Here is a 144,179-nt window from a genome sequence, read left to right as displayed (position 1 = left end):
CCAAATATTTTTTCAGAGCTAGATGAATAAAAAAAATCTTTTTAATTTGCAACCTGATGGAGGTCAGTATAGATGGACTAATAGACCAAGTCCCACACACTGCTAGAAGCCCAAATATTTTTTCAGGGCTAGATGCAGAAAAAAATTATATTCAATTTGCAACCTGATGGAGGTCAGTATAGATGGACTAATAGACCAAGTCCCACACACTGCTAGAAGCCCAAATATTTTTTCAGAGCTAGATGCAGAAAAAAATTATATTGAATTTGCAACCTGATGGAGGTCAGTATAGATGGACTAATAGAACAAGTCCCACACACTGCTTGAAGCCCAAATATTTTTTCAGACCTAGATGCAGAAAAAAATTATATTCAATTTGCAACCTTATGGAGGTCAGTATGGATGGACTGATAGAACGAGTCCCACACACTGCTAGAAGCCCAAATATTTTTTCAGAGCTAGATGCAGAAAAAAATTATATTCAATTTGCAACCTGATGGAGGTCAGTATAGATGGATTAATAGACCAAGTCCCACACACTGCTAGAAGCCCAAATATTTTTTCAGAGCTAGATGCAGAAAAAAATTATGTTCAATTTGCAACCTGGTGGAGGTCAGTATAGATGGACTAATAGAACAAGTCACACACACAGCTAGAAGCCAAAATATTATTCAGAACTAGATGCAGAAAAAAATTATATTCAATTTGCAACCTGATGGAGGTCAGAATAGATGGACTAATAGAATAAGTCGCACACACTGCTAGAAGCTCAAATATTTTTTCAGAGCTAGATGCAGAAAAAAATTATTTTTAATTTGCAACCTGATAGAGGTCAGTATAGATGGACTAATAGACCAAGTCCCACACACTGCTAGAAGCCCAAATATTTTTTCAGGGCTAGATGCAGAAAAAAATTATATTCAATTTGCAACCTGATGGAGGTCAGTATAGATGGACTAATAGACCAAGTCCCACACACTGCTAAAAGCCCAAATATTTTTTCAGAGCTAGATGCAGAAAATAATTATTTTTAATTTGCAACCTGATGGAGGTCAGTATAGATGGACTAATAGACCAAGTCCCACACACTGCTAGAAGCCCAAATATTTTTTCAGAGCTAGATGCAGAAAAAAATTATATTCAATTTGCAACCTGATGGAGGTCAGTATAGATGGTCTAATAGAACAAGTCCCACACACTGCTAGATGCCCAAATATTTTTTCAGAGCTAGATATATAAAAAAATTATTTTTAATTTGCAACCTGATGGAGGTCAGTATAGATGGACTAATAGACCAAGTCCCACACACTGCTAGAAGCCCAAATATTTTTTCAGAGCTAGATGCAGAAAAAAATTATATTGAATTTGCAACCTGATGGAGGTCAGTATAGATGGACAAATAGAACAAGTCCCTCACACTGCTTGAAGCCCAAATATTTTTTCAGACCTAGATGCAGAAAAAAATTATATTCAATTTGCAACCTGATGGAGGTCAGTATAGATGGACTAATAGAACAAGTCCCACACACTGCTAGAAGCCCAAATATTTTTTCAGAGCTAGGTGCAGAAAAAAATTATATTCAATTTGCAACCTGATGGAGATCAGTATAGATGGACTAATAGAACAAGTCCCACACACTGCTAGAAGCCCAAATATTTTTTCAGATCTAGATGCAGAAAAAAATTATATTCAATTTGCAACCTGATGGAGGTCAGTATAGATGGACTAATAGACCAAGTCCCACACACTGCTAGAAGCCCAAATATTTTTTCAGAGCTAGATGCAGAAAAAAATTATATTCAATTTGCAACCTGATGGAGGTCAGTATAGTTGGATTAATGGACCAAGTCCCACACACTGCTAGAAGCCCAAATATTTTTTCAGAGCTAGATGCAGAAAAAAAATATTTTTAATTTGCAACCTGATGGAGGTCAGTATAGATGGACTAATAGAACAAGTCCCACACACTGCTAGAAGCCCAAATATTTTTTCAGAGCTAGAAGCAGAAAAAAATTATATTCAATTTGCAACCTGATGGAGGTCAGTATAGATGGACTAATAGACCAAGTCCCACACACTGCTAAAAGCCCAAATATTTTTTCAGAGCTAGATGCAGAAAATAATTATTTTTAATTTGCAACCTGATGGAGGTCAGTATAGATGGACTAATAGACCAAGTCCCACACACTGCTAGAAGCCCAAATATTTTTTCAGAGCTAGATGCAGAAAAAAATTATATTCAATTTGCAACCTGATGGAGGTCAGTATAGATGGTCTAATAGAACAAGTCCCACACACTGCTAGAAGCCCAAATATTTTTTCAGAGCTAGATATATAAAAAAATTATTTTTAATTTGCAACCTGATGGAGGTCAGTATAGATGAACTAATAGACCAAGTCCCACACACTGCTAGAAGCCCAAATATTTTTTCAGAGCTAGATGCAGAAAAAAATTATATTCAATTTGCAACCTGGTGGAGGTCAGTATAGATGGACTAATAGACCAAGTCCCACACACTGCTAGAAGCCCAAATATTTTTTCAGAGCTAGATGAATAAAAAAAATCTTTTTAATTTGCAACCTGATGGAGGTCAGTATAGATGGACTAATAGACCAAGTCCCACACACTGCTAGAAGCCCAAATATTTTTTCAGGGCTAGATGCAGAAAAAAATTATATTCAATTTGCAACCTGATGGAGGTCAGTATAGATGGACTAATAGACCAAGTCCCACACACTGCTAGAAGCCCAAATATTTTTTCAGAGCTAGATGCAGAAAAAAATTATATTGAATTTGCAACCTGATGGAGGTCAGTATAGATGGACTAATAGAACAAGTCCCACACACTGCTTGAAGCCCAAATATTTTTTCAGACCTAGATGCAGAAAAAAATTATATTCAATTTGCAACCTTATGGAGGTCAGTATGGATGGACTGATAGAACGAGTCCCACACACTGCTAGAAGCCCAAATATTTTTTCAGAGCTAGATGCAGAAAAAAATTATATTCAATTTGCAACCTGATGGAGGTCAGTATAGATGGATTAATAGACCAAGTCCCACACACTGCTAGAAGCCCAAATATTTTTTCAGAGCTAGATGCAGAAAAAAATTATGTTCAATTTGCAACCTGGTGGAGGTCAGTATAGATGGACTAATAGAACAAGTCACACACACAGCTAGAAGCCAAAATATTATTCAGAACTAGATGCAGAAAAAAATTATATTCAATTTGCAACCTGATGGAGGTCAGAATAGATGGACTAATAGAATAAGTCGCACACACTGCTAGAAGCTCAAATATTTTTTCAGAGCTAGATGCAGAAAAAAATTATTTTTAATTTGCAACCTGATAGAGGTCAGTATAGATGGACTAATAGACCAAGTCCCACACACTGCTAGAAGCCCAAATATTTTTTCAGGGCTAGATGCAGAAAAAAATTATATTCAATTTGCAACCTGATGGAGGTCAGTATAGATGGACTAATAGACCAAGTCCCACACACTGCTAGAAGCCCAAATATTTTTTCAGAGCTAGATGCAGAAAAAAATTATATTCAATTTGCAACCTGATGGCGGTCAGTATAGATGGACTAATAGAACAAGTCCCACACACTGCTAGAAGCCCAAATATTTTTTCAGAGCTAGATGCAGAAAAAAATTATATTCAATTTGCAACCTGATGGAGGTCAGTATAGATGGACTAATAGACCAAGTCCCACACACTGCTAGAAGCCCAAATATTTTTTCAGAGCTAGATGCAGAAAAAAATTATATTGAATTTGCAACCTGATGGAGGTCAGTATAGATGGACAAATAGAACAAGTCCCTCACACTGCTTGAAGCCCAAATATTTTTTCAGACCTAGATGCAGAAAAAAATTATATTCAATTTGCAACCTGATGGAGGTCAGTATAGATGGACTAATAGAACAAGTCCCACACACTGCTAGAAGCCCAAATATTTTTTCAGAGCTAGGTGCAGAAAAAAATTATATTCAATTTGCAACCTGATGGAGATCAGTATAGATGGACTAATAGAACAAGTCCCACACACTGCTAGAAGCCCAAATATTTTTTCAGAGCTAGATGCAGAAAAAAATTATATTCAATTTGCAACCTGATGGAGGTCAGTATAGATGGACTAATAGACCAAGTCCCACACACTGCTAGAAGCCCAAATATTTTTTCAGAGCTAGATGCAGAAAAAAATTATATTCAATTTGCAACCTGATGGAGGTCAGTATAGTTGGATTAATGGACCAAGTCCCACACACTGCTAGAAGCCCAAATATTTTTTCAGAGCTAGATGCAGAAAAAAAATATTTTTAATTTGCAACCTGATGGAGGTCAGTATAGATGGACTAATAGAACAAGTCCCACACACTGCTAGAAGCCCAAATATTTTTTCAGAGCTAGAAGCAGAAAAAAATTATATTCAATTTGCAACCTGATGGAGGTCAGTATAGATGGACTAATAGACCAAGTCCCACACACTGCTAAAAGCCCAAATATTTTTTCAGAGCTAGATGCAGAAAATAATTATTTTTAATTTGCAACCTGATGGAGGTCAGTATAGATGGACTAATAGACCAAGTCCCACACACTGCTAGAAGCCCAAATATTTTTTCAGAGCTAGATGCAGAAAAAAATTATATTCAATTTGCAACCTGATGGAGGTCAGTATAGATGGTCTAATAGAACAAGTCCCACACACTGCTAGATGCCCAAATATTTTTTCAGAGCTAGATATATAAAAAAATTATTTTTAATTTGCAACCTGATGGAGGTCAGTATAGATGGACTAATAGACCAAGTCCCACACACTGCTAGAAGCCCAAATATTTTTTCAGAGCTAGATGCAGAAAAAAATTATATTGAATTTGCAACCTGATGGAGGTCAGTATAGATGGACAAATAGAACAAGTCCCTCACACTGCTTGAAGCCCAAATATTTTTTCAGACCTAGATGCAGAAAAAAATTATATTCAATTTGCAACCTGATGGAGGTCAGTATAGATGGACTAATAGAACAAGTCCCACACACTGCTAGAAGCCCAAATATTTTTTCAGAGCTAGGTGCAGAAAAAAATTATATTCAATTTGCAACCTGATGGAGATCAGTATAGATGGACTAATAGAACAAGTCCCACACACTGCTAGAAGCCCAAATATTTTTTCAGAGCTAGATGCAGAAAAAAATTATATTCAATTTGCAACCTGATGGAGGTCAGTATAGATGGACTAATAGACCAAGTCCCACACACTGCTAGAAGCCCAAATATTTTTTCAGAGCTAGATGCAGAAAAAAATTATATTCAATTTGCAACCTGATGGAGGTCAGTATAGTTGGATTAATGGACCAAGTCCCACACACTGCTAGAAGCCCAAATATTTTTTCAGAGCTAGATGCAGAAAAAAAATATTTTTAATTTGCAACCTGATGGAGGTCAGTATAGATGGACTAATAGAACAAGTCCCACACACTGCTAGAAGCCCAAATATTTTTTCAGAGCTAGAAGCAGAAAAAAATTATATTCAATTTGCAACCTGATGGAGGTCAGTATAGATGGACTAATAGACCAAGTCCCACACACTGCTAAAAGCCCAAATATTTTTTCAGAGCTAGATGCAGAAAATAATTATTTTTAATTTGCAACCTGATGGAGGTCAGTATAGATGGACTAATAGACCAAGTCCCACACACTGCTAGAAGCCCAAATATTTTTTCAGAGCTAGATGCAGAAAAAAATTATATTCAATTTGCAACCTGATGGAGGTCAGTATAGATGGTCTAATAGAACAAGTCCCACACACTGCTAGAAGCCCAAATATTTTTTCAGAGCTAGATATATAAAAAAATTATTTTTAATTTGCAACCTGATGGAGGTCAGTATAGATGAACTAATAGACCAAGTCCCACACACTGCTAGAAGCCCAAATATTTTTTCAGAGCTAGATGCAGAAAAAAATTATATTCAATTTGCAACCTGATGGAGGTCAGTATAGATGGACTAATAGACCAAGTCCCACACACAGCTAGAAGCCCAAATATTTTTTCTGAGCTAGATGCAGAAAAAAATTATATTCAATTTGTAACCTGATGGAGGTCAGTATAGATGGACTAATAGAACAAGTCGCACACACTGCTAGAAGCTCAAATATTTTTTCAGAGCTAGATGCAGAAAAAAATAATTTTAATTTGCAACCTGGTGGAGGTCAGTATAGATGGACTAATAGAACAAGTCACTCACACAGCTAGAAGCCCAAATATTTTTTCAGAGCTAGATGCAGAAAAAAATTATATTCAATTTGCAACCTGATGGAGGTCAGTATAGATGGACTAATAGACCAAGTCCCACACACTGCTAGAAGCCCAAAAATCTTTTCAGAGCTAGATGCAGAAAAAAATTATATTCAATTTGCAACCTGATGGAGGTCAGTATAGATGGACTAATAGAACAAGTCCCACACACTGCTAGAAGACCAAATATTTTTTCAGAGCTAGATGCAGAAAAAAATTATATTCAATTTGCAACCTGATGGAGGTCAGTATAGATGGACTAATAGACCAAGTCCCACACACTGCCAGAAGCCCAAATATTTTTTCAGGGCTAGATGCAGAAAAAAATTATATTGTATTTGCAACCTGATGGAGGTCAGTATAGATGGACTAATAGAACAAGTCCCACACACTGCTTGAAGCCCAAATATTTTTTCAGGCCTAGATGCAGAAAAAAATTATATTCAATTTGCAACCTGATGGAGGTCAGTATAGATGGACTAATAGAACAAGTCCCACACACTGCTAGAAGCCCAAATACTTTTTCAGAGCTAGATGCAGAAAAAAATTATATTCAATTTGCAACCTTATGGAGGTCAGTATAGATGGATTAATAGACCAAGTCCCACACACTGCTAGAAGCCCAAATATTTTTTCAGAGGTAGATGCAGAAAAAAATTATATTCAATTTGCAACCTGATGGAGGTCAGTATAGATGGACTAATAGACCAAGTCCCACACACTGCTAGAAGCCCAAAAATCTTTTCAGAGCTAGATGCAGAAAAAAATTATATTCAATTTGCAACCTGATGGAGGTCAGTATAGATGGACTAATAGAACAAGTCCCACACACTGCTAGAAGTCCAAATATTTTTTCAGAGCTAGATGCAGAAAAAAATTATATTCAATTTGCAACCTGATGGAGGTCAGTATAGATGGACTAATAGACCAAGTCCCACACACTGCCAGAAGCCCAAATATTTTTTCAGAGCTAGATGCAGAAAAAAATTATATTGTATTTGCAACCTGATGGAGGTCAGTATAGATGGACTAATAGAACAAGTCCCACACACTGCTTGAAGCCCAAATATTTTTTCAGGCCTAGATGCAGAAAAAAATTATATTCAATTTGCAACCTGATGGAGGTCAGTATAGATGGACTAATAGAACAAGTCCCACACACTGCTAGAAGCCCAAATACTTTTTCAGAGCTAGATGCAGAAAAAAATTATATTCAATTTGCAACCTTATGGAGGTCAGTATAGATGGACTAATAGACCAAGTCCCACACACTGCTAGAAGCCCAAATATTTTTTCAGAGGTAGATGCAGAAAAAAATTATATTCAATTTGCAACCTGATGGAGGTCAGTATAGATGGACTAATAGACCAAGTCCCACACACTGCTAGAAGCCCAAATATTTTTTCAGGGCTAGATTCAGAAAAAAATTATATTCAATTTGCAACCTGATGGAGGTCAGTATAGATCGACTATTAGAACAAGTCCCACACACTGTTAGAAGCCCAAATATTTTTTCAGAGCTAGATGCAGAAAAAAATTATATTCAATTTACATCCTGATGGAGGTCAGTATAGATGGACTAATAGACCAAGTGCCACACACTGCTAGAAGCCCAAATATTTTTTCAGATAAGATGCAGAAAAATATTATATTGAATTTGCAACCTGATGGAGGTCAGTATAGATCACGGATCTCAAACTCGGCTGGGTATATGGGCCGCACATGGAAAAAATTTGAATTTGGGGGGCCGCATTCTTTGTTCAATGTGACATTTTTAGTGATACCAATTTTTTTGTATACACCTTTTGAACATTTTTGCCGTGTTTATTTTTTTATGGCTTGGGTCGTTATGGATGTGGAGATAATAAACGTGCACTTTTTTGTGTTTACTTTAGTTTACATATAAAACAGCATTTTTATTGCCCAATATTTTTTCATGCTTTATTTTATTTTTTATTTTTTTTACAATTTTATTTCCCCCAATTGGCCACATACAGTAATATTGTCTTACAATTAGCATCATATAGTAATAATGGAAAACATCTTGTAGTAATGTTCCCCATCCAAGTCCCCATCTTTTACTAATGTGCCCCATCCAGGTCCGAATCCTGTGGCTATGTGCCCCATCCAGGTCCCCATCCTGTAGCAACGTTCCCCATCCTGGCGCCCATCTTGTACTAATGTGCCTCATCCAGGTCCCCATCTTGGGGCTATGTGCCCCATCCAGGTCCCCATCCTGTGGCAATGTTCCCCATCCAGGTCCCCATCTTGTGGCTCTGGTCCCCATCTTGTGGCTCTGTGCCCCATCCAGGTCCCCATCTTGTGGCTCTGTGCCCCATCCAGGTCCCCATCTTGTGGCTCTGTGCCCCATCCAGGTCCCCATCTTGTGGCTCTGTGCCCCATCCAGGTCCCCATCTTGTGGCTCTGTGCCCCATCCAGGTCCCCATCTTGTGGCTCTGTGCCCCATCCAGGTCCCCATCTTGTGGCTATGTGCCCCATCCAGGTCCCCATCTTGTGGCTATGTGCCCAATCCAGGTCCCCTCTTGTGGCTATGTGCCCCATCCAGGTCCCCATCCTGTGGCTATGTGCCCCATCCAGGTCCCCATCTTGTGGCTATGTGCCCCATCCAGGTCCCCATCTTGTGGCTCTGGTCCCCATCTTGTGGCTCTGTGCCCCATCCAGGTCCACATCTTGAGGCTCTGTGCCCCATCCAGGTCCACATCTTGAGGCTCTGTGCCCCATCCAGGTCCCCATCCTGTGGCTATGTGCCCCATCCAAGTCCCCATCTTGTGGCTATGTGCCCCATCCAGGTCCCCATCTTGTGGCTATGTGCCCCATCCAGGTCCCCTCTTGTGGCTATGTGCCCCATCCAGGTCCCCATCCTGTGGCTATGTGCCCCATCCAGGTCCCCATCTTGTGGCTATGTGCCCCATCCAGGTCCCCATCTTGTGGCTCTGGTCCCCATCTTGTGGCTCTGTGCCCCATCCAGGTCCACATCTTGAGGCTCTGTGCCCCATCCAGGTCCACATCTTGAGGCTCTGTGCCCCATCCAGGTCCCCATCCTGTGGCTATGTGCCCCATCCAGGTCCCCATCTTGTGGCTATGTGCCCCATCCAGGTCCCCATCTTGTGGCTATGTGCCCCATCCAGGTCCCCATCTTGTGGCTATGTCCCCATCCAGGTCCCCATCTTGTGGCTATGTGCCCCATCCAGGCCCCCATCTTGTGGCTATGTGCCCCATCCAGGTCCCCATCTTGTGGCTATGTGCCCCATCCAGGTCCCCATCTTGTGGCTATGTGCCCCATCCAGGTCCCCATCTTGTGGCTATGTGCCCCATCCAGGTCCCCTCTTGTGGCTATGTGCCCCATCCAGGTCCCCATCTTGTGGCTATGTGCCCCATCCAGGTCCCCTATTGTGGGTATGTGCCCCATCCAGGTCCCCATCCTGTGGCTATGTGCCCCATCCAGGTTCCCTCTTGTGGCTATGTGCCCCATCCAGGTCCCCATCCTGTGGCTATGTGCCCCATCCAGGTCCCCTCTTGTGGCTATGTGCCCCATCCAGGTCCCCATCCTGTGGCTATGTCCCCATCCAGGTCCCCATCTTGTGGCTATGTGCCCCATCCAGGTCCCCATCTTGTGGCTATGTGCCCCATCCAGGTCCCCATCTTGTGGCTATGTGCCCCATCCAGGTCCCCATCTTGTGGCTATGTGCCCCATCCAGGTCCCCTCTTGTGGCTATGTGCCCCATCCAGGTCCCCATCCTGTGGCTATGTGCCCCATTCAGGTCCCCTCTTGTGGCTATGTGCCCCATCCAGGTCCCCTTCCTGTGGCTATGTGCCCCATCCAGGTTCCCTCTTGTGGCTATGTGCCCCATCCAGGTCCCCATCCTGTGGCTATGTGTCCCATCCAGGTCCCCTCTTGTGGCTATGTGCCCCATCCAGGTCCCCATCCTGTGGCTATGTCCCCCATCCAGGTCCCCATCTTGTGGCTCTGTGCCCCATCCAGGTCCCCATCTTGTGGCTATGTGCCCCCTGTGTTGTTCTTCACACACATAAAATAGAAAAAAAAAAAGATGATTCTCACCTGTCCTCCGTTCCCTCTGCGGCCTTCCTGCAGATGTGGCCCGCAGGCACCACAGAGTCCGACCCCTTGACGATCCCGACCTGGTCCAGGAGGAGCCGCCGACAGCAGCGCTGAATTGCCACACAGAGACTGTCTCCCAGCACTGCATTTCCAATGCCAGCCGCTGGCCAATCAGAGGCCAGCAGCTGACATCTGCATATGGCAATGACGTCATACTCGCTGCGCCGACACGCAGATATCAGCTGCTGGCCTCTGATTGGCCAGCGGCTGGCATTGGAAATGCAGTGCTGGGAAACAGTCTCTGTGTGGCAATTCAGCGCTGCTGTCGGCGGCTCCTCCTGGACCAGGTCGGTATCGTCAAGGGGTCTGTTCCTGCGGGCCGCATAAAGCAGCCTCAGGGGCCGCATGCGGCCCGAGGGCCGCGTGTTCGAGACCCCTGGTATAGATGGACTAATAGACCAAGTCCCACACACTGATAGAAGCCCAAATATTTTTTCAGAGCTAGATGCAGAAAAAAATTATATTAAATTTGCAACCTGATGGAGGTCAGTATAGATGGACTAATAGAACAAGTCCCACACACTGCTAGAAGCCCAAATATTTTTTCAGAGCTAGATGCAGAAAAAAATTATATTCAATTTGCAACCTGATGGAGGTCAGTATAGATGGACTAATAGAACAAGTCCCACACACTGCTAGAAGCCCAAATATTTTTTCAGAGATAGATGCGGAAAAAATTATATTCAATTTGCAACCTGATGGAGGTCAGCATAGATGGACTAATAGACCAAGTCCCACACACTGCTAGAAGCCCAAATATTTTTTCAGTGTTAGATGCAGAATAAAATTATATTCAATTTGCAACCTGATGGAGGTCAGTATAGATGGACTAATAGACCAAGTCCCACACACTGCTAGAAGCCCAAATATTTTTTCAGTGCTAGATGCAGAATAAAATTATATTCAATTTGTAACCTGATGGAGGTCAGTATAGATGGAATAATAGAACAAGTCGCACACCCTGCTAGAAGCCCAAATATTTTTTCAGAGCTAGATGCAGAAAAAAAATATTTTTAATTTGCAACCTGATGGAGGTCAGTATAGATGGACTAATAGACCAAGTCCCACACACTGCTAGAAGCCCAAATATTTTTTCAGGGCTAGATGCAGAAAAAAATTATATTCAATTTGCAACCTGACGGAGGTCAGTATAGATGGACTAATAGAACAAGTTCCACACACTGCTAGAAGCCCAAATATTTTTTCAGACCTAGATGCAGAAAAAAATTATATTCAATTTGCCACCTGATGGAGGTCAGTATAGATGGACTAATAGACCAAGTCCCACACACTGCTAGAAGCCCAAATATTTTTTCAGAGCTAGATGCAGAAAAAAATTATATTCAATTTGCAACCTGATGGAGGTCAGTATACATGGATTAATGGACCAAGTCCCACACACTGCTAGAAGCCCAAATATTTTTTCAGAGCTAGATGCAGAAAAAAATTATATTCAATTTGCAACCTGATGGAGGTCAGTATAGATGGACTAATAGAACAAGTCACACACACTGCTAGAAGCTCAAATATTTTTTCAGAGCTAGATACAGAAAAAAATTATTTTTAATTTGCAACCTGATGGAGGTCAGTATAGATGGACAAAAAGACCAAGTCCCACACACTGCTGGAAGCTCAAATATTTTTTCAGGGCTAGATGCAGAAAAAATTATATTCAATTTGCAACCTGGTGGAGGTCAGTATAGATGGACTAATAGACCAAGTCCCACACACTGCTAGAAGCCCAAATATTTTTTCAGAGCTAGATGCAGAATAAAATTATTTTTAATTTGCAACCTGATGGAGGTCAGTATAGATGGACTAATAGAACAAGTCCCACACACTGCTAGAAGTCCAAATATTTTTTCAGAGCTAGAAGCAGAAAAAAATTATATTCAATTTGCAACCTGATGGAGGTCAGTATAGATGGACTAATAGAACAAGTCCCACACACTGCTAGAAGCCCAAATATTTTTTCAGAGCTAGATGAATAAAAAAATTATTTTTAATTTGCAACCTGATGGAGGTCAATATAGATGGACTAATAGACCAAGTCCCACACACTGCTAGAAGTCCAAATATTTTTTCAGAGCTAGATGCAGAAAAAAATTATATTCAAATTGCAACCTGATGGAGGTCAGTATAGATGTACTAATAGACGAAGTCCCACACACTGCTAGAAGCCCAAATATTTTTTCAGAGCTAGATGCAGAAAAAAATTATATTGAATTTGCAACCTGATGGAGGTCAGTATAGATGGACTAATAGAAAAAGTCCCACACACTGCTTGAAGCCCAAATATTTTTTCAGACCTAGATGCAGAAAAAAATTATATTCAATTTGCAACCTGATGGAGGTCATTATAGATGGACTAATAGAACAAGTCCCACACACTGCTAGAAGCCCAAATATTTTTTCAGAGCTAGATGCAGAAAAAAATTATATTCAATTTGCCACCTGATGGAGGTCAGTATAGATGGACTAATAGACCAAGTCCCACACACTGCTAGAAGCCCAAATATTTTTTCAGAGCTAGATTCAAAAAAAAAGTATATTGAATTTGCAACCTGATGGAGGTCAGTATAGATGGACTAATAGAACAAGTCCCTCACACTGCTTGAAGCCCAAATATTTTTTCAGACCTAGATGCAGAAAAAAATTATATTCAATTTGCAACCTGATGGAGGTCAGTATTGATGGACTAATAGAACAAGTCCCACACACTGCTAGAAGCACAAATATTTTTTCAGAGCTAGATGCAGAAAAAAATTATATTCAATTTGCAACCTGATGGAGGTCAGTATAGATGGATTAATGGACCAAGTCCCACACACTGCTAGAGGCCCAAATATTTTTTTCAGAGCTAGATGCAGAAAAAAATTATATTCAATTTGCAACCTGATGGAGGTCAGTATAGATGGACTAATAGAACAAGTCGCACACACTGCTAGAAGCTCAAATATTTTTTCAGAGCTAGATGCAGAAAAAAATTATTTTTAATTTGCAACCTGATGGAGGTCAGTATAGATGGACTGATAGACCAAGTCCCACACACTGCTAGAAGCCCAAATATTTTTTCAGGGCTAGATGCAGAAAAAAATGATATTCAATTTGCAACCTGATGGAGGTCAATATACTTGGACTATTAGAACAAGTCCCACACACTGCTAGAAGCCCAAATATTTTTTCAGAGCTAGATGCAGAAAAAAATTATATTCAATTTGCCACCTGATGGAGGTCAGTATAGATGGACTAATAGACCAAGTCCCACACACTGCTAGAAGCCCAAATATTTTTTCAGAGCTAGATGCAGAAAAAAAGTATATTGAATTTGCAACCTGATGGAGGTCAGTATAGATGGACTAATAGAACAAGTCCCTCACACTGCTTGTAGCCCAAATATTTTTTCAGACCTAGATGCAGAAAAAAATTATATTCCATTTGTAACCTGATGGAGGTCAGTATAGATGGACTAATAGAACAAGTCCCACACACTGCTAGAAGCCCAAATATTTTTTCAGAGCTAGATGCAGAAAAAAATTATATTCAATTTGCAACCTGATGGAGGTCAGTATAGATGGATTAATGGACCAAGTCCCACACACTGCTAGAAGCCCAAATATTTTTTCAGAGCTAGATGCAGAAAAAAATTATATTCAATTTGCAACCTGATGGAGGTCAGTATAAATGGACTAATAGAACAAGTCGCACACACTGCTAGAAGCTCAAATATTTTTTCAGAGCTAGATGCAGAAAAAAATTATTTTTAATTTGCAACCTGATGGAGGTCAGTATAGATGGACTAATAGACCAAGTCCCACACACTGCTAGAAGCCCAAATATTTTTTCAGGGCTAGATGCAGAAAAAAATTATATTCAATTTGCAACCTGGTGGAGGTCAGTATAGATGGACTAATAGACCAAGTCCCACACACTGCTAGAAGCCCAAATATTTTTTCAGAGCTAGATGCAGAAAAAAATTATATTCAATTTGCAACCTGATGGAGGTCAGTATAGATGGACTAATAGAAAAAGTCCCACACACTGCTAGAAGCCCAAATATTTTTTCAGAGCTAGATGCAGAAAAAAATTATATTGAATTTGCAACCTGATGGAGGTCAGTATAGATGGACTAATAGAACAAGTCCCTCACACTGCTTTAAGCCCAAATATTTTTTCAGACCTAGATGCAGAAAAAAATTATATTCAATTTGCAACCTGATGGAGGTCAGTATAGATGGACTAATAGAACAAGTCCCACACACTGCTAGAAGCCCAAATATTTTTTCAGAGCTAGATACAGAAAAAAATTATATTCAATTTGCAACCTGATGGAGGACAGTATAGATGGATTAATGGACCAAGTCCCACACACTTCTAGAAGCCCAAATATTTTTTCAGAGCTAGATGCAGAAAAAAATTATATTCAATTTGAACCTGATGGAGGTCAGTAGAGATGGACTAATAGAACAAGTCGCACACACTGCTAGAAGCTCAAATATTTTTTCAGAGCTAGATGCAGAAAAAAATTATTTTTAATTTGCAACCTGATGGAGGTCAGTATAGATGGACTAATAGACCAAGTCCCACACACTGCTAGAAGCCCAAATATTTTTTCAGAGCTAGATGCAGAATAAAATTATTTTTAATTTGCAACCTGATGGAGGTCAGTATAGATGGACTAATAGAACAAGTCCCACACACTGCTAGAAGTCCAAATATTTTTTCAGAGCTAGAAGCAGAAAAAAATTATATTCAATTTGCAACCTGATGGAGGTCAGTATAGATGGACTAATAGACCAAGTCCGACACACTGCTAGAAGTCCAAATATTTTTTCAGAGCTAGATGCAGAAAAAAATTATATTCAATTTGCAACCTGATGGAGGTCAGTATAGATGGACTAATAGACCAAGTCCCACACACTGCTAGAAGCCCAAATATTTTTTCAGAGCTAGATGCAGAAAAAAATTATATTGAATTTGCAACCTGATGGAGGTCAGTATAGATGGACTAATAGAACAAGTCCCACACACTGCTTGAAGCCCAAATATTTTTTCAGACCTAGATGCAGAAAAAAATTATATTCAATTTGCAACCTGATAGAGGTCAGTATAGATGGACTAATAGAACAAGTCCCACACACTGCTAGAAGCCCAAATATTTTTTCAGAGCTAGATGCAGAAAAAAATTATATTCAATTTGCAACCTGATGGAGGTCAGTATAGATGGACTAATAGAACAAGTCGCACACACTGCTAGAAGCTCAAATATTTTTTCAGAGCTAGATGCAGAAAAAAATTATTTTTAATTTGCAACCTGATTGAGGTCAGTATAGATGGACTAATAGACCAAGTCCCACACACTGCTAGAATCCCAAATATTTTTTCAGGGCTAGATGCAGAAAAAAATTATATTCAATTTGCATGCTGGTGGAGGTCAGTATAGATGGACTAATAGACCAAGTCCCACACACTGCTAGAAGCCCAAATATTTTTTCAGAGCTAGATGCAGAAAAGAATTATTTTTAATTTGCAACCTGATGGAGGTCAGTATAGATGGACTAATAGAACAAGTCCCACACACTGCTAGAAGCCCAAATATTTTTTCAGAGCTAGAAGCAGAAAAAAATTATATTCAATTTGCAACCTGATGGAGGTCAGTATAGATGGACTAATAGACCAAGTCCCACACCCTACTAGAAGCCCAAATATTTTTTCAGAGCTAGATGCAGAAAATAATTATTTTTAATTTGCAACCTGATGGAGGTCAGTATAGATGGACTAATAGACCAATTCCCACACACTGCTAGAAGCCCAAATATTTTTTCAGAGCTAGATGCAGAAAAAAATTATATTCAATTTGCAACCTGATGGAGGTCAGTATAGATGGATTAATAGACCAAGTCCCACACACTGCTAGAAGCCCAAATATCTTTTCAGAGCTAGATGCAGAAAAAAATTATATTCAATTTGCAACCTGACGGAGGTCAGTATAGATGGACTAATAGAACAAGTCGCACACACGGCTAGAAGCTCAAATATTTTTTCAGAGCTAGATGCAGAAAAAAATTATTTTTAATTTGCAACCTCATGGAGGTCAGTATAGATGGACTAATAGACCAAGTCCCACACACTGCTAGAAGCCCAAATATTTTTTCAGAGCTAGATGCAGAAAAAAATTATATTCAATTTGCAACCTGATGGAGGTCAGTATAGATGGACTAATAGACCAAGTCCCACACACTGCTAGAAGCCCAAATATTTTTCAGAGCTAGATGCAGAAAAAAATTATATTGAATTTGCAACCTGATGGAGGTCAGTATAGATGGAATAATAGAAAAAGTCCCACACACTGCTTGAAGCCCAAATATTTTTTCAGACCTAGATGCAGAAAAAAATTATATTCAATTTGCAACCTGATGGAGGTCAGTATAGATGGACTAATAGAACAAGTCCCACACACTGCTAGAAGCCCAAATATTTTTTCAGAGCTAGATGCAGAAAAAAATTATATTCAATTTGCAACCTGATGGAGGTCAGTATAGATGGACTAATAGAACAAGTCGCACACACTGCTAGAAGCTCAAATATTATTTCAGAGCTAGATGCAGAAAAAAAATATTTTTATAATGCAACCTGATGGAGGTCAGTATAGATGGACTAATAGACCAAGTCCCACACACTGCTAGAAGCCCAAATATTTTTTCAGGGCTAGATGCAGAAAAAAATTATATTCAATTTGCAACCTGATGGAGGTCAGTATAGATGGACTAATAGACCAAGTCCCACACACTGCTAGAAGCCCAAATATTTTTTCAGAGCTAGATGCAGAAAAAAATTATATTGAATTTGCAACCTGATGGAGGTCAGTATAGATGGACTAATAGAACAAGTCCCACACACTGCTAGAAGCCCAAATATTTTTTCAGAGCTAGATGCAGAAAAAAATTATATTCAATTTGCAACCTGATGGAGGTCAGTATAGATGGACTAATAGAACAAATCGCACACACTGCTAGAAGCTCAAATATTTTTTCAGAGCTAGATGCAGAAAAAAATTATTTTTAATTTGCAACCTGATTGACGTCAGTATAGATGGACTAATAGACCAAGTCCCACACACTGCTAGAATCCCAAATATTTTATCAGGGCTAGATGCAGAAAAAAATTATATTCAATTTGCATGCTGGTGGAGGTCAGTATAGATGGACTAATAGACCAAGTCCCACACACTGCTAGAAGCCCAAATATTTTTTCAGAGCTAGATGCAGAAAAGAATTATTTTTAATTTGCAACCTGATGGAGGTCAGTATAGATGGACTAATAGAACAAGTCCCACACACGGCTAGAAGCCCAAATATTTTTTCAGAGCTAGAAGCAGAAAAAAATTATATTCAATTTGCAACCTGATGGAGGTCAGTATAGATGGACTAATAGACCAAGTACCACACCCTACTAGAAGCCCAAATATTTTTTCAGAGCTAGATGCAGAAAATAATTATTTTTAATTTGCAACCTGATGGAGGTCAGTATAGATGGACTAATAGACCAAGTCCCACACACTGCTAGAAGCCCAAATATTTTTTCAGAGCTAGATGCAGAAAAAAATTATATTCAATTTGCAACCTGATGGAGGTCAGTATAGATGGATTAATAGACCAAGTCCCACACACTGCTAGAAGCCCAAATATCTTTTCAGAGCTAGATGCAGAAAAAAATTATATTCAATTTGCAACCTGATGGAGGTCAGTATAGATGGACTAATAGAACAAGTCGCACACACGGCTAGAAGCTCAAATATTTTTTCAGAGCTAGATGCAGAAAAAAATTATTTTTAATTTGCAACCTCATGGAGGTCAGTATAGATGGACTAATAGACCAAGTCCCACACACTGCTAGAAGCCCAAATATTTTTTCAGAGCTAGATGCAGAAAAAAATTATATTCAATTTGCAACCTGATGGAGGTCAGTATAGATGGACTAATAGACCAAGTCCCACACACTGCTAGAAGCCCAAATATTTTTCAGAGCTAGATGCAGAAAAAAATTATATTGAATTTGCAACCTGATGGAGGTCAGTATAGATGGACTAATAGAAAAAGTCCCACACACTGCTTGAAGCCCAAATATTTTTTCAGACCTAGATGCAGAAAAAAATTATATTCAATTTGCAACCTGATGGAGGTCAGTATAGATGGACTAATAGAACAAGTCCCACACACTGCTAGAGGCCCAAATATTTTTTCAGAGCTAGATGCAGAAAAAAATTATATTCAATTTGCAACCTGATGGAGGTCAGTATAGATGGACTAATAGAACAAGTCGCACACACTGCTAGAAGCTCAAATATTATTTCAGAGCTAGATGCAGAAAAAAAATATTTTTAATTTGCAACCTGATGGAGGTCAGTATAGATGGACTAATAGACCAAGTCCCACACACTGCTAGAAGCCCAAATATTTTTTCAGGGCTAGATGCAGAAAAAAATTATATTCAATTTGCAACCTGGTGGAGGTCAGTATAGATGGACTAATAGAACAAGTCATACACACTGCTAGAAGCCCAAATATTTTTTCAGAGCTAGATACAGAAAAAAATTATATTCAATTTGCAACCTGATGGAGGTCAGTATAGATGGACTAATAGAACAAGTCCCACACACTGCTAGAAGCACAAATATTTTTTCAGAGCTAGATGCAGAAAAAACTATATTCAATTTGCAACCTGATGGAGGTCAGTATAGATGGACTAATAGACCAAGTCCCACACACTGCTAGAAGCCCAAATATTTTATCAGAGCTAGATGCAGAAAAAAATTATATTGAATTTGCAACCTGATGGAGGTCAGTATAGATGGACTAATAGAACAAGTCCCTCACACTGCTTGAAGCCCAAATATTTTTTCAGACCTAGATGCAGAAAAAAATTATATTCAATTTGCAACCTGATGGAGGTCAGTATAGATGGACTAATAGAACAAGTCCCACACAATGCTAGAAGCCCAAATATTTTTTCAGAGCTAGATGCAGAAAAAAATTATATTCAATTTGCAACTTGATGGAGGTCAGTATAGATGGACTAATAGAACAAGTCCCACACACTGCTAGAAGCTCAAATATTTTTTCAGAGCTAGATGCAGAAAAAAATTATATTCAATTTGCAACTTGATGGAGGTCAGTATAGATGGACTAATAGAACAAGTCCCACACACTGCTAGAAGCTCAAATATTTTTTCAGAGCTAGATGCAGAAAAAAATTATTTTTAATTTGCAACCTGATGGAGGTCAGTATAGATGGACTAATAGAACAAGTCCCACACACTGCTAGAAGTCCAAATATTTTTTCAGAGCTAGAAGCAGAAAAATTTTTTATTCAATTTGCAACCTGATGGAGGTCAGTATAGATGGACTAATAGACCAAGTCCCACACACTACTAGAAGCCCAAATATTTTTTCAGAGCTAGATGCAGAAAATAATTATTTTTAATTTGCAACCTGATGGAGGTCAGTATAGATGGATTAATGGACCAAGTCCCACACACTGCTAGAAGCCCAAATATTTTTTCAGAGCTAGATGCAGAAAAAAATTATATTCAATTTGCAACTTGATGGAGGTCAGTATAGATGGACTAATAGAACAAGTCCCACACACTGCTAGAAGCTCAAATATTTTTTCAGAGCTAGATGCAGAAAAAAATTATTTTTAATTTGCAACCTGATGGAGGTCAGTATAGATGGACTAATAGAACAAGTCCCACACACTGCTAGAAGTCCAAATATTTTTTCAGAGCTAGAAGCAGAAAAATTTTTTATTCAATTTGCAACCTGATGGAGGTCAGTATAGATGGACTAATAGACCAAGTCCCACACACTACTAGAAGCCCAAATATTTTTTCAGAGCTAGATGCAGAAAATAATTATTTTTAATTTGCAACCTGATGGAGGTCAGTATAGATGGACTAATAGACCAAGTCCCACAAACTGCTAGAAGCCCAAATATTTTTTCACAGCTAGATGCAGAAAAAAATTATATTCAATTTGCAACCTGATGGAGGTCAGTATAGATGGTCTAATAGAACAAGGCCCACACACTGCTAGAAGCCCAAATATTTTTTCAGAGCTAGATGAATAAAAAAATAATTTTTAATTTGCAACCTGATGGAGGTCAGTATAGATGGACTAATAGACCAAGTCCCACACACTGCTAGAAGTCCAAATATTTTTTCAGAGCTAGATGCAGAAAATTTTTTTATTCAATTTGCAACCTGATGGAGGTCAGTATAAATGGACTAATAGACCAAGTCCCACACACTGCTAGAAGGCCAAATACTTTTTCAGAGCTAGATGCAGAAAAAAATTATATTCAATTTGCAACCTGATGGAGGTCAGTATAGATGGACTAATAGACCAAGTCCCACACACTGCTAGAAGCCCAAATATTTTTTCAGAGCTAGATGCAGAAAAAAATTATATTGAATTTGCAACCTGATGGAGGTCAGTATAGATGGGCTAATAGAACAAGTCCCACACACTGCTTGAAGCCCAAATATTTTTTCAGACCTAGATGCAGAAAAAAATTATATTCAATTTGCAACCTGATGGAGGTCAGTATAGATGGACTAATAGAACAAGTCCCACACACTGCTAGAAGCCCAAATATTTTTTCAGAGCTAGATGCAGAAAAAAATTATATTCATTTTGCAACCTGATGGAGGTCAGTATAGATGGACTAATAGAACAAGTCGCACACACTGCTAGAAGCTCAAATATTATTTCAGAGCTAGATGCAGAAAAAAAATATTTTTAATTTGCAACCTGATGGAGGTCAGTATAGATGGACTAATAGACCAAGTCCCACACACTGCTAGAAGCCCAAATATTTTTTCAGGGCTAGATGCAGAAAAAAATTATATTCAATTTGCAACCTGGTGGAGGTCAGTATAGATGGACTAATAGAACAAGTCACACACACTGCTAGAAGCCCAAATATTTTTTCAGAGCTAGATGCAGAAAAAAATTATATTCAATTTGCAACCTGATGGAGGTCAGTATAGATGGACTAATAGAACAAGTCCCACACACTGCTAGAAGCACAAATATTTTTTCAGAGCTAGATGCAGAAAAAAACTATATTCAATTTGCAACCTGATGGAGGTCAGTATAGATGGACTAATAGACCAAGTCCCACACACTGCTAGAAGCCCAAATATTTTTTCAGAGCTAGATGCAGAAAAAAATTATATTGAATTTGCAACCTGATGGAGGTCAGTATAGATGGACTAATAGAACAAGTCCCTCACACTGCTTGAAGCCCAAATATTTTTTCAGACCTAGATGCAGAAAAAAATTATATTCAATTTGCAACCTGATGGAGGTCAGTATAGATGGACTAATAGAACAAGTCCCACACAATGCTAGAAGCCCAAATATTTTTTCAGAGCTAGATGCAGAAAAAAATGATATTAACTTTGCAACCTGATGGAGGTCAGTATAGATGGATTAATGGACCAAGTCCCACACACTGCTAGAAGCCCAAATATTTTTTCAGAGCTAGATGCAGAAAAAAATTATATTCAATTTGCAACTTGATGGAGGTCAGTATAGATGGACTAATAGAACAAGTCACACACACAGCTAGAAGCCCAAATATTATTCAGAGCTAGATGCAGAAAAAAATTATATTCAATTTGCAACCTGATGGAGGTCAGTATAGATGGACTAATAGACCAAGTCCCACACACTGCTAGAAGCCCAAATATTTTTTCAGAGCTAGATGCAGAAATAAATTATATTCAATTTGCAACCTGATGGAGGTCAGTATAGATGGACTAATATACCAAGTCCCACACACTGCTAGAAGCCCAAATATTTTTTCAGGGCTAGAGGCAGAAAAAAATTATATTCAATTTGCAACCTGATGGAGGTCAGTATAGATGGACTAATAGAACAAGTCCCACACACTGCTAGAAGCCCAAATATTTTTTCAGAGCTAGATGCAGAAAAAAATTATATTCAATTTGCAACCTGATGGAGGTCAATATAGATGTACTAAAAGACCAAGTCCCACACACTGCTTGAAGCCCAAATATTTTTTCAGACCTAGATGCAGAAAAAAATTATATTCAATTTGCAACCTGATGGAGGTCAGTATAGATGGACTAATAGAACAAGTCCCACACACTGCTAGAAGCCCAAATATTTTTTCAGAGCTAGATGCAGAAAAAAATGATATTCAATTTGCAACCTGATGGAGGTCAGTATAGATGGATTAATAGACCAAGTCCCACACACTGCTAGAAGCCCAAATATTTTTTCAGAGCAAGATGCAGAAAAAAATTATATTCAATTTGCAACCTGATGGAGGTCAGTATAGATGGACTAATAGAACAAGTCGCACACACTGCTAGAAGCTCAAATCTTTTTTCAGAGCTAGATGCAGAAAAAATTATTTTTAATTTGCAACCTGATGGAGGTCAGTATAGATGGACTAATAGACCAAGTCCCACACACTGCTAGAAGCCCAAATATTTTTTCAGGGCTAGATACAGAAAAAAATTATATTCAATTTGCAACCTGGTGGAGGTCAGTATAGATGGACTAATAGAACAAGTCACACACACAGCTAGAAGCCCAAATATTATTCAGAGCTAGATGCAGAAAAAAATTATATTCAATTTGCAACCTGATGGAGGTCAGTATAGATGTACTAATAGACCAAGTCCCACACACTGCTAGAAGCCCAAATATTTTTTCAGAGCTAGATGCAGAAAAAAATTATATTCAATTTGCAACCTGATGGAGGTCAATATAGATGGACTAAAAGACCAAGTCCCACACACTGCTTGAAGCCCAAATATTTTTTCAGACCTAGATGCAGAAAAAAATTATTTTTAATTTGCAACCTGATGGAGGTCAGTATAGATGGATTAATAGACCAAGTCCCACACACTGCTAGAAGTCCAAATCTTTTTTCAGAGCTAGATGCAGAAAAAAATTATATTCAATTTGCAACCTGATGGAGGTCAGTATAGATGGACTAATAGACCAAGTCCCACACACTGCTAGAAGCCCAAATATTTTTTCAGAGCTAGATGCAGAAAAAAATTATATTGAATTTGCAACCTGATGGAGGTCAGTATAGATGGACTAATAGAACAAGTCCCACACACTGCTTGAAGCCCAAAAATTTTTTCAGACCTAGATGCAGAAAAAAATTATATTCAATTTGCAACCTGATGGAGGTCAGTATAGATGGACTAATAGAACAAGTCCCACACACTGCTAGAAGCCCAAATATTTTTTCAGGGCTAGATGCAGAAAAAAATTATATTCAATTTGCAACCTGGTGGAGGTCAGTATAGATGGACTAATAGACCAAGTCCCACACACTGCTAGAAGCCCAAATATTTTTTCAGAGCTAGATGCAGAAAAAAATTATTTTTAATTTGCAACCTGATGGAGGTCAGTATAGATGGACTAATAGAACAAGTCCCACACACTGCTAGAAGCCCAAATATTTTTTCAGAGTTAGAAGCAGAAAAAAATTATTTTCAATTTGCAACCTGATGGAGGTCAGTATAGATGGACTAATAGACCAAGTCCCACACACTACTAGAAGCCCAAATATTTTTTCAGATCTAGATGCAGAAAATAATTATTTTTAATTTGCAACCTGATGGAGGTCAGTATAGATGGACTAATAGACCAAGTCCCACACACTGCTAGAAGCCCAAATATTTTTTCAGAGCTAGATGCAGAAAAAAATTATATTCAATTTGCAACCTGATGGAGGTCAGTATAGATGGATTAATAGACCAAGTCCCACACACTGCTAGAAGCCCAAATATCTTTTCAGAGCTAGATGCAGAAAAAAATTATATTCAATTTGCAACCTGATGGAGGTCAGTATAGATGGACTAATAGAAAAAGTCACACACACGGCTAGAAGCTCAAATATTTTTTCAGAGCTAGATGCAGAAAAAAATTATTTTTAATTTGCAACCTGATGGAGGTCAGTATAGATGGACTAATAGACCAAGTCCCACACACTGCTAGAAGCCCAAATATTTTTTCAGGGCTAGATGCAGAAAAAAATATATTCAATTTGCAACCTGGTGAAGGTCAGTATAGATGGACTAATAGAACAAGTCACACACACAGCTAGAAGCCCAAATATTTTTCAGAGCAAGATGCAGGAAAAAAATATATTCAATTTGCAACCTGATGGAGGTCAGTATAGATGGACTAATAGACCAAGTCCCACACACTGCTAGAAGCCCAAATATTTTTTCAGAGCTAGATGCAGAAAAAAATTATATTCAATTTGCAACCTGATGGAGGTCAGTATAGATGGACTAATAGAACAAGTCCCACACACTGCTAGAAGCCCAAATATTTTTTCAGAGCTAGATGCGGAAAAAAATTATATACAATTTGCAACCTGATGGAGGTCAGCATAGATGGACTAATAGACCAAGTCCCACACACTGCTAGAAGCCCAAATATTTTTTCAGTGCTAGATGCAGAATAAAATTATATTCAATTTGCAACCTGATGGAGGTCAGTATAGATGGACTAATAGAACAAGTCGCACACACTGCTAGAAGCCCAAATATTTTTTCAGAGCTAGATGCAGAAAAAAATTATTTTTAATTTGCAACCTGATGGAGGTCAGTATAGATGGACTAATAGACCAAGTCCCACACACTGCTAGAAGCCCAAATATTTTTTCAGGGCTAGATGCAGAAAAAAATTATATTAAATTTGCAACCTGATGGAGGTCAGCATAGATGGACTAATAGACCAAGTCCCACACACTGCTAGAAGCCCAAATATTTTTTTAGTGCTGGATGCAGAATAAAATTATATTCAATTTGCAACCTGATGGAGGTCAGTATAGATGGACTAATAGAACAAGTCGCACACACTGCTAGAAGCCCAAATATTTTTTCAGAGCTAGATGCAAAAAAAAATATTTTTAATTTTCAACCTGATGGAGGTCAGTATAGATGGACTAATAGACCAAGTCCCACACACTGCTAGAAGCCCAAATATTTTTTCAGGGCTAGATGCAGAAAAAATTATATTCAATTTGCAACCTGACGGAGGTCAGTATAGATGGACTAATAGAACAAGTCCCACACACTGCTAGAAGCCCAAATATTTTTTCAGACCTAGATGCAGAAAAAAATTATATTCAATTTGCAACCTGGTGGAGGTCAGTATAGATGGACTAATAGAACAAGTCACACACACAGCTAGAAGCCCAAATATTTTTTCAGAGCTAGATGCAGAAAAAAATTATATTCAATTTGCAACCTGATGGAGGTCAGTATTAGAGATGAGCGTTGTTCTACTCGAACTGTTCGCCAATCTCAAATTCGAGCTGTTTTGGGCGGTGTTCGAGCCGGTCGGCGAACACGAACAATTTGAGAAAAATTCGGCTGTTCGAGGTTATGTTCGATAACTGTTCGTGCACCAAAATCATAACTGGATTTTTTCTCAGTAATGATGAAAATTAATGTTAATACGCAGTTTGAGTGTACAGCGGGGCGGGGGGAGGGGCAGGGGATGGATCTCTGCAGGAACAATGAAGATCTCCATTTTTTTTTCTCTTTCCCGCATTTGCAGTGGGGAGGTGCAATCTGTCAGCCTATCAGCAGCGCACACACGGAGCGAAGTGCTTTTTTTCACACAAGCAAGGGCATGTGTGATTGGCAGTGTATGTCACATGTCCTTGCCCTATAAGACCAAGCCATTTTCCCCGTCGCCACCATTTTCTCACTGCTGCAGCTGCGTGTTAGACGGCACCGCTGTTGCTGTGTGCGCTATACCTTGTTAATTTCAAGCCAATTTTCGCACAAATATACAGATAGCTTGGGAGTAGGGAATAGTTGTGATTGCAGTCCTTTTAAGGACTAGGTTACAGCATTTCCTACGACTTTTATCAGGCAGGTCTGTGCTCTTAAATAGATAGATTGTGGGAGTAAAGACTAATTGTAATTGGAGTCCTTTTCAGGACTAGGTTACATCAGTTCCTATCAGTTTTTGCCAGGCAGGTCTGTGCCAGTGCTGTGCAAGTTTTTTTCACAGCATTTGGCTGAATCTAGCAAAGCTAATCCTTTTTGGCCTATTGCAGAGTGTGTTAGTCAGTGGAGTAGCCTATCTGTGTTGCAAGATATACCACCTGTGTATAGAATACCAATTTTTTTACTGCACCTAGTGAAGTAAAATCTTTTGGGCATAGCATTATTCTATTAGTCCATCTATACTGACCTCCATCAGGTTGCAAACTGAATATAATTTTTTTCTGCATCTAGCTCTGAAAAAATATTTGGGCTTCTAGCGGTGTGTGGGACTTGGTCTATTAGTCCATCTATACTGACCTCCATCAGGTTGCAAATTAAAAATAATTTTTTTCTGCATCTAGCTCTGAAAAATATTTGGGCTTCTAGCAGTGTGTGGGACTTGGTCTATTAGTCCATCTATACTGACCTCCATCAGGTTGCAAATTAAAAATAATTTTTTTCTTCATTTATCTCTGAAAAAATATTTGGGCTTCTAGCAGCGTGTGGGACTTGTTCTATTAGTCCATCTATACTGACCTCCATCAGGTTGCAAATTAAAAATAATTTTTTTCTGCATCTAGCTCTGAAAAAATATTTGGGCTTCTAGCAGTGTGTGGGACTTGGTCTATTAGTCCATCTATACTGACCTCCATCAGGTTGCAAATTAAAAATAATTTTTTTCTGCATCTAGCTCTGAAAAAATATTTGGGCTTCTAGCAGTGTGTGGGACTTGGTCTATTAGTCCATCTATACTGACCTCCATCAGGTTGCAAATTAAAAATTATTTTTTTCTTCATTTAGCTCTGAAAAAATATTTGGGCTTCTAGCAGTGTGTGGGACTTGTTCTATTAGTCCTTCTATACTGACGTCCAGCAGGTTGCAAATTGAATATAATTTTTTTCTGCATCTTGCTCTGAAAAAATATTCGGGCTTCTAGCGGTGTGTGGGACTTGGTCTATTAGTCCATCTATACTGACCTCCATCAGGTTGCAAATTAAAACTAATTTTTTTCTGCATCTAGCTCTGAAAAAATATTTGGGCTTCTAGCGGTGTGTGGGACTTGGTCTATTAGTCCATCTATACTGACCTCCATCAGGTTGCAAATTAAAAATAATTTTTTTCTGCATCTAGCTCTGAAAAAATATTTGGGCTTCTAGCAGTGTGTGGGACTTGGTCTATTAGTCCATCTATACTGACCTCCATCAGGTTGCAAATTAAAAATAATTTTTTTCTTCATTTATCTCTGAAAAAATATTTGGGCTTCTAGCAGCGTGTGGGACTTGTTCTATTAGTCCATCTATACTGACCTCCATCAGGTTGCAAATTAAAAATAATTTTTTTCTGCATCTAGCTCTGAAAAAATATTTGGGCTTCTAGCAGTGTGTGGGACTTGGTCTATTAGTCCATCTATACTGACCTCCATCAGGTTGCAAATTAAAAATAATTTTTTTCTGCATCTAGCTCTGAAAAAATATTTGGGCTTCTAGCAGTGTGTGGGACTTGGTCTATTAGTCCATCTATACTGACCTCCATCAGGTTGCAAATTAAAAATAATTTTTTTCTTCATTTAGCTCTGAAAAAATATTTGGGCTTCTAGCAGTGTGTGGGACTTGTTCTATTAGTCCTTCTATACTGACGTCCAGCAGGTTGCAAATTGAATATAATTTTTTTCTGCATCTAGCTCTGAAAAAATATTTGGGCTTCTAGCGGTGTGTGGGACTTGGTCTATTAGTCCATCTATACTGACCTCCATCAGGTTGCAAATTAAAAATAATTTTTTTCTGCATCTAGCTCTGAAAAAATATTTGGGCTTCTAGCGGTGTGTGGGACTTGGTCTATTAGTCCATCTATACTGACCTCCATCAGGTTGCAAATTAAAAATAATTTTTTTCTGCATCTAGCTCTGAAAAAATATTTGGGCTTCTAGCAGTGTGTGGGACTTGGTCTATTAGTCCATCTATACTGACCTCCATCAGGTTGCAAATTAAAAATAATTTTTTTCTTCATTTATCTCTGAAAAAATATTTGGGCTTCTAGCAGCGTGTGGGACTTGTTCTATTAGTCCATCTATACTGACCTCCATCAGGTTGCAAATTAAAAATAATTTTTTTCTGCATCTAGCTCTGAAAAAATATTTGGGCTTCTAGCAGTGTGTGGGACTTGGTCTATTAGTCCATCTATACTGACCTCCATCAGGTTGCAAATTAAAAATAATTTTTTTCTGCATCTAGCTCTGAAAAAATATTTGGGCTTCTAGCAGTGTGTGGGACTTGGTCTATTAGTCCATCTATACTGACCTCCATCAGGTTGCAAATTAAAAATAATTTTTTTCTTCATTTATCTCTGAAAAAATATTTGGGCTTCTAGCAGCGTGTGGGACTTGTTCTATTAGTCCATCTATACTGACCTCCATCAGGTTGCAAATTAAAAATAATTTTTTTCTGCATCTAGCTCTGAAAAAATATTTGGGCTTCTAGCAGTGTGTGGGACTTGGTCTATTAGTCCATCTATACTGACCTCCATCAGGTTGCAAATTAAAAATAATTTTTTTCTGCATCTAGCTCTGAAAAAATATTTGGGCTTCTAGCAGTGTGTGGGACTTGGTCTATTAGTCCATCTATACTGACCTCCATCAGGTTGCAAATTGAATAAAAAAAATTTCTGCATCTAGCTCTGAAAAAATATTTGGGCTTCTAGCGGTGTATGGGACTTGGTCTATTAGTCCATCTATACTGACCTCCATCAGGTTGCAAATTAAAAATAATTTTTTTCTGCATCTAACCCAGCCAATAGTTTTGGCCTAATACCACAGTTTGGCCACTCAGCTCTGCTCGGTTACCATCCATTGTTTTTTTGTGCAAACAACTCCAGAGTTGTGAATTAGTTAACCACCAAAATGAGTGGAAAAAGGCCTGCTGCTGGTGGAAAGGGGAATAGGCGTGTTGGGAAGGGGAAAAAAGGTTGTGTCCGTGGGGTAGGTGCAGAAGAAAGACCATCTTCCAGCCAAACTAAAATGTCTACTTCTTTTAGCGGACAATGTGATAAGATCCCTTTCTTACGGCCACGCCAATCACTACAAATTCCAGATGAGGCACAAAAACAGCAGGTGCTTCAACGGATATCAAGTGCTCCTTTAAGTGGGCTCTCCTCCACATCAACTTCAACATCACAAATACTCCAGTCCTCAAAGGTGTCACCCAAATCGCACTTGCTTCCTCACAGCTCCCAAATCTCCAGCTGCCCGTCTGAGTATGAGGTAGAACAGATGGTTGAGTCTGCAGAGCTGTTTACTCATACTATAGCCTGGGAATCAGAGGTCGACTCCAGCGCTTCTGTGAATCCAGACGAGGAAATGATCTGCACTGATGCCCAGAATCTTTATGAGTCGGATCCAGGACCAGACGCAGAAGGTTCTGACCATAATGTAGACCCTCATTCCCAAACTGTAACTCCTGTTGGTGGAGACAATGAGGAAGACGATGATAAGACTCAAATACCTGATTGGAGCGACAACTTTAGTTTTTTGTCAGGGCAGGAACAGGTTGGCTCTGAGGACGACGGGTGTGATAACGCACAGGGTGATGATGATGAGGTCGGAGATCCCACTTACTGTCAACCCACAGTCAGCCAAGAGATGAGGTCAGCAGAGGAGGTGGAGGAAGATGCTAGTGACGACGAGGTCAGGTTGCGCCTTCCTGGACAGAGACGTAGTACTGGAAGCACGTCAACAACTGCATCCTCAAACACAACTCTGCCTCTCACCACAAGTCGTGGTGGCTCTTCAGGTCGCATGGGTGCTAAGCCTTGCATAGCCTGGGCATTTTTTCAGATCGATAAAGATGACCCAACTCGTGTTATCTGTAACATTTGTCAGCAAAAGCTAAGTAGAGGCCAAAAAATACATAGTTTGAGTACTTCATGCATGAACCGGCACATGGACATGAAGCATAAGTTGCAGTGGGAAGCTCAGTGTGCTACAATGCGGTCTAGCCGGCCGGGCCAACCACCGTCTGCCATATCTTGTGCATCCGCGGCCTCTTCATCCTCTGTGACTGGGGGGACAGCAGTCACACCTGTTTTGGGGCGCAGACCTGCCACCTCTTTACCCGCAACAGCCAGCGTGATTGGCAGGTCATCATTTTCTTTGGAGGTTGTAACACCAGCTGGTCTTGAGCGCTGTCCGACATCGATAGCACCACCTTTGGATCAAGGCAACCTAACATGTCCGCCTGCATCTTCCTCACAGACCGGCAGTTTGCCGGGGACACCCTTATCAACCCCGTCTAAGCACAATAGCCAGCCCTCGGTCCCTCAGATGTGGACAAGTAAAAGACCATTTCCTCCTAGCCATGAGAAAGCTAAGAGGTTGAATTTCACCATCTGCAAGCTCTTGGCTACAGAAATGCTGCCTTTCCGCCTGGTGGACACAGAGGATTTTCGAGACCTTATGTCCGTCGCAGTGCCCCAGTACCAGATGCCCAGTCGGCACTACTTCTCAAAGAAAGGTGTGCCTGCGCTCCACCAGCATGTCGCACACAACATCACCGCTTCTTTGAGAAACTCTGTGTGTGACAGGGTGCATTTCACCACAGACACTTGGACGAGTAGGCATGGACAGGGGCGTTACATGTCGCTGACTGGGCACTGGGTAACTATGGTGACAGCAGGACAAGGGGCTGCTGTCCAAGTCTTGCCGTCCCCACGAGTTGTGCGTCAATCCTCTTTATGTCATTTTTCCTCCACTGCTTCTGCCTCCTCAACCTCCTCTCGGTCTTCCACCTGCACCCAAAGCCTGTCTGGTCATGCCACAAGCTTTCTAACTGCGCAGAAGGGATCCTGCACACCTCCTTACTATGCTGGCAGTAGGGCTCAACGTCATCAGGCGGTTTTTACATTGAAATGTCTGGGAAATGTGAGTCACACAGCTGAGGAGTTGTGGTCAGCTCTGGAGAACCAATTTCATGAATGGTTGTCTCCACTGGACCTGAAATCAGGGAAGGCCGTGTGCGACAATGCTGCAAACCTGGGTGCGGCCCTTCGCCGGGGCAATGTCACACACGTGCCTTGTATGGCTCACGTGTTGAACCTGGTTGTCCAGCAATTTTTAGCCCACTATCCCAGACTAGATGGCCTTCTGCAGAGGGCACGGTCGCTGTGTGCTCACTTCCGCCTTTCGCATCCCGCAGCTCAGCGACTTACATCTCTACAGAAGTCGTTGGGCCTGCCAGTTCACCGGCTGAAATGCGATGTGCCGACATGGTGGAATTCAACTCTGCACATGTTGCAGCGACTGTGGCAGCACCGACAAGCCCTGGTGCAATGCGTTCTGACGTATAGCCTGGGCCAACGAGATTCAGAGGTGGGGCAAATCACGCTGGAGGAGTGGTCTCAGATCAGGGACCTATGCACCCTTCTGCACAGTTTTGAAATGGCGACGAAGATGTTTATTGCTGACGATGCCATTATCAGCATGACTATTCCGGTGATTTACATGCTGGAGCACATGTTAAACAGAATTCGGAGTCAGGTGGTGGCACAAGAGGAGGTGGAGGAAGTAGAGGAGGAGGAGTTGTATGCGGAAGGGCTAACATCTGCAAGGTCCAGACGGTCGGCAGCACCAAGGTGGCAGGCATGTGAGGGTGGGGGAGATGGTTTAACCAGGGCGCATGGTAGCAGCCAAACTAGTGAGGAAGGTGCAGGAGCCCAGGAAGAAGTGGAGGACGAACTGATGGAAGACTCATCAGATGAGGGAGACCTTGATCACATTTCTGTTGTGCGAAGTTGGGGGGAGAGGACAGAGGAAGGAAGCATGATTGTTACCTCGCCACCAACACAACAGGGACTTGGTGCTCCTGGATGCGCAACACACATGAGTGCCTTCTTGCTGCACTACCTGCAACATGACCCTCGAATTGTGAGAATTAGAAATAATCCTGACTAGTGGGTTGCCACACTGTTAGATCCCCGGTACAAAAGTAAATTTGCAGAAATTATTCCTGCCATAGAAAGGGATGCACGCATGCAGGAGTATCAGCAGAGACTGTTGCAGAATCTTACATGTGCTTTTCCACAAAATACCAGTGGTGCACGTAGTGAATCTCACAGTTCCAACTTGCCAACCGTGGGACCGTCAAGTGTTCAGCACTCAAACCGTAACAGAACCACAGTATCTGCTGGTAACATCAATTTTGCGGAATCATTTCACCACTTTTTTAGCCCATCCTTTGCAAGGCCACAGGAGACAAGAAGTCTGACACATAGTCAACGCCTAGAGACGATGGTACAGGAGTATCTCCAAGTAAACATTGAAGCCACGACTGTGTCACTGGACCCTTGCTCTTTTTGGGCTTCCAATCTGGATAAATGGCCGGAGCTAGCCACTTACGCCTTGGAGATCTTGTCATGCCCCGCAGCCAGCGTTCTGTCTGAACGTGTGTTCAGCGCTGCTGGTGGTGTGCTGACAGATAAGCGCACGCGGCTCTCCACTGATAATGTAGACAGACTCACGTTCATAAAGATGAACAAATCATGGATCCGAAACGACTTTTCTACCCCTGTGTCATCCTGGGGAGAGTAAAAGCTTGATGATTGGTTAAAATCACCCTACCAACCGTTTTAAGCTTTCAAATTACTAATCATGTTTATCTGTATCTTGACTGGAAAATAATTTGGGCTTTGTAGCAGTGTGCAGCACTGATCCTATTAGGCCATCTATAATAAGCTTCACCAGATTTAAAATTAAAAATAATTTTTAGCTGCATCTAGCCCGGAAAATAATTTTGGGGCTCCGAGATGCGCAAGACACATAAGTGCCTTCTTGCTGCACTACCTGCAGCATGACCCTCATATTGTCAGAATTCGAAGTAATCATGACTACTGGGTTGCCACACTCTTAGATCCCCCAAACTTTTCGATCAACCTTTTCATTTTAATAAAGACCAAAAAAATGGTCATTTTTGAAATTATAAGCATTAGCAGGTTGTTAGAAACTGAAATCAAACAGTTTTCAACTCAAAACTTTATTCTAGGTGATGTTACATTTTCACATAGGACCCCTTGTTCGAAAGGAGCTTCTGAACTCTCTCGTCCATTGAATTTCTCAGGTTTTGGATGGTTTCTGCTTCAATTGTTTTGCATGAGGACAGAATACCCTCCCAGAGCTGTTGCTTAGATGTGAACTGCCTCCCGCCATCATAGACACTCCTTTTAATGATGCTCCAAAGGTTCTGAATGGGGTAGAGGTCAGGGGAGCATGGGGGTCACACCATAAGTTTGTCCCCTTTTATGCCCATATCAGCCAGAGATGCAGATGTTTTATGTGCAGCATGAGATGGTGCATTATCATGCAGAAAAATGATCTTGCTGTGAAATACACGGTTCTTCTTCTTGAACCATGGCAGGAAGTGCTGTTTGAGAAAATCCACATACATTATGGAGTTCATCTTTAGCGCCTTCAGGGATCCTAAAGGGGCCGACAATCTCTCTCCCCATGATTCCAGCCCAAAACATTACTCCACCTCCTCCTTGTTGGCGCTGTAGCCGTGTTTGCATGGGGTGTCCATCAACCAGCCATCCTCCACTCCATTCATCTGGACCATCGAGCGCTGCACGGCACTCATCCGTGAACAAAACAGTTTTGAAATCAGTCTTCATGTAATGTTTGGCCCACTGGAGCCGTTTCTGCTTGTGTGAAGTGGATAGAGGAGGTCGACAGGATGGCGTATGCACAGCTGCAAACCTCTGAAGGACCCTGCATCTTGTTGTTCGGGGGACGTTGGAGGCACAAGCAGCTTCAAAAACTTGTCTGCTGCTATGACAAGGCTTTTTTGCCGCTGCTCTTTCAACCTGACGTAATTGCCTGTAGGAAAGAGTCCTCAATTTGCCCTTATCAGCACGCACACGTGTGTACTGTGAATCAGCTACATACTTCTTGATTGCCAAGACACTTCATCCTGATCATCGCACAATGTTGATTGTAGTCATGCCTTGACCTAAACACTCCACAATTTGTTGCTTCTCAGCAGCCGACACATCCTTTTTCTTTCCCATTTTGGCAGAAAATGTAGGCTGCTTAATAATGTGAGAGAGCCTTCTTAAGTAGTCTTGCCTTTCATTGGACACACCTGCCAAACTAATTAGCACAGGTGTCTGCAATTGCTTACAGTGATATAAAGAGCCCTGACACACATCACCATCAATGAGTTTAACTGACAAACAAACAAATTCTTCCCTTATCACTCCTAAACACTTTTTGCATAATAATTTGGAACGCGGTGTACATGTGCTTTTCCACAAAACACCAGTGGTTCACGTAGTGAATCTTACAGTTCTAACTTACCAACCGTGGTCTGTATGGAATTGTTCAATAAAGGGCCCAAAATTAAGATAACATAGATGGGAGAGGTCTCTATGAATAGGAAGTCCTAAGTATTTGATACCCTGTGAGGGCCAGGCAAAGGGAAAGTTGGACTGGATGGAATCCTATATGGATTTAGGGAGGGAGACATCGAGGGCCTCAGACTTCGCTGCATTGATTTTAAAATTTTACCATGTAACAAAGTGATCTATTTCAGCCATAACAGCAGGGATGGATATATGTGATTGAGTGATATATACTAGGACATCATCAGCAAATAGAGAGCACTTGTACTCGGTGCCTCCCACCTCAATCCACCTAATATTGGGGTTATGGCGAATTGATGAGAGCAGGTGCTCCGTCACTAGGATGTATAAGAGAGGGGACAGAGGACATCCCTGCCTTGTCCCATTGGTGATTGTGAAAGGTGATGAAAATGTTCTGACGCACCCCCTGGGCCTTGGGACACCCGGAGCCGGACCCTTTTTGGTGGATGCTGGTGGTTGTAGTCTTCGTGGCGGCGATCCGGTTCCGTGGCTCAGGGCGGTCAAACCAGTGGCGGAACTATTTATGTGGTTTTGATGTTTAAATGTCCAACTACGCCACCCGTGGATTGCGGTCAGAGTGAACCGCCGCTACAGGGCAGACCGCTAAGGCTGGTATTGTGGGTGCAGCAGAGCGTAGCATAACTCCCCACGGGAGGAGTATAGCCTCAGGGCAGTGTATGCGGAGGATGGGGGTGATGGTGCAGGGCAGCAGCAGTAACGACACGGAGTCAGTGATGCAGTTCAGGGCCTTTACTCACAGTTCTTATTATCCAGACCACGTCTGCAGGTAACGGCTGCCCACGTCGTACTGTGCTCACCAGGTGAGGGGCTCAGACAACTCCCAGATAACTTTGGAGCGCTTCACAGGACCCCCTTTGTGTGTCCTTTGTCTGGCCTTTCTTACCAACACTTCTGTCCGGCTGCCTCGGGCCTCCTCTTGGTAAACTTGGCGCCAGTTTCCCTGACCCTATGTGGTGCCTTCCTAGCGGGTGGAGCAAGGGGCTGCGCCACATAAAATGTCAGAGCCTCCGGTTTCTAGCTGAGGGTCGTTTCCTGCCTCCACTAGTTCGGGGACTGGTCTCCCCCTTTGGCCTGACCCCTCCACGCAGGTGGATTCGGGCGTGCGGTGGCGACTCGCCCGTCCGCACCCCTGGGATCCCTTCATTCCTCGGTCCTGGAGCCTTCTCCGCTCCTCTTCCTTCCTTCTCCCTCTTGCAGGCCTGGGCCTCTGTTACTAGGCCCGCCTCCGGAGCAGAGCTCATGCAGAGCCCCTGCTCCCTGCCACTTCTGCTCAGACTTCTCTGCACTGAACTAAGATGGTGCCCACCTTTTATACTCCCTTCTCAATGCACCCAGGAACTGCTTCCTCCCTGCTCCTGCACTGCAGGGTTCCCCTTCCTCAGTGTTCCCTCCCCCCACTCCAGCCAGGGACAGGGACTGTCGTGCCCATCTCAGGGGCATATTGGTCGCCCTGCCCCACGGCAATGTGGTGTAATGCATGCAGGTGTCGGGTCCTGATCCACACTCCATCCTTTTCTGAGAGTGAGATATCACACCTCTGGGTGAGGTGCAATACGTCTGTAGCAACCGAGCCCTCGGTGCTACAGTTCCATTTATCTTCAGCCTAGGTGACGTATTGTGATACAGGGCCGTGATTTTGGCTATAAAAGGGTCCCCTAGACCCCTACCCCAAGCTTTTTAAGAGAATCATATATGGCGTGCCAGGAGACTCTATGGAATGCTTTCTCAGCATCCAACGAGAGTATCTACTTACAAATTTTTAACTGCATCTAGCCCAGGAAATACTTTGTGCCTAGTAGCAGTGTCTGCTAGTCAGCGGATTATCCCGGCTGTTAAGCAAGCTACACCACCTGTAGTTTGGACACTTAATTTTTTCAAAGGAAATGCTTCGGGACCACGGGATACTTAGTGAAGAGCATCAGGAGGCACCCCAAGGCATAGGGGCTGGGACTGGCACTAGGATGCCTTGTGGTGGACAGCCGAGCTCGATCCTTATAAAAGCTTTTTAACTGCAGCAGCTTTAGTGGACGCTACTGGAGCTGGAATTACGCGGCTGCTGGCATGAGACTTGCCCTCCAATAGATCCTTGTAAATGGATTTAAAGTGTATTCATTCAAATTAGAGGGACAATTTAAATTAAAAAGCTTAGAGCTGCCTCCACCACAGGGGGGCTCTCTCGACCCACCAGCGGACAGGCACCAGTATTGGGAGAGGGGGGCTGGCCGTCAGGGTTCACCGCGGCTCTGGCACAAACCCGGCGACACGGAGGTGGCACGGGCAGGAGCGGACTGGCCGTCTCGGCTTCTCACTTTTTGGATTTTAGAAGGGCATGACATGCCTATATCTGTGTCTCCCCCTCCTTTTACTCCTCCAACTCTTTTCTTTTCGCATGACTATATGTACTTGTCACTTTTCCATGTGTTAGTTGTGTCTTCTTAGCAGTTTGTCAGCTTTTGGACACCTTTGAAGGTGTTTTCTATGTGTTTCTATGTGTTTTTGTTTGCCTGCCATTGGTTTTAACGGTGTTCGAAGGTGTTCGACATACAGTTCGACGAACTGTTCGGCGAACACACGGGTGTTCGACGAACCGAACCGGACTCGAACACTACGGGGGTGGCTCAACACTAGTCAGTATAGATGGACTAATAGACCAAGTCCCACACACTGCTAGAAGCCTAAATATTTTTTCAGAGCTAGATGCAGAAAAAAATTATATTCAATTTGCAACCTGATGGAGGTCAGTATACTTGGACTAATAGAACAAGTCCCACACTGCTAGAAGCCCAAATATTTTTTCAGAGCTAGATGCAGAAAAAAATTATATTCAATTTGCCACCTGATGGAGGTCAGTATAGATGGACTAATAGACCAAGTCCCACACACTGCTAGAAGCCCAAACATTTTTTCAGAGCTTGATGCAGAAAAAAAGTATATTGAATTTGCAACCTGATGGAGGTCAGTATAGATGGACTAATAGAACAAGTCCCTCACACTGCTTGAAGCCCAAATATTTTTTCAGACCTAGATGCAGAAAAAAATTATATTCAATTTGCAACCTGATGGAGGTCAGTATAGATGGACTAATAGAACAAGTCCCACACACTGCTAGAAGCCCAGATATTTTTTCAGAGCTAGATGCAGAAAAAAATTATATTCAATTTGCTACCTGATGGAGGTCAGTATAGATGGATTAATGGACCAAGTCCCACACACTGCTAGAAGCCCAAATATTTTTTCAGAGCTAGATGCAGAAAAAAATTATATTCAATTTGCAACCTGAAGGAGGTCAGTATAGATGGACTAATAGAACAAGTCGCACACACTGCTAGAAGCTCAAATATTTTTTCAGAGCTATATGCAGAAAAAAATTATTTTTAATTTGCAACCTGATGGAGGTCAGTATAGATGGACAAATAGACCAAGTCCCACACACTGCTAGAAGCCCAAATATTTTTTCAGGGCTAGATGCAGAAACAAATTATATTCAATTTGCAACCTGGTGGAGGTCAGTATAGATGGACTAATAGACCAAGTCCCACACACTGCTAGAAGCCCAAATATTTTTTCAGACCTAGATGCAGAAAAAAATTATATTCAATTTGCAACCTGATGGAGGTCAGTATAGATGGACTAATAGAACAAGTCCCACACACTGCTAGAAGCCCAAATATTTTTTCAGAGCTAGATGCAGAAAAAAATTATATTCAATTTGCAACCTGATGGAGGTCAGTATAGATGGATTAATAGACCAAGTCCCACACACTGCTAGAAGTCCAAATATTTTTTCAGAGCTAGATGCAGAAAAAAATTATATTGAATTTGCAACCTGATGGAGGTCAGTATAGATGGACTAATAGAACAAGTCCCACACACTGCTTGAAGCCCAAATATTTTTTCAGACCTAGATGCAGAAAAAAATTATATTCAATTTGCAACCTGATGGAGGTCAGTATAGATGGACTAATAGAACAAGTCCCACACACTGCTAGAAGCCCAAATATTTTTTCAGGGCTAGATGCAGAAAAAAATTATATTCAATTTGCAACCTGGTGGAGGTCAGTATAGATGGACTAATAGACCAAGTCCCACACACTGCTAGAAGGCCAAATATTTTTTCAGAGCTAGATGCAGAAAAAAATTATTTTTAATTTGCAACCTGATGGAGGTCAGTATAGATGGTCTAATAGAACAAGGCCCACACACTGCTAGAAGCCCAAATATTTTTTCAGAGCTAGATGAATAAAAAAATTATTTTTAATTTGCAACCTGATGGAGGTCAGTATGGATGGATTAATAGACCAAGTCCCACACACTGCTAGAAGTCCAAATATTTTTTCAGAGCTAGATGCAGAAAAAAATTATATTCAATTTGCAACCTGATGGAGGTCAGTATAGATGGACTAATAGAACAAGTCCCACACACTGCTTGAAGCCCAAATATTTTTTCAGACCTAGATGCAGAAAAAAATTATATTCAATTTGCAACCTGATGGAGGTCAGTATAGATGGACTAATAGAACAAGTCCCACACACTGCTAGAAGCCCAAATATTTTTTCAGGGCTAGATGCAGAAAAAAATTATATTCAATTTGCAACCTGGTGGAGGTCAGTATAGATGGACTAATAGACCAAGTCCCACACACTGCTAGAAGGCCAAATATTTTTTCAGAGCTAGATGCAGAAAAAAATTATTTTTAATTTGCAACCTGATGGAGGTCAGTATAGATGGACTAATAGAACAAGTCCCACACACTGCTAGAAGCCCAAATATTTTTTCAGAGTTAGAAGCAGAAAAAAATTATTTTCAATTTGCAACCTGATGGAGGTCAGTATAGATGGACTAATAGACCAAGTCCCACACACTACTAGAAGCCCAAATATTTTTTCAGAGCTAGATGCAGAAAATAATTATTTTTAATTTGCAACCTGATGGAGGTCAGTATAGATGGACTAATAGACCAAGTCCCACACACTGCTAGAAGCCCAAATATTTTTTCAGAGCTAGATGCAGAAAAAAATTATATTTAATTTGCAACCTGATGGAGGTCAGTATAGATGGATTAATAGACCAAGTCCCACACACTGCTAGAAGCCCAAATATCTTTTCAGAGCTAGATGCAGAAAAAAATTATATTCAATTTGCAACCTGATGGAGGTCAGTATAGATGGACTAATAGAAAAAGTCACACACACGGCTAGAAGCTCAAATATTTTTTTCAGAGCTAGATGCAGAAAAAAATTATTTTTAATTTGCAACCTGATGGAGGTCAGTATAGATGGACTAATAGACCAAGTCCCACACACTGCTAGAAGCCCAAATATTTTTTCAGGGCTAGATGCAGAAAAAAATATATTCAATTTCAACCTGGTGAAGGTCAGTATAGATGGACTAATAGAACAAGTCACACACACAGCTAGAAGCCCAAATATTTTTCAGAGCAAGATGCAGGAATAAAATATATTCAATTTGCAACCTGATGGAGGTCAGTATAGATGGACTAATAGAACAAGTCCCACACACTGCTAGAAGCCCAAATATTTTTTCAGAGCTAGATGCGGAAAAAAATTATATACAATTTGCAACCTGATGGAGGTCAGCATAGATGGACTAATAGACCAAGTCCCACACACTGCTAGAAGCCCAAATATTTTTTCAGTGCTATATGCAGAATAAAATTATATTCAATTTGCAACCTGATGGAGGTCACTATAGATGGACTAATAGAGCAAGTCGCACACACTGCTAGAAGCCCAAATATTTTTTCAGAGCTAGATGCAGAAAAAAATTATTTTTAATTTGCAACCTGATGGAGGTCAGTATAGATGGACTAATAGAACAAGTCCCACACACTGCTAGAAGCCCAAATATTTTTTCAGTGCTAGATGCAGAATAAAATTATATTCAATTTGCAACCTGATGGAGGTCAGTATAGATGGACTAATAGAACAAGTCCCACACACTGCTAGAAGCCCAAATATTTTTTCAGAGCTAGATGCAGAAAAAAAATATTTTTAATTTGCAACCTGATGGAGGTCAGTAAAGATGGACTAATAGAACAAGTCCCACACACTGCTAGAAGCCCAGATATTTTTTCAGAGCTAGATGCAGAAAAAAATTATATTCAATTTGCTACCTCATGGAGGTCAGTATAGATGGATTAATGGACCAAGTCCCACACACTGCTAGAAGCCCAAATATTTTTTCAGAGCTAGATGCAGAAAAAAATTATTTTTAATTTGCAACCTGATGGAGGTCAGTATAGATGGACTAATAGAACAAGTCCCACACACTGCTAGAAGCCCAAATATTTTTTCAGTGCTAGATGCAGAATAAAATTATATTCAATTTGCAACCTGATGGAGGTCAGTATAGATGGACTAATAGAACAAGTCCCACACACAGCTAGAAGCCCAAATATTTTTCAGAGCAAGATGCAGGAATAAAATATATTCAATTTGCAACCTGATGGAGGTCAGTATAGATGGACTAATAGAACAAGTCCCACACACTGCTAGAAGCCCAAATATTTTTTCAGAGCTAGATGCGGAAAAAAATTATATACAATTTGCAACCTGATGGAGGTCAGCATAGATGGACTAATAGACCAAGTCCCACACACTGCTAGAAGCCCAAATATTTTTTCAGTGCTATATGCAGAATAAAATTATATTCAATTTGTAACCTGATGGAGGTCACTATAGATGGACTAATAGAGCAAGTCGCACACACTGCTAGAAGCCCAAATATTTTTTCAGAGCTAGATGCAGAAAAAAATTATTTTTAATTTGCAACCTGATGGAGGTCAGTATAGATGGACTAATAGAACAAGTCCCACACACTGCTAGAAGCCCAAATATTTTTTCAGTGCTAGATGCAGAATAAAATTATATTCAATTTGCAACCTGATGGAGGTCAGTATAGATGGACTAATAGAACAAGTCCCACACACTGCTAGAAGCCCAAATATTTTTTCAGAGCTAGATGCAGAAAAAAAATATTTTTAATTTGCAACCTGATGGAGGTCAGTAAAGATGGACTAATAGAACAAGTCCCACACACTGCTAGAAGCCCAGATATTTTTTCAGAGCTAGATGCAGAAAAAAATTATATTCAATTTGCTACCTCATGGAGGTCAGTATAGATGGATTAATGGACCAAGTCCCACACACTGCTAGAAGCCCAAATATTTTTTCAGAGCTAGATGCAGAAAAAAATTATATTCAATTTGCAACCTGAAGGAGGTCAGTATAGATGGACTAATAGAACAAGTCGCACACACTGCTAGAAGCTCAAATATTTTTTCAGAGCTATATGCAGAAAAAAATTATTTTTAATTTGCAACCTGATGGAGGTCAGTATAGATGGACAAATAGACCAAGTCCCACACACTGCTAGAAGCCCAAATATTTTTTCAGGGCTAGATGCAGAAAAAAATTATATTCAATTTGCAACCTGGTGGAGGTCAGTATAGATGGACTAATAGACCAAGTCCCACAAACTGCTAGAAGCCCAAATATTTTTTCAGACCTAGATGCAGAAAAAAATTATATTCAATTTGCAACCTGATGGAGGTCAGTATAGATGGACTAATAGAACAAGTCCCACACACTGCTAGAAGCCCAAATATTTTTTCAGAGCTAGATGCAGAAAAAAATTATATTCAATTTGCAACCTGATGGAGGTCAGTATAGATGGACTAATAGAACAAGTCCCACACACTGCTAGAAGCCCAAATATTTTTTCAGTGCTAGATGCAGAATAAAATTATATTCAATTTGCAACCTGATGGAGGTCAGTATAGATGGACTAATAGACCAAGTCCCACACACTGCTAGAAGGCCAAATATTTTTTCAGAGCTAGATGCAGAAAAAAATTATTTTTAATTTGCAACCTGATGGAGGTCAGTATAGATGGACTAATAGAACAAGTCCCACACACTGCTAGAAGCCCAAATATTTTTTCAGAGTTAGAAGCAGAAAAAAATTATTTTCAATTTGCAACCTGATGGAGGTCAGTATAGATGGACTAATAGACCAAGTCCCACACACTACTAGAAGCCCAAATATTTTTTCAGAGCTAGATGCAGAAAATAATTATTTTTAATTTGCAACCTGATGGAGGTCAGTATAGATGGACTAATAGACCAAGTCCCACACACTGCTAGAAGCCCAAATATTTTTTCAGAGCTAGATGCAGAAAAAAATTATATTTAATTTGCAACCTGATGGAGGTCAGTATAGATGGATTAATAGACCAAGTCCCACACACTGCTAGAAGCCCAAATATCTTTTCAGAGCTAGATGCAGAAAAAAATTATATTCAATTTGCAACCTGATGGAGGTCAGTATAGATGGACTAATAGAAAAAGTCACACACACGGCTAGAAGCTCAAATATTTTTTTCAGAGCTAGATGCAGAAAAAAATTATTTTTAATTTGCAACCTGATGGAGGTCAGTATAGATGGACTAATAGACCAAGTCCCACAAACTGCTAGAAGCCCAAATATTTTTTCAGGGCTAGATGCAGAAAAAATATATTCAATTTGCAACCTGGTGAAGGTCAGTATAGATGGACTAATAGAACAAGTCACACACACAGCTAGAAGCCCAAATATTTTTTAGAGCAAGATGCAGGAAAAAAATATATTCAATTTGCAACCTGATGGAGGTCAGTATAGATGGACTAATAGACCAAGTCCCACACACTGCTAGAAGCCCAAATATTTTTTCAGAGCTAGATGCAGAAAAAAATTATATTCAATTTGCAACCTGATGGAGGTCAGTATAGATGGACTAATAGAACAAGTCCCACACACTGCTAGAAGCCCAAATATTTTTTCAGAGCTAGATGCGGAAAAAAATTATATACAATTTGCAACCTGATGGAGGTCAGCATAGATGGACTAATAGACCAAGTCCCTTACACTGCTAGAAGCCCAAATATTTTTTCAGTGCTAGATGCAGAATAAAATTATATTCAATTTGCAACCTGATGGAGGTCACTATAGATGGACTAATAGAACAAGTCGCACACACTGCTAGAAGCCCAAATATTTTTTCAGTGCTAGATGCAGAATAAAATTATATTCAATTTGCAACCTGATGGAGGTCACTATAGATGGACTAATAGAACAAGTCGCACACACTGCTAGAAGCCCAAATATTTTTTCAGAGCTAGATGCAGAAAAAAATTATTTTTAATTTGCAACCTGATGGAGGTCAGTATAGATGGACTAATAGACCAAGTCCCACACACTGCTAGAAGCCCAAATATTTTTTCAGGGCTAGATGCAGAAAAAAATTATATTAAATTTGCAACCGGATGGAGGTCAGTATAGATGGATTAATAGACCAAGTCCCACACACTGCTAGAAGCCCAAATATCTTTTCAGAGCTAGATGCAGAAAAAAATTATATTCAATTTGCAACCTGATGGAGGTCAGTATAGATGGACTAATAGAAAAAGTCACACACACAGCTAGAAGCTCAAATATTTTTTTCAGAGCTAGATGCAGAAAAAAATTATTTTTAATTTGCAACCTGATGGAGGTCAGTATAGATGGACTAATAGACCAAGTCCCACAAACTGCTAGAAACCCAAATATTTTTTCAGGGCTAGATGCAGAAAAAATATATTCAATTTGCAACCTGGTGAAGGTCAGTATAGATGGACTAATAGAACAAGTCACACACACAGCTAGAAGCCCAAATATTTTTCAGAGCAAGATGCAGGAAAAAAATATATTCAATTTGCAACCTGATGGAGGTCAGTATAGATGGACTAATAGACCAAGTCCCACACACTGCTAGAAGCCCAAATATTTTTTCAGAGCTAGATGCAGAAAAAAATTATATTCAATTTGCAACCTGATGGAGGTCAGTATAGATGGACTAATAGAACAAGTCACACACACAGCTAGAAGCTCAAATATTTTTTTCAGAGCTAGATGCAGAAAAAAATTATTTTTAATTTGCAACCTGATGGAGGTCAGTATAGATGGACTAATAGACCAAGTCCCACAAACTGCTAGAAACCCAAATATTTTTTCAGGGCTAGATGCAGAAAAAATATATTCAATTTGCAACCTGGTGAAGGTCAGTATAGATGGACTAATAGAACAAGTCACACACACAGCTAGAAGCCCAAATATTTTTTCAGAGCTAGATGCGGAAAAAAATTATATACAATTTGCAACCTGATGGAGGTCAGCATAGATGGACTAATAGACCAAGTCCCACACACTGCTAGAAGCCCAAATATTTTTTCAGTGCTAGATGCAGAATAAAATTATATTCAATTTGCAACCTGATGGAGGTCACTATAGATGGACTAATAGAACAAGTCGCACACACTGCTAGAAGCCCAAATATTTTTTCAGAGCTAGATGCAGAAAAAAATTATTTTTAATTTGCAACCTGATGGAGGTCAGTATAGATGGACTAATAGACCAAGTCCCACACACTGCTAGAAGCCCAAATATTTTTTCAGGGCTAGATGCAGAAAAAAATTATATTAAATTTGCAACCTGATGGAGGTCAGCATAGATGGACTAATAGACCAAGTCCCACACACTGCTAGAAGCCTAAATATTTTTTTAGTGCTGGATGCAGAATAAAATTATATTCAATTTGCAACCTGATGGAGGTCAGTATAGATGGACTAATAGAACAAGTCGCACACACTGCTAGAAGCCCAAATATTTTTTCAGAGCTAGATGCAGAAAAAAAATATTTTTAATTTGCAACCTAATGGAGGTCAGTATAGATGGACTAATAGACCAAGTCCCACACACTGCTAGAAGCCCAAATATTTTTTCAGGGCTAGATGCAGAAAAAAATTATATTCAATTTGCAACCTGACGGAGGTCAGTATAGATGGACTAATAGAACAAGTCCCACACACTGCTAGAAGCCCAAATATTTTTTCAGACCTAGATGCAGAAAAAAATTATATTCAATTTGCAACCTGGTGGAGGTCAGTATAGATGGACTAATAGACCAAGTCCCACACACTGCTAGAAGCCCAAATATTTTTTCAGAGCTAGATGCAGAAAAAAATTATATTTAATTTGCAACCTGATGGAGGTCAGTATAGATGGATTAATAGACCAAGTCCCACACACTGCTAGAAGCCCAAATATCTTTTCAGAGCTAGATGCAGAAAAAAATTATATTCAATTTGCAACCTGATGGAGGTCAGCATAGATGGACTAATAGAAAAAGTCACACACACGGCTAGAAGCTCAAATATTTTTTTCAGAGCTAGATGCAGAAAAAAATTATTTTTAATTTGCAACCTGATGGGGGTCAGTATAGATGGACTAATAGACCAAGTCCCACAAACTGCTAGAAGCCCAAATATTTTTTCAGGGCTAGATGCAGAAAAAATATATTCAATTTGCAACCTGGTGAAGGTCAGTATAGATGGACTAATAGAACAAGTCACACACACAGCTAGAAGCCCAAATATTTTTCAGAGCAAGATGCAGGAAAAAAATATATTCAATTTGCAACCTGATGGAGGTCAGTATAGATGGACTAATAGACCAAGTCCCACACACTGCTAGAAGCCCAAATATTTTTTCAGAGCTAGATGCAGAAAAAAATTATATTCAATTTGCAACCTGATGGAGGTCAGTATAGATGGACTAATAGAACAAGTCCCACACACTGCTAGAAGCCCAAATATTTTTTCAGAGCTAGATGCGGAAAAAAATTATATACAATTTGCAACCTGATGGAGGTCAGCATAGATGGACTAATAGACCAAGTCCCACACACTGCTAGAAGCCCAAATATTTTTTCAGTGCTAGATGCAGAATAAAATTATATTCAATTTGCAACCTGATGGAGGTCACTATAGATGGACTAATAGAACAAGTCGCACACACTGCTAGAAGCCCAAATATTTTTTCAGAGCTAGATGCAGAAAAAAATTATTTTTAATTTGCAACCTGATGGAGGTCAGTATAGATGGACTAATAGACCAAGTCCCACACACTGCTAGAAGCCCAAATATTTTTTCAGGGCTAGATGCAGAAAAAAATTATATTAAATTTGCAACCTGATGGAGGTCAGCATAGATGGACTAATAGACCAAGTCCCACACACTGCTAGAAGCCCAAATATTTTTTTAGTGCTGGATGCAGAATAAAATTATATTCAATTTGCAACCTGATGGAGGTCAGTATAGATGGACTAATAGAACAAGTCGCACACACTGCTAGAAGCCCAAATATTTTTTCAGAGCTAGATGCAGAAAAAAAATATTTTTAATTTGCAACCTAATGGAGGTCAGTATAGATGGACTAATAGACCAAGTCCCACACACTGCTAGAAGCCCAAATATTTTTTCAGGGCTAGATGCAGAAAAAAATTATATTCAATTTGCAACCTGACGGAGGTCAGTATAGATGGACTAATAGAACAAGTCCCACACACTGCTAGAAGCCCAAATATTTTTTCAGACCTAGATGCAGAAAAAAATTATATTCAATTTGCAACCTGGTGGAGGTCAGTATAGATGGACTAATAGAACAAGTCACACACACAGCTAGAAGCCCAAATATTTTTTCAGAGCTAGATGCAGAAAAAAATTATATTCAATTTGCAACCTGATGGAGGTCAGTATAGATGGACTAATAGACCAAGTCCCACACACTTCTAGAAGCCTAAATATTTTTTCAGAGCTAGATGCAGAAAAAAATTATATTCAATTTGCAACCTGATGGAGGTCAGTATACTTGGACTAATAGAACAAGTCCCACACACTGCTAGAAGCCCAAATATTTTTTCAGAGCTAGATGCAGAAAAAAATTATATTCAATTTGCCACCTGATGGAGGTCAGTATAGATGGACTAATAGACCAAGTCCCACACACTGCTAGAAGCCCAAACATTTTTTCAGAGCTAGATGCAGAAAAAAAGTATATTGAATTTGCAACCTGATGGAGGTCAGTATAGATGGACTAATAGAACAAGTCCCTCACACTGCTTGAAGCCCAAATATTTTTTCAGACCTAGATGCAGAAAAAAATTATATTCAATTTGCAACCTGATGGAGGTCAGTATAGATGGACTAATAGAACAAGTCCCACACACTGCTAGAAGCCCAGATATTTTTTCAGAGCTAGATGCAGAAAAAAATTATATTCAATTTGGTACCTGATGGAGGTCAGTATAGATGGATTAATGGACCAAGTCCCACACACTGCTAGAAGCCCAAATATTTTTTCAGAGCTAGATGCAGAAAAAAATTATATTCAATTTGCAACCTGAAGGAGGTCAGTATAGATGGACTAATAGAACAAGTCCCACACACTGCTAGAAGTCCAAATATTTTTTCAGAGCTAGAAGCAGAAAAAAATTATATTCAATTTGCAACCTGATGGAGGTCAGTATAGATGGACTAATAGACCAAGTCCCACACACTACTAGAAGCCCAAATATTTTTTCAGAGCTAGATGCAGAAAATAATTATTTTTAATTTGCAACCTGATGGAGGTCAGTATAGATGGACTAATAGACAAAGTCCCACACACTGCTTGAAGCCCAAATATTTTTTCAGACCTAGATGCAGAAAAAAATTATATTCAATTTGCAACCTGATGGAGGTCAGTATAGATGGACTAATAGAACAAGTCCCACACACTGCTAGAAGCCCAAATATTTTTTCAGAGCTAGATGCAGAAAAAAATGATATTCAATTTGCAACCTGATGGAGGTCAGTATAGATGGACTAATAGAACACGTCGCACACACTGCTAGAAGCTCAAATATTTTTTCAGAGCTAGATGCAGAAAAAAATTATTTTTAATTTGAAACCTGATGGAGGTCAGTATAGATGGACTAATAGACCAAATCCCACACACTGCTAGAAGCCCAAATATTTTTTTAGTGCTGGATGCAGAATAAAATTATATTCAATTTGCAACCTGATGGAGGTCAGTATAGATGGACTAATAGAACAAGTCGCACACACTGCTAGAAGCCCAAATATTTTTTCAGAGCTAGATGCAGAAAAAAAATATTTTAATTTGCAACCTGATGGAGGTCAGTATAGATGGACTAATAGACCAAGTCCCACACACTGCTAGAAGCCCAAATATTTTTTCAGGGCTAGATGCAGAAAAAATTATATTCAATTTGCAACCTGATGGAGGTCAGTATAGATGGACTAATAGACCAAGTCCCACACACTACTAGAAGCCCAAATATTTTTTCAGAGCTAGATGCAGAAAATAATTATTTTTAATTTGCAACCTGATGGAGGTCAGTATAGATGGACTAATAGACCAAGTCCCACAAACTGCTAGAAGCCCAAATATTTTTTCAGAGCTAGATGCAGAAAAAAATTATATTCAATTTGCAACCTGATGGAGGTCAGTATAGATGGTCTAATAGAACAAGTCCCACACACTGCTAGAAGTCCAAATATTTTTTCAGAGTTAGATGCAGAAAATTTTTTTATTCAATTTGCAACCTGATGGAGGTCAGTATAGATGGACTAATAGACCAAATCCCACACACTGCTAGAAGCCCAAATATTTTTTCAGAGCTAGATGCAGAAAAAAATTATATTGAATTTGCAACCTGATGGAGGTCAGTATAGATGGACTAATAGAACAAGTCCCACACATTGCTTGAAGCCCAAATATTTTTTCAGACCTAGATGCAGAAAAAAATTATATTCAATTTGCAACCTGATGGAGGTCAGTATAGATGGACTAATAGAACAAGTCCCACACACTGCTAGAAGCCCAAATATTATTTCAGGGCTAGATGCAGAAAAAAATTATATTAAATTTGCAACCTGATGGAGGTCAGCATAGATGGACTAATAGACCAAGTCCCACACACTGCTAGAAGCCCAAATATTTTTTTAGTGCTGGATGCAGAATAAAATTATATTCAATTTGCAACCTGATGGAGGTCAGTATAGATGGACTAATAGAACAAGTCGCACACACTGCTAGAAGCCCAAATATTTTTTCAGAGCTAGATGCAGAAAAAAAATATTTTTAATTTGCAACCTGATGGAGGTCAGTATAGATGGACTAATAGACCAAGTCCCACACACTGCTAGAAGCCCAAATATTTTTTCAGGGCTAGATGCAGAAAAAAATTATATTCAATTTGCAACCTGACGGAGGTCAGTATAGATGGACTAATAGAACAAGTCCCACACACTGCTAGAAGCCCAAATATTTTTTCAGACCTAGATGCAGAAAAAAATTATATTCAATTTGCAACCTGGTGGAGGACAGTATATATGGACTAATAGAACAAGTCACACACACAGGTAGAAGCCCAAATATTTTTTCAGAGCTAGATGCAGAAAAAAATTATATTCAATTTGCAACCTGATGTAGGTCAGTATAGATGGACTAATAGACCATGTCCCACACACTGCTAGAAGCCCAAATATTTTTTCAGAGCTAGATGCAGAAAAAAATTATATTCAATTTGCAACCTGATGGAGGTCAGTATACTTGGACTAATAGAACAAGTCCCACACACTGCTAGAAGCCCAAATATTTTTTCAGCGCTAGATGCAGAAAAAAATTATATTCAATTTGCCACCTGATGGAGGTCAGTATAGATGGACTAATAGACCAAGTCCCACACACTGCTAGAAGCCCAAACATTTTTTCAGAGCTAGATGCAGAAAAAAAGTATATTGAATTTGCAACCTGATGGAGGTCAGTATAGATGGACTAATAGAACAAGTCCCTCACACTGCTTGAAGCCCAGATATTTTTCAGAGCTAGATGCAGAAAAAAATTATATTCAATTTGCTACCTGATGGAGGTCAGTATAGATGGAATAATGGACCAAGTCCCACACACTGCTAGAAGCCCAAATATTTTTTCAGAGCTAGATGCAGAAAAAAATTATATTCAATTTGCAACCTGATGGAGGTCAGTATAGATGGACTAATAGACCAAGTCCCACACACTTCTAGAAGCCTAAATATTTTTTCAGAGCTAGATGCAGAAAAAAATTATATTCAATTTGCAACCTGATGGAGGTCAGTATACTTGGACTAATAGAACAAGTCCCACACACTGCTAGAAGCCCAAATATTTTTTCAGAGCTAGATGCAGAAAAAAATTATATTCAATTTGCCACCTGATGGAGGTCAGTATAGATGGACTAATAGACCAAGTCCCACACACTGCTAGAAGCCCAAACATTTTTTCAGAGCTAGATGCAGAAAAAAAGTATATTGAATTTGCAACCTGATGGAGGTCAGTATAGATGGACTAATAGAACAAGTCCCTCACACTGCTTGAAGCCCAAATATTTTTTCAGACCTAGATGCAGAAAAAAATTATATTCAATTTGCAACCTGATGGAGGTCAGTATAGATGGACTAATAGAACAAGTCCCACACACTGCTAGAAGCCCAGATATTTTTTCAGAGCTAGATGCAGAAAAAAATTATATTCAATTTTTTTACCTGATGGAGGTCAGTATAGATGGATTAATGGACCAAGTCCCACACACTGCTAGAAGCCCAAATATTTTTTCAGAGCTAGATGCAGAAAAAAATTATATTCAATTTGCAACCTGAAGGAGGTCAGTATAGATGGACTAATAGAACAAGTCCCACACACTGCTAGAAGTCCAAATATTTTTTCAGAGCTAGAAGCAGAAAAAAATTATATTCAATTTGCAACCTGATGGAGGTCAGTATAGATGGACTAATAGACCAAGTCCCACACACTACTAGAAGCCCAAATATTTTTTCAGAGCTAGATGCAGAAAATAATTATTTTTAATTTGCAACCTGATGGAGGCAGTATAGATGGATTAATAGACCAAGTCCCACACACTGCTAGAAGCCCAAATATTTTTTCAGAGCTAGATGCAGAAAAAAATTATATTCAATTTGCAACCTGATGGAGGTCAGTATATATGGACTAATAGAACAAGTCGCACACACTGCTAGAAGCTCAAATATTATTTCAGAGCTAGATGCAGAAAAAAAATATTTTTAATTTGCAACCTGATGGAGGTCAGTATAGATGGACTAATAGACGAAGTCCCACACACTGCTAGAAGCCCAAATATTTTTTCAGGGCTAGATGCAGAAAAAAATTATATTCAATTTGCAACCTGGTGGAGGTCAGTATAGATGGACTAATAGAACAAGTCACACACACAGCTAGAAGCCCAAATATTATTCAGAGCTAGATGCGGAAAAAAATTATATTCAATTTGCAACCTGATGGAGGTCAGTATAGATGGACTAATAGATCAAGTCCCACACACTGCTAGAAGCCCAAATATTTTTTCAGAGCTAGATGCAGAAAAAAATTATATTCAATTTGCAACCTGATGGAGGTCAGTATAGATGGACTAATAGAACAAGTCCCACACACTGCTAGAAGCCCAAATATTTTTTCAGAGCTAGATGCAGAAAAAAATTATATTCAATTTGCAACCTGATGGAGGTCAGCATAGATGGACTAATAGACCAAGTCCCACACACTGCTAGAAGCCCAAATATTTTTTCAGTGCTAGATGCAGAATAAAATTATATTGAATTGCAACCTGATGGAGGTCAGAATAGATGGACTAATAGAACAAGTCCCACACACTGCTAGAAGCCCAAATATTTTTTCAGAGCAAGATGCAGAAAAAAAATATTTTTAATTTGCAACCTGATGGAGGTCAGTACAGATGGACTAATATACCAAGTCCCACACACTGCTAGAAGCCCAAATATTTTTTCAGAGATAGATGCAGAAAAAAATTATGTTCAATTTGCAACCTGATGGAGGTCAGTATAGATTGACTAATAGAACAAGTCCCACACACTGCTAGAAGCCCAAATATTTTTCCAGAGCTAGATGCAGAAAAAAATTATATTCAATTTGCAACCTGATGGAGGTCAATATAGATGGACTAATAGACCAAGTCCCACACACTGCTAGAAGCCCAAACATTTTTTCAGAGCTAGATGCAGAAAAAAAGTATATTGAATTTGCAACCTGATGGAGGTCAGTATAGATGGACTAATAGAACAAGTCCCTCACACTGCTTGAAGCCCAGATATTTTTCAGAGCTAGATGCAGAAAAAAATTATATTCAATTTGCTACCTGATGGAGATCAGTATAGATGGATTAATGGACCAAGTCCCACACACTGCTAGAAGCCCAAATATTTTTTCAGAGCTAGATGCAGAAAAAAATTATATTCAATTTGCAACCTGATGGAGGTCAGTATAGATGGATAAATAGACCAAGTCCCACACACTGCTAGAAGCCCAAATATTTTTTCAGAGCTAGATGCAGAAAAAAATTATATTCAATTTGCAACCTGATGGAGGTCAGTATAGATGGACTAATAGAACAAGTCGCACACACTGCTAGAAGCTCAAATATTTTTTCAGAGCTAGATGCAGAAAAAAATATTTTTAATTTGCAACCTGATGGAGGTCAGTATAGATGGACTAATAGAACAAGTCCCACACACTGCTAGAAGTCCAAATATTTTTTCAGAGCTAGAAGCAGAAAAAAATTATATTCAATTTGCAACCTGATGGAGGTCAGTATAGATGGACTAATAGACCAAGTCCCACACACTGCTAGAAACCCAAATATTTTTTCAGAGCTAGATGCAGAAAAAAATTATATTCAATTTGCAACCTGATGGAGGTCAGTATAGATGGACTAATAGAACAAGTCCCACACAATTCTAGAAGACCAAATATTTTTTCAGAGCTAGATGCAGAAAAAAATTATATTCAATTTGCAACCTGATGGAGGTCAGTATAGATGCACTAATAGAACAAGTCCCACACACTGCTAGAAGACCAAATATTTTTTCAGAGCTAGATGCAGATAAAAATTATATTCAATTTGCAACCTGATGGAGGTCAGCATAGATAGACTAATAGACCAAGTCCCACACACTGCTAGAAGCCCAAATATTTTTTCAGTGCTAGATGCAGAATAAAATTATATTCAATGTGCAACCTGATGGAGGTCAGTATAGATGGACTAATAAAACAAGGCCCACACACTGCTAGAAGCTCAAATATTTTTTCAGAGCTAGATGCAGAAAAAAAATATTTTTAATTTGAAACCTGATGGAGGTCAGTATAGATGGACTAATAGACCAAGTCCCACACACTGCTAGAAGCCCAAATATTTTTTCAGGGCTAGATGTAGAAAAAAATTATATTCAATTTGCAACCTGGTGGAGGTCAGTATAGATGGACTAATAGACCGAGTCCCACACACTGCTAGAAGCCCAAATATTTTTACAGAGCTAGATGTAGAAAAAAATTATATTCAATTTGCAACCTGATGGAGGTCAGTATAGATGGACTAATAGAACAAGTCGCACACACTGCTAGAAGCCCAAATAATTTTTCAGAGCTAGATGAAGAAAAAAATGATTTTTAATTTGCAACCTGATGGAGGTCAGTATAGATGGACTAATAGAACAAGTCCCACACACTGCTAGAACCCCAAATATTTTTTCAGAGCTAGATGCAGAAAAAAATTATATTCAATTTGCAACCTGATGGAGGTCAGTATAGATGGACTAATAGACCAAGTCCCACACACTACTAGAAGCCCAAATATTTTTTCAGAGCTAGACGCAGAAAAAAATTATTTTAATTTGCAACCTGATGGAGGTCAGTATAGATGGACTAAAAGACCAAGTCCCACACACTGCTAGAAGCCCAAATATTTTTTCAGACCTAGATGCAGAAAAAAATTATATTCAATTTGCAACCTGATGGAGGTCAGTATAGATGGACTAATAGAACAAGTCCCACACACTGCTAGAAGCCCAAATATTTTTTCAGAGCTAGATGCAGAAAAAAATTATATTCAATTTGCAACCTGATGGAGGTCAGTATAGATGGACTAATAGAACAAGTCCCACACACTGCTAGAAGCCCAAATATTTTTTTCAGAGCTAGATGCAGAAAAAAATTATATTCAATTTGCAACCTGATGGAGGTCAGTATAGATGGACTAATAGAACAAGTCCCACACACTGCTAGAAGCCCAAATAATTTTTCAGAGCTAGATGAAGAAAAAAATTATTTTTAATTTGCAACCTGATGGAGGTCAGTATAGATGGACTAATAGAACAAGTCCCACACACTGCTAGAACCTCAAATATTTTTTCAGAGCTAGATGCAGAAAAAAATTATATTCAACTTGCAACCTGGTGGAGGTCAGTATAGATGGACTAATAGAATAAGTCACACACACAGCTAGAAGCCCAAATATTTTTCAAAGCTAGATGCAGAAAAAAATTATATTCATTTTGCAACCTGATGGAGGTCAGTATAGATGGACTAATAGACCAAGTCCCACACACTGCTAGAAGCCCAAATATTTTTTCAGAGCTAGATGCAGAAAAAAATTATATTCAATTTGCAACCTGATGGAGGTCAGTATAGATGGACTAATAGAACAAGTCCCACACAATTCTAGAAGCCCAAATATTTTTTCAGAGCTAGATGCAGAAAAAAATTATATTCAATTTGCAACTGATGGAGGTCAGTATAGATGGACTAATAGAACAAGTCCCACACACTGCTAGAAGACCAAATATTTTTTCAGAGCTAGATGCAGATAAAAATTATATTCAATTTGCAACCTGATGGAGGTCAGCATAGATAGACTAATAGACCAAGTCCCACACACTGCTAGAAGCCCAAATATTATTTCAGTGCTAGATGCAGAATAAAATTATATTCAATTTGCAACCTGATGGAGGTCAGTATAGATGGACTAATAGAACAAGTCCCACACACTGCTAGAAGCTCAAATATTTTTTCAGAGCTAGATGCAGAAAAAAAATATTTTTAATTTGCAACCTGATGGAGGTCAGTATAGATGGACTAATAGACCAAGTCCCACACACTGCTAGAAGCCCAAATATTTTTTCAGGGCTAGATGCAGAAAAAAATTATATTCAATTTGCAACCTGGTGGAGGTCAGTATAGATGGACTAATAGACCGAGTCCCACACACTGCTAGAAGCCCAAATATTTTTACAGAGCTAGATGTAGAAAAAAATTATATTCAATTTGCAACCTGATGGAGGTCAGTATAGATGGACTAATAGAACAAGTCGCACACACTGCTAGAAGCCCAAATAATTTTTCAGAGCTAGATGAAGAAAAAAATGATTTTTAATTTGCAACCTGATGGAGGTCAGTATAGATGGACTAATAGAACAAGTCCCACACACTGCTAGAACCCCAAATATTTTTTCAGAGCTAGATGCAGAAAAAAATTATATTCAATTTGCAACCTGATGGAGGTCAGTATAGATGGACTAATAGACCAAGTCCCACACACTACTAGAAGCCCAAATATTTTTTCAGAGCTAGACGCCGAAAAAAATTATTTTAATTTGCAACCTGATGGAGGTCAGTATAGATGGACTAATAGACCAAGTCCCACACACTGCTAGAAGCCCAAATATTTTTTCAGACCTAGATGCAGAAAAAAATTATATTCAATTTGCAACCTGATGGAGGTCAGTATAGATGGACTAATAGAACAAGTCCCACACACTGCTAGAAGCCCAAATATTTTTTTCAGAGCTAGATGCAGAAAAAAATTATATTCAATTTGCAACCTGATGGAGGTCAGTATAGATGGACTAATAGAACAAGTCCCACACACTGCTAGAAGCCCATATAATTTTTCAGAGCTAGATGAAGAAAAAAATGATTTTTAATTTGCAACCTGATGGAGGTCAGTATAGATGGACTAATAGAACAAGTCCCACACACTGCTAGAACCTCAAATATTTTTTCAGAGCTAGATGCAGAAAAAAATTATATTCAATTTGCAACCTGATGGAGGTCAGTATAGATGGACTAATAGACCAAGTCCCACACACTACTAGAAGCCCAAATATTTTTTCAGAGCTAGACGCAGAAAAAAATTATATTCAATTTGCAACCTGGTGGAGGTCAGTATAGATGGACTAATAGACCGAGTCCCACACACTGCTAGAAGCCCAAATATTTTTACAGAGCTAGATGTAGAAAAAAATTATATTCAATTTGCAACCTGATGGAGGTCAGTATAGATGGACTAATAGAACAAGTCGCACACACTGCTAGAAGCCCAAATAATTTTTCAGAGCTAGATGAAGAAAAAAATGATTTTTAATTTGCAACCTGATGGAGGTCAGTATAGATGGACTAATAGAACAAGTCCCACACACTGCTAGAACCCCAAATATTTTTTCAGAGCTAGATGCAGAAAAAAATTATATTCAATTTGCAACCTGATGGAGGTCAGTATAGATGGACTAATAGACCAAGTCCCACACACTACTAGAAGCCCAAATATTTTTTCAGAGCCAGACGCAGAAAAAAATTATTTTTAATTTGCAACCTGATGGAGGTCAGTGTAGATGGACTAATAGACCAAGTCCCACACACTGCTAGAAGCCCAAATATTTTTTCAGACCTAGATGCAGAAAAAAATTATATTCAATTTGCAACCTGATGGAGGTCAGTATAGATGGACTAATAGAACAAGTCCCACACACTGCTAGAAGCCCAAATATTTTTTCAGAGCTAGATGCAGAAAAAAATTATATTCAATTTGCAACCTGATGGAGGTCAGTATAGATGGACTAATAGAACAAGTCGCACACACTGCTAGAAGCTCAAATATTTTTTCAGATCTAGATGCAGAAAAAAATTATTTTCAATTTGCAACCTGATGGAGGTCAGTATAGATGGACTAATAGAACAAGTCCCACACACTGCTAGAAGCCCAAATATTTTTTCAAGCTAGATGCAGAAAAAAATGATATTCAATTTGCAACCTGATGGAGGTCAGTATAGATGGACTAATAGAACAAGTCCCACACACTGCTAGAAGCCCAAATATTTTTTCAGAGCTAGATGCAGAAAAAAATTATATTCAATTTGCAACCTGATGGAGGTCAGTATAGATGGACTAATAGACCAAGTCCCACACACTACAAGAAGCCCAAATATTTTTTCAGAGGTAGACGCAGAAAAAAATTATTTTTAATTTGCAACCTGATGGAGGTCAGTATAGATGGACTAATAGACCAAGTCCCACACACTGCTAGAAGCCCAAATATTTTTTCAGACCTAGATGCAGAAAAAAATTATATTCAATTTGCAACCTGATGGAGGTCAGTATAGATGGACTAATAGAACAAGTCCCACACACTGCTAGAAGCCCAAATATTTTTTCAGAGCTAGATGCAGAAAAAAATTATATTCAATTTGCAACCTGATGGAGGTCAGTATAGATGGACTAATAGACCAAGTCCCACACACTGCTAGAAGCCCAAATATTTTTTCAGAGCTGGATGCAGAAAACAATTATATTGAATTTGCAACCTGATGGAGGTCAGTATAGATGGACTAATAGAACAAGTCCCACACACTGCTTGAAGCCCAAATATTTTTTCAGAGCTAGATGCAGAAAAAAATGATATTCAATTTGCAACCTGATGGAGGTCAGTATCGATGGACTAATAGACCAAGTCCCACACACTGCTAGAAGCCCAAATATTTTTTCAGAGCTGGATGCAGAAAACAATTATATTGAATTTGCAACCTGATGGAGGTCAGTATAGATGGACTAATAGAACAAGTCCCACACACTGCTTGAAGCCCAAATATTTTTTCAGAGCTAGATGAAGAAAAAAATGATATTCAATTTGCAACCTGATGGAGGTCAGTATCGATGGACTAATAGAACAAGTCCCACACACTGCTAGAAGCCCAAATATTTTTTCAGAGCTAGATGCAGAAAAAAATTATATTCAATTTGCAACCTGATGGAGGTCAGTATAGATGAACTAACACAACAAGTCGCACACACTGCTAGAAGCCCAAATATTTTTTCAGAGCTAGATGCAGAAAAAAAATATTTTTAATTTGCAACCTGATGGAGCTCAGTATAGATGGACTAATAGACCAAGTCCCACACACTGCTAGAAGCCCAAATATTTTTTCAGGGCTAGATGCAGAAAAAAATTATATTCAATTTGCAACCTTATGGAGGTCAGTATAGATGGACTAATAGAACAAGTCCCCCACACTGCTAGAAGCCCAAATATTTTTTCAGAGCTAGATGCAGAAAAAAATTATATTCAATTTGCAACCTGATAGAGGTCAGTATAGATGGACTAATAGACCAAGTCCCACACACTACTAGAAGCCCAAATATTTTTTCAGAGCTAGATGCAGAAAAAAATTATTTTTAATTTGCAACCTGATGGAGGTCAGTATAGATGGACTAATAGACCAAGTTCCACACACTGCTAGAAGCCCAAATATTTTTTCAGAGTTAGATGCAGAAAAAAATTATATTCAATTTGCAACCTGATGGAGATCAGTATAGATGGTCTAATAGAACAAGTCCCACACACTGCTAGAAGCCCAAATATTTTTTCATAGCTAGATGCAGAAAACAATTATATTGAATTTGCAACCTGATGGAGGTCAGTATAGATGGACTAATAGAACAAGTCCCACACACTGCTTGAAGCCAAAATATTTTTTCAGAGCTAGATGCAGAAAAAAACTATATTCAATTTGCAACCTGATGGAGTTCAGTATAGATGGACTAATAGACCAAGTCCCACACACTACTAGAAGCCCAAATATTTTTTCAGAGCTAGATGCCGAAAAAATTTATTTTTAATTTGCAACCTGATGGAGGTCAGTATAGATGGACTAATAGACCAAGTCCCACACACTGCTAGAAGCCCAAATATTTTTTTCAGAGCTAGATGCAGAAAAAAATTATATTCAATTTGCAACCTGATGGAGGTCAGTATAGATGGTCTAATAGAACAAGTCCCACACACTACTAGAAGCCCAAATATTTTTTCAGAGCTAGATGCAAAAACAATTATATTGAATTTGCAACCTGATGGAGGTCAGTATAGATGGACTAATAGAACAAGTCCCACACACTGCTTGAAGCCCAAATATTTTTTCAGAGCTAGATGCAGAAAAAAATTATATTCAATTTGCAACCTGATGGAGGTCAGTATAGATGGATTAATAGATCAAGTCCCACACACTGCTAGAAGCCCAAATATTTTTTCAGAGCTAGATGCAGAAAAAAATTATATTCAATTTGCAACCTGATGGAGGTCACTATAGATGGACTAATAGAACAATTCGCACACACGGCTAGAAGCTCAAATATTTTTTCAGAGCTAGATGCAGAAAAAAATTATTTTTAATTTGCAACCTGATGGAGGTCAGTATAGATGGACTAATAGACCAAGTGCCACACACTGCTAGAAGCCCAAATTTTTTTTCAGGGCTAGATGCAGAAAAAATATATATTCAATTTGCAACCTGGTGGAGGTCAGTATAGATGGACTAATAGAACAAGTCACACACACAGCTAGAAGCCCAAATATTTTTCAGGGCTAGATATAGAAAAAAATTATATTCAATTTGCAACCTGATGGAGGTCAGTATAGATGGACTAATAGAACAAGTCCCACACACTGCTAGAAGCCAAAATATTTTTTCAGAGCTAGATGCAGAAAAAAATTATATTCAATTTGCAACCTGATGGAGGTCAGTATAGATGGACTAATAGACCAAGTCCCACACACTGCTAGAAGCCCAAATATTTTTTCAGAGCTGGATGCAGAAAACAATTATATTGAATTTGCAACCTGATGGAGGTCAGTATAGATGGACTAATAGACCAAGTCCCACACACTACTAGAAGCCCAAATATTTTTTCAGAGCTAGATGCAGAAAAAACTTATTTTTAAGTTGCAACCTGATGGGGGTCAGTATAGATGGACTAATAGACCAAGTCCCACACACTGCTAGAAGCCCAAATATTTTTTCAGAGTTAGATGCAGAAAAAAATTATATTCAATTTGCAACCTGATGGAGATCAGTATAGATGGTCTAATAGAACAAGTCCCACACACTGCTAGAAGCCCAAATATTTTTTCAGAGCTAGATGCAGAAAACAATTATATTGAATTTGCAACCTGATGGAGGTCAGTATAGATGGACTAATAGAACAAGTCCCACACACTGCTTGAAGCCCAAATATTTTTTCAGAGCTAGATGAAGAAAAAAATTATATTCAATTTGCAACCTGATGGAGGTCAGTATAGATGGACTAATAGACCAAGTCCCACACACTGCTAGAAGCCCAAATATTTTTTCAGAGCTAGATGCAGAAAAAAATTATATTCAATTTGCAACCTGATGGAGGTCAGTATAGATGGACTAATAGACCAAGTCCCACACACTACTAGAAGCCCAAATATTTTTTCAGAGCTAGATGCCGAAAAAATTTATTTTTAATTTGCAACCTGATGGAGGTCAGTATAGATGGACTAATAGACCAAGTCCCACACACTGCTAGAAGCCCAAATATTTTTTTCAGAGCTAGATGCAGAAAAAAATTATATTCAATTTGCAACCTGATGGAGGTCAGTATAGATGGTCTAATAGAACAAGTCCCACACACTGCTAGAAGCCCAAATATTTTTTCAGAGCTAGATGCAGAAAACAATTATATTGAATTTGCAACCTGATGGAGGTCAGTATAGATGGACTAATAGAACAAGTCCCACACACTGCTTGAAGCCCAAATATTTTTTCAGAGCTAGATGCAGAAAAATATTATATTCAATTTGCAACCTGATGGAGGTCAGTATAGATGGACTAATAGACCAAGTCCCACACACTGCTAAAAGCCCAAATATTTTTTCAGAGCTAGATGCAAAAAAAAATTATATTGAATTTGCAACCTGATTGAGGTCAGTATAGATGGACTAATAGAACAAGTCCCACACACTGCTTGAAGCCCAAATATTTTTTCAGACCTAGATGCAGAAAAAAATTATATTCAATTTGCAACCTGATGGAGGTCAGTATAGATGGACTAATAGAACAAGTCCCACACACTGATAGAAGCCCAAATATTTTTTCAGAGCTAGATGCAGAAAAAAATTATATTCAATTTGCAACCTGATGGAGGTCAGTATAGATGGATTAATAGACCAAGTCCCACACACTGCTAGAAGCCCAAATATTTTTTCAGAGCTAGATGCAGAAAAAAATTATATTCAATTTGCAACCTGATGGAGGTCACTATAGATGGACTAATAGAACAATTTGCACACACGGCTAGAAGCTCAAATATTTTTTCAGAGATAGATGCAGAAAAAAATTATTTTTAATTTGCAACCTGATGGAGGTCAGTATAGATGGACTAATAGACCAAGTCCCACACACTGCTAGAAGCCCAAATATTTTTTCAGGGCTAGATGCAGAAAAAATATATATTCAATTTGCAACCTGGTGGAGGTCAGTATAGATGGACTAATAGAACAAGTCACACACACAGCTAGAAGCCCAAATATTTTTCAGAGCAAGATGCAGGAAAAAAATATATTCAATTTGGAACCTGATGGAGGTCAGTATAGACGGACTAATAGACCAAGTCCCACACACTGCTAGAAGCCCAAATATTATTTCAGAGCTAGGTGCCGAAAAAAATAATATTCAATTTGCAACCTGATGGAGGTCAGCATAGATGGACTAATAGACGAAGTCCCACACACTGCTAGAAGCCCAAATATTTTTTCAGTGCTAGATGCAGAATAAAATTATATTCAATTTGCAGCCTGATGGAGGTCAGTATAGATGGACTAATAGAACAAGTCGCACACACTGCTAGAAGCCCAAATATTTTTTCAGAGCTAGATGCAGAAAAAAATTATTTTTAATTTGCAACCTGATTGAGGTCAGTATAGATGGACTAATAGACCAAGTCCCACACACTGCTAGAAGCCCAAATATTTTTTCAGGGCTAGATGCAGAAAAAAATTATATTAAATTTGCAACCTGATGGAGGTCAGTTTAGATGGACTCATAGAACAAGTCCCACACACTGCTAGAAGCCCAAATATTTTTTCAGAGCTAGATGCAGAAAAAAATTATATTAAATTTGCAACCTGATGGAGGTCAGTATAGATGGACTAATATACCAAGTCCCACACACTTCTAGAAGCCCAAATATTTTTTCAGAGCTAGATGCAGAAAAAAATTATATTGAATTTGCAACCTGATGGGGGTCAGTATAGATGGACTAATAGACCAAGTCCCACACACTGCTAGAAGCCCAAATATTTTTTCAGAGTTAGATGCAGAAAAAAATTATATTCAATTTGCAACCTGATGGAGATCAGTATAGATGGTCTAATAGAACAAGTCCCACACACTGCTAGAAGCCCAAATATTTTTTCAGAGCTAGATGCAGAAAACAATTATATTGAATTTGCAACCTGATGGAGGTCAGTATAGATGGACTAATAGAACAAGTCCCACACACTGCTTGAAGCCCAAATATTTTTTCAGAGCTAGATGAAGAAAAAAATTATATTCAATTTGCAACCTGATGGAGGTCAGTATAGATGGACTAATAGACCAAGTCCCACACACTGCTAGAAGCCCAAATATTTTTTCAGAGCTAGATGCAGAAAAAAATTATACTCAATTTGCAACCTGATGGAGGTCAGTATAGATGGACTAATAGACCAAGTCCCACACACTACTAGAAGCCCAAATATTTTTTCAGAGCTAGATGCCGAAAAAATTCATTTTTAATTTGCAACCTGATGGAGGTCAGTATAGATGGACTAATAGACCAAGTCCCACACACTGCTAGAAGCCCAAATATTTTTTTCAGAGCTAGATGCAGAAAAAAATTATATTCAATTTGCAACCTGATGGAGGTCAGTATAGATGGTCTAATAGAACAAGTCCCACACACTGCTAGAAGCCCAAATATTTTTTCAGAGCTAGATGCAGAAAACAATTATATTGAATTTGCAACCTGATGGAGGTCAGTATAGATGGACTAATAGAACAAGTCCCACACACTGCTTGAAGCCCAAATATTTTTTCAGAGCTAGATGCAGAAAAAAATTATATTCAATTTGCAACCTGATGGAGGTCAGTATAGATGGACTAATAGACCAAGTCCCACACACTGCTAAAAGCCCAAATATTTTTTCAGAGCTAGATGCAAAAAAAAATTATATTGAATTTGCAACCTGATTGAGGACAGTATAGATGGACTAATAGAACAAGTCCCACACACTGCTTGAAGCCCAAATATTTTTTCAGACCTAGATGCAGAAAAAAATTATATTCAATTTGCAACCTGATGGAGGTCAGTATAGATGGACTAATAGAACAAGTCCCACACACTGATAGAAGCCCAAATATTTTTTCAGAGCTAGATGCAGAAAAAAATTATATTCAATTTGCAACCTGATGGAGGTCAGTATAGATGGATTAATAGACCAAGTCCCACACACTGCTAGAAGCCCAAATATTTTTTCAGAGCTAGATGCAGAAAAAAATTATATTCAATTTGCAACCTGATGGAGGTCACTATAGATGGACTAATAGAACAATTTGCACACACGGCTAGAAGCTCAAATATTTTTTCAGAGATAGATGCAGAAAAAAATTATTTTTAATTTGCAACCTGATGGAGGTCAGTATAGATGGACTAATAGACCAAGTCCCACACACTGCTAGAAGCCCAAATATTTTTTCAGGGCTAGATGCAGAAAAAATATATATTCAATTTGCAACCTGGTGGAGGTCAGTATAGATGGACTAATAGAACAAGTCACACACACAGCTAGAAGCCCAAATATTTTTCAGAGCAAGATGCAGGAAAAAAATATATTCAATTTGGAACCTGATGGAGGTCAGTATAGACGGACTAATAGACCAAGTCCCACACACTGCTAGAAGCCCAAATATTATTTCAGAGCTAGGTGCCGAAAAAAATAATATTCAATTTGCAACCTGATGGAGGTCAGTACAGATGGATTAATAGACCAAGTCCCACACACTGCTAGAAGCCCAAATATTTTTTCAGAGCTAGATGCAGAAAAAAATTATATTCAATTTGCAACCCGATGGAGGTCACTATAGATGGACTAATAGAACAATTCGCACACACGGCTAGAAGCTCAAATATTTTTTCAGAGATAGATGCAGAAAAAAATTATTTTTAATTTGCAACCTGATGGAGGTCAGTATAGATGGACTAATAGACCAAGTCCCACACACTGCTAGAAGCCCAAATATTTTTTCAGGGCCAGATGCAGAAAAAATATATATTCAATTTGCAACCTGGTGGAGGTCAGTATAGATGGACTAATAGAACAAGTCACACACACAGCTAGAAGCCCAAATATTTTTCAGAGCAAGATGCAGGAAAAAAATATATTCAATTTGGAACCTGATGGAGGTCAGTATAGACGGACTAATAGACAAAGTCCCACACACTGCTAGAAGCCCAAATATTATTTCAGAGCTAGGTGCCGAAAAAAATAATATTCAATTTGCAACCTGATGGAGGTCAGCATAGATGGACTAATAGACCAAGTCCCACACACTGCTAGAAGCCCAAACATTTTTTCAGTACTAGATGCAGAATAAAATTATATTCAATTTGCAGCCTGATGGAGGTCAGTATAGATGGACTAATAGAACAAGTCGCACACACTGCTAGAAGCCCAAATATTTTTTCAGAGCTAGATGCAGAAAAAAATTATTTTTAATTTGCAACCTGATTGAGGTCAGTATAGATGGACTAATAGACCAAGTCCCACACACTGCTAGAAGCCCAAATATTTTTTCAGGGCTAGATGCAGAAAAAAATTATATTAAATTTGCAACCTGATGGAGGTCAGTTTAGATGGACTCATAGAACAAGTCCCACACACTACTAGAAGCCCAAATATTTTTTCAGAGCTAGATGCAGAAAAAAATTATTTTTAAGTTGCAACCTGATGGGGGTCAGTATAGATGGACTAATAGACCAAGTCCCACACACTGCTAGAAGCCCAAATATTTTTTCAGAGTTAGATGCAGAAAAAAATTATATTCAATTTGCAACCTGATGGAGATCAGTATAGATGGTCTAATAGAACAAGTCCCACACACTGCTAGAAGCCCAAATATTTTTTCAGAGCTAGATGCAGAAAACAATTATATTGAATTTGCAACCTGATGGAGGTCAGTATAGATGGACTAATAGAACAAGTCCCACACACTGCTTGAAGCCCAAATATTTTTTCAGAGCTAGATGAAGAAAAAAATTATATTCAATTTGCAACCTGATGGAGGTCAGTATAGATGGACTAATAGACCAAGTCCCACACACTGCTAGAAGCCCAAATATTTTTTCAGAGCTAGATGCAGAAAAAAATTATATTCAATTTGCAACCTGATGGAGGTCAGTATAGATGGACTAATAGACCAAGTCCCACACACTACTAGAAGCCCAAATATTTTTTCAGAGCTAGATGCCGAAAAAATTCATTTTTAATTTGCAACCTGATGGAGGTCAGTATAGATGGACTAATAGACCAAGTCCCACACACTGCTAGAAGCCCAAATATTTTTTTCAGAGCTAGATGCAGAAAAAAATTATATTCAATTTGCAACCTGATGGAGGTCAGTATAGATGGTCTAATAGAACAAGTCCCACACACTGCTAGAAGCCCAAATATTTTTTCAGAGCTAGATGCAGAAAACAATTATATTGAATTTGCAACCTGATGGAGGTCAGTATAGATGGACTAATAGAACAAGTCCCACACACTGCTTGAAGCCCAAATATTTTTTCAGAGCTAGATGCAGAAAAAAATTATATTCAGTTTGCAACCTGATGGAGGTCAGTATAGATGGACTAATAGACCAAGTCCCACACACTGCTAAAAGCCCAAATATTTTTTCAGAGCTAGATGCAAAAAAAAATTATATTGAATTTGCAACCTGATTGAGGTCAGTATAGATGGACTAATAGAACAAGTCCCACACACTGCTTGAAGCCCAAATATTTTTTCAGACCTAGATGCAGAAAAAAATTATATTCAATTTGCAACCTGATGGAGGTCAGTATAGATGGACTAATAGAACAAGTCCCACACACTGATAGAAGCCCAAATATTTTTTCAGAGCTAGATGCAGAAAAAAATTATATTCAATTTGCAACCTGATGGAGGTCAGTATAGATGGATTAATAGACCAAGTCCCACACACTGCTAGAAGCCCAAATATTTTTTCAGAGCTAGATGCAGAAAAAAATTATATTCAATTTGCAACCTGATGGAGGTCACTATAGATGGACTAATAGAACAATTTGCACACACGGCTAGAAGCTCAAATATTTTTTCAGAGATAGATGCAGAAAAAAATTATTTTTAATTTGCAACCTGATGGAGGTCAGTATAGATGGACTAATAGACCAAGTCCCACACACTGCTAGAAGCCCAAATATTTTTTCAGGGCTAGATGCAGAAAAAATATATATTCAATTTGCAACCTGGTGGAGGTCAGTATAGATGGACTAATAGAACAAGTCACACACACAGCTAGAAGCCCAAATATTTTTCAGAGCAAGATGCAGGAAAAAAATATATTCAATTTGGAACCTGATGGAGGTCAGTATAGACGGACTAATAGACCAAGTCCCACACACTGCTAGAAGCCCAAATATTATTTCAGAGCTAGGTGCCGAAAAAAATAATATTCAATTTGCAACCTGATGGAGGTCAGCATAGATGGACTAATAGACGAAGTCCCACACACTGCTAGAAGCCCAAATATTTTTTCAGAGCTAGATGCAGAAAAAAATTATATTCAATTTGCAACCTGATGGAGGTCAGTATAGATGGACTAATAGACCAAGTCCCACACACTACTAGAAGCCCAAATATTTTTTCAGAGCTAGATGCCGAAAAAATTCATTTTTAATTTGCAACCTGATGGAGGTCAGTATAGATGGACTAATAGACCAAGTCCCACACACTGCTAGAAGCCCAAATATTTTTTTCAGAGCTAGATGCAGAAAAAAATTATATTCAATTTGCAACCTGATGGAGGTCAGTATAGATGGTCTAATAGAACAAGTCCCACACACTGCTAGAAGCCCAAATATTTTTTCAGAGCTAGATGCAGAAAACAATTATATTGAATTTGCAACCTGATGGAGGTCAGTATAGATGGACTAATAGAACAAGTCCCACACACTGCTTGAAGCCCAAATATTTTTTCAGAGCTAGATGCAGAAAAAAATTATATTCAATTTGCAACCTGATGGAGGTCAGTATAGATGGACTAATAGACCAAGTCCCACACACTGCTAAAAGCCCAAATATTTTTTCAGAGCTAGATGCGAAAAAAAATTATATTGAATTTGCAACCTGATTGAGGTCAGTATAGATGGACTAATAGAACAAGTCCCACACACTGCTTGAAGCCCAAATATTTTTTCAGAACTAGATGCAGAAAAAAATTATATTCAATTTGCAACCTGATGGAGGTCAGTATAGATGGACTAATAGAACAAGTCCCACACACTGATAGAAGCCCAAATATTTTTTCAGAGCTAGATGCAGAAAAAAATTATATTCAATTTGCAACCTGATGGAGGTCAGTATAGATGGATTAATAGACCAAGTCCCACACACTGCTAGAAGCCCAAATATTTTTTCAGAGCTAGATGCAGAAAAAAATTATATTCAATTTGCAACCTGATGGAGGTCACTATAGATGGACTAATAGAACAATTTGCACACACGGCTAGAAGCTCAAATATTTTTTCAGAGATAGATGCAGAAAAAAATTATTTTTAATTTGCAACCTGATGGAGGTCAGTATAGATGGACTAATAGACCAAGTCCCACACACTGCTAGAAGCCCAAATATTTTTTCAGGGCTAGATGCAGAAAAAATATATATTCAATTTGCAACCTGGTGGAGGTCAGTATAGATGGACTAATAGAACAAGTCACACACACAGCTAGAAGCCCAAATATTTTTCAGAGCAAGATGCAGGAAAAAAATATATTCAATTTGGAACCTGATGGAGGTCAGTATAGACGGACTAATAGACCAAGTCCCACACACTGCTAGAAGCCCAAATATTATTTCAGAGCTAGGTGCCGAAAAAAATAATATTCAATTTGCAACCTGATGGAGGTCAGCATAGATGGACTAATAGACGAAGTCCCACACACTGCTAGAAGCCCAAATATTTTTTCAGTGCTAGATGCAGAATAAAATTATATTCAATTTGCAGCCTGATGGAGATCAGTATAGATGGACTAATAGAACAAGTCGCACACACTGCTAGAAGCCCAAATATTTTTTCAGAGCTAGATGCAGAAAAAAATTATATTCAATTTGCAACCTGATGGAGGTCAGTATAGATGGTCTAATAGAACAAGTCCCACACACTGCTAGAAGCCCAAATATTTTTTCAGAGCTAGATGCAGAAAAAAATTATATTCAATTTGCAACCTGATGGAGGTCAGTATAGATGGACTAATAGACCAAGTCCTACACACTACTAGAAGCCCAAATATTTTTTCAGAGCTAGATGCAGAAAAAAATTATTTTTAATTTGCAACCTGATGGAGGTCAGTATAGATGGACTAATAGAACAAGTCCCGCACACTACTAGAAGCCCAAATATTTTTTCAGAGCTAGATGCAGAAAACAATTATATTCAATTTGCAACCTGATGGAGGTCAGTATAGATGGTCTAATAGAACAAGACCCACACACTGCTAGAAGCCCAAATATTTTTTCAGAGCTAGATGAATAAAAAAATTATTTTTAATTTGCAACCTGATGGAGGTCAGTATAGATGGACTAATAGACCAAGTCCCACACACTGCTAGAAGTCCAAATATTTTTTCAGAGCTAGATGCAGAAAAAAATTATATTCAATTTGCAACCTGATGGAGGTCAGTATAGATGGACTAATAGACCAACTCCCACAGACTGCTAGAAGCCCAAATATTTTTTCAGAGCTAGATGCAGAAAAAAATTATATTGAATTTGCAACCTGATGGAGGTCAGTATAGATGGACTAATAGAACAAGTCCCACACACTGCTTGAAGCCCAAATATTTTTTCAGACCTAGATGCAGAAAAAAATTATATTCAATTTGCAACCTGATGGAGGTCAGTATAGATGGACTAATAGAACAAGTCCCACACACTGCTAGAAGCCCAAATATTTTTTCAGAGCTAGATGCAGAAAAAAATTATATTCAATTTGCAACCTGATGGAGGTCAGTATAGATGGATTAATAGACCAAGACCCACACACTGCTAGAAGCCCAAATATTTTTTCAGAGCTAGATGAAGAAAAAAATTATTTTTAATTTGCAACCTGATGGAGGTCAGTATAGATGGACTAATAGACCAAGTCCCACACACTGCTAGAAGCCCAAATATTTTTTCAGGGCTAGATGCAGAAAAAAAATATATTCAATTTGCAACCTGATGGAGGTCAGTATAGATGGACTAATAGAACAAGTCCCATACACTGCTAGAAGCCCAAATATTTTTTCGGAGCTAGATGCAGAAAAAAATTATATTCAATTTGCAACCTGATGGAGGTAAGCATAGATGGACTAATAGACCAAGTCCCACACACTGCTAGATGCCCAAATATTTTTTGAGTGCTAGATGCAGAATAAAATTATATTCAATTTGCAACCTGATGGAGGTCAGTATAGATGGACTAATAGAACAAGTCGCACACACTGCTAGAAGCCCAAATATTTTTTCAGAGCTAGATGCAGAAAAAAATTATATTCAATTTACAACCTGATGGAGGTCAGCATAGATGGACTCATAGTCCAAGTCCCACTCACTGCTAGAAGCCCAAATATTTTTTCAGTGCTAGATGCAGAATCAAATTATATTCAATTTGCAACCTGATGGAGGTCAGTATAGATGGACTAATAGAACAAGTCGCACACACTGCTAGAAGCCCAAATATTTTTTCAGAGCTAGATGCAGAAAAAAATTATTTTTAATTTGCAACCTGATGGAGGTCAGTGTAGATGGACTAATAGACCAAGTCCCACACACTGCTAGAAGCCCAAATATTTTTTCAGGGCTAGATGCAGAAAAAAATTATATTCAATTTGCAACCTGATGGAGGTCAGTATAGATGGACTAATAGAACAAGTCCCACACACTGCTAGAAGCCCAAATATTTTTTCAGAGCTAGATGCAGAAAAAAATTATATTCAATTTGCAACCTGATGGAGGTCAGTATAGATGGACTAATAGACCAAGTCCCACACACTGCTAGAAGCCCAAATATTTTTTCAGGGCTAGATGCAGAAAAAAATTATATTCAATTTGCAACCTGGTGGAGGTCAGTATAGAAGGTCTAATAGAAAAAGTCACACACACAGCTAGAAGCCCAAATATTTTTCAGAGCTAGATGCAGAAAAAAATTATATTCAATTTGCAACCTGATGGAGGTCAGTATAGATGGACTAATAGACCAAGTCCCACACACTGCTAGAAGCCCAAATATTTTTTCAGAGCTAGATGCAGAAAAAAATTATATTGAATTTGCAACCTGATGGAGGTCAGTATAGATGGACTAATAGAACAAGTCCCACACACTGCTTGAAGCCCAAATATTTTTTCAGACCTAGATGCAGAAAAAAATTATATTCAATTTGCAACCTGATGGAGGTCAGTATAGATGGATTAATAGAACAAGTATCAAACACTGCTAGAAGCCCAAATATTTTTTCAGAGCTAGATGCAGAAAAAAATTATATTCAATTTGCAACCTGATGGAGGTCAGTATAGATGGACTAATAGAACAAGTCGCACACACTGCTAGAAGCTCAAATATTTTTTCTGAGCTAGATGCAGAAAAAAATTATTTTTAATTTGCAACCTGATGGAGGTCAGCATAGATGGACTAATAGACCAAGTCCCACACACTGCTAGAAGCCCAAATATTTTTTCAGAGCTAGATGCAGAATAAAATTATATTTAATTTGCAACCTGATGGAGGTCAGTATAGATGGACTAAGAGAACAAGTCGCACACACTGCTAGAAGCCCAAATATTTTTTCAGAGCTAGATGCAGAAAAAAATTATATTCAATTTGCAACCTGATGGAGGTCAGTATAGATGGAATAATAGAACAAGTCCCACACACTGCTTGAAGCCCAAATATTTTTTCAGAGCTAGATGCAGAAAAAAATTATATTCAATTTGCAACCTGATGGAGGTCAGTATAGATGGACTAATAGAACAAGTCCCACACACTGCTAGAAGCTCAAATATTTTTTCAGAGCTAGATGCAGAAAAAAATTATTTTTAATTTGCAACCTGATGGAGGTCAGTAGAGATGGACTAATAGACCAAGTCCCACACACTGCTAGAAGCCCAAATATTTTTTCAGGGCTAGATGCAGAAAAAAATTATTTTCAATTTGCAACCTGATGGAGGTCAGTATAGATGGACTAATAGACCAAGTCCTACACACTGCTAGAAGCCCAAATATTTTTTCAGAGCTAGATGCAGAAAAAAATTATATTCAATTTGCAACCTGATGGAGGTCAGTATAGATGGACTAATAGACCAACTCCCACAGACTGCTAGAAGCCCAAATATTTTTTCAGATCTAGATGCAGAAAAAAATTATATTGAATTTGCAACCTGATGGAGGTCAGTATAGATGGACTAATAGAACAAGTCCCACACACTACTTGAAGCCAAAATATTTTTTCAGACCTAGATGCAGAAAAAAATTATATTCAAATTGCAACCTGATGGAGGTCAGTATAGATGGACTAACAGACCAAGTCCCACACACTGCTAGAAGCCCAAATATTTTTTCAGAGCTAGATGCAGAAAAAAATTATATTGAATTTGCAACCTGATGGAGGTCAGTATAGATGGACTAATAGAACAAGTCCCACACACTACTTGAAGCCCAAATATTTTTTCAGAGCTAGATGCAGAAAAAATTATATTCAATTTGCAACCTGATGGAGGTCAGTATAGATGGACTAATAGAACAAGTCCCACACACTGCTAGAAGCCCAAATATTTTTTCAGAGCTAGATGCAGAAAAAAATTATATTCAATTTGCAACCTGATGGAGGTCAGTATAGATGGACTAATAGACCAAGTCCCACACACTGCTAGAAGCCCAAATATTTTTTCAGAGCTATATGCAGAAAAAAATTATATTCAATTTGCAACCTGATGGAGGTCAGTATAGATGGACTAATAGAACAAGTCGCACACACTGCTAGAAGCCCAAATATTTTTTCAGAGCTAGATTCAGAAAAAAAATATTTTTAATTTGCAACCTGATGGAGGTCAGTATAGATGGACTAATAGACCAAGTCCCACACACTGCTAGAAGCCCAAATATTTTTTCAGGGCTAGATGCAGAAAAAAATTATATTCAATTTGCAACCTGATGGAGGTCAGTATAGATGGATTAATAGAACAAGTCCCACACACTGCTAGAAGCCCAATTATTTTTTCAGAGCTAGATGCAGAAAAAAATTATATTCAATTTGCAACCTGATGGAGGTCAGTATAGATGGACTAATAGACCAAGTCCCACACACTACTAGAAGCCCAAATATTTTTTCAGAGCTAGATGCAGAAAAAGATTATTTTTAATTTGCAACCTGATGGAGGTCAGTATAGATGGACTAATAGACCAAGTCCCGCACACTGCTAGAAGCCCAAATATTTTTTCAGAGCTAGATGCAGAAAAAAATTATATTCAATTTGCAACCTGATGGAGGTCAGTATAGATGGTCTAATAGAACAAGTCCCACACACTGCTAGAAGCCCAAATATTTTTTCAGAGCTAGATGCAGAAAAAAATTATATTCAATTTGCAACCTGATGGAGGTCAGTATAGATGGACTAATAGACCAAGTCCCACACACTGCTAGAAGCCCAAATATTTTTTCAGAGCTATATGCAGAAAAAAATTATATTCAATTTGCAACCTGATGGAGGTCAGTATAGATGGACTAATAGAACAAGTCGCACACACTGTTAGAAGCCCAAATATTTTTTCAGAGCTAGATTCAGAAAAAAAATATTTTTAATTTGCAACCTGATGGAGGTCAGTATAGATGGACTAATAGACCAAGTCCCACACACTGCTAGAAGCCCAAATATTTTTTCAGGGCTAGATGCAGAAAAAAATTATATTCAATTTGCAACCTGATGGAGGTCAGTATAGATGGATTAATAGAACAAGTCCCACACACTGCTAGAAGCCCAAATATTTTTTCAGAGCTAGATGCAGAAAAAAATTATTTTTAATTTGCAACCTGATGGAGGTCAGTATAGATGGACTAATAGACCAAGTCCCGCACACTGCTAGAAGCCCAAATATTTTTTCAGAGCTAGATGCAGAAAAAAATTATATTCAATTTGCAACCTGATGGAGGTCAGTATAGATGGTCTAATAGAACAAGTCCCACACACTGCTAGAAGCCAAAATAATTTTTCAGAGCTAGATGCAGAAAAAAATTATATTCAATTTGCAACCTGATGGAGGTCAGTATAGATGGACTAATAGACCAAGTCCCACACACTACTAGAAGCCCAAATATTTTTTCAGAGCTAGATGCAGAAAAAAATTATTTTTAATTTGCAACCTGATGGAGGTCAGTATAGATGGACTAATAGACCAAGTACCGCACAATGCTAGAAGCCCAAATATTTTTTCAGAGCTAGATGCAGAAAAAAATTATATTCAATTTGCAACCTGATGGAGGTCAGTATAGATGGTCTAATAGAACAAGTCCCACACACTGCTAGAAGCCCAAATATTTTTTCAGAGCTAGATGCAGAAAAAAATTATATTCAATTTGCAACCTGATGGAGGTCAGTATAGATGGACTAATAGACCAAGTCCTACACACTACTAGAAGCCCAAATATTTTTTCAGAGCTAGATGCAGAAAAAAATTATTTTTAATTTGCAACCTGATGGAGGTCAGTATAGATGGACTAATAGAACAAGTCCCGCACACTACTAGAAGCCCAAATATTTTTTCAGAGCTAGATGCAGAAAACAATTATATTCAATTTGCAACCTGATGGAGGTCAGTATAGATGGTCTAATAGAACAAGACCCACACACTGCTAGAAGCCCAAATATTTTTTCAGAGCTAGATGAATAAAAAAATTATTTTTAATTTGCAACCTGATGGAGGTCAGTATAGATGGACTAATAGACCAAGTCCCACACACTGCTAGAAGTCCAAATATTTTTTCAGAGCTAGATGCAGAAAAAAATTATATTCAATTTGCAACCTGATGGAGGTCAGTATAGATGGACTAATAGACCAACTCCCACAGACTGCTAGAAGCCCAAATATTTTTTCAGAGCTAGATGCAGAAAAAAATTATATTGAATTTGCAACCTGATGGAGGTCAGTATAGATGGACTAATAGAACAAGTCCCACACACTGCTTGAAGCCCAAATATTTTTTCAGACCTAGATGCAGAAAAAAATTATATTCAATTTGCAACCTGATGGAGGTCAGTATAGATGGACTAATAGAACAAGTCCCACACACTGCTAGAAGCCCAAATATTTTTTCAGAGCTAGATGCAGAAAAAAATTATATTCAATTTGCAACCTGATGGAGGTCAGTATAGATGGATTAATAGACCAAGACCCACACACTGCTAGAAGCCCAAATATTTTTTCAGAGCTAGATGAAGAAAAAAATTATTTTTAATTTGCAACCTGATGGAGGTCAGTATAGATGGACTAATAGACCAAGTCCCACACACTGCTAGAAGCCCAAATATTTTTTCAGGGCTAGATGCAGAAAAAAAATATATTCAATTTGCAACCTGATGGAGGTCAGTATAGATGGACTAATAGAACAAGTCCCATACACTGCTAGAAGCCCAAATATTTTTTCGGAGCTAGATGCAGAAAAAAATTATATTCAATTTGCAACCTGATGGAGGTAAGCATAGATGGACTAATAGACCAAGTCCCACACACTGCTAGATGCCCAAATATTTTTTGAGTGCTAGATGCAGAATAAAATTATATTCAATTTGCAACCTGATGGAGGTCAGTATAGATGGACTAATAGAACAAGTCGCACACACTGCTAGAAGCCCAAATATTTTTTCAGAGCTAGATGCAGAAAAAAATTATATTCAATTTACAACCTGATGGAGGTCAGCATAGATGGACTCATAGTCCAAGTCCCACTCACTGCTAGAAGCCCAAATATTTTTTCAGTGCTAGATGCAGAATCAAATTATATTCAATTTGCAACCTGATGGAGGTCAGTATAGATGGACTAATAGAACAAGTCGCACACACTGCTAGAAGCCCAAATATTTTTTCAGAGCTAGATGCAGAAAAAAATTATTTTTAATTTGCAACCTGATGGAGGTCAGTGTAGATGGACTAATAGACCAAGTCCCACACACTGCTAGAAGCCCAAATATTTTTTCAGGGCTAGATGCAGAAAAAAATTATATTCAATTTGCAACCTGATGGAGGTCAGTATAGATGGACTAATAGAACAAGTCCCACACACTGCTAGAAGCCCAAATATTTTTTCAGAGCTAGATGCAGAAAAAAATTATATTCAATTTGCAACCTGATGGAGGTCAGTATAGATGGACTAATAGACCAAGTCCCACACACTGCTAGAAGCCCAAATATTTTTTCAGGGCTAGATGCAGAAAAAAATTAAATTCAATTTGCAACCTGGTGGAGGTCAGTATAGAAGGTCTAATAGAAAAAGTCACACACACAGCTAGAAGCCCAAATATTTTTCAGAGTTAGATGCAGAAAAAAATTATATTCAATTTGCAACCTGATGGAGGTCAGTATAGATGGACTAATAGACCAAGTCCCACACACTGCTAGAAGCCCAAATATTTTTTCAGAGCTAGATGCAGAAAAAAATTATATTCAATTTGCAACCTGATGGAGGTCAGTATAGATGGACTAATAGACCAAGTCCGACACACTGCTAGAAGCCCAAATATTTTTTCAGAGCTAGATGCAGAAAAAAATTATATTGAATTTGCAACCTGATGGAGGTCAGTATAGATGGACTAATAGAACAAGTCCCACACACTGCTTGAAGCCCAAATATTTTTTCAGACATAGATGCAGAAAAAAATTATATTCAATTTGCAACCTGATGGAGGTCAGTATAGATGGATTAATAGAACAAGTATCAAACACTGCTAGAAGCCCAAATATTTTTTCAGAGCTAGATGCAGAAAAAAATTATATTCAATTTGCAACCTGATGGAGGTCAGTATAGATGGACTAATAGAACAAGTCGCACACACTGCTAGAAGCTCAAATATTTTTTCAGAGCTAGATGCAGAAAAAAATTATTTTTAATTTGCAACCTGATGGAGGTCAGCATAGATGGACTAAGAGAACAAGTCGCACACACTGCTAGAAGCCCAAATATTTTTTCAGAGCTAGATGCAGAAAAAAATTATATTCAATTTGCAACCTGATGGAGGTCAGTATAGATGGAATAATAGAACAAGTCCCACACACTGCTTGAAGCCCAAATATTTTTTCAGAGCTAGATGCAGAAAAAAATTATATTCAATTTGCAACCTGATGGAGGTCAGTATAGATGGACTAATAGAACAAGTCCCACACACTGCTAGAAGCTCAAATATTTTTTCAGAGCTAGATGCAGAAAAAAATTATTTTTAATTTGCAACCTGATGGAGGTCAGTAGAGATGGACTAATAGACCAAGTCCCACACACTGCTAGAAGCCCAAATATTTTTTCAGGGCTAGATGCAGAAAAAAATTATATTCAATTTGCAACCTGGTGGAGATCAGTATTGATGGACTAATAGAACAAGTCACACACACAGCTAGAAGCCCAAATATTTTTCAGAGCTAGATGCAGAAAAAAATTATATTCAATTTGCAACCTGATGGAGGTCAGTATAGATGGACTAATAGACCAAGTCCCACACACTGCTAGAAGCCCAAATACTTTTTCAGAGCTAGATGCAGAAAAAAATTATATTCAATTTGCAACCTGATGGAGGTCATTATAGATGGACTAATAGAACAAGTCAAACACACTGCTAGAAGCCCAAATATTTTTTCAGAGCTAGATGCAGAAAAAAATTATATTCAATTTGCAGCCTGATGGAGGTCAGTATAGATGGACTAATAGACCAAGTCCCACACACTGCTAGAAGCCCAAATATTTTTTCAGGGCAAAATGCAGAAAAAAAATATATTCAATTTGCAACCTGATGGAGGTCAGTATAGATGGACTAATAGAACAAGTCCCACACACTGCTAGAAGCCCAAATATTTTTTCAGAGCTAGATGCAAAAAAAAATTATATTCAATTTGCAACCTGATGGAGGTCAGTATAGATGGACTAATAGACCAAGTCCCACACACTGCTGGAAGCCCAAATATTTTTTCAGAGCTAGATGCAGAAAAAAATTATATTGAATTTGCAACATGATAGAGGTCAGTATAGATGGACTAATAGAACAAGTCACACACACTGCTTGAAGCCCAAATATTTTTTCAGAGCTAGATGCAGAAAAAAATTATATTCAATTTGCAACCTGATGGAGGTCAGTATAGATGGACTAATAGACCAAGTCCCACACACTGCTAGATGCCCAAATATTTTTTCAGAGCTAGATGCAGAAAAAATTATTTTTAATTTGAAACCTGATGGAGGTCAGTATAGATGGACTAATAGACCAAGTCCCACACACTGCTAGAAGCCCAAATATTTTTTCAGGGCTAGATGCAGAAAAAAATTATATTCAATTTGCAACCTTGTGGAGGTCAGTATAGATGGACTAATAGAACAAGTCACACACACTGCTAGAAGCCCAAATATTTTTTCAGTGCTAGATGCAGAATAAAATTATATTCAATTTGCAACCTGATGGAGGTCAGTATAGATGGACTAATAGAACAAGTCACACACACAGCTAGAAGCCCAAATATTTTTTCAGAGCTAGATGCAGAAAAAATAATACTCAATTTGCAACCTGATGGAGGTCAGTATAGATGGACCAATAGACCAAGTCACACACACTGCTAGAAGCCCAAATATTTTTTCAGAGCTAGATGCAGAAAAAAATTATATTCAATTTGCAACCTGATGGAGGGCAGCATAGATGGACTAATAGACCAAGTCCCACACACTGCTAGATGCCCAAATATTTTTTCAGTGCTAGATGCAGAATAAAATTATAATCAATTTGCAACCTGAAGGAGGTCAGTATAGATGGACTAATAGAACAAGTCGCACACACTGCTAGAAGCCCAAATATTTTTTCAGAGCTAGATGCAGAAAAAAATTATTTTTAATTTGCAACCTGATGGAGGTCAGTATAGATGGACTAATAGACCAAGTCCCACACACTACTAGAAGCCCAAATATTTTTTCAGGGCTAGTTGCAGAAAAAAATTAAATTCAATTTGCAACCTGGTGGAGGTCAGTATAGATGGACTAATAGAACAAGTCACACACACAGCTAGAAGCCCAAATATTTTTCAGAGCTAGATGCAGAAAAAAATTATATTCAATTTGCAACCTGGTGGAGGTCAGTATAGATGGACTAATAGAACAAGTCCCACACAATGCTAGAAGCCCAAATATTTTTTCAGAGCTAGATGCAGAAAAAAATTATATTCAATTTGCAACCTGATGGAGGTCAGTATAGATGGACTAATAGAACAAGTCCCACACACTGCTAGAAGCCCAAATATTTTTTCAGAGCTAGATGCAGAAAAAAATTATATTCAATTTGCAACCTGATGGAGGTCAGCATAGATGGACTAAAAGACCAAGTCCCACACACTGCTAGAAGCCCAAATATTTTTTCAGTGCTAGATGCAAAATAAAATTATATTCAATTTGCAACCTGATGGAGGTCAGTATAGATGGACTAATAGAACAAGTCGCACACACTGCTAGAAGCCCAAATATTTTTTCAGAGTTAGATGCAGAAAAAATTATTTTTAATTTGCAACCTGATGGAGGTCAGTATAGATGGACTAATAGACCAAGTCCGACACACTGCTAGAAGCCCAAATATTTTTTCAGGGCTAGATGCAGAAAAAAATTATATTAAATTTGCAACCTGATGGAGGTCAGTATAGATGGACTAATAGAACAAGTCTCACACACTGCTAGAAGCCCAAATATTTTTTCAGAGCTAGATGCAGAAAAAAATTATATTCAATTTGCAACCTGATGGAGGTCAGTATAGATGGACTAATAGACCAAGTCCCACACACTGCTAGAAGCCCAAATATTTTTTCAGAGCTAGATGCAGAAAAAAATTATATTGAATTTGCAACCTGATGGAGGTCATTATAGATGGACTAATAGAACAAGTCCCACACACTGCTTGAAGCCCAAATATTTTTTCAGAGTTAGATGCAGAAAAAAATTATATTCAATTTGCAACCTGATGGAGGTCAGTATAGATGGACTAATAGAACAAGTCCCACACACTGCTAGAAGCCCAAATATTTTTTCCGAGCTAAATGCAGAAAAAAATTATATTCAATTTGCAACCTGATGGAGGTCAGTATAGATGGACCAATAGAACAAGTCGCACACACTGCTAGTAGCCCAAATATTTTTTCAGAGCTAGATGCAGAAAAAAAATATTTTTAATTTGCAACCTGATGGAGGTCAGTATAGATGGACTAATAGAACAAGTCTCACACACTGCTAGAAGCCCAAATATTTTTTCAGGGCTAGATGCAGAAAAAAATTATATTCAATTTGCAACCTGATGGAGGTCAGTATAGATGGACTAATAGAACAAGTCGCACACACTGCTAGAAGCCCAAATATTTTTTCAGAGCTAGATGCAGAAAAAAATTATTTTTAATTTGCAACCTGATGGAGGTCAGTATAGATGGACTAATAGACCAAGTCCCACACACTGCTAGAAGCCCAAATATTTTTTCAGGGCCAGATGCAGAAAAAAATTATATTCAATTTGCAACCTGATGGAGGTCAGTATAGATGGACTAATAGAACAAGTCCCACACACTGCTAGAAGCCCAAATATTTTTTCAGAGCTAGATGCAGAAAAAAATTATATTCAATTTGCAACCTGATGGAGGTCAGTATAGATGGTCTAATAGAACAAGTCCCACACACTGCTAGAAGCCCAAATATTTTTTCAGAGCTAGATGAATAAAAAAATTATTTTTAATTTGCAACCTGATGGAGGTCAGTATAGATGGACTAATAGACCAAGTCCCACACACTGCTAGAAGTCCAAATATTTTTTCAGAGCTAGATGCAGAAAAAAATTATATTCAATTTGTAACCTGATGGAGGTCAGTATAGATGGACTAATAGAACAAGTCCCACACACTGCTAGAAGCCCAAATATTTTTTCAGAGCTAGATGCAGAAAAAAATTATATTCAATTTGCAACCTGATGGAGGTCAGTATAGATGGACTAATAGAACAAGTCGCACACACTGCTAGAAGCTCAAATATTTTTTCAGAGCTAGATGCAGAAAAAAATTATTTTTACTTTGAAACCTGATGGAGGTCAGTAAAGATGGACTAATAGACCAAGTCCCACACACTGCTCGAAGCCCAAATATTTTTTCAGGGCTAGATGCAAAAAAAAATTATATTCAATTTGCAACCTGGTGGAGGTCAGTATAGATGGACTAATAGAACAAGTCACACACACAGCTAGAAGCCCAAATATTTTTCAGAGCTAGATGCAGAAAAAAATTATATTCAATTTGCAACCTGATGGAGGTCAGTATAGATGGACTAATAGAACAAGTCCCACACACTGCTAGAAGCCCAAATATTTTTTCAGAGCTAGATGCAGAAAAAAATTATATTCAATTTGCAACCTGATGGAGGTCAGCATAGATGGACTAATAGACCAAGTCCCACACACTGCTATAAGCCCAAATATTTTTTCAGTGCTAGATGCAGAATAAAATTATATTCAATTTGCAACCTGATGGAGGTCAGTATAGATGGACTAATAAAACAAGTCGCACACACTGCTAGAAGCCCAAATATTTTTTCAGAGTTAGATGCAGAAAAAAATATTTTTAAATTGCAACCTGATGGAGGTCACTATAGATGGACTAATAGACCAAGTCCGACACACTGCTAGAAGCCCAAATATTTTTTCAGGGCTAGATGCAGAAAAAAATTATATTAAATTTGCAACCTGATGGAGGTCAGTATAGATGGACTAATAGAACAAGTCCCACACACTGCTAGAAGCCCAAATATTTTTTCCGAGCTAGATGCAGAAAAAAATTATATTCAATTTGCAACCTGATGGAGGTCAGTATAGATGGACCAATAGAACAAGTCGCACACACTGCTAGTAGCCCAAATATTTTTTCAGAGCTAGATGCAGAAAAAAATTATTTTTAATTTGCAACCTGATGGAGGTCAGTATAGATGGACTAATAGAACAAGTCTCACACACTGCTAGAAGCCCAAATATTTTTTCAGGGCTAGATGCAGAAAAAAATTATATTCAATTTGCAACCTGATGGAGGTCAGTATAGATGGACTAATAGAACAAGTCGCACACACTGCTAGAAGCCCAAATATTTTTTCAGAGCTAGATGCAGAAAAAAATTGTTTTTAATTTGCAACCTGATGGAGGTCAGTATAGATGGACTAATAGACCAAGTCCCACACACTGCTAGAAGCCCAAATATTTTTTCAGGGCCAGATGCAGAAAAAAATTATATTCAATTTGCAACCTGATGGAGGTCAGTATAGATGGACTAATAGAACAAGTCCCACACACTGCTAGAAGCCCAAATATTTTTTCAGAGCTAGATGCAGAAAAAAATTATATTAAATTTGCAACCTGATGAAGGTCAGTATAGATGGTCTAATAGAACAAGTCCCACACACTGCTAGAAGCCCAAATATTTTTTCAGAGCTAGATGAATAAAAAAATTATTTTTAATTTGCAACCTGATGGAGGTCAGTATAGATGGACTAATAGACCAAGTCCCACACACTGCTAGAACTCCAAATATTTTTTCAGAGCTAGATGCAGAAAAAAATTATATTCAATTTGTAACCTGATGGAGGTCAGTATAGATGGACTAATAGAACAAGTCCCACACACTGCTAGAAGCCCAAATATTTTTTCAGAGCTAGATGCAGAAAAAAATTATATTCAATTTGCAACCTGATGGAGGTCAGTATAGATGGACTAATAGAACAAGTCGCACACACTGCTAGAAGCTCAAATATTTTTTCAGAGCTAGATGCAGAAAAAAATTATTTTTACTTTGAAACCTGATGGAGATCAGTAAAGATGGACTAATAGACCAAGTCCCACACACTGCTCGAAGCCCAAATATTTTTTCAGGGCTAGATGCAAAAAAAATTATATTCAATTTGCAACCTGGTGGAGGTCAGTATAGATGGACTAATAGAACAAGTCACACACACAGCTAGAAGCCCAAATATTTTTCAGAGCTAGATGCAGAAAAAAATTATATTCAATTTGCAACCTGATGGAGGTCAGTATAGATGGACTAATAGAACAAGTCCCACACACTGCTAGAAGCCCAAATATTTTTTCAGAGCTAGATGCAGAAAAAAATTATATTCAATTTGCAACCTGATGGAGGTCAGCATAGATGGACTAATAGACCAAGTCCCACACACTGCTATAAGCCCAAATATTTTTTCAGTGCTAGATGCAGAATAAAATTATATTCAATTTGCAACCTGATGGAGGTCAGTATAGATGGACTAATAAAACAAGTCGCACACACTGCTAGAAGCCCAAATATTTTTTCAGAGTTAGATGCAGAAAAAATTATTTTTAATTTGCAACCTGATGGAGGTCACTATAGATGGACTAATAGACCAAGTCCGACACACTGCTAGAAGCCCAAATATTTTTTCAGGGCTAGATGCAGAAAAAAATTATATTAAATTTGCAACCTGATGGAGGTCAGTATAGATGGACTAATAGAACAAGTCCCACACACTGCTAGAAGCCCAAATATTTTTTCAGAGCTAGATGCAGAAAAAAATTATATTCAATTTGCAACCTGATGGAGGTCAGTATAGATGAACTAATAGACCAAGTCCCACACACTGCTAGAAGCCCAAATATTTTTTCAGTGCTAGATGCAGAAAAAAATTATATTGAATTTGCAACCTGATGGTGGTCAGTATAGATGGACTAATAGAACAAGTCCCACACACTGCTAGAAGCCCAAATATTTTTTCAGAGCTAGATGCAGAAAAAAATTATATTCAATTTGCAACCTGATGGAGGTCAGTAAAGATGGACTAATAGACCAAGTCCCACACACTGCTAGAAGCCCAAATATTTTTTCAGAGCTAGATGCAGAAAAAAATTATATTCAATTTGCAACCTGATGGAGGTCAGTATAGATGGTCTAATAGAGCAAGTCCGACACACTGCTAGAAGCCCAAATATTTTTTCAGAGCTAGATGAATAAAAAAATTATTTTTAATTTGCAACCTGATGGAGGTCAGTATAGATGGACTAATAGACCAAGTCCCACACACTGCTAGAAGTCCAAATATTTTTTCAGAGCTAGATGCAGAAAAAAATTATATTCAATTTGCAACCTGATGGAGGTCAGTATAGATGGACTAATAGAACAAGTCCCACACACTGCTAGAAGCCCAAATATTTTTTCAGAGCTAGATGCAGAAAAAAATTATATTCAATTTGCAACCTGATGGAGGTCAGTATAGATGGACTAATAGAACAAGTCGCACACACTGCTAGAAGCTCAAATATTTTTTCAGAGCTAGATGCAGAAAAAAATTATTTTTAATTCTAAACCTGATGGAGGTCAGTAAAGATGAACTAATAGACCAAGTCCCACACACTGCTAGAAGCCCAAATATTTTTTCAGGGCTAGATGCAAAAAAAAATTATATTCAATTTGCAACCTGGTGGAGGTCAGTATAGATGGACTAATAGAACAAGTCACACACACAGCTAGAAGCCCAAATATTTTTCAGAGCTAGATGCAGAAAAAAATTATATTCAATTTGCAACCTGATGGAGGTCAGTATAGATGGACTAATAGAACAAGTCCCACACACTGCTAGAAGCCCAAATATTTTTTCAGAAAAAAATTATATTCAATTTGCAACCTGATGGAGGTCAGCATAGATGGACTAATAGACCAAGTCCCACATACTGCTAGAAGCCCAAATATTTTTTCAGTGCTAAATGCAGAATAAAATTATATTCAATTTGCAACCTGATGGAGGTCAGTATAGATGGACTAATAAAACAAGTCGCACACACTGCTAGAAGCCCAAATATTTTTTCAGAGTTAGATGCAGAAAAAATTATTTTTAATTTGCAACCTGATGGAGGTCAGTATAGATGGACTAATAGACCAAGTCCGACACACTGCTAGAAGCCCAAATATTTTTTCAGAGCTAGATGCAGAAAAAAATTATATTAAATTTGCAACCTGATGGAGGTCAGTATAGATGGACTAATAGAAAAAGTCCCACACACTGCTAGAAGCCCAAATATTTTTTCAGAGCTAGATGCAGAAAAAAATTATATTCAATTTGCAACCTGATGGAGGTCAGTATAGATGGACTAATAGACCAAGTCCCACACACTGCTAGAAGCCCAAATATTTTTTCAGAGCTAGATGCAGAAAAAAATTATATTGAATTTGCAACCTGATGGAGGTCAGTATAGATGGACTAATAGAACAAGTCCCACACACTGCTAGAAGCCCAAATATTTTTTCCGAGCTAGATGCAGAAAAAAATTATATTGAATTTGCAACCTGATGGAGGTCAGTATAGATGGACTAATAGACCAAGTCCCACACACTGCTAGAAGCCCAAATATTTTTTCAGTGCTAGATGCAGAAAAAAATTATATTCAATTTGCAACCTGATGGAGGTCAGTATAGATGGACTAATAGAACAAGTCCCACACACTGCTAGAAGCCCAAATATTTTTTCAGAGCTAGATGCAGAAAAAACTTATATTCAATTTGCAACCTGATGGAGGTCAGTATAGATGGATTAATAGAACAAGTCCCACACACTGCTAGAAGCCCAAATATTTTTTCAGAGCTAGATGCAGAAAAAAATTATATTCAATTTGCAACCTGATGGAGGTCAGTATAGATGGTCTAATAGAACAAGTCCCACACACTGCTAGAAGCCCAAATATTTTTTCAGAGCTAGATGAATAAAAAAATTATTTTTAATTTGCAACCTGATGGAGATCAGTATAGATGGACTAATAGACCAAGTCCCACACACTGCTAGAAGTCCAAATATTTTTTCAGAGCTAGATGCAGAAAAAATTATATTCAATTTGCAACCTGATGGAGGTCAGTATAGATGGACTAATAGAACAAGTCCCACACACTGCTAGAAGCCCAAATATTTTTTCAGAGCTAGATGTAGAAAAAAATTATATTCAATTTGCAACCTGATGGAGGTCAGTATAGATGGACTAATAGAACAAGTCGCCCACACTGCTAGAAGCTCAAATATTTTTTCAGAGCTAGATGCAGAAAAAAATTATTTTTAATTTGAAACCTGATGGAGGTCAGTAAAGATGGACTAATAGACCAAGTCCCACACACTGCTAGAAGCCCAAATATTTTTTCAGGGCTAGATGCAGAAAAAAAATATATTAAATTTGCAATCTGATGGTGGTCAGTATAGATGGACTAATAGAACAAGTCCCATACACTGCTAGAAGCCCAAATATTTTTCAGAGCTAAATGCAGAAAAAAATTATATTCAATTTGCAACCTGATGGAGGTCAGTATAGATGGACTAATAGACCAAGTCCCACACACTGCTAGAAGCCCAAATATTTTTTCAGAGCTAGATGCAGAAAAAAATTATATTGAATTTGCAACCTGATGGAGGTCAGTATAGATGGACTAATAGAACAAGTCCCACACACTGCTAGAAGCCCAAATATTTTTTCCGAGCTAGATGCAGAAAAAAATTATATTCAATTTGCAACCTGATGGAGGTCAGTATAGATGGACTAATAGAACTAGTCGCACACACTGCTAGAAGCCCAAATATTTTTTCAGAGTTAGATGCAGAAAAAATTATTTTTAATTTGCAACCTGATGGAGGTCAGTATAGATGGACTAATAGACCAAGTCCGACACACTGCTAGAAGCCCAAATATTTTTTCAGGGCTAGATGCAGAAAAAAATTATATTAAATTTGTAACCTGATGGAGGTCAGTATAGATGGACTAATAGAACAAGTCCCACACACTGCTAGAAGCCCAAATATTTTTTCAGAGCTAGATACAGAAAAAAATTATATTCAATTTGCAACCTGATGGAGGTCAGTATAGATGGACTAATAGACCAAGTCCCACACACTGCTAGAAGCCCAAATATTTTTTCAGAGCTAGATGCAGAAAAAAATTATATTGAATTTGCAACCTGATGGAGGTCAGTATAGATGGACTAATAGAACAAGTCCCACACACTGCTAGAAGCCCAAATATTTTTTCCGAGCTAGATGCAGAAAAAAATTATATTCAATTTGCAACCTGATGGAGGTCAGTATAGATGGACTAATAGACCAAGTCCGACACACTGCTAGAAGCCCAAATATTTTTTCAGTGCTAGATGCAGAAAAAAATTATATTCAATTTGCAACCTAATGGAGGTCAGTATAGATGGAGTAATAGAACAAGTCCCACACACTGCTAGAAGCCCAAATATTTTTTCAGAGCTAGATGCAGAAAAAACTTATATTCAATTTGCAACCTGATGGAGGTCAGTATAGATGGATTAATAGAACAAGTCCCACACACTGCTAGAAGCCCAAATATTTTTTCAGAGCTAGATGCAGAAAAAATTATATTCAATTTGCAACCTGATGGAGGTCAGTATAGATGGACTAATAGAACAAGTCGCACACACTGCTAGAAGCTCAAATATTTTTTCAGAGCTAGATGCAGAAAAAAATTATTTTTAATTTGAAACCTGATGGAGGTCAGTAAAGATGGACTAATAGACCAAGTCCCACAGACTGCTAGAAGCCCAAATATTTTTTCAGGGCTAGATGCAAAAAAAAATTATATTCAATTTGCAACCTGGTGGAGGTCAGTATAGATGGACTAATAGAACAAGTCACACACACAGCTAGAAGCCCAAATATTTTTCAGAGCTAGATGCAGAAAAAAATTATATTCAATTTGCAACCTGATGGAGGTCAGTATAGATGGACTAATAGAACAAGTCCCACACACTGCTAGAAGCCCAAATATTTTTTCAGAGCTAGATGCAGAAAAAAATTATATTCAATTTGCAACCTGATGGAGGTCAGCATAGATGGACTAATAGAACAAGTCCCACACACTGCTAGAAGCCCAAATATTTTTTCAGTGCTAGATGCAGAATAAAATTATATTCAATTTGCAACCTGATGGAGGTCAGTATAGATGGACTAATAGAACAAGTCCCACACACTGCTCGAAGCCCAAATATTTTTTCAGAGCTAGATGCAGAAAAAACTTATATTCAATTTGCAACCTGATGGAGGTCAGTATAGATGGATTAATAGACCTAGTCCCACACACTGCTAGAAGCCCAAATATTTTTTCAGAGCTAGATGCAGAAAAAAATTATATTCAATTTGCAACCTGATGGAGGTCACTATAGATGGACTAATAGAACAAGTCGCACACACTGCTAGAAGCTCAAATATTTTTTCAGAGCTAGATGCAGAAAAAAAATATTTTTAATTTGCAACCTGATGGAGGTCACTGTAGATGGACTAATAGACCAAGTCCCACACACTGCTAGAAGCCCAAATATTTTTTCAGGGCTAGATGCAGAAAAAAATGATATTCAATTTGCAACCTGGTGGAGGTCAGTATAGATGGACTAATAGAACAAGTCACACACACAGCTAGAAGCCCAAATATTTTTCAGAGCTAGATGCAGAAAAAAATTATATTCAATTTGCAACCTGATGGAGGTCAGTATAGATGGACTAATAGACCAAGTCCCACACAATGCTAGAAGCCCAAATATTTTTTCCGAGCTAGATGCAGAAAAAAATTATATTCAATTTGCAACCTGATGGAGGTCAGTATAGATGGACTAATAGAACAAGTCGCACACACTGCTAGTAGCCCAAATATTTTTTCAGAGCTAGATGCAGAATAAAATTATTTTTAATTTGCAACCTGATGGAGGTCAGTATAGATGGACTAATAGACCAAGTCCCACACACTGCTAGAAGCAAAATATTTTTTCAGGGCTAGATGCAGAAAAAAATTATATTCAATTTGCAACCTGATGGAGGTCAGTATAGATGGACTAATAGAACAAGTCGCACACACTGCTAGAAGCCCAAATATTTTTTCAGAGCTAGATGGAGAAAAAAATTTATTTTTAATTTGCAACCTGATGGAGGTCAGTATAGATGGACTAATAGACCAAGTCCCACACACTGCTAGAAGCCCAAATATTTTTTCAGGGCTAGATGCAGAATAAAATTATATTCAATTTGCAACCTGATGGAGGTCAGTATAGATGGACTAATAGAACAAGTCCCACACACTGCTAGAAGCCCAAATATTTTTTCAGAGCTAGATGCAGAAAAAAATTATATTCAATTTGCAACCTGATGGAGGTCAGTATAGATGGTCTAATAGAACAAGTCCCACACACTGCTAGAAGCCCTAATATTTTTTCAGAGCTAGATGAATAAAAAAATAATTTTTAATTTGCAACCTGATGGTGGTCAGTATAGATGGACTAATAGACTAAGTCCCACACACTGCTAGAAGTCCAAATATTTTTTCAGAGCTAAATGCAGAAAAAAATTATATTTAATTTGCAACCTGATGGAGGTCAGTATAGATGGACTAATAGACCAAGTCCCACACACTGCTAGAAGCCCAAATATTTTTTCAGAGCTAGATGCAGAAAATTGATATTCAATTTGCAACCTGATGGAGGTCAGTATAGATGGACTAATAGAACAAGTCCCACACACTGCTTGAAGCCCAAATATTTTTTCAGACCTAGATGCAGAAAAAAATTATATTCAATTTGCAACTTGATGGAGGTCAGTATAGATGGACTAATAGAACAAGTCCCACACACTGCTAGAAGCCCAAATATTTTTTCAGAGCTAGTTGCAGAAAAAACTTATATTCAATTTGCAACCTGATGGAGGTCAGTATAGTTGGATTAATAGACCAAGTCGCACACACTGCTAGAAGCTCAAATATTTTTTCAGAGCCAGATGCAGAAAAAAAATATTTTTAATTTGCAACCTGATGGAGGTCACTATAGATGGACTAATAGACCAAGTCCCACAAACTGCTAGAAGCCCAAATATTTTTTCAGGGCTAGATGCAGAAAAAAATTATATTCAATTTGCAACCTGGTGGAGGTCAGTATAGATGGACTAATAGAACAAGTCACACACACAGCTAGAAGCCCAAATATTTTTTCAGAGCTAGATGCAGAGAAAAATTATATTCAGTTTGCAACCTGATGGAGGTCAGTATAGATGGACCAATAGACCAAGTCCCACACACTGCTAGAAGCCCAAATATTTTTTCAGAGCTAGATGCAGAAAAAAATTATATTCAATTTGCAACCTGATGGAGGTCAGTATAGATGGACTAAAAGAACGAGTCCCACACACTGCTAGAAGCCGAAATATTTTTTCAGAGCTAGATGCAGAAAAAAATTATATTCAATTTGCAACCTGATGGAGGTCAGCATAGATGGACTAATAGACCAAGTCCCACACACTGCTAGAAGCCCAAATATTTTTTCAGTGCTAGATGCAGAATAAAATTAGATTCAATTTGCAACCTGAAGGAGGTCAGTATAGATCGACTAATAGAACAAGTCGCACACACTGCTAGAAGCCCAAATATTTTTTCAGAGCTAGATGCAGAAAAAAATTATTTTTAATTTGCAACCTCATGGAGGTCAGTATAGATGGACTAATAGACCAAGTCCGACACACTGCTAGAAGCCCAAATATTTTTTCAGGGCTAGATGCAGAAAAAAATTATATTCAATTTGCAACTTGGTGGAGGTCAGTATAGATGGACTAATAGAACAAGTCACACACACAGCTACAAGCCCAAATATTTTTCAGAGCTAGATGCAGAAAAAAATTATATTCAATTTGCAACCTGATGGAGGTCAGTATAGATGGACTAATAGACCAAGTCTCACACACTGCTAGAAGCCAAAATATTTTTTCAGAGCTAGATGCAGAAAAAAATTATATTCAATTTGCAACCTGATGGCGGTCAGTATAGATGGACTAATAGAACAAGTCCCACACACTGCTAGAAGCCCAAATATTTTTTCAGAGCTAGATGCAGACAAAAATTATATTCAATTTGCAACCTGATGGAGGTCAGCATAGATGGACTAATAGACCAAGTCCCACACACAGCTAGAAGCCCAAATATTTTTTCAGAGCTAGATGCAGAAAAAAATTATTTTCAATTTGCAACCTGATGGAGGTCAGTATAGATGGACCAATAGACCAAGTCCCACAAACTGCTAGAAGCCCAAATATTTTTTCAGAGCTAGATGCAGAAAAAAATTATATTCAATTTGCAACCTGATGGAGGTCAGTATAGATGGAGTAATAGAACGAGTCCCACACACTGCTAGAAGCCGAAATATTTTTTCAGAGCTAGATGCAGAAAAAAATTATATTCAATTTGCAACCTGATGGAGGTCAGCATAGATGGACTAATAGACCAAGTCCCACACACTGCTAGAAGCCCAAATATTTTTTCAGTGCTAGATGGAGAATAAAATTATATTCAATTTGCAACCTGAAGGAGGTCAGTATAGATGGACTAATAGAACAAGTCGCACACACTGCTAGAAGCCCAAATATTTTTTCAGAGCGAGATGCAGAAAAAAATTATTTTTAATTTGCAACCTGATGGAGGTCAGTATAGATGGACTAATAGACCAAGTCCCACACACTGCTAGAAGCCCAAATATTTTTTCAGGGCTAGATGCAGAAAAAAATTATATTCAATTTGCAACCTGGTGGAGGTCAGTATAGATGGACTAATAGAACAAGTCACACACACAGCTAAAAGCCCAAATATTTTTCAGAGCTAGATGCAGAAAAAAATTATATTCAATTTGCAACCTGATGGAGGTCAGTATAGATGGACTAATAGACCAAGTCCCACACACTGCTAGAAGCCCAAATATTTTTTCAGAGCTAGATGCAGAAAAAAATTATATTCAATTTGCAACCTGATGGAGGTCAGTATAGATGGACTAATAGAACAAGTCCCACACACTGCTAGAAGCCCAGATATTTTTCCAGAGCTAGATGCAGAAAAAAATTATATTCAATTTGCAACCTGATGGAGGTCAGCATAGATGGACTAATAGACCAAGTCCCACACACTGCTAGAAGCCCAAATATTTTTTCAGTGCTAGATGCAGAATAAAGTTATATTCAATTTGCCACCTGATGGAGGTCAGTATAGATGGACTAATAGAACAAGTCGAACACACTGCTAGAAGCCCAAATATTTTTTCAGAGTTAGATGCAGAAAAAATTATTTTTAATTTGCAACCTGATGGAGGTCAGTATAGATGGACTAATAGACCAAGTCCGACACACTGCTAGAAGCCCAAATATTTTTTCAGAGTTAGATGCAGAAAAAATTATTTTTAATTTGCAACCTGATGGAGGTCAGTATAGATGGACTAATAGACCAAGTCCGACACACTGCTAGAAGCCCAAATATTTTTTCAGTGCTAGATGCAGAAAAAAATTATATTAAATTTGCAACCTGATGGAGGTCAGCATAGATGGACTAATAGACCAAGTCCCACACAGTGCTAGAAGCCCAAATAATTTTTCAGTGCTAGATGCAGAATAAAATTATATTCAATTTGCAACCTGAAGGAGGTCAGTATAGATGGACTAATAGAACAAGTTGCACACACTGCTAGAAGCCCAAATATTTTTTCAGAGCGAGATGCAGAAAAAAATTATATTCAATTTGCAACCTGATGGAGGTCAGTATAGATGGACTAATAGACCAAGTCCCACACACTGCTAGAAGCCCAAATATTTTTTCAGAGCTAGATGCAGAAAAAAATTATATTCAATTTGCAACCTGATGGAGGTCAGTATAGATGGACTAATAGAACAAGTCCCACACACTGCTAGAAGCCCAAATATTTTTGCAGAGCTAGATGCAGAAAAAAATTATATTCAATTTGCCACCTGATGGAGGTCAGCATAGATGGACTATAGACCAAGTCCCACACACTGCTAGAAGCCCAAATATTTTTTCAGTGCTAGATGCAGAATAAAGTTATATTCAATTTGCCACCTGATGGAGGTCAGTATAGATGGACTAATAGAACAAGTCGAACACACTGCTAGAAGCCCAAATATTTTTTCAGAGTTAGATGCAGAAAAAATTATTTTTAATTTGCAACCTGATGGAGGTCAGTATAGATGGACTAATAGACCAAGTCCGACACACTGCTAGAAGCCCAAACATTTTTTCAGTGCTAGATGCAGAAAAAAATTATATTAAATTTGCAACCTGATGGAGGTCAGTATAGATGGACTAATAGAACAAATCCCACACACTGCTAGAAGCCCAAATATTTTTTCAGAGCTAGATGCAGAAAAAAATTATATTCAATTTGCAACCTGATGGAGGTCAGTATAGATGGACTAATAGACCAATCCCAAACACTGCTAGAAGCCCAAATATTTTTTCAGAGCTAGATGCAGAAAAAATTATATTGAATTTGCAACGTGATGGAGGTCAGTATAGATGGACTAATAGAACAAGTCCCACACACTGCTTGAAGCCCAAATATTTTTTCAGAGCTAGATGCAGAAAAAAATTATATTCAATTTGCAACCTGATGGAGGTCAGTATAGATGGACTAATAGACCAAGTCCCACACACTGCTAGAAGCCCAAATATTTTTTCAGAGCTAGATGCAGAAAAAAATTATATTCAATTTGCAACCTGATGGAGGTCAGTATAGATGGACTAATAGACCAAGTCCCACACACTGCTAGAAGCCCAAATATTTTTTCCCAGCTAGATGCAGAAAAAAATTATATTCAATTTGCAACCTGATGGAGGTCAGCTTAGATGGACTAATAGAACAAGTCGCACACACTGCTAGAAGCCCAAATATTTTTTCAGAGCTAGATGCAGAAAAAAATTATTTTTAATTTGCAACCTGATGGAGGTCAGTATAGATGGACTAATAGACCAAGTCCCACACACTGCTAGAAGCCCAAATATTTTTTCAGGGCTAGATGCAGAAAAAAATTATATTCAATTTGCAACCTGATGGAGGTCAGTATAGATGGACTAATAGATCAAGTCTCACACACTGCTAGAAGCCCAAATATTTTTTCAGAGCTAGATGCAGAAAAAACTTATATTCAATTTGCAACCTGATGGAGGTCAGTATAGATGGATTAATAGACCAAGTCCCACACACTGCTAGAAGCCCAAATATTTTTTCAGAGCTAGATGCAGAAAAAAATTATATTCAATTTGCAACCTGATGGAGGTCAGTATAGATGGACTAATAGAACAAGTCGCACACACTGCTAGAAGCTCAAATATTTTTTCAGAGCTAGATGCAGAAAAAAAATATTTTTAATTTGCAACCTGATGGAGGTCACTATAGATGGACTAATAGACCAAGTCCCACACACTGCTAGAAGCCCAAATATTTTTTCAGGGCTAGATGCAGAAAAAAATTATATTCAATTTGCAACCTGGTGGAGGTCAGTATTGATGGACTAATAGAACAAGTCACACACACAGCTAGAAGCCCAAATATTTTTTCAGAGCTAGATGCAGAAAAAAATTATATTCAATTTGCAACCTGATGGAGGTCAGTATAGATCTACGAATAGACCAAGTCCCACACACTGCTAGAAGCCCAAATATTTTTTCAGAGCTAGATGCAGAAAAAAATTATATTCAATTTGCAACCTGATGGAGGTCAGCATAGATGGACTAATAGACCAAGTCCCACACACTGCTAGAAGCCCAAATATTTTTTCAGTGCTAGATGCAGAATAAAGTTATATTCAATTTGCCACCTGATGGAGGTCAGTATAGATGGACTAATAGAACAAGTCGAACACACTGCTAGAAGCCCAAATATTTTTTCAGAGTTAGATGCAGAAAAAATTATTTTTAATTTGCAACCTGATGGAGGTCAGTATAGATGGACTAATAGACCAAGTCCGATACACTGCTAGAATCCCAAATATTTTTTCAGTGCTAGATTCAGAAAAAAATTATATTAAATTTGCAACCTGATGGAGGTCAGTATAGATGGACTAATAGAACAAATCCCACACACTGCTAGAAGCCCAAATATTTTTTCAGAGCTAGATGCAGAAAAAAATTATATTCAATTTGCAACCTGATGGAGGTCAGTATAGATGGACTAATAGACCAAGTCCCACACACTGCTAGAAGCCCAAATATTTTTTCAGAGCTAGATGCAGAAAAAATTATATTGAATTTGCAAGCTGATGGAGGTCAGTATAGATGGACTAATAGAACAAGTCCCACACACTGCTTGAAGCCCAAATATTTTTTCAGAGCTAGATGCAGAAAAAAATTATATTCAATTTGCAACCTGATGGAGGTCAGTATAGATGGACTAATAGACCAAGTCCCACACACTGCTAGAAGCCCAAATATTTTTTCAGAGCTAGATGCAGAAAAAAATTATATTCAATTTGCAACCTGATGGAGGTCAGTATAGATGGACTAATAGACCAAGTCCCACACACTGCTAGAAGCCCAAATATTTTTTCCGAGCTAGATGCAGAAAAAAATTATATTCAATTTGCAACCTGATGGAGGTCAGCTTAGATGGACTAATAGAACAAGTCGCACACACTGCTAGAAGCCCAAATATTTTTTCAGAGCTAGATGCAGAAAAAAATTATTTTTAATTTGCAACCTGATGGAGGTCAGTATAGATGGATTAATAGACCAAGTCCCACACACTGCTAGAAGCCCAAATATTTTTTCAGGGCTAGATGCAGAAAAAAATTATATTCAATTTGCAACCTGATGGAGGTCAGTATAGATGGACTAATAGATCAAGTCCCACACACTGCTAGAAGCCCAAATATTTTTTCAGAGCTAGATGCAGAAAAAACTTATATTCAATTTGCAACCAGATTGAGGTCAGTATAGATGGACGAATAGACCAAGTCCCACACACTGCTAGAAGCCCAAATATTTTTTCAGAGCTAGATGCAGAAAAAAATTATATTCAATTTGCAACCTGATGGAGGTCAGTATAGATGGACTAATAGAACAAGTCCCACACACTGCTAGAAGCCCAAATATTTTTTCAGAGCTAGATGCAGAAAAAAATTATATTCAATTTGCAACCTGATGGAGGTCAGCATAGATGGACAAATAGACCAAGTCCCACACACTGCTAGAAGCCCAAATATTTTTTCAGTGCTAGATGCAGAATAAAATTATATTCAATTTGCAACCTGAAGGAGGTCAGTATAGATGGACTAATAGAACAAGTCGCACACACTGCTAGAAGCCCAAATATTTTTTCAGAGCTAGATGCAGAAAAAAATTATTTTTAATTTGCAACCTGATGGAGGTCAGTATAGATGGACTAATAGACCAAGTCCCACACACTGCTAGAAGCCCAAATATTTTTTCATGGCTAGTTGCAGAAAAAAATTATATTCAATTTGCAACCTGGTGGAGGTCAGTATAGATGGACTAATAGAACAAGTCACACACAAAGCTAGAAGCCCAAATATTTTTAAGAGCTAGATGCAGAAAAAAATTATATTCAATTTGCAACCTGATGGAGGTCAGTATAGATGGACTAATAGACCAAGTCCCACACACTGCTAGAAGCCCAAATATTTTTTCAGGGCTAGATGCAGAAAAAAATTATATTCAATTTGCAACCTGATGGAGGTCAGTATAGATGGACTAATAGACCAAGTCCCACACACTGCTAGAAGCCCAAATATTTTTTCAGAGCTAGATGCAGAAAAAAATGATATTCAGTTTGCAACCTGATGGAGGTCAGTATAGATGGACTAATAGAACAAGTCCCACACACTGCTTGAAGCCCAAATATTTTTTCAGACCTAGATGCAGAAAAAAATTATATTCAATTTGCAACCTGATGGAGGTCAGTATAGATGGACTAATAGAACAAGTCCCACACACTGCTAGAAGCCCAAATATTTTTTCAGAGCTAGATGCAGAAAAAACTTATATTCAATTTGCAACCTGATGGAGGTCAGTATAGTTGGATTAATAGACCAAGTCCCACACACTGCTAGAAGCCCAAATATTTTTTCAGAGCTAGATGCAGAAAAAAATTATATTCAGTTTGCAACCTGATGGAGGTCAGTATAGATGGACCAATAGACCAAGTCCCACACACTGCTAGAAGCCCAAATATTTTTTCAGAGCTAGATGCAGAAAAAAATTATATTCAATTTGCAACCTGATGGAGGTCAGTATAGATGGACTAATAGAACGAGTCCCACACACTGCTAGAAGCCGAAATATTTTTTCAGAGCTAGATGCAGAAAAAAATTATATTCAATTTGCAACCTGATGGAGGTCAGCATAGATGGACTAATAGTCCAAGTCCCACACACTGCTAGAAGCCCAAATATTTTTTCAGTGCTAGATGCAGAATAAAATTATACTCAATTTGCAACCTGAAGGAGGTCAGTATAGATGGACTAATAGAACAAGTCGCACACACTGCTAGAAGCCCAAATATTTTTTCAGAGCTAGATGCAGAAAAAATTATTTTTAATTTGCAACCTGATGGAGGTCAGTATAGATGGACTAATAGACCAAGTCCCACACACTGCTAGAAGCCCAAATATTTTTTCAGGGCTAGATGCAGAAAAAAATTATATTCAATTTGCAACCTGGTGGAGGTCAGTATAGATGGACTAGTAGAACAAGTCACAAACACAGCTAGAAGCCCAAATATTTTTCAGAGCTAGATGCAGAAAAAAATTATATTCAATTTGCAACCTGATGGAGGTCAGTATAGATGGAGTAATAGACCAAGTCCCACACACTGCTAGAAGCCAAATATTTTTTCAGAGCTAGATGCAGAAAAAAAATATATTCAATTTGCAACCTGATGGCGGTCAGTATAGATGGACTAATAGAACAAGTCGCACACACTGCTAGAAGCCCAAATATTTTTCCAGAGCTAGATGCAGAAAAAAATTATATTCAATTTGCAACCTGATGGAGGTCAGCATAGATGGACTAATAGACCAAGTCCCACACACTGCTAGAAGCCCAAATATTTTTTCAGTGCTAGATGCAGAATAAAGTTATATTCAATTTGCCACCTGATGGAGGTCAGTATAGATGGACTAATAGAACAAGTCGAACACACTGCTAGAAGCCCAAATATTTTTTCAGAGTTAGATGCAGAAAAAATTATTTTTAATTTGCAACCTGATGGAGGTCAGTATAGATGGACTAATAGACCAAGTCCGACACACTGCTAGAAGCCCAAATATTTTTTCAGTGCTAGATGCAGAAAAAAATTATATTAAATTTGCAACCTGATGGAGGTCAGTATAGATGGACTAATAGAACAAATCCCACACACTGCTAGAAGCCCAAATATTTTTTCAGAGCTAGATGCAGAAAAAAATTATATTCAATTTGCAACCTGATGGAGGTCAGTATAGATGGACTAATAGACCAAGTCCCACACACTGCTAGAAGCCCAAATATTTTTTCAGAGCTAGATGCAGAAAAAATTATATTCAATTTGCAACCTGATGGAGGTCAGTATAGATGGACTAATAGAACGAGTCCCACACACTGCTAGAAGCCAAAATATTTTTTCAGAGCTAGATGCAGAAAAAAATTATATTCAATTTGCAACCTGATGGAGGTCAGCATAGATGGACTAATAGACCAAGTCCCACACACTGCTAGAAGCCCAAATAATTTTTCAGTGCTAGATGCAGAATAAAATTATATTCAATTTGCAACCTGAAGGAGGTCAGTATAGTTGGACTAATAGAACAAGTCGCACACACTGCTAGAAGCCCAAATATTTTTTCGGAGCGAGATGCAGAAAAAAATTATTTTTAATTTGCAACCTGATGGAGGTCAGTATAGATGGGCTAATAGACCAAGTCCCACACACTGCTAGAAGCCCAAATATTTTTTCAGGGCTAGATGCAGAAAAAAATTATATTCAATTTGCAACCTGGTGGAGGTCAGTATAGATGGACTAACAGAACAAGTCCCACACACTGCTAGAAGCCCAAATATTTTTCAGAGCTAGATGCAGAAAAAAATTATATTCAATTTGCAACCTGATGGAGGTCAGTATAGATGGACTAATAGACCAAGTCCCACACACTGCTAGAAGCCCAAATATTTTTTCAGAGCTAGATGCAGAAAAAACTTATATTCAATTTGCAACCTGATGGAGGTCAGTATAGTTGGATTAATAGACCAAGTCCCACACACTGCTAGAAGCCCAAATATTTTTTCAGAGCTAGATGCAGAAAAAAATTATATTCAGTTTGCAACCTGATGGAGGTCAGTATAGATGGACCAATAGACCAAGTCCCACACACTGCTAGAAGCCCAAATATTTTTTCAGAGCTAGATGCAGAAAAAAATTATATTCAATTTGCAACCTGATGGAGGTCAGTATAGATGGACTAATAGAACGAGTCCCACACACTGCTAGAAGCCGAAATATTTTTTCAGAGCTAGATGCAGAAAAAAATTATATTCAATTTGCAACCTGATGGAGGTCAGCATAGATGGACTAATAGTCCAAGTCCCACACACTGCTAGAAGCCCAAATATTTTTTCAGTGCTAGATGCAGAATAAAATTATACTCAATTTGCAACCTGAAGGAGGTCAGTATACATGGACTAATAGAACAAGTCGCACACACTGCTAGAAGCCCAAATATTTTTTCAGAGCTAGATGCAGAAAAAAATTATTTTTAATTTGCAACCTGATGGAGGTCAGTATAGATGGACTAATAGACCAATTCCCACACACTGCTAGAAGCCCAAATATTTTTTCAGGGCTAGATGCAGAAAAAAATTATATTCAATTTGCAACCTGGTGGAGGTCAGTATAGATGGACTAGTAGAACAAGTCACAAACACAGCTACAAGCCCAAATATTTTTCAGAGCTAGATGCAGAAAAAAATTATATTCAATTTGCAACCTGATGGAGGTCAGTATAGATGGAGTAATAGACCAAGTCCCACACACTGCTAGAAGCCCAAATATTTTTTCAGAGCTAGATGCAGAAAAAAATTATATTCAATTTGCAACCTGATGGCGGTCAGTATAGATGGACTAATAGAACAAGTCCCACACACTGCTAGAAGCCCAAATATTTTTTCAGAGCTAGATGCAGACAAAAATTATATTCAATTTGCAACCTGATGGAGGTCAGCATAGATGGACTAATAGACCAAGTCCCACACACAGCTAGAAGCCCAAATATTTTTTCAGAGCTAGATGCAGAAAAAAATTATTTTCAATTTGCAACCTGATGGAGGTCAGTATAGATGGAATAATAGAACAAGTCGCACACACTGCTAGAAGCCCAAATATTTTTTCAGTGCTAGATGCAGAATAAAATTATATTCAATTTGCAACCTGAATGAGGTCAGTATAGATGGACTAATAGAACAAGTCGCACACACTGCTAGAAGCCCAAATATTTTTTCAGAGCGAGATGCAGAAAAAAATTATTTTTAATTTGCAACCTGATGGAGGTCAGTATAGATGGACTAATAGACCAAGTCCCACACACTGCTAGAAGCCCAAATATTTTTTCAGGGCTAGATGAAGAAAAAAATTATATTCAATTTGCAACCTGGTGGAGGTCAGTATAGATGGACTAATAGAACAAGTCACACACACAGCTAGAAGCCCAAATATTTTTCAGAGCTAGATGCAGAAAAAAATTATATTCAATTTGCAACCTGATGGAGGTCAGTATAGATGGACTAATAGACCAAGTCCCACACACTGCTAGAAGCCCAAATATTTTTCCAGAGCTAGATGCAGAAAAAAATTATATTCAATTTGCAACCTGATGGAGGTCAGCATAGATGGACTAATAGACCAAGTCCCACACACTGCTAGAAGCCCAAATATTTTTTCAGTGCTAGATGCAGAATAAAGTTATATTCAATTTGCCACCTGATGGAGGTCAGTATAGATGGACTAATAGAACAAGTCGAACACACTGCTAGAAGCCCAAATATTTTTTCAGAGTTAGATGCAGAAAAAATTATTTTTAATTTGCAACCTGATGGAGGTCAGTATAGATGGACTAATAGACCAAGTCCGACACACTGCTAGAAGCCCAAATATTTTTTCAGTGCTAGATGCAGAAAAAAATTATATTAAATTTGCAACCTGATGGAGGTCAGTATAGATGGACTAATAGAACAAATCCCACACACTGCTAGAAGCCCAAATATTTTTTCAGAGCTAGATGCAGAAAAAAATTATATTCAATTTGCAACCTGATGGAGGTCAGTATAGATGGACTAATAGACCAAGTCCCACACACTGCTAGAAGCCCAAATATTTTTTCAGAGCTAGATGCAGAAAAAATTATATTCAATTTGCAACCTGATGGAGGTCAGTATAGATGGACTAATAGAACGAGTCCCAAACACTGCTAGAAGCCAAAATATTTTTTCAGAGCTAGATGCAGAAAAAAATTATATTCAATTTGCAACCTGATGGAGGTCAGCATAGATGGACTAATAGACCAAGTCCCACACACTGCTAGAAGCCCAAATAATTTTTCAGTGCTAGATGCAGAATAAAATTATATTCAATTTGCAACCTGAAGGAGGTCAGTATAGTTGGACTAATAGAACAAGTCGCACACACTGCTAGAAGCCCAAATATTTTTTCAGAGCGAGATACAGAAAAAAATTATTTTTAATTTGCAACCTGATGGAGGTCAGTATAGATGGACTAATAGACCAAGTCCCACACACTGCTAGAAGCCCAAATATTTTTTCAGGGCTAGATGCAGAAAAAAATTATATTCAATTTGCAACCTGGTGGAGGTCAGTATAGATGGACTAACAGAACAAGTCCCACACACTGCTAGAAGCCCAAATATTTTTCAGAGCTAGATGCAGAAAAAAATTATATTCAATTTGCAACCTGATGGAGGTCAGTATAGATGGACTAATAGACCAAGTCCCACACACTGCTAGAAGCCCAAATATTTTTTCAGAGCTAGATGCAGAAAAAAATTATATTCAATTTGCAACCTGATGGAGGTCAGTATAGATGGACTAATAGAACAAGTCCCACACACTGCTAGAAGCCCAAATATTTTTCCAGAGCTAGATGCAGAGAAAAATGATATTCAATTTGCAACCTGATGGAGGTCAGTATAGATGGACTAATAGAACAAGTCCCACACACTGCTTGAAGCCCAAATATTTTTTCAGACCTAGATGTAGAAAAAAATTATATTCAATTTGCAACCTGATGGAGGTCAGTATAGATGGACTAATAGAACAAGTCCCACACACTGCTAGAAGCCCAAATATTTTTTCAGAGCTAGATGCAGAAAAAACTTATATTCAATTTGCAACCTGATGGAGGTCAGTATAGTTGGATTAATAGACCAAGTCCCACACACTGCTAGAAGCCCAAATATTTTTTCAGAGCTAGATGCAGAAAAAAATTATATTCAGTTTGCAACCTGATGGAGGTCAGTATAGATGGACCAATAGACCAAGTCCCACACACTGCTAGAAGCCCAAATATTTTTTCAGAGCTAGATGCAGAAAAAAATTATATTCAATTTGCAACCTGATGGAGGTCAGTATAGATGGACTAATAGAACGAGTCCCACACACTGCTAGAAGCCGAAATATTTTTTCAGAGCTAGATGCAGAAAAAAATTATATTCAATTTGCAACCTGATGGAGGTCAGCATAGATGGACTAATAGTCCAAGTCCCACACACTGCTAGAAGCCCAAATATTTTTTCAGTGCTAGATGCAGAATAAAATTATACTCAATTTGCAACCTGAAGGAGGTCAGTATAGATGGACTAATAGAACAAGTCGCACACACTGCTAGAAGCCCAAATATTTTTTCAGAGCTAGATGCAGAAAAAAATTATTTTTAATTTGCAACCTGATGGAGGTCAGTATAGATGGACTAATAGACCAATTCCCACACACTGCTAGAAGCCCAAATATTTTTTCAGGGCTAGATGCAGAAAAAAATTATATTCAATTTGCAACCTGGTGGAGGTCAGTATAGATGGACTAGTAGAACAAGTCACAAACACAGCTACAAGCCCAAATATTTTTCAGAGCTAGATGCAGAAAAAAATTATATTCAATTTGCAACCTGATGGAGGTCAGTATAGATGGAGTAATAGACCAAGTCCCACACACTGCTAGAAGCCCAAATATTTTTTCAGAGCTAGATGCAGAAAAAAATTATATTCAATTTGCAACCTGATGGCGGTCAGTATAGATGGACTAATAGAACAAGTCCCACACACTGCTAGAAGCCCAAATATTTTTTCAGAGCTAGATGCAGACAAAAATTATATTCAATTTGCAACCTGATGGAGGTCAGCATAGATGGACTAATAGACCAAGTCCCACACACAGCTAGAAGCCCAAATATTTTTTCAGAGCTAGATGCAGAAAAAAATTATTTTCAATTTGCAACCTGATGGAGGTCAGTATAGATGGACTAATAGAACAAGTCGCACACACTGCTAGAAGCCCAAATATTTTTTCAGTGCTAGATGCAGAATAAAATTATATTCAATTTGCAACCTGAATGAGGTCAGTATAGATGGACTAATAGAACAAGTCGCACACACTGCTAGAAGCCCAAATATTTTTTCAGAGCGAGATGCAGAAAAAAATTATTTTTAATTTGCAACCTGATGGAGGTCAGTATAGATGGACTAATAGACCAAGTCCCACACACTGCTAGAAGCCCAAATATTTTTTCAGGGCTAGATGAAGAAAAAAATTATATTCAATTTGCAACCTGGTGGAGGTCAGTATAGATGGACTAATAGAACAAGTCACACACACAGCTAGAAGCCCAAATATTTTTCAGAGCTAGATGCAGAAAAAAATTATATTCAATTTGCAACCTGATGGAGGTCAGTATAGATGGACTAATAGACCAAGTCCCACACACTGCTAGAAGCCCAAATATTTTTTCAGAGCTAGATGCAGAAAAAATTATATTCAATTTGCAACCTGATGGAGGTCAGTATAGATGGACTAATAGAACGAGTCCCACACACTGCTAGAAGCCAAAATATTTTTTCAGAGCTAGATGCAGAAAAAAATTATATTCAATTTGCAACCTGATGGAGGTCAGCATAGATGGACTAATAGACCAAGTCCCACACACTGCTAGAAGCCCAAATAATTTTTCAGTGCTAGATGCAGAATAAAATTATATTCAATTTGCAACCTGAAGGAGGTCAGTATAGTTGGACTAATAGAACAAGTCGCACACACTGCTAGAAGCCCAAATATTTTTTCAGAGCGAGATGCGGAAAAAAATTATTTTTAATTTGCAACCTGATGGAGGTCAGTATAGATGGACTAATAGACCAAGTCCCACACACTGCTAGAAGCCCAAATATTTTTTCAGGGCTAGATGCAGAAAAAAATTATATTCAATTTGCAACCTGGTGGAGGTCAGTATAGATGGACTAACAGAACAAGTCCCACACACTGCTAGAAGCCCAAATATTTTTCAGAGCTAGATGCAGAAAAAAATTATATTCAATTTGCAACCTGATGGAGGTCAGTATAGATGGACTAATAGACCAAGTCCCACACACTGCTAGAAGCCCAAATATTTTTTCAGAGCTAGATGCAGAAAAAATTATATTGAATTTGCAACCTGATGGAGGTCAGTATAGATGGACTAATAGAACAAGTCCCACACACTGCTTGAAGCCCAAATATTTTTTCAGAGCTAGATGCAGAAAAAAATTATATTCAATTTGCAACCTGATGGAGGTCAGTATAGATGGACTAATAGACCAAGTCCCACACACTGCTAGAAGCCCAAATATTTTTTCCGAGCTAGATCCAGAAAAAAATTATATTCAATTTGCAACCTGATGGAGGTCAGCTTAGATGGACTAATAGAACAAGTCGAACACACTGCTAGAAGCCCAAATATTTTTTCGGAGCTAGATGCAGAAAAAAAATATTTTTAATTTGCAACCTGATGGAGGTCAGTATAGATGGACTAATAGACCAAGTCCCACACACTGCTAGAAGCCCAAATATTTTTTCAGGGCTAGATGCAGAAAAAAATTATATTCAATTTGCAACCTGATGGAGGTCAGTATAGATGGACTAATAGAACAAGTCGAACACACTGCTAGAAGCCCAAATATTTTTTCAGAGTTAGATGCAGAAAAAATTATTTTTAATTTGCAACCTGATGGAGGTCAGTATAGATGGACTAATAGACCAAGTCCGACACACTGCTAGAACCCCAAATATTTTTTCAGTGCTAGATGCAGAAAAAAATTATATTAAATTTGCAACCTGATGGAGGTCAGTATAGATGGACTAATAGAACAAGTCGCACACACTGCTAGAAGCTCAAATATTTTTTCAGAGCTAGATGCAGAAAAAAAATATTTTTAATTTGCAACCTGATGGAGGTCACTATAGATGGACTAATAGACCAAGTCCCACACACTGCTAGAAGCCCAAATATTTTTTCAGGGCTAGATGCAGAAAAAAATTATATTCAATTTGCAACCTGGTGGAGGTCAGTATAGATGGACAAATAGAACAAGTCACACAGACAGCTAGAAGCCCAAATATTTTTTCAGAGCTAGATGCAGAAAAAAATTATATTCAATTTGCAACCTGATGGAGGTCAGTATAGATGTACGAATAGACCAAGTCCCACACACTGCTAGAAGCCCAAATATTTTTTCAGAGCTAGATGCAGAAAAAAATTATATTCAATTTGCAACCTGATGGAGGTCAGTATAGATGGACTAATAGAACAAGTCCCACACACTGCTAGAAGCCCAAATATATTTCCAGAGCTAGATGCAGAAAAAAATTATATTCAATTTGCAACCTGATGGAGGGCAGCATAGATGGACTAATAGACCAAGTCCCACACACTGCTAGAAGCCCAAATATTTTTTCAGTGCTAGATGCAGAATAAAGTTATATTCAATTTGCCACCTGATGGAGGTAAGTATAGATGGACTAATAGAACAAGTCGAACACACTGCTAGAAGCCCAAATATTTTTTCAGAGTTAGATGCAGAAAAAATTATTTTTAATTTGCAACCTGATGGAGGTCAGTAAAGATGGACTAATAGACCAAGTCCGACACACTGCTAGAAGCCCAAATATTTTTTCAGTGCTAGATGCAGAAAAAAATTATATTAAATTTGCAACCTGATGGAGGTCAGTATAGATGGACTAATAGAACAAATCCCACACACTGCTTGAAGCCCAAATATTTTTTCAGAGGTAGATGCAGAAAAAAATTATATTCAATTTGCAACCTGATGGAGGTCAGTATAGATGGACTAATAGACCAAGTCCCACACACTGCTAGAAGCCCAAATATTTTTTCAGAGCTAGATGGAGAAAAAAATTATATTCAATTTGCAACCTGATGGAGGTCAGTATAGATGGACTAATAGACCAAGTCCCACACACTGCTAGAAGCCCAAATATTTTTTCCGAGCTAGATGCAGAAAAAAATTATATTCAATTTGCAACCTGATGGAGGTCAGCTTAGATCGACTAATAGAACAAGTTGCACACACTGCTAGAAGCTCAAATATTTTTTCAGAGCTAGATGCAGAAAAAAAATATTTTTAATTTGCAACCTGATGGAGGTCACTATAGATGGACTAATAGACCAAGTCCCACACACTGCTAGAAGCCCAAATATTTTTTCAGGGCTAGATGCAGAAAAAAATTATATTCAATTTGCAACCTGGTGGAGGTCAGTATAGATGGACTAATAGAACAAGTCACACACACAGCTAGAAGCCCAAATATTTTTTCAGAGCTAGATGCAGAAAAAAATTATATTCAATTTGCAACCTGATGGAGGTCAGTATAGATGGACGAATAGACCAAGTCCCACACACTGCTAGAAGCCCAAATATTTTTTCAGAGCTAGATGTAGAAAAAAATTATATTCAATTTGCAACCTGATGGAGGTCAGTATAGATGGACTAATAGAACAAGTCCCACACACTGCTAGAAGCCCAAATATTTTTTCAGTGCTAGATGCAGAATAAAATTATATTCAATTTGCAACCTGAAGGAGGTCAGTATATATGGACTAAAGAAAAAGTCGCACACACTGCTAGAAGCCCAAATATTTTTTCAGAGCTAGATGCAGAAAAAAATTATTTTTAATTTGCAACCTGATGGAGGTCAGTATAGATGGACTAATAGACCAAGTCCCACACACTGCTAGAAGCCCAAATATTTTTTCAGGGCTAGTTGCAGAAAAAAATTATATTCAATTTGCAACCTGGTGGAGGTCAGTATAGATGGACTAATAGAACAAGTCACACACACAGCTAGAAGCCCAAATATTTTTAAGAGCTAGATGCAGAAAAAAATTATATTCAATTTGCAACCTGATGGAGGTCAGTATAGATGGACTAATAGACCAAGTCCCACACACTGCTAGAAGCCCAAATATTTTTTCAGGGCTAGATGCAGAAAAAAATTATATTCAATTTGCAACCTGATGGAGGTCAGTATAGATGGACTAATAGAACAAGTCGCACACACTGCTAGAAGCCCAAATATTTTTTCAGAGCTAGATGCAGAAAAAAATTATTTTTAATTTGCAACCTGATGGAGGTCAGTATAGATGGACTAATAGACCAAGTCCCACACACTGCTAGAAGCCCAAATATTTTTTCAGGGCTAGATGCAGAAAAAAATTATATTCAATTTGCAACCTGATGGAGGTCAGTATAGATGGACTAATAGAACAAGTCCCACACACTGCTAGAAGCCCAAATATTTTTTCAGAGCTAGATGCAGAAAAAAATTATATTCAATTTGCAACCTGATGGAGGTCAGTATAGATGGACTAATAGAACAAGTCCCACACACTGCTAGAAGCCCAAATATTTTTTCAGAGCTAGATGCAGAAAAAAATTATATTCAATTTGCAACCTGATGGAGGTCAGTATAGATGGACTAATAGAACAAGTCCCACACACTGCTTGAAGCCCAAATATTTTTTCAGACCTAGATGCAGAAAAAAATTATATTCATTTTGCAACCTGATGGAGGTCAGTATAGATGGACTAATAGAACAAGTCCCACACACTGCTAGAAGCAAAAATATTTTTTCAGATCTAGATGCAGAAAAAACTTATATTCAATTTGCAACCTGATGGAGGTCAGTATAGTTGCATTAATAGACCAAGTCCCACACACTGCTAGAAGCCCAAATATTTTTTCAGAGCTAGATGCAAAAAAAAATTATATTCAATTTGCAACCTGATGGAGGTCAGTATAGATGGACTAATAGAACAAGTCGCAAACACTGCTAGAAGCTCAAATATTTTTTCAGAGCTAGATGCAGAAAAAAAATATTTTTAATTTGCAACCTGATGGAGGTCACTATAGATGGACTAATAGACCAAGTCCCACACACTGCTAGAAGCCCAAATATTTTTTCAGGCTAGGTGCAGAAAAAAATTATATTCAATTTGCAACCTGGTGGAGGTCAGTATAGATGGATTAATAGAACAAGTCACACACACAGCTAGAAGCCCAAATATTTTTTCAGAGCTAGATGCAGAAAAAAATTATATTCAATTTGCAACCTGATGGAGGTCAGTATAGATGGACCAATAGACCAAGTCCCACACACTGCTAGAAGCCCAAATAATTTTTCAGAGCTAGATGCAGAAAAAAAATATTTTTAATTTGCAACCTGATGGAGGTCAGTATAGATGGACTAATAGACCAAGTCCCACACACTGCTAGAAGCCCAAATATTTTTTCAGGGCTAGATGCAGAAAAAAATTATATTCAATTTGTAACCTGGTGGAGGTCAGTATAGATGGACCAGTAGAACAAGTCAGACACACAGCTAGAAGCCCAAATATTTTTCAGAGCTAGATGCAGAAAAAAATTATATTCAATTTGCAACCTGATGGAGGTCAGTATAGATGGACTAATAGACCACGTCCCACACACTGCTAGAAGCCCAAATATTTTTTCAGAGCTAGATGCAGAAAAAAATTATATTGAATTTGCAACCTGATGGAGGTCAGTATAGATGGACTAATAGAACAAGTCCCACACACTGCTAGAAGCCCAAATATTTTTTCAGAGCTAGATGCAGAAAAAAATTATATTCAATTTGCAACCTGATGGAGGTCAGCATAGATGGACCAATAGACCAAGTCCCACACACTGCTAGAAGACCAAATATTTTTTCAGAGCTAGATGCAGAAAAAAATTATATTCAATTTGCAACCTGATGGAGGTCAGTATAGATGGACTAATAGAACGAGTCCCACACACTGCTAGAAGCCGAAATATTTTTTCAGAGCTAGATGCAGAAAAAAATTATATTCAATTTGCAACCTGATGGAGGTCAGCATAGATGGACTAATAGACCAACTCCCACACACTGCTAGAAGCCCAAATATTTTTTCAGTGCTAGATGCAGAATAAAATTATATTCAATTTGCAACCTGAAGGAGGTCAGTATAGATGGACTAATAGAACAAGTCGCACACAATGCTAGAAGCCCAAATATTTTTTCAGAGCTAGATGCAGAAAAAAATTATTTTTAATTTGCAACCTGATGGAGGTCAGTATAGATGGACTAATAGAGCAAGTCCCACACACTGCTAGAAGCCCAAATATTTTTTCAGGGCTAGATGCAGAAAAAAATTATATTCAATTTGCAACCTGGTGGAGGTCAGTATAGATGGACTAATAGAACAAGTCACATACACAGCTAGAAGCCCAAATATTTTTCAGAGCTAGATGCAGAAAAAAATTATATTCAATTTGCAACCTGATGGAGGTCAGTATAGATGGACTAATAGAACAAGTCCCACACACTGCTAGAAGCCCAAATATTTTTTCAGAGCTAGATGCAGAAAAAAATTATATTCAATTTGCAACCTGATGGAGGTCAGCATAGATGGACTAATAGACCAAGTCCCACACACTGCTAGAAGCCCAAATATTTTTTCAGTGCTAGATGCAGAATAAAGTTATATTCAATTTGCAACCTGATGGAGGTCAGTATAGATGGACTAATAGAACAAGTCGCACACACTGCTAGAAGCCCAAATATTTTTTCAGAGTTAGATGCAGAAAAAAATTATATTCAATTTGCAACCTGATGGAGGTCAGTATAGATGGACTAATAGACCAAGTCCCACACACTGCTAGAAGCCCAAATATTTTTTCAGAGCTAGATGCAGAAAAAATGATATTGAATTTGCAACCTGATGGAGGTCAGTATAGATGGACTAATAGAACAAGTCCCACACACTGCTTGAAGCCCAAATATTTTTTCAGAGCTAGATGCAGAAAAAAATTATATTCAATTTGCAACCTGATGGAGGTCAGTATAGATGGACTAATAGAACAAGTCCCACACACTGCTAGAAGCCCAAATATTTTTTCAGAGCTAGATGCAGAAAAAAATTATATTCAATTTGCAACCTGATGGAGGTCAGTATAGATGGACTAATAGACCAAGTCCCACACACTGCTAGAAGCCCAAATATTTTTTCCGAGATAGATGCAGAAAAAAATTATATTCAATTTTCAACCTGATGGAGGTCAGTATAGATGGACTAATAGAACAAGTCACACACACTGCTAGTAGCCCAAATATTTTTTCAGAGCTAGATGCAGAAAAAAATTATTTTTAATTTGCAACCTGATGGAGGTCAGTATAGATGGACTAATAGACCAAGTCCCACACACTGCTAGAAGCCCAAATATTTTTTCAGGGCTAGATGCAGAAAAAAATTATATTCAATTTGCAACCTGATGGAGGTCAGTAAAGATGGACTAATAGAACAAGTCCCACACACTGCTAGAAGCCCAAATATTTTTTCAGAGCTAGATGCAGAAAAAAATTATATTCAATTTGCAACCTGATGGAGGTCAGTATAGATGGACTAATAGACCAAGTCCCACACACTACTAGAAGCCTAAATATTTTTTCAGAGCTAGATGCAGAAAAAAAATATTTTTAATTTGCAACCTGATGGAGGTCAGTATAGATGGACTAATAGACCAAGTCCCACACATTGCTAGAAGCCCAAATATTTTTTCAGAGCTAGATGCAGAAAAAATTATATTCAATTTGCAACCTGATGGAGGTCAGTATAGATGGTCTAATAGAACAAGTCCCACACACTGCTAGAAGCCCAAATATTTTTTCAGAGCTAGATGAATAAAAAAATTATTTTTAATTTGCAACCTGATGGAGGTCAGTATAGATGGACTAATAGACCAAGTCCCACTCACTGCTAGAAGTCCAAATATTTTTCAGAGCTAGAGGCAGAAAAAAATTATATTCAATTTGCAACCTGATGGAGGTCAGTATAGATGGACTAATAGACCAAGTCCCACACACTGCTAGAAGCCCAAATATTTTTTCAGAGCTAGATGCAGAAAAAAATTATATTCAATTTGCAACCTGATGGAAGTCAGTATAGATGGACTAATAGACCAAGTCCCACACACTGCTAGGAGCCCAAATATTTTTTCAGAGCTAGATGCAGAAAAAAATTATATTCAATTTGCAACCTTAGGGAGGTCAGTATAGATGGACTAATAGAATGATGCTATGACCAAAAGGTTTTACTTCACTAGGTGCAGTATAAAAATTTGTATTCTATACACAGGTGGTGTAGCTTGCAACACAGATAGGCTACTCCACTGACTAACACACTCTGCAATAGGCCAAAAAGGATTAGCTTTGCTAGATTTAGCCAAATGCTGTGAAAAAAACTTGCACAGCACTGGCACAGACCTGCCCGGCAAGAAATGATAGGAACTGATGTAACTTAGTCCTGAAAAGGACTGCAATTACAATTAGTCTTTACTCCCAACCTATCTATTTAAGACCTGCCTGATAAAAGTCGTAGGAAATGCTGTAACCTAGTCCTTAAAAGGACTGCAATCACAACTATTCCCTACTCCCAAGCTATCTGTAGATTTCTGCAAAAATTGGCTTTAAATTAACAAGGTATAGCGCACACAGCAACAGCGGTGCCGTCTAACACGCAGCTGTGGCAGTGAGAAAATGGTGGCGATGGGGAAAATGGCTGGGTCTTATAGGGCAAGGACATGTGACATACACTGCCAATGACACATGCCCTTGCTTGTGTGAAAAAAAGCAGTTCGCTCCGTGTGTGCTTTGCTGATAGGCTGACAGATTGCACCTCCCCACTGTAAATGCGGGAAAGAGAAAAAAAAATGGAGATCTTCATTATTCCTGCAGAGGTCCATCCCCTGCCCCGCCCCGCTGAACACTCAAACTGCGTATTAACATTAATTTTCAGCATTACTGAGAAAAAATCCAGTTATGATTTTGGTGCACGAACAGTTATCGAACATAATCTCGAACAGCCGAATTTTTTTGAAATTGTTCGTGTTCGCCGAACGGCTCGAACACCGCCCAAAACAGCTCGAATTTGAGATTGGCGAACAGTTCGAGTCGAACAACGCTCATCTCTACTAGAGACTCTAATGTACTTGCCTTGTTGCTCAGTTGTGCAGAGGGGCCTCTCACTTCTCTTTCTACTCTGGTTAGAGCCTGTTTGTGCTCTCCTCTGAAGGGAGTAGTACACACCGTTGTAGGAAATCTTCAGTTTCTTGGCAGATTCTCGCATGAAATAGCCTTCATTTCTAAGAACAAGAATAGACTGTTGAGTTTCACATGAAAGTTCTCTTTTTCTGGCCATTTTGAGAGTTTCATAGAACAAACAAATGTAATGCTCCAGATTCTCAACAGGATAATGACCCCAAACACACCTCCAGGCTGTGTAAGGGCTATTTGACCAAGAAGGAGAGTGATGGGGTGCTACGCCAGATGACCTGGCCTCCACAGTCACCAGACCTGAACCCAATTGAGATGGTTTGGGGTGAGCTGGACCGCAGCGTGAAGGCAAAAGGGCCAACAAGTGCTAAGCATCTCTGGTAACTACTTCAAGATTGTTGGAAGACCATTTTCGGTGACTACCTCTTGAAGCTCATCAAGAGAATGCCAAGAGTGTGCAAAGCAGTCATCAAAGCAAAAGGTGGCTACTTTGAAGAACCTAGAATATATTTTCAGTTGTTTCGCACTTTTTTGTTAAGTATATAATTCCACATGTGTTAATTCATAGTTCTGATGCCTTCAGTGTGAATGTACAATTTTCATAGTCATGAAAATACAGAAAAATCTCTAAATGAGAAGGTGTGTCCAAACTTTTGGTCTGTACTGTATATAAATCTAGAGTAAACTAGCTGCAGCTACATTTCTTTTCCAACTTTTTCTTTTCAATTTTATTGGTCTTCCAAACAATTTTCACATGCTATATTTTCTGAAGAATGTTCTTTACAGACATTTTTCCCACAAGTGGTACGATATTGCTCAGTTTTCCTCTCTAAGTTTCTTGGACAAATAAAACAATGCTTTTGTTTTCTTTCTCCTGGCCCACACGGTTTCATTGCTTCTTTAGTTTGCTTTGGCATGCATTTCATGTTGCTGCGCTCCATCATGTGAGGCATTACAAGTTCATGACTAAGGTCCTTCAAGAATAGGCGTCTCCTGTCCTTCCTCCTTGCATGGAATTCTGGATGAGTTTCTGCATAAATAATGAATGAATTCAGGGCTGCTACATCAAGCATATTTGAAAAAATTACTACAGGCCAACATTTTGTTTCCCTCTTGCATGAATATTCTCCCACCATTTCATCCATTTTGTCTACGCCTCCTTTAGTTTTATTGTAATACAGGATGATTTCTGGTTTCAATTTCCTGTCATTGCTGTCAATACTGCAATCATAATACATGGTACTGAGTAATATAACAGATTTCTCCTACTTCGCTTTGTAAGATACCAGTGTCCCTTTGTTGTTGAAACCAAAGACACTCTCATAAAGAGCTCACTGTGGATTGTGTTTCATTGCTAGAGGAATTTCTCATCGGTTTGGCTTCATAGTACCAACAAGTGTAACAGCTTTTTCGAGCAGAAAATTGCCCAGTGCAACATTGGTAAAGTAATTGTCCATGGTAATATTTCTACCTGAATTGTATATTGGTACAGCAAGTGTTTTCACAATCTCAGACCCTAGATCTTTCTGTACTGGTGCATCAACTTCTTTGCCACAGTAGATAAGCCCATTTATGCCATAATAATTTGCAGAATCACACATCCAGAAGATTTTTATTTCATATTTGACTGGTTTACTGGGCATGTATTGTATGAACTTGCAACATCCTATAGGGTACAAGTTGCTCATCTACTGTAACATTAGTACTAGGATTGTAAAGTTTGGTGCAATTTTTGATAAATATGTTCCAGATATAACTGATAGAGGCTAATTTTTCTGTTTGGGACCTCGCTGCACGAGTTCGCTTATCATCAAATCGAATGTTTCTTCTTATTTCCTCATATCTGTCCACTGCCATTGTCGCTTTATAGTGTGGATGAGAAAGTGGGTCCATAAATAATACTCTGATTGGAACATCATACGATTTTTGACTCCCTGCCAGCAGTCAAAGTCCAATATATGCATAAAGTTCCTCTTTTGAGATATTTTTCCAGGACTTATTTTTGCAGAAGCGATACGTCTTCCTTCTAGGTTTGAACATAAAAGGACCTCTTCTGCAATATTGTCAGAAAAAAAAGTACAGAATACGTCTTTAGGGGAAAAGTACCTGGGAGTTCCCACAGCTCCTTGAGCATGTCTCACAATATTAGGTTTTGGAGTACGTCCGACTAATGAAGGATTAATGTCCCAAAAAACATTTGTTTTGCATGTTCTACTTATCACTTCTTCAGGATCTACTGGATCCACTTCTTCTTCATGAGAAGAATCACTGGATGAGGATGTTTGATTAGCTGGTGGCAGGTACTCTTCATCGGACAAAGATAGTTCACTTTCATCATCACTTTGAAACATAATTGGTTCAATCTCTTGGTCAGTCAGACTCTTGGAGGAAGACTGTGCCATTGCTGACTAGATGTTAGCAAACTAAAAGAAAAAACAATGAACACAATCAGGGTTGTCCACTCTTTGCTTGTGTGTGACACACTGTAAGGGTAAAGTGCCCCCTTCCTCCTTTCACCCTCAGCAGCTCTTACCTTTTATACTTTCTTTTAGGTGGTGTACAAATCTCTGGATTTTTGTGGCTCACAAGCTCTACCCTTTGCAAGCTTCTTATAGAAACAAAGAGACTGAGTCAGACTTCCTCCCAACATCATAACATCACAGGTCCTTCAGCAATTAGCTCACAGTGTATACGGTCCTCAGTACTCTCTACAGAGCTCATTACTGTGTTCAGAAGGTCCTGCGATGATGTCATGGCCTTATCACTCCCTCCCAAAATCACATGACAACCTCACATGGCATGATTCACCCCCTGGCCCCTCCACCAGCAACCCTGACTACAAATAAAGTAACTTGAGACACAAACACTGCTGAGTACATGCTAAAAATAGCAGGGGCCTAAAAGGCCCCCGTTCCATACAGATGTGGCTTTCTTCTAAAAAGCATTGTTACACCAAAATGCCTATCAAAAAAATTATATGAACAACTGGATATTACCAACAACGACATACTTGAGGAATACCTAGAGTTTCAAAATTCTAACTAAAGTAATTTTGTAGATAATAGCAAAAAAGTAATCACCGGGGCCTAAAAGGCCCCCTTTGCGCATTCTAGGGTTAAAAAGCTGTCTTTGCCAAGTGTGGAATCAAATTGAAACATTTTTTCAACATCAAAATTACTGCCTTACCTGAATCATTTTTTCCATGCAGCTCAACTTCTTTCTAAGTTTTCATGAAATTTTATTTTATTGTGACAGCATCTCAGCTGAATTTTCCTCATAGCACCTTACTCTTTTCCAGGTAGCTGCCACTCCACAGCCACACCAGCCACACCAGCCACACATCTCTTGGATGCACACAGTGTTTTACAGCTATAATGTATTATAGTTAGAACCAGTTCAAAGGCGGGCAACTAGATTATTACAAGGGATGGAAGGCTGAGAGGTTGAAAAAGTTGAGTCTGTTTATCTTAGGAAAACAATGCCTCAGAGGAGATCTCATTTACATGTATACATATATGTGTGGTCAGTACAAAGGACTAACACATGACTTATTCCTTCCAAAGATTATACTAAGGACCAGGGGGCACTCATTACGGTTGGAAGAAAGGCGATTCCGGCACCTGAACAGGAAAGGGTTCTTTACAGTCAGAGCAGTCGGACTGTGGAATGCCCTACCACAAGAGGTAGTAATGGCAGACACTATAACAGCTTTCAAAAAAGGGGCTGGATGATTTCCTCAATATACATAACATTATGGGCTACAGTTAAATTAGTCAAAATATTACACCTAGAGTAATACATTTAATACGATAATAGTAATTACATAACTAGTATCATAATTAGGTTTGATCCCAGGTTCTAGGACTGGTCGCCTTTTCTCAGGGTCAAGAAGGAATTTTTCCCCGTGATGCAAATTGCTGAATGTGTCCTGGGGATTTTGCCTTCTTCTGGATCAACATATTTTGGCATAGGGATTTTAGCAATAACATTTTTCGAATCATAAGAGTAATACAAAATATAAAACTAATTAAAAAAATTATAAACGGGTTCATTTTTAATTGTAAGAGTGCAGCAATAATAAAAATGGTAATATTACATTTGTGAGGCCTAGACCCAGTATATTAGTATGTTAGTGTAGGGAGTATAATTGGGGGAGAAAGGTTGAACTGGATGGACCTAGGTCTTTATTCAACCTATGTTACTATGTAATGTATGGTGAATGATACTGCTGTGAGAGTACATATATGGGAAACAGCTCTCAAAATAGGGCTAATTTTATGAAAAGTTTGTTGACAAGCTATTTTATCTTCACTTTGAAAGAAACATTCCTGCTCCATTGAAGACAGAATTATTTGTATGCAGCTTTATAAAAAGTAAATAATTTTGTGAAGTGCAAACTTGTTGTGTAGCCAAAAAAAGGATATTTTTTGCAATTCTAGCAGCGAAACCATCACTTCTTCAAGCTCAAAACAGTACACGTTTTGTCTCCATAAATTAATGGATAAGTTTTGGACAGATTATGAAAAAAAAGATAGTTTCTTCATTTAGCAAAGAAAAAAATGCTTGATAGTCCCCAAACAGGGATAATTTTGCACTGCCTTTGTGAAAAAGCCACAGCTTCTATCGTTTGAGCATCCTAGGTATGAACAGCAGCAAGTAATGCATCTGCCCCCCAAAAGGCATAATTTTTGGACCACTTATGCAAATTAAATAGCCTAAAAAGGCAGATAATGCACTTTTTTTTTTAAATAAAGTGCTGCTTACCACCGATTATGATTCATTTTTTCCATCCAGATAGGTTGAGGTCATTTGAACAATTCTAAAGCTGTGTTTGCATTACATAACTCTAAAAGGGATTAATACAGGTTTAGGAGACCTCAGAGTGTAACATATATTTTCTTTAGGCATTCAGATGCTTTGCAGTATTATGATTTGCACTGATTTTTTAAAATGTATTCATTAAATTTTTTGGAACAATATCGTGAAACCGGAGAGTTCAAATTTGAAATGATCCTTCTACTGAAGAAAAAAAAAATGATTGTGGAACATCCTATTACATGAGTGATTTATGTGTTTCCTTAACCGCTTCCAGACTGCCCATTGTACATAAACATCGGCGCTTGCTGGGCTCTGTGCAGCGCTGACGTTTATGAATGGTTGGCGGTCCCGCAGCGCTCAGAACCCCCAGGGTCCTACAAGTGCTGCGGTTGCAGTGCAGAGCAGTAGCAGTGACAGGGGACATCATCGGGACCTGATTGGATCAGGTCCCAATGATGTTAACCCTTTGCTATCTTCCAGATGCCGTGATCCATAGCGATCACAGCATTTAGGAGATAGTGAGAAAGAGAGGGGGTCGTCCACTCACCTTTCCGAGGGCCCCCGTGATAGGACTTGGCGTTGTCATGGCAGCCGGAGGTCACATGATGACCTCCGGGTCTGCCATGTACGGTGGCCTGATAGGCTCAGCCAGAAACTGAGTCTAACATGATATCTGAAAGTGTAAAACTGTCAGCTCTCATGCAATGCAATACATGTCTATTGCACTGCATTAGACCAGTAATCAGAAAAATAAAAATTGAAGTCCCATACAGGGACTAATTAAAAAAAAAGTCTAAAAAGGTTTTCAAACTGTTAAAAAAATTACAAAATCAAAAAATATATATTAAACCAATAAATCCGTATATTTATGCAAAATCAAAAAAGGTACACATATTTGTTATCGCCGCATTTGGAACAACCCGATCTATAAAACTTTCACACTAATTAACCCCTTCTGTGCACGCCGTTAAAAAATAAAAATGGAGCAAAAAGCTATGCTTTTTCATCATACTGTCAAACAAAGAGTGGAATAAAATGCAATCAAAAAGCCAAATGGAAATAAAAATGTTACTGCTAAAAACGTCATCTTGTCCTGCAAAAAAAAAAAAAAACGCCATGCAGCTCCATCAGCCAAACAATAGAAAAGTTATAGCTCTCATAACAAAGCGATGCAAAAACAATTATTTTTTCTATAAAATAGTTTTTATTTTATAAAAGAGCCAAAACATAAAAATATATGTGTGGTATCGCTGTAAACATACTGACCAGAAGAATAAAACTGCCATATGCCATATACATGCGGAACAGTATTAAAAGAAACCTCAAAAAACAAGTCCTGAGTTGCTGGTTTTTGTTCATTCTACCTCCCAAAAAACAGAATAGAAAGCGATAAAAAAATGTCACGTACCCAAAAATGGTACCAATAAAAATGAATCTGGCATCGCTGTAAATGCACCGACCCGAAGAATAAAGTTATCTAATAACTTACACCGCATGAGGAACGGCGTAAAAATAAAACGAATTCTTCATCTGCTGCTAATTTGTTCATTCTGCTTCCCTAAACATCGCAGTAAGGTGTGGTAAAAATTTATTCTGCGCTCTGCACTGAGCATTTACACTGGTTGTTTTCCATGTAAATCTCTGAAATACGTGATTTAGACAAAACCCCCGGTGGAAGATTCCCTGTAATGAGGCAGATGAAGGCACTGTCGACGCCGTCTGGCCTATGATCACACTGTGTCAGGTTTTTTTGCATAAAAGTGCAGTTGGCCACAGTTTTGTGCACTTCTGAAAAAAAGGACACCACTAAACAGAGGCCAGACTGAGTCTAGAGTAACTCTGCTGTCTCACTATAGTGAATGGATCCCGCGGGGGTTTTATCTGAATTGCATCACTTGGAGATTCAGATGGAAACTCCGATGTAAGTGCTCAGCCTAGAATGCCGGATAAACGTTATGTAAAATGTTCCCAATAAAAGCTTCAACTCAATCCACAAAAAAGCAAGTCCCTACTCATGTCTGTCATCTTTTAACGAAAATATAAGGGACTTCCAAGTTACTGGTAGCACTAAGGCTCTGGAAAAGCAAAATTGACCTTGCCCCCCAAAAGAAATTCAGAAAATTCTGTGCTCCCAAATCCAAATGCCCCCCTCCATTCTGAGCCCCACAATGTGCCTAAACTACATTTAGGGTCCACATGTTTGGGAATTCCTGTAGCAATGAGAGCCCACCTAATTTACAGGTGCATGTCTCCAGAAGCATGAGCTGGACACATTGTACTGGTCACTACAATGTACTGGTCAATACAACGTACTTGTCACTATAACGGCAGTTTGAAATTTTCACTCAGCAACGTCCACTGCTGCTTTTTTCTGGAAAACAGCCATGAAGTCAAAATTATCACTACACCTCTAGGTAAATTCCCAAAGGGGTATAATTTCCAAAATGGGGTCACTTGAGGGGGTATTCTGCTCTTCTAGCACCTAAAGTCTCTGTATATGGAGTCCACAAACTATTCTACAATAATTTGTTCTCCAAAGTCAAATAGCGCTCCATCCCTCCCGGGTCTTGCCATATGGTTAAGTGGCACTGTACAGCCACATATGGGGTATTGCCACGTTTAGAAGAAATTGTGTGACACATTGTGGCATCATTTTTACCCATTGCCCTATGTGAACATGTAAAATCTGAGACTAAAACAATTTTCTTCACTGCCCAATGGAATAAATTTCTGTGAGTCACATGTGGTGTCAATATGTTCACTGCACCAGTAGATGAATTCATTGAGAGGTGTAGTTTGTAAAATGGGGTCAATTATGGATGGGTTTCTGCTGTTCTGGGACCTCAGAGGCACTCCCAGTGGGTCATTTCATCTGCACACCATAACAGTAAAATCTGCACTGTAATATGGCTCTCCTTCCCTTATGAGCTTTGCATTGTGCCTGAAAAGTAGTTTTCAACCACTTATGGGGTATTGATGTACTTAAGAGAAGTACATTTTCTCTTATTACCCGTTTTTAAAACTGCAAACTTGGGGTCAAAGCAACATTTTAGTGGAAAAATTAGTAATATATCAACCCAATATTGTACAAGTTTGTGTATCGCCTGAGGGTTAAAAATACTCACTACTCCTCTAGATGAATTCCATGAGAGGTGTAGTTTACAATATGGGGTCACTTGTTGGGGTTTCTGCTGTTTCGGCATGTCAGCGACCCTTCAAATGTGATATGGTGTCTGCAACCTATCCCAGCCAACACAGCGCTTCTTTCTCTTACAAGCCCTGCTGTGTGCCAAAGCAGTAGTTTTCCACCATATATGGGGCATTGGCGTACTCAGGAGAAATTGCACAACAGTTTTTGGGGTCCATTTTCTCCTCTTACCATTGTGAAAATAAAAAATTTGGGGAAAAAATATATTTTTTGTGAAAAAAGTTACATTTTTTTATTTTCACGGCTCTATGTTATAAACTTCTGTGAAGCACCTGGGGGTTCAGGGTGCTCAACAAACATCTATATAAGTTCCCTGAGGGGTCTAGTTTCCAAAATGGGGTCACTTGTGGAGGGTTTCTACTGTCTAAGCACATCAGAGGCTCCCCAAATGCGACATGGCGTCCGCTAATTATTCAAGCAAATTTTACATTCAAAAGTCAAATAGTGCTCCATCCCTTCTAAACCATGCCATGCGACCAAACAGTGGTTTTCCCCCAAATATGGTGTATCGGCGTACTCAGGAGAAATTGCACAACAAATTGTATGGTGCAATTTCTGCCGTTACCCTTATGATAATGAAAAATTTGGGGCTTAAAAAATTTTTGTGGGAAAAATGTGAAAATTGTATTTTTATAGCTCAATGTCATCAACCTCTGTGAAGCACCTAGGGGTTCAAGGTGCGCACCACACATCTAGATACGTTCCTTGAGGGGTCTAGTTTCCAAAATGGGGTTACTTGTGGGGGGTTTCTAATGTTTAAGCACATCAGGCGCTCCCCAAAATTGACATGGTGTCCGCTAATCATTCAAGCAAATTTTTCATTCAAAAAGTCAAATGGCGCTCCTTCCTTTCCAAACCCTGCCGTGCGCCCAAACAGTGGTTTTCCCCCACATATGGGGTATCGGCGTACTCAGGCGAAACTGCACAACACATTTCATGGTGAAATTTCTCCTTTTATCCTTATAAAAGTGCAAAATTGAGGGCTGAAAAACATTTTTGTTGGAAAAATGTGAAAATGTTATTTTTACGGCTCAATGTTATAAACTTTTGTGAAGCACCTCAGGGTTCAAGGTGCTCACCACACATCTAGATAAGATCCTCCCCAAATGAGGAAAAGGACCTCCCCAAATGAGGAAAAGGACCTCCCCAAATGCAACATGGCTCTGCTAATTATTCAAGCAAATTTTACATTCAAAAATTCAAAGTTTGAAAATTGTCATATCAAAGAAATGGTGCGACTATCATGAAGTACAATATGTCACGAAAAAACTGTCTCAGAATCAGTGGGATCCGTTGAAGCATTCCAGAGTTATTACCTCATAAAATGACAGTGGTCAGAATTTAAAAAATTGGCTTGGTCACAAAGGCAAAAACAGGCTCTGGCACGAATGGATTAAGTGCATAAGCCACTAGTGAATCCTCCAGGTATTCCCATTGTTAATTGTGGTGGGTTCTACATTCAGTAATGTGTCCATTCTTCTGGATTGAATCCTTGGACAAGGTATCTCTTCTTTCATAAGTGATACATTTGACTACATTTAAAAGTGTTGTTCTTTCTGATATGGGTGAGATCATTCTGGTTTCATTTGATATATGCAGTAAAGCCTTCCGGGGTCATGCTATACTAATAACAATTCTTCTTTGATAAAGAAGGTAATACATTTTACATTGTATTTTAAATAGTTACCATGGATAAATTCATTATTGATATGATTTTTTTTGTGCTTGTCTCTCTCTCCACGGGATAGGTTCTATCTTTGTCCCCTTCTCTCTTACTTTTTTATAGATTGGGACAGGCAGTGTTATATTTTAAATAAAGAAAATATTAAAAATGGAAAAATATTAAAATGTAAAAATAATTGAAAATATTAAGAACAAATGTTGCAAACTTATACAGTTCTATTAGCTATGAGAGAAGGATAGTGGCAGTAAGGAGGGCATTTAATACTTATATAATGGAGTGATGTAAGTTTAATATATATCGCTATTGAAAATTATACTAGCTTTTAATTACCGTAAATTGTATTCTAAGAGGAATTTTTCATTCAAAAGAAAAAAAACCATATCACTGACCATGAGAATAGGTGCACGTAACTCTGTCCTGATGAGACGTGATCATCAATAGAAAGTATATTGCTCCAGCTCCTTTAGGAATAAAATCCAAAATGTATATAAAACAATTTGAACGCTGTCCTGAAACAATCACATTTGATTTAAATGGATTAAATAAATTTTGTATTTTATTCCTAAAGAAATTTTTCATACAGTAACATGGGACTGCTATCGGGTTACATTATCATCTTTATGGTTGCAATGGAATAATATCTTTATATCCCATTAGTTCAGACATGTTCTGAGATGGAGGTCGCATATAATGTATGTAATATAATAGAGATATATAGAGATACATAAATTGAAATGCATAGTATAGATATATAGATGATATTTTCCTAATATGTGGGGGACATGATTCTTTTCATACTTTTCTTAATAGGACTGACTCCAATATACAATGTACAGTAAACTCGTACCAATTTAAAACACGCCCAGTGCTATTTATTACATAACTTACCTATGCACTTAGTTAAATTGGCACATACTACCTGTTATACACAGTGGGCTTGCATATGAACATACTGTTGTTTTGATACTTGGACAAAGTGATATCATAGATGTGAAATCCAGGCACACTAGAAGACTTGTGTGTACAGCAAGATGCCAGTTCTGGTATCTTCCTTATTTGATATGTGGACATGATTCCTGGCACATATGTTGAGCAAGTAATATGTATATAGTTTAATAACTTTCCTATCTAGACCTAGCACAGTCCTTTCAATATACAGTTATCACATGTCAGAACAGTTTTATGCTGTATTATAACTGTAATAGCAGCTCCAACTATAGGGTAAATAGAAAAAAAATAGGTTATAGGGTCTTTTCTGATGTTTTTAGAAAAATCTAAAAAAGTACAAAAGAAAAAAAGATCATTAATTAAAACTGACAAAGAAAAAAGCCTGCCATTTATGAACAAAGCCATATCTGTGACACAGTGATCTTAACAAGGGCATGTGACGTAATTAAATATCCATTGCAGAATGATGGAAAGATACATATCATGTATTTACTTCTTTTGAAATTACTTGAAAATTAAAAAAATCAATTTTTAACCCAAAAAGGTGAATTTTGCTAAAGAAGCAACTGCAATATGGATAATCTTGTAAAATTAATTTTATCTTATTTGACAATAGAGAAAAATTCTAAATTTAATTTGTGTAAAAAGAAAAAGGTTATAGTTGTTTGACCAGTGCAGAGCATCATATTTACAGGTAAAACTGTTGGAGACAATACGCACTATCCCAAAATGGACACCCATTGAGGTACTCATACACTTGGCACTTATTGTTATGATTCACTTGCTTCTGAGCAGTCTTAATGATAATTGTTTTTCAAAAAGAGGAACTTAATAATGAAACTATCATTAATTAACCATCAGTTGTGATGCTTAAAAAATCAGTGGCATGAATAATAAATGTAAATGCTCATAATAATTCACATTAGGCCTGTTGTTTTGTTATGTGTTTTATGCTCTCAAAGAGTCTACTATGCTGTTTTGGAAAACAGAGGACACACACAATGCTGAACAACCAAATTACAATATTTTTACCATACTGTGACTGGATGTCACCACCATACCATGACTGGTTTATTATACTTATTTATATAGCGTCATCATATTCCACAGCACTTTGTAGAGATCATCACAGTCCCCATTGAAAGTCACAATCTAGATTCCCTATCACTATGCCTTTGGAGTGTGGGAGGAAACTGAAGGTAATCCACACAAACACGGGGAGAACATACAAACTCCTTGCAGATGTTGTCCTTGGAGATGAACCCAGGACCCCAGCGCTGCAAGGCTGCTGTGCTAACCACTTCTATCGTGCTACCCATAATGAATAATGCCAATATACCATCCCTGGATAACACAATTATACCATGACAAAGTAAATTATACCATGACTGGCTGTCATCATCAGACTGTGACTTGATTGCACCTATATGCTGTGGAAATAACACCATCAAACTGTGAATAAAATACATCACCAAATCTTGACTGGATAATACCTTCATACCATGAAATGTTAATGCTTCAATACCTTCTCTAGGTAACATTCTGACATTACAACTGACAAAGTGAACTCAGATAGTGCTTTGTCAACACACAATTCACCCTTAGATGAAAGCAACAGCTGGGATTACATTTTCACACCTGTCCTGGTGATACCCTGGATTCCTTGCAGTCTCAGGCATGATATCACAGATATCAAAATGGGTTAGTCACCTTCTAAGTATCCACTACTAAAAGAAAATTATTTGCAGAAAATACACCCTGTGCCTCATGGCCATATTATTATATTTTACAATTTCTACATAGAAGACATATACTAGCCAAAACATTGGGAATCTTGACACTGATTTTACCTAATTTATTCCATTCAAATTATAGTTAAAAAGGGAACAATTCAACATTTTTTCAGTGCCTGGTTCATGTGTTGCTTACTTGATTGAGAGAAGAAGCAATAAATCTTTCTGCCAGATTTCTCCATTTGATCACAGCTCACTGCTTCAGCACTATAGTACATGTGTTCTTAGCACATACATGAGAAGACAACACTAAACATAATTTTTCTGTAGCAGCACAGGTCAGTTTGCTTACAATATGTGCTGTGTCCAATGTATTTTCAATTGAATGCTATCAACAGACTGCACAGGCACTGAGACTGTCTGCAGCTATAGAAGTCACTAACTGAATCAGCCGATCACTGCAACAAAGCATTCTCAGTGCCTGTCGAGGCTGAGTGCTAACAGTGAGTTTAAAAACTGTAGCAAACAGCATACATTCTAAATGCATCCATTCTTTTCTTCACTCTATCGTCCTTGCAACACCCTCTAGTCCTAGTCATCAGGAGAACACCAGGAGATCAGAAAGAATATAGGTTCAACGTAACGTGAGCAATGGATACATTCCTGAGCACCAAATAGACCTTTGGCTGGTGAAAACAACTATTAAGTGTGTAAAAGGGTGAGGAAAAATGTGACTAGAGAGAGATTCAATTTTTTTTAAATTCGCCAGGCTCAGCAATTTTTTCCCAAAGATTTTATTTTTGGTAAATAAAAACTCTGGTAATCACATCAACTTCAATTGCCCTGGGAAGATATGTATAACACTCTGAAGTCTGCTAGAACTGTATTCAACCATTTTGATTCTCTTTAATGCATACATTGTCTTATTAATTACAAAGTTACCTCACATAGAAACAGATGGTAACCCAGTATTAGCAAATAGCCCTTTTAAAGACACAGTGCTCTTACAGACTTATGTTTTTTAAAATTAAAAATATGGTCCAAAAATTACCCCTTATTGTAATTTCTGATGAATAAGACTATTCTGTGGAGAACATTGACTCAAACGGACGGTGTCACTGATAGGGGTAACATTATCCTACTGAGACTGAGACTGGTGATGGGCAATATATTCCATCTTGCTCTCCACTGCTTTAAAACTTCTTGCCAAAGGCAAAGGAGCCAATTATGGTCTGCATTTGGAAGTACTGCTGCCCAGATGCCAAGTGTCGGTAGTACAATAGTGATGGTGCTTTAACTATTTCAAGAGGCTCCCATATTCTTAGCCATGGTACTTTATTTATCTTTGTTTTACACTATAACATCTATGGCCATTGCTACTTTTTCTTTTTTTCCTACAGTATGAACAACACACTAATTAACTTTTGACAATCTTTTCAGTCCCAATTATTCAAACTTTGCCAAAAAGGACATAATAAGAATTTCTAGGTAGGAAGGCACATGAACAGAAAGCAAAATATGATAGCAACCCACAGTATATGTGTAGTGTGTACTATTGTCAAATTAGACTAAGGGGGAACGTTTCTCCTTGTGGAGAGTGACCTCCCTAGTCTGTGAGGAGGCTTATAAACCTTGCAATGTTACTCTGGGAAATTAAATATGCAAATTGCCTTTTCAGAGAGGAAGAGGACTAGAACTCTAGTGCCACCTATTGGAAGTAGCAATCCTAAAAGTCACTATCAACCCATTAATGAGCCTTTACATATGACTTAGAAAAACGCCAAACCAGAATCTCAATTTGCAGACATGGTGTTTCGGGATATCGTCCCTCGTCAGTGCAAAGTATGAGATCTGACTTAGCTGTATGAGAGTCTTTTTAATGGTATCTAAGGGGTAATGTTTCTCCTTGTGGAGAGTGACATGCCTAGCCTGGCATTCCAATGTGAGGATGCTTATAAGCCTTGCAATGTTGCTTAGGCAAATCAGTTCTTATACTTTGTACAGGCGAGGGGCGATACCCTGAAACAACGTCTCTGCAAATGGAAATTCTGATTTGCCTTTTATCCAAAGCCAATTGCCAAGAGGCAATTTGCAAATTAGACTAGTAACTGTCATGGGTGTGTCGCCACGAAGATCGTCGCGACTACTCAGCCTGACTTCTCGCAGCTGAGTTTTTGGTGCTTTGTGTATTTTGGTTGTGAGGGAGTTAATTCTCTCTCTCTGTGCTTGACGAGGCTCAGCCTCGCCCAGCTGCAGTTAATGCTGCAGTATTGGGATTCCTTCAAATACCTGCTGGTCGGATAGGGAAGTTGTCGGTGAAAGCATTTCTTGCAGTCCTTCAGAGTGGATCATTGTTTGGTGGAGTTCGGAGCGAGGAGTATGCGGTGTGGTTTGTTCCCTTCCTCCCTTTATCATTTATCTCCTAACCTGTTGTTGTTCCCTCTGTAATTGTGGTGTTAGTTTTTGTATGCAAGGTGGTTTTTGGTTTTCCCCTTGTACTGTCTCGTTTGTCTAGTACTGTGTTTTGGGCATTTTCTATCCTGTTCCCCATTGTTGTGATCGGGGTCCTTCTCAGGACTAGATTACTGAGGTTCAGGGATATTCAGGAGTTTAGGGTTACTCTGGCGGCCTGGACCTCTGTACCATTAACAGTACCTCCAGGTTGAGGGATTAGTCAGGGCCCCCGTCTAGGGTCAGCTCAGGCCCCTGACCCCCTGTACGCTGAGACAGCGTGACATTTTCACCGATCGACACAAAAAAAAAAAAAAAAAAATTTCCAACCACCATGGATCCAGTGGCCAGTCTAGCTCGGCAGTTTCAGAGTTTGTCCATGGGGTTGGCGGACGTTAAGTCCAAGGTTTTGTGTCCTCTGGAGCAAGCCGGACCAGAACCTAAAGTAGCTCTCCCTGACAGGTTCACTGGGGGGCGGGACAAGTTTTCTGTTTTCCGGGAGGCATGTAAGTTGCAAACTGAATATAATTTTTTTCTGCATCTAGCTCTGAAAAAATATTTGGCCTTCTAGCAGTGTGTGGGACTTTCTCTATTAGTCCATCTATACTGACCTCCATCAGGTTGCAAACTGAATATAATTTTTTTCTGCATCTAGCTCTGAAAAAATATTTGGCCTTCTAGCAGTGTGTGGGACTTTCTCTATTAGTCCATCTATACTGACCTATAACAGGTTGCAAATTAAAAATAATTTTTATCTGCATCTAGCTCTGAAAAAATATTTGGGCTTCTAGCTGTGTGTGGGACTTGTTCTATTACTCCATCTATACTGACCTCCATCAGGTTGCAAACTGAATATAATTTTTTTCTGCATCTAGCTCTGAAAAAATATTTGGCCTTCTAGCAGTGTGTGGGACTTTCTCTATTAGTCCATCTATACTGACCTCCATCAGGTTGCAAACTGAATATAATTTTTTTCTGCATCTAGCTCTGAAAAAATATTTGGCCTTCTAGCAGTGTGTGGGACTTGTTCTATTAGTCCATCTATACTGACCTCCATCAGGTTGCAAATTCAAAATAATTTTTTGTCTGCATCTAGCTCTGAAAAAATATTTGGCCTTCTAGCAGTGTGTGGGACTTGTTCTATTAGTCCATCTATATTGACCTCCATCAGGTTGCAAATTGAATATAATTTTTTTCTGCATCTAACCCAGCCAATAGTTTTGGCCTAATACCACAGTTTGGCCACTCAGCTCTGCTCGGTTCCCATCCATTGTTTTTTTGTGCAAACAACTCCAGAGTTGTGAATTAGTTAACCATCAAAATGAGTGGAAAAAGGCCTGCTGCTGGTGGAAAGGGTAATAGGCGTGTTGGGAAGGGGAAAAAAGGTTGTGTCCGTGGGGTAGGTGTTAAAGCAACAGTAACATCTGCAGAAGAAAGACCATCTTCCAGCCAAACTAAAATGTCTACTTCTTTTAGCGGACAATGTGATAAGATCCCTTTTTTACGGCCACGCCAATCGCTACAAATTCCAGATGAGGCACAAAAACAGCAGGTGCTTCAACGGATATCAAGTGCTCCTTTAAGTGGGCTCTCCTCCACATCAACTTCAACATCACAAATACTCCAGTCCTCAAAGGTGTCACCCCAAACGCACTTGCTTCCTCACAGCTCCCAAATCTCCAGCTGCCCGTCTGAGTATGAGGTAGAACAGATGGTTGAGTCTGCAGAGCTGTTTACTCATACTATAGCCTGGGAATCAGAGGTCGATTCCAGCGCTTCTGTGAATCCAGACGAGGAAATGATCTGCACTGATGCCCAGAAACTTTATGAGTCCAGGACCAGACGCAGAAGGTTCTGACCATAATGTAGACCCTCATTCCCAAACTGTAACTCCTGTTGGTGGAGACAATGAGGAAGACGATGATGAGACTCAAATACCTGATTGGAGCGACAACTTTAGTTTTTTGTCAGGGCAGGAACAGGTTGGCTCTGAGGACGACGGGTGTGATAACGCACAGGGTGATGATGATGAGGTTGGAGATCCCACTTACTGTCAACCCACAGTCAGCCAAGAGATGAGGTCAGCAGAGGAGGTGGAGGAAGATGCTAGTGACGATGAGGTCAGGTTGCGCCTTCCTGGACAGAGACGTAGTACTGGAAGCACGTCAACAACTGCATCCTCAAACATAACTCTGCCTCTCACCACAAGTCGTGGTGGCTCTTCAGGTCGCATGGGTGCTAAGCCTTGCATAGCCTGGGCATTTTTTCAGATCGATAAAGATGACCCAACTCGTGTTATCTGTAACATTTGTCAGCAAAAGCTAAGTAGAGGCCAAAAAATACATAGTTTGAGTATTTCATGCCTGAACCGGCAAATGGACATGAAGCATAAGTTGCAGTGGGAAGCTCAGTGTGCTACAATGCGGCCTAGCCGGCCGGGCCAACCACCGTCTGCCATATCTTGTGCATCCGCGGCCTCTTCATCCTCTGTGACTGGGGGGACAGCAGTCACACCTGTTTTGGGGCGCAGACCTGCCACCTCTTTACCCGCAACAGCCAGCGTGATTGGCAGGTCATCATTTTCTTTGGAGGTGGTAACACCAGCTGGTGTTGAGCACTGTCCGACATCGATAGCACCACCTTTGGATCAAGGCAACCTAACATGTCCGCCTGCATCTTCCTCACAGACCGGCAGTTTGCCGGGGACACCCTTATCAACCCTGTCTAAGCACAATAGCCAGCCCTCGGTCCCTCAGATGTGGACAAGTAAAAGACCATTTCCTCCTAGCCATGAGAAAGCTAAGAGGTTGAATTTCACCATCTGCAAGCTCTTGGCTACAGAAATGCTGCCTTTCCGCCTGGTGAACACAGAGGATTTTCGAGACCTTATGTCCGTCGCAGTGCCCCAGTACCAGATGCCCAGTCGGCACTACTTCTCAAAGAAAGGTGTGCCTGCGCTCCACCAGCATGTCGCACACAACATCACCGCTTCTTTGAGAAACTCTGTGTGTGACAGGGTGCATTTCACCACAGACACTTGGACGAGTAGGCATGGACAGGGGCGTTACATGTCGCTGACTGGGCACTGGGTAACTATTGTGACAGCAGGACAAGGGGCTGCTGTCCAAGTCTTGCCGTCCCCACGAGTTGTGCGTCAATCCTCTTTATGTCAAAGTTCCTCCACTGCTTCTGCCTCCTCAACCTCCTCTCGGTCTTCCACCTGCACCCAAAGCCTGTCTGGTCATGCCACAAGCTTTCTAACTGCGCAGAAGGGATCCTGCACACCTCCTTACTATGCTGGCAGTAGGGCTCAATGTAATCAGGCGGTTTTTACTTTGAAATGTCTGGGAAATGTGAGTCACATAGCTGAGGAGTTGTGGTCAGCTCTGGAGAACCAATTTCATGAATGGTTGTCTCCACTGGACCTGAAACCAGGTAAGGCCGTGTGCGACAATGCTGCAAACCTGGGTGCGGCCCTTCGCCGGGGCAATGTCACACACGTGCCTTGTATGGCTCACGTGTTGAACCTGGTTGTCCAGCAATTTTTAGCCCACTATCCCAGACTAGATGGCCTTCTGCAGAGGGCACGGTCGCTGTGTGCTCAATTCCGCCGTTCGCATCCCGCAGCTCAGCGACTTACATCTCTACAGAAGTCGTTGGGCCTGCCACTTCACCGGCTAAAATGCGATGTGCCAACCCGGTGGAATTCAACTCTGCACATGTTGCAGCGACTGTGGCAGCACCGACAAGCCCTGGTGCAATACGTTCTGACGCATAGCCTGGGCCAACGAGATCCAGACGTGGGGCAAATCATGCTGGAGGAGTGGTCTCAGATCAGGGACCTATGCACCCTTCTGCACAGTTTTGAAATGGCGACGAAGATGTTTATTGCTGACGATGCCATTATCAGCATGACTATTCCGGTGATTTACATGCTGGAGCACATGTTAAACAAAATTCGGAGTCAGGTGGTGGCACAAGAGGAGGTGGAGGAAGTAGAGGAGGAGGAGTTGTATGCGGAAGGGCTAACATCTGCAAGGTCCAGACGGTCGGCAGCACCAAGGCGGCAGGCATGTGAGGGTGGGGGAGATGGTTTTACCAGGGCGCATGGTAGCAGCCAAACTAGTGAGGAAGGTGCAGGAGCCCAGGAAGAAGTGGAGGACGAACTGATGGAAGACTCATCAGATGAGGGAGACCTTGATCACATTTCTGTTGTGCGAGGTTGGGGGGAGAGGACAGAGGAAGGAAGCATGATTGTTACCTCGCCACCAGCACAACAGGGACTTGGTGCTCCTGGATGCGCAAGACACATGAGTGCCTTCTTGCTGCACTACCTGCAACATGACCCTTGAATTGGGAGAATTAGAAATAATCCTGACTACTGGGTTGCCACACTGTTAGATCCCCGGTACAAAAGTAAATTTGCAGAAATTATTCCTGCCATAGAAAGGGATGCACGCATGCAGGAGTATCAGCAGAGACTGTTGCAGAATCTTACAATTGCTTTTCCACAAAACACCAGTGGTGCACGTAGTGAATCTCACAGTCCCAACTTGCCAACCGTGGGACCGTCAAGTGTTCAGCACTCAAACCATAACAGAACCACAGTATCTGCTGGTAACATCAATTTTGCGGAATCATTTCACCACTTTTTTAGCCCATCCTTTGCAAGGCCACAGGAGACAAGAAGTCTGACACATAGTCAACGCCTAGAGACGATGGTACAGGAGTATCTCCAAGTAAACATTGAAGCCATGACTGTGTCACTGGACCCTTGCTCTTTTTGGGCTTCCAATCTGGATAAATGGCCGGAGCTAGCCACTTACGCCTTGGAGATCTTGTCATGCCCCGCAGCCAGCGTTCTGTCTGAACGTGTGTTCAGCGCTGCTGGTGGTGTGCTGACAGATAAGCGCACGCGGCTCTCCACTGATAATGTAGACAGACTCACGTTCATAAAGATGAACAAATCATGGATCCGAAACGACTTTTCTACCCCTGTGTCATCCTGGGGAGAGTAAAAGATGGATGATTGGTTAAAATCACCCTACCAACCGTTTTAAGCTTTCAAATTACTAATCATGTTTATCTGTATCTTGGCTGGAAAATAATTTGGGCTTTGTAGCAGTGTGCAGCACTGATTCTATTAGGCCATCTATAATAAGCTTCACCAGATTTAAAATTACTAATCATGTTTATCTGTATCTTGGCTGGAAAATAATTTGGGCTTTGTAGCAGTGTGCAGCACTGATCCTATTAGGCCATCTATACTAAGATCCACCAGATTTAAAAAGAACAATAATTTTTAGCTGCATCTAGCCCGGAAAATAATTTTGGGGCTCCGAGATGCGCAAGACACATAAGTGCCTTCTTGCTGCACTACCTGCAACATGACCCTCATATTGTCAGAATTCGAAGTAATCATGACTACTGGGTTGCCACACTCTTAGATCCGCCAAACTTTTCGATCAACCTTTTCATTTTAATAAAGACCAAAAAAATAGTCATTTTTGAAATTATAAGCATTAGCAGGTTATTAGAAACTGAAATCAAACAGTTTTCAACTCAAAACTTTATTCTAGTGATGTTACACTTTCACATAGGACCCCTTGTTCGAAAGGAGCTTCTGAACTCTCTCGTCCATTGAATTTGTCAGGTTTTGAATGGTTTCTGCTTCAATTGTTTTGCATGAGGACAGAATACCCTCCCAGAGCTGTTGCTTAGATGTGAACTGCCTCCCGCCATCATAGACACTCCTTTTGATGATGCTCCAGATGTTCTGAATGGGGTAGAGGTCAGGGGAGCATGGGGGTCACACCATAAGTTTGTCCCCTTTTATGCCCATATCAGCCAGAGATGCAGATGTTTTATGTGCAGCATGAGATGGTGCATTATAATGCAAAAAAATGATCTTGCTGTGAAATACACGGTTCTTCTTCTTGAACCATGGCAGGAAGTGCTGTTTGAGAAAATCCACATACATTATGGAGTTCATCTTTAGCGCCTTCAGGGATCCTAAAGGGGCCGACAATCTCTCTCCCCATGATTCCAGCCCAAAACATTACTCCACCTCCTCCTTGTTGGCGCTGTAGCCGTGTTTGCGTGGGGTGTCCATCAACCAGCCATCCTCCACTCCATCCATCTGGACCATCGAGCGCTGCACGGCACTCATCCGTGAACAAAACAGTTTTAAAATCAGTCTTCATGTAATGTTTGGCCCACTGGAGCCGTTTCTGCTGGTGTGAAGTGGATAGAGGAGGTCGACAGGATGGCGTATGCACAGCTGCAAACCTCTGAAGGACCCTGCATCTTGTTGTTCGGGGGACGTTGGAGGCACCAGCAGCTTCAAAAACTTGTCTGCTGCTGTGACAAGGCTTTTTTGCCGCTGCTCTTTTAACCTGACGTAATTGCTTGTAGGAAAGAGTCCTCAATTTGCCCTTATCAGCACGCACACGTGTGTACTGTGAATCAGCTACATACTTCTTGATTGCCAAGACACTTCATCCTGATCATCGCACAATGTTGATTGTAGTCATGCCTTGACCTAAACACTCCACAATTTGTTGCTTCTCAGCAGCCGACACATCCTTTTTCTTTCCCATTTTGGCAGAAAATGTAGGCTGCTTAATAATGTGAGATAGCCTTCTTAAGTAGTCTTGCCTTTCATTGGACACACCTGCCAAACTAATTAGCACAGGTGTCTGCAATTGCTTACAGTGATATAAAGAGCCCTGACACACATCACCATCAATGAGTTTAACTGACAAACAAACAAATTCTTCCCTTATCACTCCTAAACACTTTTTGCATAATAATTTGGAACACAGTGTACATGTGCTTCTCCACAAAACACCAGTGGTTCACGTAGTGAATCTTACAGTTCTAACTTGCCAACCGTGGTCTGTATGGAGTTGTTCAATAAAGGGCCCAAAATTAAGATAACATAGATGGGAGAGGTCTCTATGAATAGGAATTCCTAAGTATTTGATACCCTGTGAGGGCCAGGCAAAGGGAAAGTTGGACTGGATGGAATCCTATATGGATTTGGGGAGGGAGACATCGAGGGCCTCAGACTTCGCTACATTGATTTTAAAATTTGACCATGTAACAAAGTGATCTATTTCAGCCATAACAGCATGGATGGATATATGTGATTGAGTGATATATACTAGGACATCATCAGCAAATAGAGAGCACTTGTACTCGGTGCCTCCCACCTCAATCCACCTAACATTGGGGTTATGGCGAATTGATGAGAGCAGGTGCTCCGTCACTAGGATGTATAAGAGAGGGGACAGAGAACATCCCTGCCTTGTCCCATTGGTGATTGTGAAAGGTGATGAAAATGTTCTGACGCGCCCCGTGGGCCTTGGGACACCCGGAGCCGGACCCTTTTTGGTGGATGCTGGTGGTTGTAGTCTCCGTGGCGGCGACCCGGTTCCGTGGCTCAGGGCGGTCAAACCAGTGGCGGAACTATTTATGTGGTTTTGATGTTTAAATGTCCGACTACGCCACCCGTGGATTGCGGTCAGAGTGAACCGCCGCTCCAGGGCAAACCGCTGAGGCTGGTGTTGTGGGTGCAGCAGAGCGTAGCATAACTCCCCACGGGAGGAGTATAGCCTCAGGGCAGTGTATGCGGAGGATGTGGGTGATGGTGCAGGGCAGCAGCAGTAACGACACGGAGTCAGTGATGCAGTCCAGGGCCTTTACTCACAGTTCTTATTATCCAGACCACGTCTGCAGGTAGCGGCTGCCCACGTCGTACTGTGCTCACCAGGTGAGGGGCTCAGACTACTCTCAGATAACTTTGGAGCGCTTCACAGGACCCCCTTTGTGTGTCCTTTGTCTGGCCTTTCTTACCAACCCTTCTGTCCGGCTGCCTCGGGCCTCCTCTTGGTAAACTTGGCGCCAGTTTCCCTGACCCTATGTGGTGCCTTCCTAGCGGGTGTAGCGAGGGGCTGCGCCACATAAAATGTCACAGCCTCCGGTTTCTAGCTGAGGGTCGTTTCCTGCCTCCACTAGTTTCGGGGACCGGTCGCCCCCTTTGGCCTGACCCCTCCACGCAGGTGGATTCGGGCGTGCGGTGGCGACTCGCCCATCCGCACCCCTGGGATCCCTTCATTCCTCATTCATGGAGCCTTCTCCGCTCCTCTTCCTTCCTTCTCCCTCTTCCAGGCCTGGGCCTCTGTTACTAGGCCCGCCTCCGGAGCAGAGCTCATGCAGAGCCCCTGCTCCCTGCCACTTCTGCTCAGACTTCTCTGCACTGAACTAAGATGGTGCCCACCTTTTATACTCCCTTCTCAATGCACCCAGGAACTGCTTCCTCCCTGCTCCTGCACTACAGGGTTCCCCTTCCTCAGTGTTCCCTCCCCCCACTCCAGCCAGGGACAGGGACTGTCGTGCCCATCTCAGGGGCATATTGGTCGCCCTGCCCCACGGCAATGTGGTGTAATGCATGCAGGTGTCGGGTCCTGATCCACACTCCATCCTTACCTGAGAGTGAGATATCACACCTCTGGGTGAGGTGCAATACCTCTGTAGCAACCGAGCCCTCAGGGTAATACAGTTCCATTTATCTTCAGCCTAGGTGACATATTGCGATACAGTGCCGTGATTTTGGCTATAAAAGGGTCCCCTAGACCCCTACCCCAAGCTTTTTAAGAGAATCATATATGGCGTGCCAGGAGACTCTATGGAATGCTTTCTCAGCATCCAACGAGAGTATCTAATTACAAATTTTTAACTGCATCTAGCCCAGGAAATACTTTGTGCCTAGTAGCAGTGTCTGCTAGTCAGCAGATTATCCCGGCTGTTAAGCAAGCTACACCACCTGTAGTTTTGACACTTAATTTTCTCAAAGGAAATGCTTCGGGACCACGGGATACTCAGTGAAGAGCATCAGGAGGCACCCCAAGGCATAGGGGCTGGGACTGGCAGTAGGATGCCTTGCGGTGGACAGCTGAGCTCGATCCTTATAAAAGCTTTTTAACTGCAGCAGCTTTAGTGGACGCTACTGGAGCTGGAATTACGCGGCTGCTGGCATGAGACTTGCCCTCCAATAGATCCTTGTAAATGGATTTAAAGTGTATTCATTCAAATTAGAGAGACAGTTTAAATTAAAAAGCTTAGAGCTGCCTCCACCACAGGGGGGCTCGCTCGACCCACCAGCGGACAGGCACCAGTATTGGGAGAGGGGGGCTGGCCGTCAGGGTTCACCGCGGCTCTGGCACAAACCCGGCGACACGGAGGTGGCACGTGCAGGAGCGGACTGAACGTGTCGGCTTCTCACTTTTTGGATTTTTAGAAGGGCATGACATGCCTATATCTGTGTCTCCCCCTCCTTTTACTCCTCCACCTCTTTTCTTTTCGCATGACTATATGTACTTGTCACTTTTCCATGTGTTAGTTGTGTCTTCGGAGCAGTTTGTCAGCTTTTGGACACCTTTGAAGGTGTTTTCTATGTGTTTCTATGTGTTTTTGTTTGCCTGCCATTGGTTTTAACGGTGTTCGAAGGTGTTCGACGAACAGTTCGACGAACAGTTCGGCGAACACATGGGTGTTCGACGAACCGAACCGAACTCGAACACTACGGGGGTGGCTCAACACTAGTGGTGGGTACGAGAACTGAGAGGATATCTGTTCTTCTAGATAGTGGGGCCGGGGCTAATCTGGTGGACGCTCGGTTTGCCCGGGTTCAAGGTATGCTATTGAATATGTTGGCTAAACCCATCCCCATATTTTCGATCGACGCCAGGTCTCTCGGTAAGGGAAGTTTTTTGCAAGTGGTGCATAACGTAAATCTTCAAGTGGGGGCGATACATAAAGAACTGTTGTCTTGTTACGTGTTGGAGGGTCTTCCCACTCCTATTGTGTTGGGCCTTCCTTGGTTAACTAAGCATAATCCGGTTATTAATTGGCAATCCAGGGAGATAAGCCAATGGAGTGAATTCGGCAATAAAACTGCATGAATACGGTCATCGGTGCTGTCACTCCTAGGGTCTTACCTCCATTTCTGGCGGACTTTGAGGATGTATTCTCGGAGAAAGGGTGTCAGGAACTACCTCCTCATCGCGTGTATAACTGTTCTGTAAAATTGCTCCCTGGGGCCAAGTTACCTAAATCTAGGTTGCATAACCTATCTCGTCCGGAGAGGCAGGCCATGAAGGATTATATTTCTGAGAGTCTGGCTAAGGGGCATATTAGACCTTCATCTTCCCCAGTGGCCGCGGGGTTCTTCTTTGTGAAGAAGAAAGATGGAGGCCTACGCCCTTGCCTGGATTTCCGTGAACTTAATCGGATTACGGTCCGAGATCCGTATCCAGTCCCACTTATCCCCGATCTCTTTAATCAGATCGTGGGCGCCAAATGGTTCTCTAAGTTGGATCTCAGGGGGGCGTACAAGCTGATTAGGATAAAGGAGGGGGATGAGTGGAAGATGGCGTTTAACACTCCGGAGGGGCATTATGAGAACCTTGTCATGCCATTCGGTCTGACTAATGCCCCGGCGGTGTTCCAACACTTTGTTAATGACATTTTTCGCCGCCTGGTGGGTCAGTTTGTGGTCATATATCTGGATGACATCTTAATTTACTCGCCTGATCTTGTGTCTCATCAGGAACATGTTAGGCAGGTGTTACAGATCTTGCGGGATAATAAACTGTACGCCAAATGGGAGAAGTGTGTGTTCGCCGTACAGGAACTCCACTTTTTAGGTTTCCTGGTGTCAGCGTCCGGTTTTCGTATGGACCCAGGGAAAGTGCGGGCAGTTCTTGAGTGGGATCTGCCAGAGAATCTTAAGGCACTACGTTTCCTGGGGTTTGCTAATTATTAACGGAAATTCATTCGGAATTTCTCATCCATGGTTAAACCTCTCACAGACATGACAAAAAAGGGGACGGATTTTTCTAGGTGGTCTGACAAGGCTTGTCAAGCATTCTCCTCCTTGAAAAAATGTTTTGCCTCAGCTCCCATACTCATTCAACCTGATGCGTCACAGCCGTTCATTGTAGAGGTAGACACTTCTGAGGTAGGGGTGGGAGCAGTTTTGTCACAAGGTTCGTCCCCTGGTAAGTGGCGTCCGTGCGCTTTTTTCTCCAAAAAATTGTCGTCCGCTGAGAGGAATTACGATGACGGCAATAGGGAACTCTTGGCTATTAAGTTAGCTTTTGAGGAGTGGCGCCATTTTTTGGAGGGGGCAGTCCATCCGGTCACCGTCATCACCGATCACAAGAACCTGCTTTATCTGGAGTCCGCAAAACGTCTGAATCCCAGACAAGCCAGGTGGTCGTTGTTTTTTACCAGGTTTAATTTTGTCGTTACATATCGTCCTGGGTCAAAAAATGTGAAGGTGAATGCCTTATCTCGTAGTTTCCCTGGGGCCGGGAATACGGTTGATCCGGTTCCTATCCTTCAAGAGGGGGTGGTGGTGTCGGCAGTATGCTCTGAGCTTGAGGAGGAGGTATTGGAGGCTCAGGGGGACGCCCCTGTTGGACCTCCAGGGAGACTGTTTGTTCCAGATCAGCTACGACAAAAGGTGATCGAGGCACACCATAACTCAGCTTTGGCAGGACACCCAGGGAGTAAAGCAACTGTGGATCTCGTCTCGCGTCGGTTTTGGTGGCCTAACTTACATAAGGAGGTGGTAACTTTTGCTGCGTCCTGTGGGGTTTGCGCGCGCTCTAAGACCCCACATACCCGTCCGTCTGGGGCCCTCTTACCTTTGAAGATCCCGGAGCGTCCTTGGACTCATCTGTCTATGGACTTTATTATGGACCTCCCGCCGTCCTCGGGTAAAACGGTCATACTCGTTGTAGTAGACAGGTTCAGCAAGATGGCACATTTTATCGCTTTTCCTGCTCTTCCTAATGCTAAAACTCTTGCGCAGGTGTTCATTGGAGAGATTGTGAGGCTTCACGGGGTACCCTCCGATGTGGTGTCGGATCAGGTGTCTCAGTTTGTGTCCAAATTCTGGAAGGCTTTTTGTACTCGGCGGGGGATGCATTTATCGTTCTCATCGGCTTTTCATCCTCAGACCAATGGTCAGACGGAACGTCTGAACCAGAGTTTGGAGACATATCTCCGGTGTTTTGTGTCAGAGAACCTGGAGGACTGGGCTTCTTTCTTACCTCTGGCGGAGTTTGCTCTTAATAATAGGCGGAGCGAATCCACTGGTAAGTCCCCGTTTTTTGGGGCATATGGTTTTCACCCCCAGTTTTGTACTTTCAGTAGAGGGGGCTCTTCGGGGGTTCCTGAGGAGGAACGATTTTCGTCATCACTCGCTTCAGTATGGAGAGGGGTACTGAATAATCTGATTACTATGGGGAACCGATACAAACGTATGGCTGATAGGAGGAGAGTGTCTGGTCCGGACCTAAGTGTGAACGATCGGGTATGGTTGTCTACCAAGAATATAAAACTCAAGGTTCCCTCCTGGAAACTGGGTCCCAGGTTCATCAGGCCATACAGGATCAGTTCTATAATTAATCCGGTGGCATTCCGTCTTGACCTCCCCCCTACGTTTAAAATTCATAACGTGTTCCACAGATCTTTGCTTAAGAGGTACGTGGCGCCAATGATACCGTCACCTTTACCTCCTCCTCCAGTGGTGGTCAATGGAAATTTGGAGTTTCAGGTATCGAAAGTCATCGATTCACGTTTTAGTCACCGGTCCCTTCAGTACCTGGTTCATTGGAAAGGGTATGGTCCTGAGGAGAGAATGTGGGTTCCTGCGTCAGATATTAACGCAGACCGGTTAATTCGAGCCTTCCACACGACTTACCCGGATAAACCTGGCCCTGAGGGTCCGGAGGCCCCTCGTAGAAGGGGGGGTACTGTCATGGGTGTGTCGCCACGAAGATCGTCGCGACTACTCAGCCTGACTTCTCGCAGCTGAGTTTTTGGTGCTTTGTGTTTTTTGGTTGTGAGGGAGTTAATTCTCTCTCTCTGTGCTTGACGAGGCTCAGCCTCGCCCAGCTGCAGTTAATGCTGCAGTATTGGGATTCCTTCAAATACCTGCTGGTCAGATAGGGAAGTTGTCGGTGAAAGCATTTCTTGCAGTCCTTCAGAGTGGATCGTTGTTTGGTGGAGTTTGGAGCGAGGAGTATGCGGTGTGGTTTGTTCCCTTCCTCCCTTTATCATTTATCTCCTAACCTGTTGTTGTTCCCTCTGTAATTGTGGTGTTAGTTTTTGTATGCAAGGTGGTTTTTGGTTTTCCCCTTGTACTGTCTCGTTTGTCTAGTACTGTGTTTTGGGCATTTTCTATCCTGTTCCCCATTGTTGTGATCGGGGTCCTTCTCAGGACTAGATTACTGAGGTTCAGGGATATTCAGGAGTTTAGGATTACGCTGGCGGCCTGGACCTCTGTACCATTAACAGTACCTCCAGGTTGAGGGATTAGTCAGGGCCCCCGTCTAGGGTCAGCTCAGGCCCCTGACCCCCTGTACGCTGAGACAGCGTGACAGTAACACAGTTGTGCAAAACCAGACATGCATAGTTAAATGTCTCGATTTCTCACATATTTTTCTCTTTTATTTCAACAAAATTCACCCCACCTCCCAAAAAAGGCATGATAAGAAATGCTAGGTAGGCGCATGACCAAAAATGCAGTGTCTGCAGGAGGGGAATATGTTAGTGTCATATGTACAGATATAAAGTTTAACTAGTAAAACAGATGTGCAAAAAAAATTTTTTTGTAGCCTGTGAACTTTGAGAGGTAGATTAGTGCACTTAAAATTCTGTATTTTGTGGAACTTTCTTTTGTGTTTTTAAAAAACAATTGCAGAACTGATTGCAGAAGAAATTCATAAAGCTAGTGCAGTCGTTTGTGACAAGCAAACACAGCATCTGACATTAATTTCATATTTTCTTTTTTGGAAAAACTATTGTGCTGTCTTGCTTATGTTTTTTCTTACATTAATAAGGAAAAATATTGAGATATAATTGTAATTTAAATACAGCAGGACAGATGCCGATACTCCATATCATTGATCAATCACACTGGCACTGCTGTTAGCACTTCTCCGATCTTACACTTCTCCTATCAATTAAAGCTTTTTATTTTTCCCAGACTACTACTCTTATCGTCTTCACTGCTGCAGCTATTCAACATATTACTGTCAGGAGTACTGGTCAAAAATTTTAGGTCTTTCAGTTCCTCTCTCTATTGCTGAACTCTGACAAACTCTCTCTATCCTAAAATCACTCTAAAATAGCTGCTGCATTCCCTACATAGGTTTTTATACCGGCTATGATGACCCCCTTACGATTGGCTGCACTTTACTATGTGATGTGATAGCTGCAAGTCTTGAAGAGAAAGCCCATATGGTCTTGTCTGAGGTCATATCAGCCTCCTGTGACTGATGCATTGTTTGAATTTGCCGGTATCTGCAAATTTTGTAAAATTGTTCATAGTAAACGTTTTAGTGTTTTCATCAATGGGTCATATTTCATATCAGGACATATATTCCACTTAATTTATCTAGTCTTAAAATTTTAAAAAAGGAAAACACAAATATCCTTGATTGTCAAAAGTATTACATAAAAAAAAATACATGATCATAACAAACACAATCTATGCTATTTCTTAAAGGGAACCTGTCACCAGTTTTTGAGCCTATGAACAAATGGCACCCCCTTTAACTGCTCCTGTTCTGTATCCCTCAAATGTGTTTATCAGCTCCCAACTCCCCCTGTATACCCCAATAAATACCATTTGATATGATCCCATGCTGTATGTAAATAAGGGTGGTCCGGTCCAAGTGGCATCCTGGCTGGGGCATCTGTGCCTCCTCCCTGCTTCTAATCGCGTCCTCCTGCTTTGATTGATGTCGACGCGTCATCCACATTGCGAACTGAGACAGCAAAGGCGTACTCTGCTCTACCATATCGTGAGCAGAGCATAAAACAGCACTGTGAAAGGACATAGTGATGTCATCGGCATCAATCACATTAATGAAAGTCAGGTGCTTGAACAGTCCTGTTTTGTCCTCTGCACATAGTATGGCCGAGCAGAGTGCACCTGTGCGGTCCTGTGAGGCTACTACGCAGGTATGATATCTCAGTTCACAATGTGGATGACCGTCCAGATCAGTCAAAGCAGGAAGACGTGATTAGGAGCAGAGAGGAGGACAGACACCGCAGTGAATACGCACCTCGGACCGGACCACCCTTAATTACATACAGAGCGGGAGCATATCAAATGCTATCTTTTGAGGTTTACAGGGGGAATTTGATAGGCACATATGTGGAATGCAGCAGTGGGATGTTCATAGGCTCAAAAACTGATGACAGGTTCCCTTTAATCACTACATAGCAAAATATTATGCTATATCTTCACTGCTAGAAACTGTAAAAATATTACAGTAAGTTAATTGCATGTTTTGGTTAACCAAAGGGAATTTATGAAATTATTTATTTAGAAGGAAATTAGGAAATGTTAACATTAGAAAGTGATGCTGAATGATGTGTATGTAAATGTGCAATAGATGTGCAAAATGAAAGTTGGTACCCACTGTGCAAACAGAAACATTTTGCTACTTTGATAAAATTCCAGTAGTTCTCTACAATTCGATAATTTGTTTCCAGATGGTTAAGTAATTAAAAATATCATTATATATGTTGCTAAATAATATTATTGAAAATTAAGATGTGGAAAGAAATAGTTTGCTTTGCTATGTGCAGATATATCTAGAGATTTCTCAGTATATAATACAATTAACAGATTAATCATAATAAAATAGAAATATTAAAGCAACCTCTCAAAACAACGTACAGAAGATTTTGTCACAATATAAACTGACTACAAAATTAAATAGATTACCTAGACCTGATAAAAATCCGTATTACAATGACTGTATGATTGATTTTTACATTTTGTTTGACATTATTTTGTTTGATTTTGTTTGCCAAATCAATGGCTATGGTCAAATGTAGACATTGCAGCTGTAGCTCTACTCTAATTTGAAATTATGCTGACTAGATTTGAGTGGAATTTAATTCTACTTACAGTTATATGAAAAAGTTTGGGCACCCCTATTAATCTTAAGCTTAATGTTTTTTAAAAATTGGTGTTTTTGCAACAGCTATTTCAGTTTGATATATGTAATAACTGTTGGACACAGTAATGTTTCTGCCTTGAAATGAGGTTTATTGTACTAACAGAAAATGTGCAATCTGCATTCAAACAAAATTTGACAGGTGCATAAGTATGGGCACCTCACCAGAAAAGTGACATTAATATTTAGTAGATCCTCCTTTTGCAAAAATAACAGCCTCTAGTTGCTTCCTGAAGTTTTTAATGATTTCCTGGATCCTGGATGAAGGTATTTTTGACCATTCCTCTTTACAAAACAATTCCAGTTCAGTTAAGTTTGATGGTCGCCGAGCATGGACAGCCCTCTTCAAATGATCCCACAGATGTTCAATGATATTCAGGTCTGGTTACTGGGATGGCCATTCTAGAACATTGTAATTGTTCCTCTGCATGAATGCCTGAGTAGATTTGGAGCGGTGT

This window comes from Phyllobates terribilis, unplaced genomic scaffold (genome assembly GCF_046119375.1).
Source record: "Phyllobates terribilis strain yellow unplaced genomic scaffold, ASM4611937v1 Scaffold_1__5_contigs__length_1240528914, whole genome shotgun sequence".
In the NCBI taxonomy this organism is placed as follows: Eukaryota; Metazoa; Chordata; class Amphibia; order Anura; family Dendrobatidae; genus Phyllobates; species Phyllobates terribilis.
This window is presented reverse-complemented; position numbering follows the sequence as displayed.